The sequence below is a fragment of the Lissotriton helveticus genome, chromosome 4_1 (genome assembly GCF_964261635.1).
Source record: "Lissotriton helveticus chromosome 4_1, aLisHel1.1, whole genome shotgun sequence".
NCBI lineage: Eukaryota > Metazoa > Chordata > Amphibia > Caudata > Salamandridae > Lissotriton > Lissotriton helveticus.
In genome coordinates, this window is record NC_136063.1 from 567,312,835 (window position 1) to 567,457,013 (window position 144,179).

At 45.9% G+C, this 144,179-nt stretch overlaps 1 protein-coding gene across 6 annotated transcripts; it reads left to right on the top strand.

The window, feature by feature from the left end:
* Window positions 1–46,423: 46,423 nt before the first annotated feature.
* On the top strand, window positions 46,424–103,201 carry PRDM14 (PR/SET domain 14). Of its 6 annotated transcripts, none has more exons than XM_078685620.1 (8): window positions 46,424–47,024; window positions 53,995–54,670; window positions 55,696–55,749; window positions 55,864–56,021; window positions 61,046–61,316; window positions 64,265–64,467; window positions 95,960–96,061; window positions 100,856–103,201. In XM_078685620.1, the coding sequence occupies exons 2-8, from the start codon at window positions 54,088–54,090 to the stop codon at window positions 101,081–101,083; spliced, it is 1,599 nt and encodes a 532-aa protein (XP_078541746.1). In that variant the 5' UTR covers window positions 46,424–47,024; window positions 53,995–54,087; the 3' UTR covers window positions 101,084–103,201. The 6 variants fall into 6 exon arrangements, with proteins under 6 accessions (XP_078541746.1, XP_078541747.1, XP_078541748.1 ...); XM_078685621.1 differs by lacking the exon at window positions 46,424–47,024 and adding an exon at window positions 48,349–48,438; XM_078685622.1 differs by lacking the exon at window positions 46,424–47,024 and adding an exon at window positions 48,548–48,623.
* Window positions 103,202–144,179: the final 40,978 nt, after the last annotated feature.

Sequence of the window (144,179 nt, forward strand, 5' to 3'; positions counted from 1 at the left end):
CTTAATTACCCTACTTTTCAGGGCACAAAAGTCCTCCATTTCACCTTCCTCGAGTGGGGGGACACCCGCCATGACTACAGTAAAAGCGTTAGTCTCTGGGGGTAAATTAGGTCTACGTGGTCTCAGGGTGAGCTTCATTAAAGGGGTCGGGATGGTGTTATCTACCGGCTGTGCCGGAGGTACAGGTCCTGGCGGATGGTTGGGCATATTGGCATTAAGGGGTTTAGATGTTGCAGGCTTCGGCCTTAAGGGTGGTTGTGAGGGTGCCACATTCGCGGCTTGTAGAAGGACTGGATTGACAACACTATTTGCCGTCGGTTGAAGGACTACGGTAGGGAGAGTGGGATCTGGTTGCCTTCCCTGTCGACCAGCTGGAGTTTTCAGACTACCTAATGTGGCCTCCAGAATAGTTAGTCTGATCTCAATCTTTTTAATACTCTCGCTGATCGGCAATAACAGAGACCTTAGCAAAAATTCTAAATTTCCAAGCGGGACAACAGACAAGGGGATATTGGCAATAACAGCTCCTGTATCTTTTATCGTAACAGGAGCTGAATCCTTATGAGCAATGGGTTTAGGATGTAAATCATCCGGTGGTTTTTCTACTAACGTGGGGGTTTTTAGGGACTTGCCAAAGTCCGAATGAGGAACCTTGGGTTTACTCTTTCCTTGAACTCCCTTAGATTACCTCCTGCGTTTATTGGGAGGGGGTCCAAAAGCTACTTGAGTGTTAGTTGGCTTGGATTTAGCTTTCCTAGTTTTGGGGGCTGGGGGGGTTGGGACACTAAATCAATGGTCACCCTAGTTGGGCTAGGACTAATGGCTGGAGCTATACTCATGACTGCACCTGATGAAATATTAGTGCAATCCCTCAGCAGTAATGGGACATCGTCAATTCGAGACAACTCCTCCCTGGGTGTAATAAGTTGGTCTCCGAGGGGGGTATTTTTCATGTTGTCTATTGAGCGTCTCCGTTCTGCCCTTAGCCTGGACAGGTTACACTCTTTGTCCCCCTCCCCTACTGCCCGGGAGAAATAATTTTCAAGAGTCCTATTTTTAACTCCGCCCGGTTTTAATGGGGTACTCTCTCTTGCCGGGGACGGCATGGTGTTCGTAGTGGGTTATACTCCGCAGGGGGTTCTTAACCAGTAGTTGGGATCAGAGGTCGAATGCACAATCCAAGAGGGTAGGCCCAGCCCGGCCTCCTTCGGCCCCGGACGGCCACAGACGGTCCCGCCCTTGTCCCGTGCTTCTCCCGGCGCCCTCCCGCGCGCTCCCGCGCCGCGGAGGAAGCTGCACCTAATATAGGGGGAGGGTGTTTATGGGGCGTGTCCAGCAGGGAGAGCGTCCAGGTGCAGGAAATGATGGCAGCACAGGGACTCCTGGGCAATGGAGTCCCTGATCCTCACCTGGCGCTCGCAGCCCTGCTCCCCGAGATTCCAGCAGCTCCCCTATCCACAAGCAGCAATGGTGCGCCCAAGCACACGGGCGAAGCGGGACCCGCGGAGTGGGTACCGCGAGGTACAGCAGCAGAACAAACAATCCCAGCAGAACGGACCTCGCAGGGCAGAGCTCGCGCTCCCAGGTCAGTCAATGTCTCCCAAAGAGCTAGGGGCGAGCAGGCTCTTTTCAGCGGAGCTTAGGGGGCGTGTCCAGCAGGGAGAGCGTCCAGGTGCAGGAAATGATGGCAGCACAGGGACTCCTGGGCAATGGAGTCCCTGATCCTCACCTGGCGCTCGCAGCCCTGCTCCCCGAGATTCCAGCAGCTCCCCTGTCCACAAGCAGCAATGGTGCGCCCAAGCACACGGGCGAAGCGGGACCCGCGGAGCGGGTACCGCGAGGTACAGCAGCAGAACAAACAATCCCAGCAGAACGGACCTCGCAGGGCAGAGCTCGCGCTCCCAGGTCAGTCAATGTCAGCTATCCCACACCAAAAGAGGTCAGTGTCAATCACCCCTGAATCTGATGCCTGTACTGCTTCCTTCTGTGCCTACATGTTCAAAGTAGAGGCGAAGCTCCTGATCAGGAACTTCGCTCCAACCGGGGATGGCTGAACATGCACTTTTGTCCTTGGTTAGGATGCAGAGGCAGGCAGGATTGAAAAGGTGCACTTGTTTCAAGTAGCCAATGCTTGGTTGGGCCTCTCCATGTACTTGCCCACCCTTTAAGAGAATTTTCAAATGTGTTATTAAGCAAGGCTGTTATCTTCTTTTTCATGTGACAAAGTTAATTTAGCCCTGCAGTGGTCCCTAGAAATGGTTGCAGTGATTTCAGAGTGAGGACTGAATTGTTTGTGAGGTTTATGTGGAAATCGTCTAGATAATCATACACCTTCATTGTCACTGGTGTCTAACTCTGGAATAAGTCCATCAGATGTAAAATATGTTGGCATTTTTCTGCCACAATGTCCAATTGAACTTTAATACAGTTTTTGGTCACTGTTCAGAATCCTTTGCAGATTTTCAAGGGAATCTGGGGTAAGACTTGCTGAGTTGCATCTCAGACTCAACAGACCCAGCATAGGCATTAAAGTGCTTGCAGTGGTACTTGACAGCAGCAAACCAAGAATTCCAGCGGGGAGGGTCAGGTGCCATCCGTGGTTTCATCCCATTGTTCTCAGCAAGGAGGTACAGACTCCTTCACTTTCTGCTACTGGCCATGTAAAAGATTCACAAGAAGTATAGAAGGAAAGCATTTGGCTCCAGAAAAGGCTTCCTAAATGACTCTCCAACAAGGTTCATTATATGTGCCAAGCAGGTAATATGTATGTAGTTTGTATAAATATTCCGCAACACAGTGTTGTATGCCTTGAGCATGTGTGCCGCATTGTCTGGATTAAATGAAATGACGTTCTGAAACGCTATGTTGTACTCTGCTTGTGCTACAGTCCCATTGTAGCACTGTGGGAGGAACATTGGGTCTGCTAGGTGGGTTTGAATTTGATGGTCCCCCTGTGCAGAGACTACTGCAAATAAAACTTTCAACACACATCGCCCTTCGACAACAGGTCTTTCATCAAATATCTTACTGTTCTTCTGATCTTGCAATCGTTCCTTCAGATTGTTCTTGGTTCCTACATATCTCTCTGGGAGATACCATTCTTAAAGCTGACGATTTCCAAGTATCGCTCCACCATTTCATACTCACTTGTGGAGAAACTTGCACAACACAAGGTGGTCAGTTTTGCTCAGCAGAATGTTCAGAGCTGTGCATACATTGACGCACTCACTTATTTCCTGGCTTGAGGCAGCTGTACTCTTTGTGTGAAGTGAGGTCACAGTCATCTCACTGGCACATTTAGGTGAAGAGAGAAGGTCTGGAGCATCTGCACAGCGCTTCAATTGTTTTTGGGACCACACATGCATATCCACTGTGCGTTTACGGATATAGTCCACCACCAAATTGCACACACCACAAAACAGCACTCCGCCAACAGCATGCATCAAGTCACTGTACTCTCTGGCCGGATTTGCTGCTGTTATCTGTATGGGTAGATGTGATCGGTGCTTCACATTCGTCAGGCTGCATAAACTTTTCCATCCTGCTTTTGGTGTGGCGGATTGTTGCTCCCTTGGAATCCAAAAGATCTTTGGAGGTTGTGGCACAGTCACGTAACTCACCTGCAAATATATTTGGTGTTAATGGATGTGTTCAAAAGGGAAAAAAGGTATCGCAATTGTTGAATGGAAAGTTAAGAAAATGGAGGGAAGCAGTAATTGAAAATTCACTTAACTCTGAAGCATTTGCAAATGATACGAAATGGAAAACTTGTTGAAACAAAACCACAATGGAAAATGGCACTCCCCAAATGGAGTTGAGAAAACCGTGTTAAAACTGCATGGTCGTTTGCAGAGTAAGGGAACGGGAAACCTTTTGAAACAAAGTTGCATATGTGGAGTGGAAATACATACAGGAAAGCAGAAGTCCTTTTTAGTGAAATGGCACACCTGTTGGTTCCTTTAGGCAAGTCTGAGTCGTCTTTATGGGGGTGTGGTGCAGTCACTGGACAGGCCTGAAAATATATCTGGTGTTATTTGATGCATTCCAAATGGAAAAAAGGGATTAAAAAATTTAGGGAAGCAGCAATTAAAAACATGCACTAGCACTAAACTCTAAAGCACGTGCAAATCAAAGGGAAAAAAGGAAAACTCGTTGAAATAAAACCACAACGGAGAACGGCAGTCCTCAAATGGAGTTCAGCACACACAGTGTGAGCATGGTTAGTTGCAAAGAAAAGAAAACATGAAACCTTTTGAAGCAAAGTTGCTTACCTTTGCAGTGCGATTTCACTTTTGTTTGGTCCCTTAAGGCTGGTTTGAGTCATGGTGAGGGAGAAAGGTGTGTTGGGCCATATAAAAGCATAAATCAAAATTATTTAAAAAAAACAACTGAGCCTGCTCTAAAGTACCTGCCAGTAAAAAATAACATGACAAAGGCAATGGAACCACAATGAAAACACTTTAATTTTTTTCAAATTAATTTGCATGGATGGTACAAAATGGACAAAAAAAGGGCAGGTTGAGCCACCTGCAAAGAAAGGGAAAAACAAATTTGCACCTGCATAATATAGGAGCACAAAAACCAGGCTTTTGCACTCGGGGGTGAGGAAGAATAAGAACTAGCAACAGTGCTTAAAGGGTGTGTACGGAAAATCTAAAAGTTGCTCCAAACCACCCCAAAAATCAACACTGAAACCCAGGCACAGTGCAATGAAGGTGGCTCCAAGGAATGAAAAACATGAAAACAAAAAGAAACACAGTTTAAACAGGAATGCAGGAGACGCATCCCAACGCACTATGCAAAAAGGATGGAACATGAATTCAGACTCAAAATCACAACCCCCCCCAAACAAAGCAATTACAGAAACAATTGTAAATGAGATGCCTTTTGTCCAAACGCTATAAATCATGTGTACCCAAAAGCCCCCAAAGACTATTAATTTGTAAAGCATACATAAATACACATTAAAAAAACAACACGGGCGTGGCCAACCAACATGGCCGATCGAACGTAACTGAGTGGCGGCAGAGAGCTAACCGAGAGGAGAGCCCCTTGTGCCACCCAAGAAGAGCCTCAATAATAAGGTCTCCAACTATTTCACGTCGGCTGGAAGGGGGACAACGGAAGAGGGAGCAACCATGGCGTTGACACAAGAAGATCTCTTGTCCTCCCAAAGCGACTTTAACAAGAACTACGCACCGAGCTACGGGCGGACATTAAGGCGGACATGGAAGCCTCCTTCGAAACCTTCGTGCTGATGTGCGCGAGAAATTAGTGACTGTCCAAGCAGATATAGATTTTGTGGGTACACGCACCCCCCCCCAAACAAAGCAATTACAGAAACAATTGTAAATGAGATGCCTTTTGTCCAAACGCTATAAATCATGTGTACCCAAAAGCTCCCAAAGACTATTAATTTGTAAAGCATACATAAATACACATTAAAAAAACAACACAGGCGTGGCCAACCAACATGGCCGATCGAACGTAACTGAGTGGCGGCAGAGAGCTAACCGAGAGGAGGGCCCCTTGTGCCACCCAATAAGAGCCTCAATAATAAGGTCTCCAACTATTTCACGTCGGCTGGAAGGGGGACAACGGAAGAGGGAGCAACCATGGCGTTGACACAAGAAGATCTTTTGTCCTCCCAAAGCGACTTTAACAAGAACTACGCACCGAGCTATGGGCGGACATTAAGGCGGACATGGAAGCCTCCTTCGAAACCTTCGTGCTGATGTGCGCGAGAAATTAGTGACTGTCCAAGCAGATATAGATTTTGTGGGTACACGCACCCCCCCCAAACAAAGCAATTACAGAAACAATTGTAAATGAGATGCCTTTTGTCCAAACGCTATAAATCATGTGTACCCAAAAGCTCCCAAAGACTATTAATTTGTAAAGCATACATAAATACACATTAAAAAAACAACACAGGCGTGGCCAACCAACATGGCCGATCGGACGTAACTGAGTGGCGGCAGAGAGCTAACCGAGCGGAGGGCCCCTTGTGCCACCCAAGAAGAGCCTCAATAATAAGGTCTCCAACTATTTCACGTCGGCTGGAAGGGGGACAACGGAAGAGGGAGCAACTATGGCGTTGACACAAGAAGATCTCTTGTCCTCCCAAAGCGACTTTAACAAGAACTACGCGCCGAGCTACGGGCGGACATTAAGGCGGACATGGAAGCCTCCTTCGAAACCTTTCTTGCTGAGGTGCGCGAGAAATTAGTGACTGTCCAAGCAGATATAGATTTTGTGGGTACACGCACACTCAATCTGGAAGCACAACACCAGGAGGTGGTGGGTAAGATTTCAACTCTGTAAGAAAGCACAGCCAACCTACGCAAGCAACTTTGCAATTCCCTACTCAAATGCAAACATTTGGAAAATCGTTCTTGTCGCGACAACATAAGAGTTCAGGGATTGGAGGAGGATTGTGAGGGACCAGACTTGGAGGCATTTATGGTGGGCCTCTTCTCCTCTTCCCTCAGAGAGGATGGCCCAGAGGTTCGGCTGGAGAGAGTCCATAGAGTTTGCCCACGCCTACCAGGGGAGAACCATCACCCAAGGGATGTTCTGGCCAAGTTCAGCTCTTTCAAGATAAAAGAACTAGTCCTACAAACGGGTAGGGCCTCCAACTCCATCTCCTTCCAAAACACCATGTGTACCCCAAATCAAGAAATGGCCCAGGCCCCTCTCCAGCATCGACAGCAGTTCCGACCGGTCACAGAGCACCTAAGGGAGAAGAACATCAGGTACCGATGGACATACCCCTTTGGGATAGCCTTACTGTAGCAAAATAATCAGCAACATTGCGTGGATCTTTTGGAGGTTGCGACCTTGCTGGGCTTGGAACTTTCCAAAACCTCGTCGGATCAAGAAGGGCAAGGCCGGCCGGATCGACGCAACGGCGGGCAATGGCGCAGAGTGGGAAGGAGAAACACAAAAGCTCCAGAATGAGTCCACTGATTGAGAGAGCAGAGAGATCCCCAGCATCAGGTATGGTGGGATTGATAACCGACTGGACACCCCTTTGAATGAACCTATGGCCGTCTTGAGAAGGTTGTTCTCACTCGCCTCTCTCCCGCTACCGCGCCCACGCCCACGGATGGGTCAGACTGGGAGTCCTAGGAATCTAGATTGGAGCGGATGACTTGCATCTTCCGCATTTGGCCGGGCTCTGGGTGCCTGGAGACTACCTGAGACTTTACTTCTGGCGCCTGACATGGACAACACGTGAGCTCAGTGTCATGGTGGTGTCAGGTCAGAGGGTGACTTATAACCACACTGAAGGGGGGAGTCTCAGGAGGAAGGGTTATAGATGCCGGGACCTGCTCAATATCGTGAGTTGGAGCTGTTCTCTAAAGACAATGTGGTGTTTATTCACTGCACAGTTCAAAATGTCTTAATTCATGAGTACTCTGTTTGGGGAGGGGGGGGTATTGTTTCATTATGCCAGGATTGCCTTGATTTTTGTTTTGACAAGGGCTGGGGGACAGGAAATGGTAATGTCCCTACAGTGTAGTTTAGTTTTGGTATTCCTCTCTAGGAGGGGGACACCACACACATTTTATATGTTTGTTGCTATTTTTTTAATTTGTTTAGATGTCATGGTGCCATTCTTTTTATTGGTTTTGGATGGGGGTGAGGGAGATGGGTTCCCAAGGAGTCGAAGTGGGGGGTCTATTGTTTCTAGGGCAACTATTTTCCTCGTGGTGGTTAGAGTAGTTTCATGGAACGCTAGGGGGCTGAATTCCCCATATAAGCACAAGCGATTCTGGAAATACATGCTTGATCACAATGTACAAATCATAGCTCTTCAGGAAACACACCTCAAAAAATCCGAATATCAGAGAATGCACCATAAGGCTTACCCTCACATATTTCGGTCCTCGCATTCCTCGAAAACAAAATGGGGTGGCAATGTTGTTCCATGCTGCAGTTCCCTTTCAGGCTCAGGACACTAAAACGGACAAAAGCGGGAGATACATCATGGTTAGAAAAGATCACTCAGATCCAAACTCATTGGTGCCTCGAAAATCCTTTCAGAGTAAAGGAAGGCCATCTGCCCCCTGGTTTGGGGAGGAACTGAAAAAACTGAAGCTTGATTATAATCGGGCTGAGAGAACCTGGAGGCAGAAATATTTAATCGAGGACAAAAAGGCCTGGAGAGCAAAAATATTGAACTACAGGAAGGTCATAAAAAGAACGAAGGCTGATTTTTTCGCCTCTGCGATTCTTAGAGCCTCAAACAGCTCCCGCTGTATTTTTAAAATTCTTAATACTCTGACAAACCCCGAGTGCTGTACCAATGATATTTTGCCATCTCAGAGGCTCTGTGATAATCTTGCCAACTTTTTCCGCAACAAAGTTGCCTCTATTATTGAGGAGCTGGGGCAGACATCAGAGCCTCTGAAGGCAACAATTGAACAGCTGGCCCTTATTGAGGATAGGGGTGGGCCGACCGGGAATGACAGCTCAAAGGAGTCTGCCTGGGAGGCTCTTTCGGAGTTTCCCCCTCTCCAAATCGAGGACTTTCGCAGGTTAGCGGAGAGTATTGTGTCAGGCTCCCCCCTGGACCCGTTACCTTGTAAAAACTGGAAGGAATTCGGGGTGGAGCTTTTCCCACTGCTGTGTAAGATCTGTAACCAGTCTCTTGCAGAAGGGGCGGTTCCCAGTCAGTGGAAGCAGGCACTTGTAATACCATTGCTTAAAAAAGCCTCCCTGGATCCTGAATGTCTGAAAAACTTTAGACCTATATCTTCTCCCCTTCCCAGCCAAGGTAGTTGAATGGGTAGTGAGTGGCACACTGTCCGCACACCTGGAACGGGCCAAACATCTGGAGGAGGAGCAGTTCGGTTTTAGACCAGCCCACGGAACGGAGACAGCACTGGTGACCGTCATGGATGAGCTTCGGAGGCGGGCAGACAGGGGCCAGGCAGCAGTGTTGATTCTGCTGGACCTGTCTGCCGCCTTCGACACGGTCAACCATAACATCTTGTTGAGGAGGCTGAGTGAGGTGGGAGTTACGGGGGTGGCCCTTAGATGGTTTTACTCCTTTCTCTCAGGGAGACAGCAAGCAGTATCCCTTCCTCCCTACCAATCTGCCTTTACTCCTGTCTCACATGGGGTCCCTCAGGGCTCGGCCATCAGCCCCATTCTCTTCAATGTCTATTTGAGACCCCTGCTGAAGATCATCGAGCGTTATAACATCAAAGTCATCAATTACGCTGATGATACGCAACTCATTCTCTCCCTGGAGGGAGAGCAGTCTATCTCAGCAGAAGGGTTTCATAGATGTTTAGGAGACATGACACAATGGCTGAAGGAGAATTCTTTACAATTTAACATTGCTAAAACTGAACTGATGTATTTCGAAACGCATCAGAACAGGGAAGGGCCGCCCACGAATCTGTGGCCACCAGAGTTCCCCAACCCCGGCCTGCCGGTAAAAACAGTTCGCAACCTAGGGGTCACATTTGACTGTGACCTCTCACTGGAGGTGCATGTGGGGAAAGTGGTGAGCTATTGTCTGGGGATTATGCGCTCTTTGAGGAAGATCTTTCCCCTCTTACCACATCAAGCCTGTGCCCTAATTGCACGTAGTACCATACTTAGTCGGGTAGACTATTTAACGCTCTACTCCTTGGGTCCCCTAAATTCCTGCTAGACAGACTTCAGCGGGTACAATCTGCCGCGGCTAAATTGGTACTAGGCTGGTCAAGGCGGACTTCTGCCTCTGGAGCACTCACGGAGCTGCATTGGCTGCCCGTGGCACAGAGAATTAAATTTAAATCTCTGTGTCTAGTATTTAAAGCCCTGCATGGAAAAGGTCCAACTTCCTTTCAGCAAATGTTTGAGTGGTACGTTCCGGGCAGAGAGCTCCGCTCTTCGAAAGGAATGTCAATAAAAGACCACGCTTCAACAAAGTCAGGGCAGGGGGCAGAACATTTGGGGTGGCCGCAGCCAGGCTGTGGAACACTTTACCTCTTGAACTGCGGCAAAACAAGGAGCTGCTTGCGTTCAGAAAGAACCTTAAAACCTGGCTATTCCCTAAGAAGTAGGCCTGCGCATTGATCCCCTCCTGTGTTGATTTGGTCTCGGAGTTACCAGCGCCAAGATGCCTGTTAGGTGGTAGTGCGCTTTAGAAATTGTATAAAAAAAAGTTAGGGGAGATCTTCGAGGGCGCCCATGTACATTTGCAGCGCTCTATGCACCTTACACGAGTAAACAAGATTTCATCCTTTCCTTCCTTATGACTTTAGAAAATTTCACCCGGGGGGATATACTGCTTTTGGGGGTCTTCAATTTAGTCTGGGATTTGGACAGAGACACATCACATTCACATAGGGCTCCGGGGGGGCATTTGGATTGGCGCTGTGCTCACAACTTCAACACTTGGGGTAGGTGGATGTTTGGAGGGAGGCCAATCCCACGACGAGAGAGACTACTCGTTCCTCTTGCTTTCCCACAGAACGTATTCCCATATTGATTACGTTTTCCTGAGTCAGTCCCTACTACTATCTGTTTTACAATCACAGTTTCATCCAATCTGCATTTCGGACCATGCCCCCTTAGAGATGATGATCATGTGGCCAAATCCGCACCCTAAACATGCCCGATGGTACTTCGCTAACTTTCTATGCAGAGACAGATTCCTCAGAGATGAAAATAGGAAGACTATTAAGGGGTATCTCGAGATGAACGATCCTGAGGACACCTCTCACTCTAATACTTGGGATGCACTTAAGACAGTAATTCGGGGCAAGTGCATTGAAATGGCCTCTACCTTGTGTTCCCAACAATGTGCAAACTTAAGTATGCTAAAAAGGCACATAAGACCCAACCTTCAAATCTGACTCTTCAGAAGGTTACGTCCCTAAAGGGGAAACTACAGGCCATTTACACTAATAGAGCCAAAAAAATCTATCTTACGGTTGCAGGCCAGGGGTTATGAGAGTGGGAATAAGGTGGGCACCTTGTTGGCGCGCCAATTACGGGCCAAAAAAGAAATGTGAGTACATCAAACACATAGTAGATGGCAATGGAATCCTTCACAAATCGGAGAATGGTAAGGCTGGAGCTTTTGAAGATTTTTACAGAGCCCTGTATACCTTGGAGTCCTCAGGGTCGAATGAACCCTCGGGCTACTTAGACGCACTAGACCTCCCTCAGGTAGGGACGGATACCAATGAAGAGCTGTCGCAACCTATTTCTGTAGAAGAAGTGCAAAAGGCGATCAATTCCCTTAAACTCCAGAAAGCTCCCGGTCCGGATGGTTTTTTAGCCCACTTCTATAGTACTTTTGCACCGGAGCATGTCTCCTCCTTAACTACACTGTTTAATTCCATTGCTTCTACACCTAGGGTATTCCTTCCATGGGAAGAGGCAATAGTGGCTGTACTTCCTAAACCTGGCAAGGATCCAGAACACTGCTCCTCCTATCGCCTGATCGCTTTTCTGAACCTTGATGCCAAAATGTATTCTAAAATCCTGGCTACACGTCTAGAAACTATCCTACCTGCTCTTGTGGATCCGGATCAATCTGGGTTTATTAAGGGGAGGCAAACTCATGACAACTTGAGGCGCATCATTCATATCATTGAAAAGGCCTGCATCAATTGAAGAGTGATTGGGTCAAATTGAGCGCAGCTTACATCACCTGGCTAGGCAGGATTATTGCCATTAAGAAAAATGTTCTCCCTGTCTACTTTATCTTTTCCAGGGGCTTCCTATTTGAATTGAAAGAGGACTTTTTCGGGAATTGCGAACCATGCGGACCAGATTTATCTGGCTGGGAAAGAGGGCTAGACTTCCATATAAATTGCTCATTTGACCACACAAAGAGGGTGACCTAGTGCTACTGGACTTTCAATCCTACTACAGTGCAGGACAATTGCGTGTGATCACGGAGTGGTCATTGAGGGAATCACAGAAGCATTGGCTTCACATGGATAGACAGACAACTGGGCGCACTATTTGGGATTTCCTCTGGAAACCTAAACAAGATAGGCTACTCAATGCTTAGATTTGCACTCCTACCTCCACCACACTCAAGGTATGGGAAACTCTCACCTGCAAACTTCAACTTACGACCTTTCCATCCCCTCACATGCCTATACACTTTAACACTGCGTTCCCCCCTGCTTTACAGGATGGCCCATTTGACGCGTGGCGGGAGGGGGATTGCCTCATGATTTCCCACTTTCCAGGAATGCAAGGCGCAGTATGCGTTAACTAATAAAGAAGAATACCACTACTTGCAGCTGAAACATTGGTTGCAGCTGCCCTTGGTGCAGCAGGCCGCTACCAGGGAGTTGCTCCCTATTGAGAGGTTTGCGCAATCGTGGTCCTCTTCCAAGGGGTGTATATCCTTCTTGCAGGCTCTTATCCAAGCGCTGAGCCACAGAGCAACTCCGTGCTTCAAACAATTTTGGAATCAATTGTTGGATGCCCTTACGGAAGAGGAGCAGTGGGAACACTAGGGTAGGGATATAGCGAAATTCAAGCGTTCCATGTATCTCAGGGAGATACACTACAAAATGATATACGACTGGTACCTGAAACCTTAGAAGCTACATACGATTTTTCCAGGAACCTTGGATAGATGTTGGAGGGGGTGTGAGTTCTTAGGCGATTTCAGACATACTTGGTGGGATGGATCTGTCATCAAGCCTTTTTGGAAGGAGATCCTGTCTCAAATAAAACTTATCTTGGGCTACCCCATTCCCGACTCTATAGAACATGTCTTGCTGGGGGGTTTGGGACCCACTCCTGAGAAGACAGACACAGAGTGACAAATTCGTACTATGGCTCTGCTTGGGGACTTTGAAAATGGCAGTAGCTGCGGCTTGGAAGAAGCCGGAGGCCCCATCTCTAAACCAGTGGTATGCACGACTGTGGCGGGCTTTGGCTCTGGAGCGCATGACTGATATTGTTGAGGACACCAGGAAAGGTTTTGATTACATTTGGTCTCCACTGGTCCAATACCTATCAGACGGGCTACCATTGACCGCTTGTAATCCTAGGTTTAGGGCCCACCATCTATTCCTAATCTAAATACCCACCACCATAGAGTGCTAGGTCTGCTGCGCTGATCATAGGGGTGTAGACTTCGACTCCCAACCCTCGCACCCATTTCTCTTCTCTTTCCATTTGCACCATGCAGGGCCGGACTGGAAACTGAAAGCAGCCCTGGCAAATTTCTGAAGACCAGCCCCCGTCCGGAACGTAGCGAGCGAGCGTAGCGAATGAGCCCATCTGCTATTAGGGGTGTTTGGGGGCGTTCTCCCCCAAGAAAATTTTGGAAAACAACAGACCAAAATGGTGAATTGTACAGCACATTTTTCATTACATATTCAATTGTATCAACTTTCAAAGCACAGTAAATAGTATATGATGACCTTAAAGAGCACCAGGTTACCCACCCAGTCATATGTACCCATAGGCATTCTTTGAGAGAGGACCAAAAATAGACACAAGTAGTGATTCAGAGAGAACAAAGTAAAAGTGAGACCAGCCTCCCAACTTGTCCGCCCCAAGAAAATTTGAGAGACAGAAAGGCCAAAACAAAACATTTTTCAACACATTTTTCATTACATATTAGATTGTATTAACTTTTAAAGCATAGTAAATTGTCACTCATGTTGTCACACATTAAGCACTGACATGTGATGTCACACATGAGCACACAGGCCACTAACGGAGGCCAGAATACTGTGGAAATGTCACACATAAGCACTGATCCAGGCCTGGTCACACCACCAGGCCAGTAAGCATGCAAACGTCACACATAAGCACCCAGGCCAGTAAGCATGGAAATGTCATACATGAGCCTCGAGCTCCAGGTCACTGATGCCAGAAACTACGGAAATAGCACACATAATTAAGCACCCAGGTCAGAAAGCATTGAAACGTCACACATAAGCACCTAGGCAGACAGAAGGCATTGAAATGTCTCAAATGGCACTTGGCCAGAAAGCATGACAAATTAACACAAAGGACCTGGCCTTGACATGACACATTTTTAAATAGCCTACTTAAGTGGTTGGCACAATAAGTGTTGCAGGCCCACTAGCAGCATTTAATGTACAGTCCCCGAGTACATGTAGAACCACATTTCTAGGGACTTACAAGTAAATTAAAGTTGCCAATTCAGTGTAAGCCAATTTTATCATGTTTGAAAGGAAAGAGCACAAGCACTTTAGCACTGGTTAGTGGTGGTAAAGTGTACTGAGCACTAAGAGCCAACAAAAATGGCATTTTTTGATATAATAAAGCAGATGAAACCGTATTTTAATTTGGAGGAATCTGAGGCCAACAGGGACTTATCTAACCATGTCTCAGCAGTCAGTATGAACAATATGTATCTAAAAAACATTTTACATGTGCCAATGGCGCTGGGACTTTTTCTGTAGCTAGACCTAAACAAGAGTGCTATAATTGTGCAGGGACTATCAGGTACTCGCTCCCTGCACTTTAATTATGAGGGAATAGTATGGGCACTTCTCAGCACTGCCCTAAATTATTTTAATGGGAGCGTATCAGCACATCTCAGCAGCAAACAGGCAGTTTGAGACGAGGAGTACCTACGATTCTAGATTTCCATTTTGAGCACTAGTAAAAACTCTCCCTTTGGTGAAAGCTACTTTGGCTGTTGTAATATTTTAAGGCCTTCCTTCCAACCAACCTCACCTCATCACACTAAGGGTGTGTGTTTGCTTGTACACTGATTCACTGGAGAAACTTCTCACCACATGATGCATGGAAGGGACCTTGGTTACTATAGATGGGCGATAACCACTGACTTGCAACAGCGCATCCCTCCTTGTCTCTGTGCAGTTTAGGACACTCCTTACCCAATAGTCCTTCCTAATTTCTTATCCACAGTATCTTTACACATGCCCTCTGCAGAGCTACGTCCCTCTTCAAACCAGCAAGTATAGCTTTACCTACGTCATGTTACGCAACTGACTAGCACATTCACAGGGAAGCCACATGGTGTGGGGTTGTTCCCCTTCGCAGCAGCAACTCATTGGTCCTGTGGGGGTTGAAGCTGGCAGTCTGATGGTGGAGAGCTTGCTCATGGTGGTTCGGCATCGGAGCACCCGCACACAACAGCAGAGCACAGCTTGGACTGGGTTCCCTGTAGGGCAAAAGTGCACCATCGGCCGAGGGGCGTGACTTTCCACCACCATGCTATCCGCCGACGGAACGCACATTTGCTTTAGGTCCAGGCGTGGAGTACACGCACCAACGACTCTTCTCATTACTTCTGTCAGATTGACCGCATCAACATCAGTGACATAAAAACTGGACTATAAGGCCACCACCCCTTTTAGACTGAGATTGTTGAAAGAGCAGAGGGACAAGGGATACAGACGCTAGTACCATGGGCTCGTAATGGCCAAACACAAGCTCAGACTTCCAGACTACACCGTGGTCCTTTGAGTACTCCTGTATGATATAGTAAGTCTAGCCAGTCGATCCCTAGGAGACAGATGTAGTTTAAAAGTTGGCTAATTTATTGTCCAGTATCCATTTTCTGTTCCCAGTGTTTCCTTGTGACTGTTTGCAGGGATCTTCCTCGGTGTGGGACAGTGGATTACATGTATTTATTTATGCATTTTAACCCTCTGGAACAACTTTCATGGATCTCCTTGAAAACAAGGGAGGTCCTAAATAGTGGGGTGGTACACAAACAGTCAATATGGCACCGTAGACTAAAAGCAGAGGGCTGCCTGTGAAGATCGGTGAGGAGCTAAGGATTTACACACTTGAGGGAAACATCGTTCAGTTGGAAGGCTATGATACAGGTCGTGTGAAAAAGAATCACAAGTAGTGGCACCTGGTGGTACAAAATACATTTGCCAATGTTAGAATCTTAACTATAGGTGTAAAAAGGACCCTACAGGCTTCTAATGCAGAACAGACAGGTAGAATGTTACACAACGGTGCTAAATGGCTGCTGTAATGATTTAGCAGTTGAAGTCAAGCACCTGGCGTCCCTTGTTAATTGCTGGTACCACAGTCTGTGGAGCACATGTGAGGCTCTGGGAGATTTAGTCATATTGTGCGACAAGCAGAGTGAATCTGCTTGTGTGCAGGGCCAGGCAGTAGTCTCTGGTGAGGTCTCAAGTTAATCGTAGAGTGTCCAGATGGAGAGGGTGCCAGGATTTTGAAGGCAATTGTTGGTGCCAGAATGGGACGCCGGGGCTAGTCGAGGCCTAAGATTTGCTGCAGAGGCACGAGACCGGGGCACAAGGGTCAGTTCGGGCCCAGGCCCATACAAAGTAGTGCGTGTGAGGTGCAGGGATGTCCACACGTCTGTGCTCCGAGTCTGAACCGGGGGCAGATGCGGTGTGCAGGGCAATGCTCCAACTGGCATGAACGACTAGAGGGCAGCCCAGGGCAGCTTGACCTGACATGCACGCAGCACACCCAATAATGGAGCATAGAGGCCCAACGAGATTGTGAGAGATCTGGGGGCCAGCTCGGCCCTAGGTCTTTCAACCAGTGAAACGGCCAGAGACGCCAAACACATCTGAAGCACCACTCTGCTCCACTCACCCAACTCCTGTCCCCAGCATTGAGAGTCCCACACTCACAGGTGGACAGGCATGCATTATGGAAACACGTGCATGGGGCAAACGGCGAACCTTCGACTTAGAGCGAATAAACTTCCTGTGTGACAATTATGAAAAGGAAAGAGCAAAGGTAAACTTATTGTTTTTGTGAAGGAAGGAAGCTCTAAACATCCTTTGAAAGCCTATGAAGTAGATAATGCTTGTTGCTGAATGTATAATCTATCTTGCCTTGGAAAGCATAAGGGCCCAATAGACATAAGGGTGGCTAGAAAGTAGTCTAAATAACGTTGCTTCTTAGAATCGTTAAACTTTTCACCGGGGGAACATCCAGAAAATCAAATTCTACATCTCCAGCCTTCTGTTTCTCAGGATTGCACCATGTGAAACGCATTTAAGTTCCAATTAATCTTGCTGATATGTTCCTTCTGAACTGCATAAACATCCTGGTTAGAAAATGATTTCCCATTGGCGTCCTGAATCAGAAAGCATGCAACAGTTCCAACTTTGCTTCGAGCTGCCTGCAGCGCTACAGCAACGGGACAGAGAACGGAGCTGATTTCTTTAGCTTTCCTTGATGACAAATGAAGGACAGGTGCCATTCTTAAAAATTATATATGGCGCTGAGTAAGGTTCCATGTAAATTGATTAACCTTTAATTGGTGAGGTCCGACCAATCAGTATTGTTTCCTCTTTTAACCATGACACAGGAGCCAGCATGTAATACAAATGTGTTGAAAACAAATTCAACTGGCAGGCGATTTTGTTTTGGTGTCCAAGATGGGCCTGGTAGCAGATGTTTGAAGAATAAATCCACAAATATCAAATGGCCAGTCTTTTTTATTATTGCTGAAATATTTTTCTTCTCATCATATTTTTCGTCTAATAAAATGTAGACAGAGACTATATCATATAGTCTCGGTCTACATTTTATTAGGCCAAAATATATCAAGAGTCAATTAATCCTCTCAATAGCACAGGGACAACACTTAAAATGTCTACCCATGTATTTATATCCCTTATTTCCCTTCTGCTGCTCTGCCTGGTGTGAGTACTAATATCCTACTGGTATTGCCTAAGTAGAAAATGTCAATATATGTGTGCTCACTCTGAGGCCAGTCATATAATATTGGTTTGCACAATGTGTTTCAGCACTCCAGTGTGAGTATCACGCTTTTTAAAATGGAGCCTGTTGTTGAGTCTGCTCATGGGGCCCTCTTAGTCATTTTGTTAGCCTATGGAGGGGCAGCATCATTTTCCTTTCTGTCATAAATCCAGGTGCCAACTTGTTGAGGGTGAGCAAATGTTTTTCAGCCCAATATATATTGAAATTCCTTGAATACAGAACTATTGGCTGATAAAAAAATGAATATTTTCCGAATGTCAGACAATTCCTGTGGGGTAAGGGGGATGGTAACACACGTCACTAATCCGGTCTTTTGTTACAGTAGAGTGAATCCTTCATCATTGTTCACAGCCCACCTAAGTGTTTAGGCAAAAAAGTCTGCTAAAAATAGAATGTCCGAGTCCCAGTCCCAGCCCTGCACAATAACACCTCCCGCTGACCCACCCCAATTCCACACACCACCTACTGTCCCAGCCCTGCACAATGCCACCTCCCGCTGACCCACTCCAATACTACACCCCATCTACAGTCCCAGCCCTGCACAATAACACCTCCCGCTGACCCACTCCAATTCCACACACCACCTACAGTCCCAGCCCTGCACAATTCCACCTCCCGCTGACTAACTCCAATTCCACACACCACCTACTGTCCCAGCCCTGGACAATACCACTTCCCGCTGACCCACTCCACCCAATTCTAAACTTGAATGTTTCATTATGAAACTGTGCAAGACAACTGTTTAAGCACTGGCCACTGCCAGTAAGCACGTGCCTAAAAGATGTTATTACTAAAAACTCATGTGTAATGAGAATCCTTTTCAAAGGCCACTGAGGAGCGTGGGTGTGTTAGGGCCCTTTCGGGTCCAAGGCATTCCTGTGCATGCTGGTACTTGTATTGGCGTTAATCCTAGTCTGACATCAGACTACAAGTCCCAGAATGCAGAGGAAAATATGGCCCTGTACTATGACTAATTCTTAGACTTGCTGTACTTGCTATCTCTGCTTTCCTGAAACTTCTGTACTTTGACACTGCTTCCGCTATAGGAGTCATTTATATGTCGAGAAATAAAAACATCAGCACTCACCTACTACAATGACAAATTTAACTAAACTACATGAGTGACGAATCTCCACAGAAAATTGGCCTCTCTCAACTCCTGGGTTTTCAAATGACCAGCCGAGACAAAAGGCCACTTGCCTACAACGAGATAAGGCCCAAAGATGAGCTGCAAAAAACCCTCGTTTCAGGCTCACACTAAGATGCCTAAAGAATGCAAAAACACCCCATGCTAAGAAGCGATATTCTATGAATTCTAGGAATACTACGAGTCTGACTCAATATTGCTGGAATCTCCGAAACAGCTAGCTCCAAAAAGAAAAAAATGCTGTAACCACCTGAGCTACCTGGCGGGCTTTCACGAATCACCTAGAGCAGGGGCGACCTCCCAATGCGCGCTGGCCCCTTCAGACACCCTGCGGAATTCGCACAGACAGACTGATAAATAAAAGCATTGCGAAAAGCACAGGCCCTTACCGACAGCAACATGATCACCTTCCACTACATAAGACTCTGGAATCTGGGGATCACGGTTCGATCCCCGGGCCGGCGGCAGATTAGCCCAGCACCATGTGACTCTGGGAAATAGCTTGCTTAATCTTCCCGACGGCCCCCAGCACCTAGAGACCCTAACGCAGAGGTCTTCAAACTTTTGTAGGTTGAGCCCCCCAAGCTGAATTTTTTTAGATGTTGGGCCCCCCACCACCTGACAGAAATTTCTGGAATCTGGTACACTACATAATCCTTGATGGGGCACGACATGCCCATACTTGTGTACAGGGGCGCAACTAGACCCGAACTTCGGGGGGCTAACACTCCCATCCAGGGCTGGCCCTAGCACTGGACGCACATAGTGCAACGGTCTGTTTTGGCCCCCCTCCCCATTTCCTCCTTTGCCCTGAATTTCCTCACTACCACTCACCAACAATGCCCCCCATTTCTCTATAGCACCTTTCTGGCAAACATTTCATATTTTTTATAGCGCTACTCATAGTTTACCCACACTCAGTTCTTTGATCTGCATGGTACACATTCTTTATAGCAGGCACATTAACCCTCTGCACTTTTTGGGAGGTAGGAGTGCCCATGTGAGTGCACGGTGAGTTATGAGACAGTGTGAGAGAAGGGTAAGAGGAGTGACTGCAGGGTGAGAGAGGTGACCACATGAATTTGGGTGCAGATGTAAGTGCAGAGTGGGACAAATGATTGTATGGTCAGTGATGGTCTTATTTGTGTGAGTATGCACATTGAGCAGAAAGGGAGTCATGTGAGTGAAGTGTTTCATGAGTGCAGGGTGAGTAGTGTGCTTGTGTGACTGCAGGGTGTGGTACAGGGTGAACAGCACAAGTGCATTGTGAGTGCAGAGTGATCACTGAGTTCAGGGTGAGCTGGTGATCAGTGTGAGTGCCTGGTAAACAGTGTGAGTGCATTGTGATCGCTGTGAGTGCAGGGTGAGGGTGAATGGTGTGAGTGCATGGTGATCAGTATGAGTGCATGGTGATCAGTGTGAGTGCATGGTGATCAGTGTGAGTGCATGGTGATCAGTGTGAGTGCATGGTGATCGCTATGAGTGCAGGGCGATCAGTGTGAGTGCAGGGCGATCAGTGTGAGTGCAGGGTGATCAGTGTCAGTGCAGGGTGTGGTACAGGGTGAACAGCACAAGTGCATTGTGAGTGCAGAGTGATCACTGAGTTCAGGGTAAGCGGGTGATCAGTGTGAGTGCTTGGTGAGCAGTGTGAGTGCATTGTGATCGCTGTGAGTGCAGGGTGAATGGTGTGAGTGCATGGTGATCAGTGTGAGTGCATGGTGATCAGTGTGAGTGCAGGGTGAGAGGGTGAATAATGTGGGTGCATGGTGATCAGTGTGAGTGCATGGAGATCACTGTGCGGAGGGTGAGCATGAAAGTGAAGGGCGAGCATGAGAGCGAGTTGTCTGAATGCAGGGTGCATTCCCAGACTCTTGAACTAACTCAGCACGTTATTGACGGCAGCGTAGGGTTTCAGATATGTTAAACTATTGCAATTATGGCATTAACAAGGGATCAGGGTGGACGAAATAAATGTGCTGATCTTCCAAAAAACTTCCAGTTTTATGGTTAGGGTTGCCAGCTCATTATTTTGATGGCCCGGTTGGTACAAAAATAACAGTCACCTAAAGCTGTATTGTCAGCACTTGTCTATGCATACTTTGAGCAGCAAATATAAATAGTAGCACTTTTAATTGTGTTCTATAGCTACCTGAATGGTCCATGACTGATAATAAAATGGAACAAAGAAAGAAACATCATATTACAAATGTTTTTTATAAGCTTATTTGGTGTCAAGACAAGCTGTTTAAAAACACATGGCCCATTTTTCTGCTGGTAACTTGAAGCCCTGTTGGTGTTGCAGTGCCTGCCTGTGTAAATGTAAAAAAAACTTTGTCTCCTTTCCACTGAGAGCTTCCTCCCAGGACGGGGTTAAACTGGTAGAGCTGAAATGCTTCAGCTGCTTTGGGAGGCAGGATGTTTCCCTTTGCTAAAACTGAAAGCAAAGGAAAGCCCGTCCTTTCACCTGCAGTGGGAGGCAAGGAATCTCCTCTGCTTTGAAATCACACGCAAAGGAACAGGACTGTCTGTTCGTTTTTTAGCAGAGGAGACCCTGCCTCCCACTGCAGCTGAAGCATCAAGCTCTAGCAATTAACCCCCTGCTGGGAAGGTTAACTGTTAGCTCAACGTGACAAAAGCACACGTCGGCCTTATCTATTTCCCCTCCCTCCCCCCTCCAGCCCTCACTTACAGGAGAATTCCCATTTGAACTTGTGATGCCTCGGGACAATAAAAGACTGAGAGGGAAGATCTTCCTGTGGAGTGCGCGCCCCCCCCCCTGAGATGGTGTCGCGCCCCCCTGGGGGGGGGGCGCCCCACAGTTTGAAGACCTCTGCCCTAACGGGTGATGGTTCGCGCTTAACAAATGTGGATTATTATTATTATCATTATTAGACACCACACCTAACTGTAAAGCAGTTCCAGTCGGCGCTCAAAGATCAGGAGACAGTTAGCAATTGCAGAGTAAACTCGATTATCGCCCCTGGAGTCAGAGAAAGGGCGGAGATGGCTGCCAACAAGTAATGGCCAGTTTCCATTTCTTGTGAAGCATTCACATGCGCGGCGCTTAACCAGTAAGTTGCTCCGCCTATCTAGATAACTTATCTCACATACATCACATCTCGTATCTGCGCACTGTGAATTATCGGATTGCATTTTTGCATTTGCATTTTCCAAACAACACTTGACTCACCTGGCGGCGGGCGGCACTGGCAAACCCTCGGCAGCAGCCAGGGACTGTGGACACTCACACTGGGACAGGCAGGGGGGGAGGGGAGGGGGCGGGCTAGGCTAAAAATAATTAAATTATGGGCAGGGTGGCGACTGCGAGAGAGGGCCTCTCGTTGTCACAGTCTCACTCTGGATTCTGGAATCAGTGGGTCATGCGCACTTTTAATTGCGCAAGGTCCAATGTGCATGTGTCACCAGCAACAACAGCCGCGCCTGCCCACCACCAACCGCCCTAAGGTGGGTGAACTTAACTAACTGTGACCTGAAGGCTGAGCAGGACACGCAGACGTGGCGGTGGAGACATCTGCGTGCGCTTGCGACCTGACCCACCTCCTAAAATGGTCCTGCGACTGCTGCTGCATTATTTATCCAGCATTGAGATTTTTTTCCCCATGGAGCAAGGAGATGGTGAGAGGTGAGAGGTGAGAGGGAGCAGATGCAGCAGTACAGCTCACTAGTGAGTAAGTGTCTAGTGACTACTGTACTGACTGCAGTACAAAACAAATCGGCGCCCCGCCCCACCTAGCAACCAAACCGACCCCCGGCCCAAAAACTCTCCCCCACCCCTGGCAGCCTACCGGGGGATTGCCAGTCCAGTCCTGGCACATGACATCTTAGTTCGATTTATTCCTTTTTTCCTTTCTTTTTACCTTTTTTCTCTTAGGTATAATTAAGTTTCCTTTTCATGTTACTCTCATGGGAGGGTAGATGGTTATCAGCTTACATTACCGGGTTTGCGACTTGTCCTGATGAAACTGTGTCATATATTAATCTTCATCTGTTTGGACATAGGGGGTAAACGGTAGCTCTTATGAATGATTTGCATACCTGGGCAGATGATACCTCTGAAATTTGTCGCATTTGTAATGCTTTTGTTGCACTCTCGGAGGAAAAATGTCAATAAAAACATTTTGAAATATAAAAAAACCCACAAGAATTCCATTGCAAAAACATGAGTTGACTTTGGGCTACTCCTTTGAAAAGACATGATGCAAACTATGTGGGTCACCCACAGTCCTTCCACCCTTTGCAAGTAGTGCTTCACAAATATGGATAGAGAACTTATGGTTCTGCGCATTAGCAAATGCATTATTTATCACCCCAGAAGTGTACAGAACCCAAAACGTACCTGTGCTGTGCAGCAGCAAGCATATATTGCAGTTGGCAGACTGCCAAATAGTCCTTGAACCAGCAGATTCTTTCCTCTGAGAATCTACAAAAGTACAAAAAAAGTTAAAGCTGACTAGGCTAGCCTTTATCCATGTCACCCTACCCCACAACCCTGCTACTTACCCCACCACACCATCCTTAAAAACATCAGTATGCAACAGGCCCAAAACAAACATTTTACAAATATAATGCCATCCTGGGCCCACCGCATGCCCTGTGTGCGTGGGCCCAACTGCCAAAAATTAAATGAAATGCCCCCAGGACAGGGGATGTTATATTACATATGAGTACCATAACATAGGCCCTGGTAATTTCATTACCCTTCACCTATATTCTTCCCTATATTACACTTATAATGGTTTACAGGGACTGACCTATTACCTAGATACAACACTGCATTCAGAACACGGGTTTTCCCTAGTTCGAAATCTCATACATTATGCATGAGGATTCTTGGAAGCACAGCAGGATGACCATCTCCTGTATAATATCTAGGTATAAAGTTTGTCCCCGACGTCATCCTTAGGTCGACACAGTAATACAGCAAGCTAGGACCCCTGGGGTATACATACATCACAACTTGGTAAGATAGGGCAGAGGAGACCGAGACTTCCCAGCAGACACACTGACCAGAGACCCTGAGGTTCCTGTATGCAGACACTACAGCTTGCAGTGATCTAATATCCTGTGCGGGGTGTTCAACTCAAGACCAAGATGGGGTCCCACAGTCTCGCACTTCAGATAATGGGGTTGACTAAATCCTAGAGAGATTCTTGGCTTAACACCTGTACACATGCTAGGTACATTTAGGTACATCTAGTTAGAGAAGCATTGTAGGAGTACGCATCTTTATCATGCGTTTTATATACTCATATGTATTCATGATTATTGTAAGATGGTAAAGCTAGATCATCCATTTACCTTTATAGTACTGCTAATCATTTATATCTACTGTCTAACGGTTGTTGCAGATCATCTATTCTACACCAGAATAACAATTGTTCAATAAATTCTTAATGAAAATGCCGAACCTGTTTATTCTGTGTATCTCTCTGAGACAGACTAAGTAAGCACGAGTGACTGAGCTAAAAGTAGTATATTGTTTCCACGGTCCTGAAGGATCAGGGTTGTCATGTTCGATGGCTGCCAAGATCTATTCTCTCCTTGGTTTCTAGTGGCACCGTGAGCTAGTTTGTACAAGAGGCCAACATACTCGTGGGGGTGGTCAGAATCAGTCCGACACCAATCCTACAGCGTATGCTGTCCAAACACGCAGATCCTGTATAATTATTATAGGAGCTACAAGACAGGGGCACACAGGGGGCCCAAAGTTTTTTTTAAAGCATGCCATACACTCAGAGTCGTTTTAAGGCATGTGCAAAGTGGGCTGTGTCCCCTGGGCCCAGACTTTTAGGAGGCCAACTGATACAGCCAGCTCTGTTCAGCAGAGAGGCTTGCCCTGATGACCCTCATTTAGAATTTGGACCAGTGTGCCTGTGTCCTGACCAAAGAGGGCATGAAAGAACTCAAATTCGATCATAAATTAAAAGCACTTCCAAACTTGGGCCGCCAAAATACGTTTAGCTCAGGGCCCCCCAAAATCCTTAAAATGTCCCTGCATATTCCCTGGGCCCACCCTGTGCCCCATGTGCATCAGGCCCAAATGCAAACAGAAAATGAAATGCCCCCGAGCTCCCTGCACAGGGGGTACACAGCGGACCCAAAGTAAAAAAAAATATAATAATAAATAATAATAAAAAAAAGAAGCATGCCATTCACCCTGGGCCCACCGATTGCCTCGTGTGCGGCAGGACCATCTACCTGGTGTGCCCCCGGTCTACCAACAACCCCATCCGAGGTGAGGTGAGGGTGAGGTCAGGTCAGCCCCAGGCAGTCTGGCTCCTCCAGGAAGACAAAGGAATGAACAGCAAGGCAGGTGAGGAGTAAATAAACACCACCTTGCCTGCCTGCTCTGAGGACCCTGCTTCTAGTGACAAAAGCCACTGGGCCAATAGAAGGGAGGGTCCATATTCCTTTAATGTTGTGGGCACTTTTGTAAAAAGTGCAGCCTTTTTACAAAAGTGCCAATTTCCCGATTTTATTGTAAATCGCAAAATCATGGAGGGTCTGACTGTCAACACTGTTTATTCTATGGAATGAGTTTACTTTGTACCACACTGTTTGCAGACAGTGAAACTCATGAAAAATACACAACAGAGTATTAAAAAGTATTACTAAGAACAGTGTACACTCTATACAAAACTTGTCATTTAAAATAACCAGGGTCCGAACGTGCTAAAGATCATACTACTTGCAGTCTACATACTGTGGTGAAAACGTTACTGAAAACCCATCTACTGAAGCAAAACAAGCCCATGTACATAGATTAGTATCTGGTACACACAGTGTCTATCCTAAGTAGAAGTAGTCATGCTGAGACAATTCTGCCTCATAACTCACGACTGCTTACAATACTTAGCCCTGCTGGAAACGTTTTCTGCAGTACCAAAAAACTTTTGTATAACATAATGAACACAAGTCAACAACTGTCACCTGCACACAAATCTATTCTTTAATACAAAGATTTATAATGTGTTCAATACCTTTACACACCCATGGTGCATTAGGAGACCATCTATTTTATAAACCCTCACACCGAGTACCTGGACACAGAATGTTCCAAATGAGATAGAAAAGTAATATGGTGGCTACCCGCCACAATCTAAACCTATAAAACAAACTAGTTCACTCTTTGGATGATGTGATCAGTGATATCATCAATTATGTCATTTGAGATGTCCTGATCAGATTGACATGAGCGATGTAATATGTGAGGTCATAGCAGTGCATAGCAGGGAGCAAGTTAGTTAACTGGCAAATTTCTGTGTTTTTTATAGTTCAAAACGTTAATTATGTCACTGACCTATTCACCTAACTATAACATTACTTTAACCTTTGGCTTTTTCAGTGAATTTCTAAGGTTGTTTTTTTTTTTTAAACAAAAACAGATCCTATTATCACACCCAACTATTTTGTTACTTTAACCTTTGGTTTTTCAATTAATTTCTAGTTTTTTTTTAATGTAAAGTAATATTGTACTATTATACGTAAGCCAACCTGTCCCACTGTACACAGGGTTGGCCACATGACCTTATGTTTTTTAAGCCATGTAGCCCACCTTCCCCAAGCCATATTAGGCAATGGAGACCCATCCCCAGGTCCTTTTTGTGCTTTATTTTTAAACTAAAGGGGAGGGGTACTGTGTGGCCTTCCTCCACAAGCCTCAATAGGCCCTGGGAACCACATCCTCCGGGGATTTTTTTCTATTAAAGGGGAGGCAGGCACATGGCTCACCTCCCGGAGACTTATTAAGGCCTGGGGACCCCATCCCCTTGGTCATTTTTAAAAAAAAATGAAAAGGTGAGGGGGCTACATGCCCCCTCCCAAGCCTTTTTAGGCCCTGGGGACCCCATCACCCAAGGCTTTTTCTTTTATTTAAGGGAGGGGAGGCTGCATGGTCCCCCAACCTGAGCCTCATTAGGTCCTAGGAACCCCATTCCCCAGGACATTTTTTATGAAAGCCTTTTAGTAGTGACCCTGGGGTATGGGATCTCCAGAGCCAAACAAGGTTAAAAATAATCTATTAATGTTTTAGACAGAATGTTTTTGTTTTTCACTGGGGGCTATCAGGCCCACAAGAAGGGCACACTCTCAGCCGTTCAGGGGAAATCAAAGGGGCCCCTGGACCACCAGGTAGTGTGTGAGCCTATATTGTGGTCTGGTTGCCTTGTTTTTACTGTTGATATTCTGACAAGATTGTGAGCAGCAAACACAAATCCATGCAGCCACAATACCTTTCAAAAACACCTATACAATAAGTCTTTACAAGTTCAAACCTGCCCCAGTGTGGGCTGCTTTTTAGGTCTGATGTTAGCCATGGCCTTTAGATTTTATTTTAAAAAAAGAATACACATGTATATAAAAATGTTACACAATGGCAATAGCCACTGGGTAGTTATACGCAAGGCACCATTTGTAGAATCTTAGCAAAGCTTTTTGAAATATTATTTTAAAAAATACATCCATCTCCTTCCTTGAAAGTTTCATTTTGATTCATCAAGCAGCGATAGTGAAAAAGGAGATGACCCAAAATGCTTTTCTCCCCCAGGCAATTTACAGACAGAATTCTAGACATTGATACCGAATAAATGGCTGAACAGAATTACCCAATTTGGAAGAAACCTAGATCTTTACTCACTCAAAGGCTCGCTGGGGTTTGGCGGTACACGTGAACGGTTCGCTGCAGATGTATGGTCATAAGATCTTACTTTACAGTAAAAAGACCAGTCCCATTGAAATGTACTGAAAAAAACAAAGGTTTAAATTGAGTTATATGGCATTAAGATTGTAAAATGTTTGATTTACATTAAATAAAACCTAGAAATTCACTGAAAAAAACAGAATGTTAAGTGTCTGTTATACCTCCCATATTACATTATTGATGATATCTGGAATATATGGGGGGGTGCAAGTAATAGATCTTTGTAAGAAGTGCCAAAAAGCCCAGAGCATTGCATTGTGTTCCAACCAACTGTTCACAGTCAAATTCTTAGATGGGGTGTGTATAAATGCTCACTACAATCAATGCTGAGAGCACTTCCCGGTCATGGTTTAGGGCCAGTTGGCAGGTCACATGCCCAACTGTACTCTTGATTAGAAAATGTAAAAAGGTGGAATGGATAAGATTGACCAGTTACCTCAGCCATATAATGAGAGTTGTAAAACTTGAACAATGTATAAGAAGATGTTTACCCACCTGGTCCAGCTGGCAACATACAGAGTGTATGTCATGCACCGTCAGACCACTACAGGAAGATCAGTGTCTTTCCTGGACTTTCAGTTGCCCGTAATTGAAATTTTTACTGCTGTAGAAGCAGTAGGCTCTACTTCATCTGCTGGGGAGGATGTTGTAAGTCTGCCTGACCGTGTTTCTGCAACAGAGAGAAAGTCAATCATGTTGTCAATGCAGTGTTTGAATTAAGCAAGGAAAAAGGCAGGCGAGACGGTATTTCTGTCCCTAGTGCCAGTCTCAGCCATGCCTCTGTTTTCCAAATTGCTTCACTTTGTATTGTACAAAAGTGATTTTTGGGGAAATTGAGTGAAATGGAGCTGTCATACTGATAGTATATGCTTTCAATTGCTGTGCATGGATACTTACCTTCCATGGGACATTACTTGACTAAGCAAACAGCCCTTCAAATTGTTCCCTCTATTTTAGAAAATCTTGGTCTTATGGCCTGCTTGCCACCTTCATCCTTCATCAGAACGTGGCTTATGTTCTGTTCCCCAATAACAAGTACATTATAGTCACAGCACTGCATATAATGGTGGATTGAAAATACGTCACATTGTCACAGAGTACCCAGTGCAACAGAACCTAAAGCCCTCAGTAGGTTTTGAAATGCTCTTTAGGAAACCTAGGTCAGTCTTTCCCAGCATGTTTTCCTTTGTTTCAAAGGTAGTTCTACTCACACAGATCAAGAATTGTAGGCTAAGTCCCAAAGGCATCCTCTGAGACCTCCCAACTTACATCCACAAACTGCAGAGAGTTAAATTTAGCATAACAAGTGTGCTAAAGACCCATGAAAGAGTTTTCTTCCTGAGTGTCAGTTGGCTTGCACAGGAGGCTTTCGACAGGTAGTAAAAACGGAGACTAGATTTCTTTTTATCTGGGAATCTTGTTGAGATACCAACCTATAATATTATTGGAAGTATATGCATAGAGAGGTTTGCTGGTGATGTGTTTGTATCATCGATGACTAGGTGGCAGGTGGTGCAACTGGTAATTCAGTACTATGGCATATGAATGTCATGGGCCCTTGAATGGCGGCGGCATGTTGATGGAAGTGTTATGCTAGGTTGTGTTGGGCCTGTGGGCGGCAGTTTGAATGACATTGTGTACGGCTCATGAAAGGTAAGTGAATGGCATATAAAGTGGTTGAAACCTTGACAAGGTTTTACAACTCACCTCCAATAGCCATTGTTTCAATACTCATTTATTGCTATTAGTATTTACTATTTGAACCTAGTACTTCTTGAGATCTGCAACCAACCAGTGTGAGCCTGTATGAATGGACTCCCAAATAACAATAACAACCCCACACAAGTGGGGAAGTCTATTTATTGTGGCAAGTGAGGGAATGTTTGGTGGTTGGAATTTTGTGGATGTCTTGCAGTTTTCTGAATTTTCCATTACAGAAATGGGGGGAAAATGCAGGATTTTAAACAGCAATCAAGGTTTGCAGGACATTTGGGTAAGAAAACATCATTGAATCCATGCAAGGCACACCACCTTGGATTCTCGTGTGTGTCTAGTTTTCACCATGACTGTGTTTGGCAAGTTTCCCTGGGTGGCATTGTTTGGCAAGTTTCCCTGGGTGGAGGCTGAGCCTAGGCCCAAATAGCACAGCTTGCTCTAATGCCAAGTTATGTCATTTTGTATTTTTAAAGGAAATGTTGATGTTTCCACATTGCATTTGGTGCCAGTTGTGTTGCAGACGCTAGGCCCACCTACACAACTGGGGTACCATTTTTATTATCGAGAGAGATGTGGAAACACTGGGTAGTAGGACATTTGAGGATTGCCACTGAATCTGGAATTTTTGCTCACAGAAATGTAATGAAAATGTGTTTGCAGCCAAAGTTTGATGCCTGCAAGGGCTTCTGAGAAAGAAAGCATTGTAAGAATCATGCAAGTCACACCACACTGGACTCCCCTGGGTGTCCAGTTTTCAGAAATGTGAGAATTTGGCAGGTTTCATTGAGTGGTAACTGACCCCGGGCTGAAAATCCACTGCTAACCATATTGTAAAAAAGCATGTTTTTTTATTGAAAACATTTAATTTGTCCCTGTTCCATTTCTGGGGCTTTCCTATTGCGGGAAACAGGCCCACCCATACAAATGGGATACCATTTTTATTAGAAGACATGTCACTGAATACTAGGTCGTAGGAAATGTGTGGATCACCATAGATTCCAGAACATTACCTTACAAAAATGTAAAGAAAATGTGTGTTTGAAGCCAAAAATGTATGGTTTGCAAAGAATTCTGGGTAAGAAACATCTTGAGATCAACGCAAGTCACAACACCTTGTAACCATTGCGGGTGCCTAGTTAAAAAAAAGTCTCTAGGGTTGATAGGTTTCCCTGGCTGGTGAGCCATTCCAGGGTCAAAATCTACAGCTACCCTCATTAGAAATAAACTAGAAAAATGTCACCTGTCCAGGATTCATTTTGGACCCCTTCCTATTTTGTGCTCTTGCTCACACACACAAATGGGGTACCACTTTCCCCTCATGAGGTTCTAATGGGGAGAGAGATGAGACTGCCGGTCGTGCCTGCCAAAATGCTTGTGAATATATCAGTTGATTTGGTTCTTGATCACTGTAAAGGATTGGCTGATGTGGTTCGTTCTGTGTCTCATGAGGTTGAAGCAGCAACTGCACCAACGAAACAAGATCTCTGCCACGATCTGACCCCCGGCGACTGGGTGCTCATGAAAAGGCACGTGAGAAAGAGTTGCCTTGAGCCCCACTGGTGTGGACCACATCAGGTGATACTGGTGACTGCGACTGCTATGAAGTGTGGTGGAGTGCTGAACTGGGTTCAAGCCTCACACATGTGTAGAGTTCTGTGCCGCTCTAAAGAAACTGCTCCTTTCCCAGAAGTAGTGACAGAAGTGGCCGGAGGATTATCAAAGAGGGAAAGCCAAGCTGTGGAGGACCCCGTAGAGGCTGAACAACGCTTGGAGCAATCCGAGAGGGTCTAGTCACACAAGACACCGACGTCGCTTTAGAAAGCAAAAGAACAGTAGTGTCTGAACAAGAGTCTGACCCAGACGAAGGAGCAGGTGAAGTGAGAAGGCAAGTTCAGCAGAGGTCGAGAGCAGACCTGAATGAGGCTTGGTAAGGAACAGATGAAAAAACAAAGATTGACATCTGAAAGAGAGCTTGCACTAATAGCTGAAATGTCTGAATCTGAGCAAAGCGAGGCGAAGGATGAGAGTTCGCAAAATTCCAAACAGTTTAGGGTGCCTTGTCAGAGATACTTCTCTCCTGAGTGGACTTATCTGGCTGACAATGCTGACGAGGACGAAACCCTGGGACATCGGTGTTGCTAATCAAAGTCCTGCTGAAGATTCTGTGGACTGATTTGCATGCTCTTCTTTCATTGGCAGTTCCCTACCCACCAAGGTTGAGTGGACTGCGATCTCCGATCTTAAACAACATTGTTTACCCTCCTTTGTATATAGAAACAGCAATAGAAGAAGAAGCAGAATTGAGAGATGTTCTTCAAAGACAGGCATGTAAAGCATTCAAAAACAACATTTCAGTAAATAATTAAGACACAACATAAAATAAAAATCCAACACCAATTTATAACAATAGGTAATATTTGTATCTTTTAAATGACGCCAAAACGAAAAAAATCCACTGTAGGGAACCAGAGATATGAATTCTTAAAGATCAGTCACTTTCTAGTGCTTAGAAACCAACAGTACCACTTTTAGTCATTTTGTTTTCTCTGACAGGGACACCTTTAAAAATTGTTCTGGAGAATCTCACCAAATGTGCTGCCTTCCCCAGCAGGCGGGGTCCAGTTAGAACTCCTTCCTGAAGTTCTGCTTGCAGGTCCCAAAGTATCCAACACACAATCCAAGGTTCTGGAATCTCCAAGAGGGTCCTTGAAAGTGTGAAACTTCAATTCCGCAATCCACTTGAACAAAACTCTTACAATTCCACAGGTCCTCCAGGCTGGGAATTATTTGTGGGGATGTTCAGATGAGCTATGTTAACCTGTAGCTTGCAGGGCGTCCACTCTTTAGACCTTTTGCAGCAAGGTAATCCACAGGGCTGCAGTTTCAGTTGGTCCATCTTCAGAGGTCAAGCCTTAATATTATTTGCACAGCAAAACATCTCAGCAGGGCACTTCTTGCTTCAGTAAGTTTCAAGTATCAGATCTGGAGGGCTCTGCCCCTCTCAGATACTTATACAAAATTCTCTGGGTCAAGCAACAGGTCACTTCTGACCAATGAGAGCAGGGTAACTCCTGATAGTTATAACCACATCCTGTAGAGTGTGGCATTATGTTGTCCCAAAGTGCATCAAATCTTCTGGATCCATAATGGCTGATTTTCCAGCAAGGAGGTAAGAGCTGGCTAAAGACACCCCCTGGGATGCCTTATTTCCATGTACTCTCCCCCTACCATCTAACAAACCTTCCTTAAGCATAACCCTGACTCTGGGTCAAGGGTGTCAAAGTGACACTGAAACCCAGGCCTTTCCATAGACTTTGAAGAGCATGGTTTACGACTCCACCCCCTGGCCTGACATTCCTATAGGCCAGCACCCTGCCCTCCCAGCAGAGTTGTTAACCCCAGGGGCTCTTTATCACCTCTTCAAAGCAGCCTGGCCAATCTACTTAACTCTGACTAATCAGGGCAGACCACTGGAAGGCTGAATTTGGACTTACAAACAAGAAAGTCTTATAACTTCTTGTATGTACACTTTAGAAGAATTTCAACAATATAATATTGTTGGATTTTTCCCTACCATTCTAGTAAGAGTTTGAAAGGTAGCTCTATCTCCTTCCTATCAGGAGTTATTTTTCAATAACTCCCTGCCATGTTAACCTATGGGCCATGGGATTTGCAATGGGGAAATGACTTTTCTAGCTCCAGGGCTTATAAAAACATATTTATAAGTTGTTACCTAATTTCTACAGGACCCCCACCCCTATGCAACTAGGGAAGACTTTAGGGGTTCTGAATCTGCAGAAATATTGCAGATCCTCCTTACCCAGTGCTCCTAGCATCAAAGACGAATTTGAGCAGCATTTTAACACAATGTGGGGTGTGAAATGTGAAATTTCACTTTACCCAGGCATATAAAAACTCATTTTATACGGGTGTATCTTATAGATAACTGATCCCCCACCCCTGAGATACCTAGGGGAGACCCTGGAGGTCCCTAATATGCCAAAACATTGTAGGTTTTCCATTTTAAGTGCCCTTACCACCAAAGTCGAGTTTGGGCACAATTTACTGTTTTAAATGTCCTGGCACCCAGTGCTGCTTTTAATCTGACCTTAGTCTTTAGCAGTGCACACATGCTAGTACAGAAAAAAGCTGCTGGCCTCTAAACTGCCATGCCTCAGGGTACTGGGGACGTCTAGGTAGTTTCAATCCCCTGCCCTATTATATACTAGGGGCCTATGGGGTAGGTCATGACAATTACAGGGGGTACCCCACCATACCATAGTGTACCCTAGTGTATGTTGGGTGTTTTAACTATATTCTAATGTGTCTCTTTCAGCTCAGCACTTGCCCTGGGCCTGGTTAGTCATAGCCCAGGGTCAGTCAAAATCAGTTACCACCAGCATCAGTCAGAAATTTTTTATTTGCGTAGTTAATTAAAACCATTTCAACACAGGTATCAAAAATTCTTAAAACATCCTTATAAAACACTTATATTAGGTCATAAAATAGAAACTTCATTATGAAGAACCTCAGCAAAGCTGAATAGAGTGCATTTCTTTTTTCACTCTCTGTAGTCCTGGACTCTATTTTAGGAAGCTCTAGTCCTGTTCAGCCGGTTACTGCGATTGCCCCATGGGCTCTGCTTGGTCAATGATGTAGCACTAGTGGTAGACGTTCATGTTCAGTAAGATGACAGTCAGTGACCATCTGTTGATTGGCCTGCTTCTATAGTATTCTCCGCCAGTTTTGGCATTCTCTGTTCGACCACTCTCAAGAATTTCACAAATCTGCAGTTTAGTTGTGTATTTGATGGATTCAAACAGGCAAGCACCGCTTGCCTTCTAGTGGTAATCCCTCTTTGCTTAAATTGATCTTTGAGAAGCGACTGACAGGCGTGTTGCAAGTCTTCACATAAGCAGATTTTGTGAAGGATGTCCCAGTTGCTGGAGTTACAGAGCCTGCAGGTCTCATTGCCATCCTTCCTCAGCCAAGGTGGTATGTGCCGCAGGCATGGCAGAATCCCTAGTCTGTACTTTAAAAAGCTCATTTTTATGGCTCTGGGGTACCCCTGGTTAAAGTATGTTTGTGGCATTAGTGATTTATAGGAGTTTAGAGTCATCCATGCATATGATCTTTTTGAAAATAAGACCTTGTCCTCTAATAAGGAAAGTGATTTGACATGTTTCCAGACTGATGTATGACGTTACAACGCAGGCTATTACAACGCCTGCCTTTACAACGCGGTTTTTACATCGCAAACCTTTACAATGCATAGCGCTTAAAGGTGCTGGATAGTGAAAAGTTTAATTTTCTATTCCAACTCCAGTCCACGTGGACACTAGGGAAGGTGTTGGATAGAAAATTAAACGTATTCCCTATCCTAGAGCGCCCCCCAGCGCAATGCGTTGTAATGGTTTGCGTTGTAATGACCGCGTTGTAATGGTAGTGCGTTGTAAAAGTTTTGTTGTAAAGGTTGTTCACCGTTTCCAGACTATTTTTTTGAAGTTGCTATGCCCAAGCTGTTTGTCCCAGATCTTGGAGAGTTTGGTGACCTCCAAAGCTGACTGGAGGTACTTTCTTGCCTCTGAAGCGTCTCTGCTTTGTATATCACTCCATAACAGAGAGTTTAGTGTGTCTGTGGTAGCGCTTCTTAATTTGTGGCAGCAAATGATGTAAGCTCCTTGCCTGGCTAGGTCTTGTTTCTGCGGCCGAACTCCAGTCTTATTTGAGCTGGAGATGTATAGGTCGGGAGCGAGAGCATTGTTCTATAGGCCTTCACCTGTATGCTGTCCAGATCCTTGGAGTCACTTCCCCTCATCGCCTCGCTGCCATAAGTGATCGAGGGCAGCAGTTTTGCCTCGATTGCCTTCAGAAGCGGGGTCATGGTCGGACCCATCAGTTTGGTTGCCAGATTTTTCATCGTCAGGGCAATCAGTGCGCCTCTCGTTCTTCTTTCCTGCTTTTGGTGCGCGAAAGAGCCTTCTTTGTCAGGTATTTATACTCGCGAGCTGGATCAGTTTTTGTGTCACAGAGCAGCCAGCGCTTGCGTTGTTTTTTGTTGGCGCTTATAGACATTGTACGTGTCTTACTGAGATCGATTTTAAAATTATTTTCCTTGGCGTAGTTCTGCATTTCAGTAAGAAGACATTTAAGGCCGATATAAGTGTGACTAAGTAGCACAACGTCGTCTACATACAGAAGATTGCTCAAGGTTATTCCGCCTATCCTCGAGGAGTGAGAATTGCAGGCGACGAGCACTTTCGATGGATCCGCCATAAAAAGATTGAACAAGGTTGGTGCAAGCACGCACCCTTGTTTCAGACCTTTGGTAGTTGGTACTTTTGAGGACAGATGAGTGCTGCTTCCTAATTTCACCTCCACCCAGGTGTCTGTGTGGAGAAGCATTAGCATATTTAGAATTGGCTGTGGTAGGCCCCATTGCACTAGTTTCCCTCGAAGTCTGCCTCTCTCTATGTTATCAAATGCAGGCTGAAATCAATATAGCACAGATGTAAAGGAATCTTGGATGTTTTTGCTGCATTAATGATTACTGACATGGCAAGAATGTTTGTTGATGTTCCCGTTGTTTTTCTAAAGCTTGTCTGATTTGAGTCAGCCCAAAGTTTAAGCTCCTCTAATATGGTGCCGGCAAAGTATTACGCCTCGTTGTCAATAAGGGCAACTAAGCGATAGTTGTTTGGTACAGCCTTGTCTCCTTTTTTGTGGATTGGGACAATCGTCGAGCCCTGCCAGGATTCTGGATTTTTGTTTAATAGTCTAATTTCCAAAAATAGTGGTTGCATGATGTCGGACCACTCTTTGTTTTGTACAGGGCAGGTGGTATGCCGTTTAGGCCCGGTGCGCCTTCTTTTCTGCATTTTGCTATCGTTTTTTTTTATTAAGTCTGAATGCTGGCGCCTCGCTGTCTCTGAGTGGGTGATGTTGATGCCTGGGAAGGCCTGTCCCCTTGACTCTGGCGTGCCAGTTTTCCCAAATCTCTCTGGGCTCTTACTATTCCCCATGTGAGCTTCCGGGTACTCTGTGTCTTCGTTGAAATGGCTGGAGAGATATTTTGTCCAGGTCTCTTCAGAGATATTGGATCCTATTTCTTTGTGCTGCGGGCGCATAAAGCTGTTTACTGTTTCCCAGAAATGGGTGCTGTTGTTGCTATTGATATCGTGTAGGAGTTTGGCCCATGTTTCGTTTTCACCCTCTCTTTTGATGTTCCATTTAAAGAGTTTAAGCGCTACTCTTTGTTGTTTCAGCATTTCTTGTAGCCTGGTGTTTTTAGGAGCTTTTCCCAGTTTGCGTAGAGTCGTGATTACTGATCTTTTGAGGTTCTTTAATGGAGCTCTCTGATCTTTATTTAGATTGTATTTGCTGCCCTCTGTGCAAAAGTTGTCCTTTGGGAAGACCCTCCAGGATTTCGCGATTTGCAGCGAAATCAGCACTTTTGTAAAAATGCCATGATTTTTACAAAAGTGCCCGCGAAATCGGGGCACTTTTGTAGAAATCGCGGCCTTTTTACAAAAGCCGCTATATCCTGGGGGGGTCTGTCTGATCCTCTGCATCATTTTACCACCGACCTGATTCAATTGTCAGAAGCCTGTTACATATCATCCTGGACCGCGACATGCGCCAGACCCTCTTCATGTTAAATACAGGCCATCTGGATCTCTGGACTGTGTTTGCTTCCTGATAGAAATGAAACGTGTAAGTTCCCTTCTCGGCGTTCGGCAGCAGATTTGTTATGTTTTTTTTTTCCCTGAGAATACACACAATTCAGAACTGAACATTGATTCACTAAAACGTTTTGTTTTGGGTTTCCGATGCTGCTCTTTAAATGTGCATTTGCGCACTAGAGAAAATATTTTGAGGGCTGTGTTTGCAGTCACTGATTGAACCGTTGTGTACCTTTCGTTTTGCATTGTTCTGCTAGGCTTGACTGAACTGATATGGCTTCAATCAGGCCTGCTTCTGGTGCGATAAACTGAACTCTAGCTCCGCACTTAAACTCCCGGCACTCGAAAGGTCACGAATAACAAGAAGCTAGAGGTAAACCCATTTGAATCCGCAGTTCAATTAGAAATTGCGAGAGACTTTCATCCCTTATCACACAGGACAGGACCCACATCCATGCAGAAGCTGGATGTGTCTCCCAGCATGGGTCATGTGTCAATTGTCAATTTGCATGAAGTGACAACAGCTTTCTAAGTAACCGCTTGCCATCCAGCATCTCTCCTGTAACCTGAGAACCTGGCACTCAGCTGTAGACAAAGGAGTCATCATTACCGTTGCTGGTGGACCAACACCTCCCCTCCCCCCCCACCCAGGAGGTTGCTATTGCCAAAGTTGGATGAACACTTAACCAGCCCGGTCATGCAGTTTTCTTCAGCAATGTACATTGTAAAGAAACCAAATATACATAGCTTCATGTTGTTAAATAACTAAAAAAACTAAAGATATCTGTGTTTGTTGTGGGAAAAATGGCCACATAAAATGCCGCTAAATTGCCACTAAATTTCCATATTTGTGCCGCTAAATTTCCATATTTGTGCCGCTAAATTTCCATATTTGTGCCGCTATATCCTGGGGGGTCTGTTTGGGGGGTAGTTTACTGCGAGCTTTTGTAACAGTGTTGCCGTATACTGAGCCCAGTAGGTGATATGCCCGACTGCAGTAGATGCATGGGCATCAAAGAGTTGAAGAGCAGTTTCGGCTTGACGGTTCAAACTAGTGAACGTGCATTTGATCCTCTTTTGGTTCGAGAGATGGTTCGGTCCCAGTGTTGTGTCAGGCCTAATGGGGATTGGCGTGTTAGATCTTATGTGCCATTCCTGGGGGAGATGATAGTATCGCCCTTGTCGCCCATTCTGAACCCCAAAATGTGAGGAAACAATGCAAGGCTTGCAAACGTATAATCTAGTATGGAGCATGTTTTTGTCGAGTAAAAGGAGTTGACTGGAGGGGAGTTTGCCAGAAATCTTCCATTCAATGCCCGGAGATTTTGATGTTCTAAGTCATTAAGAAAGCGGTTATTACATCGTTTTTCCCTGGAGAGGACGCTTTGCGATGCGATATTATGTATTCTGTTTAGAGCCAGTACCTCCTCCCCTTCTGCCGAGCCCATTAGGTCTTGGTTGAAGTCCCCCGTCAGAAAGAAGAGTGGGTTTTCCATCTGAATTGCCTATTCAGCCAGTTGGTTTTTTATTTTAATTGAATCTTTCGTTTTATTTTTTGGATGTACGTATGAATTGATTATGCATACCTCCTTGTCTTTCCCGTCAAGGACAATTTTGATTTTAACTGCTAGTGTTGTGTTCGAAGTTGAGACCATAGTGGTTGCTGATGCTATTGTTGTGGTAGAGACATAGGTAGCCAGTCCGCCTGAGTGGTGGCCAAACCTGCAGGTCCTGGAGGCTGGTGTGAAGAAGCATGTATAACCCTTGATGTGCTGTGGATCCTTAAGCCAGGTCTCTTAGAGCGCTATTATGTCGAAGAGGGAGACATAATCCAGAACATCTGGGTCGTTTATTTTTCGTGTTTAGACTGTTAATGTTCCAAGAACATAAGCCTATGATTGGATCCCTTCCCCCGCTCCAATTGCTGTCATGTAGGTGGCGTCAGACCTCTTCAGAGCATGTTGTAATGGTATCAGACACTATTTCCCTTTTTGAACTTTGAACATAAGTCAGCAAAAAGTTGGGGGGTGCCCAGGGAACAGGATGACTTTGCAACAAGAATCTACTTGCTTTATATGCATTTTTCACAAAGGAAGGCTGCATCTGTTGAATGCTGAAGGTCCAACAGTGTTGTACTTATATCTTTGACAAGAGTAAAGATTTACAGAAGTAATTAGCAATATTACCGAGTTATGCCAAGAGTTGAGGGACTTGGCTACTAAGGGCATATGGGACAAGATTGGACAACGGTTTGGTGCAATTGGAAGATGGTGTGCAAATTTAGGAAGTAGATTTATTGGCTATTTTGTGCGACCGATATGGATTGTTGTCATTTGTATCATTGTCTTGATCTGCATGGTGAGAGGATATAAGTGATACAGAGTGAAGCAAAGAGAAAGAGCTCAGAGCGAAGAAGACAAGAAGTTAAAGATATTGCAAGATAACTATTACAATAATCTGAGGAGTATGGAGTAGTTTAGATGAGGGAGAACAGTGACAACAATGGTTTAGATTGGTCCGTCTGATTAAACATTTTTCATAAATGATCATGTGATAGGTTTATCTAATGGAATAGGTTGCTTATTGTGAGGGGGTACTGATAGAGTGCAAAAATTCTTATACATGGGGTACCTAGTAGGAGTGCAATGTAATCTCTTGTAGTACGCACTCACATATTACTCAATATTGTGGAAGAAATTAAATGCTAGAGGAAATGTGAATCAAGCAATATTTTCATATAAAATGAATGCATTTCAATGTGAAGCTTAATAAATGACCTATAGAATTTGTGATGGCGCAAATAACCAACATCATCTGCTAATGTAGGCCCCATTAGTGATGTGGCATAGTGATATGTTAATTGTGTTTTGAACGCTTATTAGGCCAATAATTTAGTCAAAATCATACATATTAATGTAGTTAGAGAAATGTTTTTATTTAACGCTAATGATTTATGGAAATACTAACGTATCTAATAAGGGCAAATCCATTACTTTAGCCCAAGTTGTATGCCTGAATCTGTAATACATTTTGAAATATTCTCATTTTGACTAATGCTTAGAATTCTCATGTGAGTTTTCCAGAATGTTATTTGTTCCCTTGTTTGCATTTCAGGTGGACAACGATTGCTAGAGAAGAGTAGGGTATAGTTCAGTTAGATAAGTGTGGAATGAAGAAGTTACAGTTAGCTTGGCCTGGCAAAAAGATACAGTGGAGGTAGGTGTTTTCACATGGGAGGAGAGGGGACCCAGAACAAACTCTTACCAAAGGGGCGTACACGGAGGAGGCTGTGAAAGGAATCGTTGTCATGGAAATTTTCGTGGCCGAGCCTATTGTAGAGTACTTGTGAGAAAGGCATTATGGGACATTTGCTGAATACTACTTTGAGTATATGATGTAGTGTAGAGAGGGAAGACACCCCATTCCTCCCTGCCTTCTTGATGGAGATCACCTTAGTGCAACTTGCTCCTTTTCCTGCCTGTTGCTTTATGCTGTTGACCCATCTTATGGTAGAGTGACTTCTAAGGAAGGCTCTACCCACTGACACTTTTTCGCTTTAAAACCTTCTGCCTATATACTAATTTAGGGATGCCACCTGTAGAGTTAAGAGTAGAGATAGGTAGAATTAAATGCTTCATACGGACGATGTGCAGATGCAGTGGAATCTGAACTTTTGCTTTCACTTTTTTTGCACAACTGTCATAGAACTGATTGTTCTGTTCCTGTAACATCCAGTGAATATCTTCCGAAGCTTTTGATTCCTTTTGTTTCCCTTGTATTTTTGTACTCTCATGCGAAGGTTTGTGTATGTCCAACTATTTTTGAGTCTGTAATAAATTGACTAACCTTCAACTGGTTGTCAACTTGGGCTATTGAGCGGCCATTATTGAGTTACATGTATTTTAAATTCGTTCACAAAATTGTACTCCTCTGTACACTTTCATGCTACTAAAACGAACAATCTGAAGACCCACATTGGGACAGAACTGAACAAATGGGCCCAGGGCCTTTCACACTCACGATGAGCCGGCTTTAGAAATTATGTTTTGGTAGATCAAGAATTTCCACTCCCCTGTACCCGTGTTGTGTGCCACCTCTGGCAAATATCGCCTCTACTAAACTCTGGGCCTTATTTATGAAGGCCTTGCGCCGCCGGTGCGTCACTTTTAACATGGGAAAAAGTGACGCATCGGTGGCGCAAGGCTTTCATAAATGAGGCCCTGTCCTTTGTGCTCGGTGTTTGGAATCAGCTCTTTCTGTTCATAGTTTTTTTTTCGGTTTTATACAGGGCGAACTCGACCGGAAGGTATTGGAGCGCTTTACATGACCCCCTCTGTGTGCGCACTAGGACCTGCATCCCCTGTAGTCTCTGCTCCTCCCGCGCACGCCAATCAGAAGAGAGTGTAATTTTCTAGGCCCCGCTGCTCATGCTACACCATTTATTTAGATATTCTAAAGCAAACACGCTGCATATAATAATTACCAAACAGCTAACATAATTAATACCACTAGATGGCGCCAGAAGCTAGATCTGCTCTGTTCCCGTTCCTTGAAGGACTTTTTTTTTTACACTAAGAAAACAAACCTTTTCTGGCGCCCGCAAAGTTTTCCGACATGCCCCACAGTGCCCAGCATGGTTAGGGTGACCAGGCGTCCCGCCTGTCCGGTTAGATTTCAGGAAATTTAGCTCCTGTCCCAGTTTTTAGAGAGGGTCAGCTGAAAACAGCGGGATGTGTTTTTTATGTTGTACAGAGCCGGGCAGTTGTTTCTAGAAAGCAAGTTAATTAAAAGGGAAGCTTCTGGGTTTAAAAACTGCATTTTATGTATGGTCTAAGACTCTAACTACCTGTTCTTCTATTTTTGTGAAAAGTCCAGTTTTTTTGCTTTAAAATTCCGGTCACCCTACCCAGGGGTCCGCCGCCGAGCACTCTGCGCCCACTGTGCTCGGCGTCTAGGCTCTATGGTTTCCCGCTCAGACCCCGGCTCCCTACCATGGCTGCTAATTGTTTTCTTCTCTGCGTTTTATAAAGCGGCAGGAGTTTTATTGCCCTCGGAGGTGGGCGCGCCCTAGATGGATGCCATTAACAGCTGACCTGGGGCGGGGCCTTGACAAGTCCACGAACCCTTAAATACGCTACTCCCGTCCACGGGAACAGTTATTTGTTGTTAAATGCACTGACAAGGTAACTTTTTTATTCTATCCGTGTGCCAAGAGAGGGCAGTGCACTGGGATGGCAGACGCAGAGAAACATTTCCCCACATCAACACTAACCTAGCACACGTGTTTTCCAGAGAAAGCGGACATCACTTTTAAAAAATAAACTAATGACGTGTGCTCTGATCTGCCCAGATAGCGAGAAGCCCCTCGCAGTAAATGCTCAGCCTGCGCCACGAAACCCTCTTAGGTGGAGCTAGCGCTACACGGGAGGACACACAAATAACGGCGGCACTTACCCCCTGTCCCGCCTCTCGGAAGTCTACACCTGTGGAGTGGGCAGGAGGCCTCTCGGGGGCGGCTGTGCTGGACGGACGAGTGTGAGGCTCGTCTCACCCTGGAGGACGGAAACCACTGCAGACAGCGTCCCATTCCTGCGACAGAAGGATAGGACGTTTAGGGTGAACCAATATTAATGTTCCTTAGATCAATGCCCAAATAAAGTTCATGAAACGTCCCCGTCTTCGGGAAACACTGAGGAGAGAACAAATAAGGACTTATAAACCGTCTTGGAGGCTCGTCAGTTCAACTGTCTTGCAAGGCCATACAACGTTGGGACATAGCAGCAAAAGAACTAGACAAGAACCAGTGCTGAATCGAACTAAGCAAAAAGGAACAGCTATCTCACTCATTCCATGTTATTCACTTTTTAATCGGGTCGCTCATTCCTTTCTATTCATCTAAATGTGTTCTTTCCTTTACAAAAATGAATTCTGACTGGTCCATATACTGGCTTTTCTTTTTTCTTTACCCCAATGTATTTTAACCGTATTATGGGTCTTGTAGTTTTATGCATCCTGGTGGATTGTTCCACCCTTTTATGATTTAAAAAAAATCAAATAAAAGTATTTACTACTACGGTCTGTATTTTCAGTAACCCTGCCTGTAAAAACGCATGGTCTGTGTTACTCCCGCAGTTCTTTCGGGTATGCTGTACAGTGGACCCTGGTGGCAGAGATGGCTGGGGGATGGGAGAGGAGGGGTCGCCTGCAGACACTGTGGGCACGGTTGTGAGTGCCCCGGAAAATGTGATCCCTTAGAAAGTACCCGTTTCTGCAGCGGTCGCAGTTGTAAGTGGTGCAATGTCCAGTAAGCGCTAGCGTATGCCTGCTGTTCCACATAAACTAGAAAAAAAACCTCGTTAAGTGTTATTTATCGTACCTGATAAATCCCACGTCCTGTCCCAGGGAGTGAGATGTCACCAGGTGAGATGAATGCGAACTCCCCCTCGGGGCTGTCTCATTGGGTCTTGCTGCTCTGGAGTCCCCTGTTCACCTCCCCCCCACCTTCTTACAATTCTAACACCTTTTTCCACGGTCTGGATTGGGTCTCCAACTTTTTTTGTACTGGGAGCTACTTATGTTCAATGAAGAGCACTTGACAGCTACTAATATTCTTAGTGCGGTATAATTTCAATTTTTATATTTATAATAATTCAACCAAGCAAAAACGTTCTAATTTATTAAGCTGAGCTGCACATAGGTGAGCTACTCGGAGTTAGATGGAGAGCTACAGTAGCTCACGGACTACTGGTTGGGGACCCCTGTATTTCTGTTGGTAATTTTTAAAATTCACCAATTTTTTTAAATGTGCAAAATGAAGGGATACTCAGAAATGTGATATCTCTTCAGAGTCACGGCCCCCATGTCCATGGTTATAGTAAACATTGTCCTCTCCACAAAGTCACAGAATACATGCAGTGCACACGAAAGAGACGCAAAGTTAGGCGATCTGACCACACCTCCACAGTGGAATAGCTTAAATAGCCAGAACTCAGGGTGCTGCCTTTGGAGACATAAGAACACCATGAATGGATTCCATGCCTGTCCTTGGACATTTAGGCGACTTTAAACCCGTTATGTGTTTTCCAAACAGCATAAGCACGCTGGATCCAGCAGGGCAATACTTAACATGGGAACAGTAGGACTACACGTCCCAGCATGCTTTGAGTCTCCCTCATCATGCCCCGGGAACGTTCCTGACTAGAAGTCTCTGAAATATACACAAACCACCGCTAAGTGTAATTGAATAATGCATTGTCCCACTGGCTCCATATTCCACCATGTGCTGCGCTATTTGTACATTTTAACAAAAAACATATTTGCAGCAGAAATAGACCAATGCCTGCTGACATGGTGCACCTCACCCGAGCACTACTCTCAAATAAACAGTAAATAGCATGTATTCTGCGTTTTGTCTCCCTTATGGGGAACAACGTGCAGAGTGTGTGCTTACTGGAGTGCCTGGCCACCTTCCAGCTATTAACCCCTGCAGCCAGGGCTTAGAAGTGACGCCTTTATCCTGATAGCTTAAAACATTCTCCTCAGTGGACTGCGAGGACGGATTCGGTCTGCAGGACCTAAATGCAATCCAAGCAGCGAGGATAGATCTACTTCCACTGCTCACACCGCATGCGTTTTCACTTAACGACCAGTGTTCTCAGATATCAGCTGTGTCTAAAGGCCCCAGACGTTACACCACTCACAAACATGGAACGTCTCTGTGTAAGCCGCAATCTCCGAGTGCGACATGTATGTAGTAAACATGACGTGGACTAGAATGTTCCACGGGGCTCAGTGAGTGTTGAGCCACGTTTCCAGGTACCCCCTGCTCCGGACACAGGCTGCTCCTGGAGCTGAAGACAGGGTTTACAACCAAGTTGGGATAAGGGGAATCCAAATAAAGGAGGTCCCCACAAGTGTGCGCGTGCAGGACTTACTTCTACAACGCTGCACTTGTTTACACAATCTAGGATACTGTGCGTGGTCGGATGGAGGTAAACAAAAGGGATTTCCAGCGCTTGTCTCTGTCCGGCCCGGGATAAAATGAGTAGTTGTTTGTCAATACAATTTGGAGTATGATGTGTCAAATGTGTGCATTTTTATTTCCACAGCACATAATCTCTTTGCATCAGTATCAAATATCTATTATAGATAATAGTTCTAATTTAAACACTCACGTAGTCAAATACGCATGATTATAACTAGGTTGTCAATGCTATTGTTTACCTTGATCTTCATGGCTGCGTCATCTTGTCGCGGTGCATACTTGCCGGCGGGTTAGATCTACAGCAGATTAATTACTAAGACTATTTTTTATTTCGGGTACGAATTTCCACAAGAACCAGTGTGAAACTGACCTTTTAGCTACCTAGACGTTTTAAGTGTATTTAAAATATCGAAATATTTATGGGACATCTGGATTGAGCAGGTTAAAGATTAATATTTCGTTGTTAAAATAAGCAGCTCTTTCATCCCGGACAGAGCTGTTTTCCAAATAAACATCACAGCCGATACAAGCCGATATCCGGCATCGAAACCTTCAATATTCGGCTCTCAGATCAGCGACCTCCTTAAAATATTACTATTATTGCGCATCCGACGGTGCCTCGAGGGAGCCCCTGACGCCTGTAAAGTTCGGGGAGCCCGCCCTCCGCGCGCAAGCGACATGGCAATATTGTATAGTGCGGGCTGGGTAGCCCAGTCACTGCAAAGCCCAATCTCCAGGTTAAAGCGCCAGATTTCTGTAGCTTGCTAGTGCGCGCTTCTGATCTTATCGCGTCATTAGGGGTGAAATGCTGTTAACACACGAAGTCCCAAAGTCCGCTTTCCATAAATTCACTATTTTAGTCATGTTGCCCGATTCCCCTACACCGTGATTCTCCATTCAAATCCGACACATTCATTGACATGGCTGAAAGGCGCAGTTAAGATTCGGACCTGCAGAGCACACCCAACGGCGAGAGGCTGCCTCAGTGCGCTGTACTTTGTTGCGAGTTCAGCTCTGTGTGCCTGCTGGTTGGTAACAGGAGAGCTCGCTTTCTTAGGACCCCTTGAAGTAGTACACCAGGCCCCAGGCACACAGGGAGGTTCAGCGCCTGTGGGGGTGCACAGTGGCTGTTTTCGTTTCTATTGGTGTGTGCTGCTGTGGGTTTGTGTTTAGTGAAAGTGAGTGTGCAAAGCCCTGCAGGGGGCTGGGCGGGTGCTCGCGTCCAGCTGTGCTGTCTCCAGCAGGTACCGGGGCAGGGAGGTCTGACTCGGGCTCCCTGGGGCACAGGGATGAGCTGGTCTCCGGCCAATGGCTGGCAGGGAGGAGGGCGCAGGAGGGGAGAGGGCGAGCCTTCGGACTGACTGCCCGTCCCACCTTCCCTCACTCTCAGATGCACCATCTGTCTCTCCGTGTCCTAAGCACAGGCAGCAGAGGTGGGACACTCTCTGGCTAAGAGCATTCTCTCAGCATCCGGTACCCTCACCCGCTGAGAGACAGGCAGGGACCCTCACCTGCCGAGAGACCTGCGGCGACGGTACCAGCACCCACCGAGGCACCCTCATCCCTGAGAGACGGCAGCAGCTATCGCACCCACCGAGAGACAGGCGGGCATCCTCACTTGCCGAGAGAAGGACAGACCTCCTCTTGTGGACTTGCAGCTCCTGGTACCCTCACCTTCCGAGAGACAGACATCCCTCAACTGAGGGAGACCTGCAGCAGGCACTAACCCCACTGAGAGACGATCAGCTCTCATCCGATTCTGAGAGAGACCCGCACAGACACAGAGGCAGATTGGGGGTGCCCCGTGCACGAAGGATAGCGCCGGAAGATCGGATCCGGTCCGGAGGGAGGAGGCTGCTCGGAGTGAGGGTTACGCGGGGAAAACCACCCCTGGAACCCGGCACTCGAGGAAGAACAAACGCGCCAGGCAGCACGAGCCCACCAAGCCAAGGCGCACTCCACACCGGCGACCACCCAGAGAGCGGAGACCGAGGCACAAATGCACTGGCGCCGGCCCACGGAACACGCAAGTTTTACTCAACTTCTCCAATGTGCTGATATAAGCAGGTAAGAAAACCACGATACAAAGAACAATGCATGCCTATTAATCTGAGCAGTACCCTTGGCCAGTTTTGGTGTTTTAAGGCGCTATATTTTAACATTAGCACACGTGCTGAAGAAGATGCTGTGGATCTGGTTTGGTGCAAGGGTCGTGTGTTTTCTGGGGACACCTGTGTTGGGGTTTGCATCTGAATGCCATAAACACTCGCTTGCGCTTCTGCCCCCTGGAATCCCGGTTCAGGTCATGTTTCTCTGTGTGCTCGGAGTGAAAGGTGTCGCCTCGCACTCAATGTTTCCTGAATCTGTGGAAGGATGTGTTCATCAACTCTGACCTCTGCCTCTGACCCCGTGTTCGAGCAGAGAGGTGTCACGACCCCTGTTTTGTCTCGGTTATTGGTCACCACATTGATCCCGGACATTGCTGCACAGCCAGGGCCTGTCACATCCTCCTCCGCTCCCTGGGCTGGGGGGGGGGGACCCGAGTGTGTCTGGCAGGGGCGGACTGGGACAAAAATAAAAATAAAAAATAGGCCCGGGCTCCGAAATAAGAGGCCCCATCCTACATTTACTGGTAAAGGCCAATTTTGAATTTGTTTATAACTCTGTATGGATATTTTGCAAGGTATGGGAGAGTGCCTGCTTATGTGGTTTGCTTGAGGTACTATCAGGGAAATGTACAGTAAACACCGCTCCACCTGGCCATAAACAGGCCAAAAACTTCTTTAAAAAAAAAAAAGCAGCCCACAGTTGATCTGTCAGCACAGCCCACCGGACAAAGCCTGATTTCCCCCACAGTAACCAGAAATGGGGCAGTAAAGTATGTATATACACACGTGTCCGCCTAGGGATTATTCAGAGAGTTATTAGGACGATGGGTCAACATAAGTGAAAAACCACAAATACCAACATGAATGGGGATTGGACGTTTATACTCCAAAAATGATTGATAAGACAATAAACAGGTCATCGAAAGTAATCAAACGCAGGTGCTCCAAGAGAAGGCGCCTTGCAAGCGCAGCACAGTGAGCCACAACAAAGGCAAACATACATAACAATATGTACATTGAGCCCCCGCCCATTAGATGCATGAAAACATTATTAACAAACCCCAGATATGGGCATTTGGGACCCAGGCCCACCCACACCTTTAATTGTTGGACTTTTCAAACTCCCCTATCATGGGGTTTGTTACTAGTGATGCCCTAAAGGCCAGTCCCCCAACCTGCTGCAGCGGGCGCCACGCATGAACAGACCCAGAAACAACATCTGCTGCCCACACTACGGTATACAAACATGTACACACATATTCTGGCATGCACACACGCGCCCTGCGATTTACCACTTCCGGGGTGAGCGTTTCACCCAACCCTGGCTCGCGCGTGGAGCTCGGCCTCGCCGTCATGGGGTTCAGGTGCGAAAGGTAATACGTCACAATGAGAAGCGGGTTTGGGTGAGGCGCTGGCTCGCGGCCTGGCGCGCGCTGGAGGCGTCAGCGGCTGACCTGGCGCGGGGCGGACACTGCGGCCCCCCGCGGGCGGGAGCCTCACCCCCTGCCCGGCCTTCAGTGCCTCCACATTTCGTGTAGCGAGGGTGCCAGTGTTCCAGGTTCAAGTAAACCCACCCCTCGATTAAATTCGGGGCGGGGCGCGGTTGGTTAAATGGGTCCCGTCAGTGCTTTCAAGAGACCGGTGCTGAGTACCTGCACTTTTTATTTTGATTGTAAGAGTACCGGCACTTCTCAGGAGAAATGTAATACTTCTAATTGGAGAGTGCCGGCACTTCTCAGAAACAAGCAGGCACTCTGGTTCAGCATCTGCACTTTTTTCCCCATTTCAAGGCAGCACTGGTCCCGGTGCAACAGCACCAACTGCACCATTAATGGCGACGCCCGGTCTCGCCTGCGGAACGCACAGAGGTGGGCTTGGAAGGACTCTCCTCCCGCTCTTGGGGGTCACCTCCTCTCCTCCGGAGTTTTCCCTCGGGACGGACGCGGTGTGCCCCACTGACTCCGGGGTCTCAGGCCGTTCATGGTCTCAGGTGGTCGTCACACGGGCTGGGCTGGTTCATTGGAGGGTGACTGTCAATTTAACACGACATGAAGCCTGCCCCTTCCTGTCCGTACTCTTCTTTACCCGCCTCCTTCCCTCAGTACCTACCTGCAGGGGGCAGATGTTGTGACGGGCCCCCTCAGGTAGGCACGAGGAATGATTCAGCGGCAAGTCACCCCAAGTTTACCAGACACCGACGCCATTGCTGCCAAGAATCCACGGTCCACGCCTCCCTAGTTAATCCAGTCCAGGCTTTTCCTTAGAATTCTGGGACTTGTAGTGGCGGCTTTACACCGGGCTGACCACGACTACACATCTCAGAATTCTAAGATGCAGCCCGGGCTGTCCTAACTGTTGACGCACCCCCTCCACACTGTGTGTTGCATACTCAGGGAATGGGGCTGTTATTTTCTGCTTTCTTTAAGGGGACATTCACTTAAATGCTTGGCATCCGTATGGACCTGTCTTGCCATATTTTACCCCGGACGGGGTTCGTGCACGGGGCGAAAATACAGTGTCGAACTTTTATTTTAAAAGTCGAGGTATTCTGTGAGTTGTGCTCTGGATGCGCGACAATTGAACCGACGGGAGCGACGCACCTGATCGGAACACTGAGGGCCTTATTTACAAGCCCGTTGCGCCTCAGGTGCGACACTTTTTCCCATATTAAAAGTGACGCGCCGGCGGCGCGGCGCAAGGGGCTTGTAAATAAGCCCCTTAGTGAAATGAAATAGCACATAAAAAAAACCGACACTCTTCTCGACATGGAACCTTTGAAGTACAGGCATCTCAGAAGTACCAGTGCCAGGTACCTATACTCGCTGCTACCCATACGAGAGAGTATATAATGTTAGAATTTGTATTTATAAATAGATATGTCCTCTTGCATAAGTCGCATATTTTCAAGCAGGGTGAGCCGAGGGCAGGAACTCAGTGGTGTTTTTATCGGACCTGTGATTAGGTCATTTTCATGAGAAATTGTCTTAAATTCCCTCGCAAACAAGCACTATCTGAAATAAAATAGTCACTTTTGCAGAAGGAATTAGTCCCCAGTACCAAAATGCCTTCCTGTTTGTGTAAGGTGGCTAATAATGTATAAAACACAGGGGTTTAAAGACATTTTTTTGGGTCCTTTTTATATGGGGGAGCTGGTATTCTACAATCTTTTCGATGTAGATACAAACAAGAAGCGCTATACACTTCCTCGCCGACCTGGGTCACATGGCTCGGTATTTCCACGAAAAGGACAACGGATCTCATTTTTCCGTTCTTCTTAAATTGGTCTTCGCACCCTCACGCACCGTTTGAAGGGGTTCCTTGGAGGGGGTTGGGGCGCAGAGGTGTCCCTCGCGCCAGGCATAGTGCGCAAGGCCGTTGAACGGTTTGCTGGAGTGTGTGTATATTATATATCTATATATCTATATATATATTTCTTGTCAAACACGGCTTTTTTCGTTTTCCTCAGAGCGTTCTTGCCCTTTTGTCAGTTTGTTTTTTCTACGCTTAGGTGAGCTGCATTGCCTTTTGGGGGAAGAGGGTCTAAGTAGAAGTTATCCATGTTTCCGAATAATTTAGAATACTTGCGGTCCCAGAATGTTTGTTGCTGCTTTTCCTTAAAGCAGAAAAGGCCCCCTCCCCCCAGTGGGCACAGACGTCGCTAATTTTTATCGCCGATGTACCCGTAGGTAAAGTCCGGGACCGAGCGACAAGTGTCTGTCTGCTCCCTTTGATTCTTTTTTTCTCAAACGACAGGAGTTCGTCCGGTTTTGTCCCCCCCCCCCCCCACATTGGAAAGCAGGTTGAGGGTATATAACGAGCCGGAGACTACTAACCTCGTTAAATGTAAGCTTGATTTGACAGTGGGGATGGGGGTCCCGAATTCCGTCCGAAACAAAGGGCGTGTTGAGGACACGTTCCCGGACGTCCGAACCGGACCTCGAGTCTCCGCAGCTGACACTGACCCGTTCTTCAAACATACCTCCCCCCTTTTGTTTTTTAGCTTCTTGGCCATCTTAATGAGTGACTTTTAAATATTTCAGTGTTTTTTTTACTCCCAAAAACGCCTACCGCGCCGTCTAAGCACCTTCTTGGAGTAAACTGTTTAACAAATAACACTAGAAAAAAACACCTCAGAATAACCGTAACGCATGTAAAACCCGCATTGGTGCCGAATATGATGACGCTAGCGAAATATTGCTAATGTAGCGTGCGTAATGTGAAAACTGATTCAGGGACGCAGTGAAACATTGGAGCCAGTAACTAGGTTTGTACATTTCAGAAGTTCGTTTTGTAAAGTGTCTGCGGCGCGTCCTGCTAATAATCATCATTTTGTGAGAAGGTCTGTTCATTTATCTAACCTTGAAGCACGCTTTTTGTTCGTGGGTTAACTATAAAAAGACACCTTTTTATTTTCCTTAAGATGCTTCGTTTATTCGACAGGAACACATATCGAATAGTCTGGGGGGACGAGGTATACCCGAGTGCGTGCATGTTTTGGGTACACGTTCGTCAGACAGCTCCGGCTGCTAGTCAGGCCTGTCCCTGCTGCCCGCACCAACCACCATCACATAAATAACACAAGGGTTGGAACGGATTCTTCCGCGCCCAAAGCTTTCAAACAGCCTCTCCAACTTTTTATTTCATTGACTGTACCCGCTAAGCAGTTTTTCGGTTTTGTAGTGTTTTGAAGAACCTGCATTTCTGGTGCTTAGTGTCTGCCTTTGGTTGCAGGTGGTGGTCACCGGCAATGGTTTTTGGGAACCGAGACTTAATTTTCATCTTCAGGCTTTGCCTCGGAGCAAGAGTAGGAAACACAAGAATGGGAAGTGGAAGAGAACCACGCGAAAGCGGAGACAAAGGAAGAACATTAGGATTGAGACGAGACACCACTACAAGGATAAGCAAGAGACCGGAAGAAAGAGACACGAGGTGCAATCAGGACAATGCACAAGGCAGTCTTTCAGACAAACCCCCGGGCGCGTATTTATTTCTAAACAGGTTCCCAACACAACTAAACGGAGTCAATGTATTTTATTGTTTTGTTCGGTGCTTCGTAGTTTTACAGGTGCGACCATGCAAGATTTTAAAAGGACAGTCGCTGAATCCGACTGTTCATTCCTTCATGAAGCCATTGGCAGTGCTCCTAGCGCATCGAAGGCCAACCCAGGCTGTACACTTGTCTGTGGGCACGGGTGAGGAAGGGGCCAGTTTTTGAGGTTTTAAGAGCCAGCGAAAAGTTGTGAGATTGGTATGACCCTCCCTGGGTGACAGTCGGGCCGCAGGAAGGCCTACAGCCATCCTAGATAGAGAATTATTCCTTACATGGTGTGTGTTTGTGTGAACAGTGCTGACAGGCCTTTGCTGAAGGGTTTCTTCTTTCCAGAGTTGAGGGGTGGGGGGGGATTCATAAACTCGGGGTTGTAGCAGTGCAGACTGCCTGGCCCTCTTGCCCCCCCTTACTTAGTAGGCTCCACATGCTATGTTTGTCAAATTTCGTGCAAACCCATCTTTGGTGCCAAAGGTAGTAAATCAAAAAGATTTTGACTTTTCAATTTAACTTGAGCCCATTTGGTTGACGCACAACTCTACACACACACACACACACACACAGTAGGGTATAACATGCTAAATGCCTGCCACAGTTAATGCATATTCATGAAATAACACTAAAGTCATAAGCACGTAGACATTTTATTACCCGTATAGTTTTGTCCCTCCACTTGATAGATTGGCACACAGTGCCAGTGTTCTTAATATCCCACTCCCTTTTAACTAGGCCCCCCTCTTCATGTGTCTGTGTGCATTTGAAAATACCCTAAGAATAGGCTAAAAGTTGTATCTCGCTGCCATATTTTGTGCAGTTCCATCCAAAGGTGCCAGTGATTAGTAAATCACTGGCACATTTTTACTCCACTCTTTAACTCCTTTCCCTTCCCATATTGGATCTGACCAAAACCTTAAAAGCCATCACTAGTTGTAAATTGGTAACTGCCTTCCACATTTAATGTAGGTTCAAAAGACCGTGACAAAAGTATCAGCACATTAGGATATTATTTCTGCCCTCCCCGCCCCCAGTTTGGTGGTCTGGCTCAAAATGTTACTTCCAATATAAAATGAACCCTTCCAAGCCTCTGCCAAATATTGCTTCATCACACAGTGCTGAAGTTCTTAGCCAATATTTTTTTTCCTCACCCGTTCAAACTGCCCCCTTATTATTGGATCTGCAAAAAATGTGAACATACCAAGAGTAATCTCAATATAAAAAGTGTCTGCCAAATGTAACGCATATTCATCAAAGGTGCAAAAAATTCTAAGCAAATCAAAAAATGACTTTTCAAATGAGAAGATATTCAAAAGTGTCAACTCTTTCAAGCCCACCCCTCACCTTTTTCATGTGCTAATATCTCAAAAACTGCTGAACAGTTGTACAGCAAACCACGAAGAGCGCACTGTGAGTAAAGCTCTACTTACATGGCACGTTTGGTGTGAATATGTTAAGCGTTTTTTGCTACAGCTGCAAGCAAAATTTTCATTTGGGCTAAAATGGGAAAACACATTTTGAGCCCTGCAGTAGATTTCCACTTCGCAGATTTACAAGGCTTTTTGAATGAGAAGTTGTGTTTTACTCAAGACTTAACTCTGATTTTTCCCCTGACTTTACAAGAGCAAGACACAATTATTCATGGAAAACTATTATGCAAATCTGTCCCTTTCTGTTAATTTATCTCAGTTGACTTTAATTCCTTGCATGCTGGATGACACCTGCTACCCAGCATGCAAGATAATTAATTTTACCGACTGGAAATGATTTGTAATGGGTTGGTCAAGAGATTTAAACGGCATGTTTAACTGATTTCTCTTCACTATGCACATGTTAGATGAACTGGCAATGTATTTTCTAACAAAGTTCCTTTGTGTTCCTCTCCCAGGTCCCAGTCTGAAGCTGACATTACTAGGGGCGAACCTGCCTGGCCAACTTGTGCTTGAGTCTGCTCTCCTCCAGTCTCGGTTCCTGGCTGCAGATGGCTGTGTCGGTGGCTAGTGATCCCCTCTCTAAAAACAAGGTCTTCCCTTTGGATTCCATTCATGCAAGTCCTTCAAGACTCTCTAGCTGCTACCCACCCCTCTTCACCCATGGACAATACTTGGAGGCCTTTGGGGGCTCCCTGGACATATTTCACCCCTTGAAATCTCTTGGAAGGTTGGTCACCAGGTCTCCACCCATTGGGGCATTCAACCTAAACGCCATCTCCCCCTTCATGAACCAGACCCAGACAGAGCCGCTCTATGGCCTCTTCCCAGGGGGGAACTTTCATCTCTACAGCAAGGCACAGGCTCCTGCCAACTTCTCCAGCCCTGAGGAGCAGCATCCTTTCTCTCTGGAGTCCCACACAGGCAGCCCAGCACAGAGCAAGCCCTTCAGCTCCCCCAGAAAGTGCAAATCCTCCCTGACCCTCCCCGGCCCTGAGGGGCCGCCTGCCCGGAGGTACCACTTCACAGAGGAGGACCTGCACACCGTCCTGTATGGGTATGTGCCCAGCAGCGACAGCAGTCTTTCTGCCAACCATGCCATCTCTGGACTCCAGGTGCCACCTAGCATGCAAGGTAATGAATTATGACATCCACTCCCATTTGTAGCCTTCTGCGTCAGAGCCCAAGGGACGAGTACTGACTTATGTTTGACCCACACTGGGTAAGAGGACATGCTAGTGTTGACTGCCATAGGGAATGTACATATATGTGTGCCCATTTAACATGTGCACCAGCTTTGTCTCCTAGGCTACACTCCCTATAGGGTGTAAAGTAATGCTTACTTTCTATAATCTGTATGCGCCTGGGTATAAGCAAACGGTGTGCAAACTCCCTATTCAGTAGAGGCAGTATGCATTCCTTCAAGTATGTTTGATTATTTTTCCCTCCTTGTAAGGGTGCAGGGGGCTCCTCATCTTGCAGTCTGACCGCCCAAGTCAATTAGCAGGCGCTCTAAATGCCAACGGGGTGGCCAAAACAGGACTCCAACAATGTTGGGTATGTGGTTTCAAAGTGTAGTTCTCCAACTCCTTTTTATCTTAAATGTAAATAATATGTTCAATCTCTTGGGGTAATCAAAATTATGTTTTTAATGAATGTCTGTTACGTAATAACTACAACCTGATAATGTTTTTTCTCAAACGTAAAATGTGATTGTCTCTGGTCAATTTTTGATTTGTCTGAGGGGCGTGGGGGCCTGTAGCTTGGGCTTTGGGCATCTTACAACACCACTGGCGCGGTCCCCAAGAGGCAAAGAAACCATGCTCAGTCATTTGTTGACCAATGAGTGATGGCTGCCATTTTGTCACAGTTAGAAATGTAGCCTGTGCTAAAACTCCTCGATAGAGACTCTTTTGTAGATGGGTTTGCCTGACGTTTAGCACGTGGCACAAGGCAGGTTTAGCGGGTCCGTCACAGATGACAGACCCAGAAAACCGTTCCAGTTGGCATAATTTACATCTACCCACTGAGTACTATCAATGCATACCTGCGAATTGTGGAACTCTGCATTACAAGGCTTTGTGTGAATTTAAAAGATGTACCTATGTGTATGCTTACTAACAGAGAACACACACTGAATATATTGCTGTCTTTTACAGGGCCTGATTCTGTCGCTCATTTACTGGACAGGGAGTCTCTGCAGTTACCAGAAGGTATGTATTGTCGCTACAGCGCACGCTTCATCCACCATTAAAGCAGGTTGTACACCTGTCTGTCATAAGGTGTATTTTTCAGGTTGTCTAAGGTGCATTTTTCCCATTCTGCAGGGTTGTGCATCCAGCAAACGGTCTACGGTGGTGTTTCACAGACAGGTGTTTTTTCTACCAGTGCCATCCCCAAAGGAGTGAAATTTGGACCGTTTCAGGGCAAGGTGGTGAACACCAGTGAGATTAAAACATACGATGATAATTCCTTAATGTGGGAGGTAAGAAAATGAGCATCTTGTTGCAGTTGAGCTGTTAACGTAACCACAGATCATTTTTGAATGAAAATATGTTTGAGGTATTGCATGTTTGCATAGAACACGGGTTCTAAACCTTTTGAATTCGGTGGACTTTCATTGACTCAAGAGGGCAGGTCAGACTAGAAACCTCAGGAGCTCAAATACCCTACTTCTCAATCCCATGAAAACACGCAAACAAAAAAACGCTGCACAATCCTTCGCCGGAAACGCGCCCGAAATCTGAAACCCAATCCCAGCAGATATCAGAACAATCTCATTCTTCACAAAATTAAAAAAACAATTGTTATTTTCCTCATCCACTCCCTCCAGAAGGGATAGCCACCTCAATGCAAATCCCTACTCGCCATTGCTCCCTGACATTGTATCGCAATGTCCTACCTCCTACCTGCTCTCTGACCACCTCCTGTTCCTCCCCTCCCCCTAAGGGTTCATCCTAAGACAAAGTGCACTAATCGAGGTTATCACAGGACTCACATACTACCGCAATACTGCACAGCACACTTGGACCTCCCTATCCTATATGAAGAACACTGCTTTCTAACCTTCTCCTGTTCCTCCCCCCCTTAAAGGTTCATCCCAAGACAAAGTGCCCCAATCGAGGTTATCACAGGACTCACATACTACCGCAATACTGCACAGCACACTTGGACCTCCAAACCGATCTGTAAACACTGCTCTTCTATATGACTCTTGCGAAAAACTGCTGTGGTTCAACCCAAGACAACGTGCCCTAATCGAGGCTATCTCAGGACCCACGTACAACCTCAATACTGCACAGCACACTTGGACTTCCGAACCAATATGTACAACAAGATAACAGCCTCTATTATATGACTCTTGCGAAAAAATGCTGTAAAGCGATCCGATACCCCAGGGTCCGGCCAGCCTGCCAGAGAATCTGTTAATCTTCATTCTTCCATATAACAATAGTACACTAATTGTCAGCCCTGCCACCAGATGTATAACGGAACCACACAAGCCATTACCATGCATGGCTTTCCAATGTGGTCATTACAACCACTGCAACACTACCAAGCAAGTCTTTAGCACACATATGCCTTTACCACGCATGCTTTGACAACAAAATTTGCATTGTTTAAGCATGTATGGTAAAGGAATATGCGTAGTAAAAACTTATCAGGCGAGTATAACCTCAACATATATAATATAAATATATACATACACACACACACACACACACACATGAATGCATATACAAACACATTTGCCACCCAAAATCCCATGCCACCCCGAAAAAACATCTTAGCACTTAAAAACCCATGCCTGCCCTAAACCCTAAAAATACCCTTGCCACCCCAAAACCCATATACGCTCTAAAACCCATACCCACCCTAAACATCCCTTAACAACCGAAAACCCATTACTATCCTAAACCCTAAAAATTACCTTACCACCCAATACCCTAAAACCCCATTACCATCCAAAAACCCAAACGCACCCTAAAAATAACCTTGATACCCAAAACCCAATACCTACCCTAACTCCTAAAAATACCTACACTGCCCAAAAACCCATGGCCATCCTAAACCCTAAAAATAACCTTGCCACCGAAAAACCCATACCCACCCTAAACCGTAAAAATACCTTTACCACAAAATTAACTTCAATCCAAAACCCTTAATATTCCTACAACCCATATACTCTTACCCCCTAAAAAAACTTTTCCTAATCCTTATATATCACTTAATACTTGAAACCATTAGTACTTACATATATATGTACCTTTAAAACTTTTACAACTAATATGCCTTTACCATTCATGCCTTTACAACTAAATTATTTGTAATGCCACTGCCTTTTTTATCCCTTCCACTGGACTTAATCCGGCTGTGGCAACATAGTGTCACTGTAATGCTTGCTATTTCGAATAGCAGCATCATTGAATGTTGACACAATGGGCCATAATCTTCCCGACGGCCCCCAGCGCCTAGAGACCCTCACGGGTGATTGTGCGTTTTACAAATGTGGACTTTACTTTACTTTTATATTATATAAGTGCCCGAGGGATGCAACAACATTTGTGCCTGCTTTGCACGCCCCTGGGGCACTTTGGTATTACAGAACAAATCGCAGAGTCTTGAGCGTCCTCTTCTGTAATACTGAAAGTGCTGGCACACATTCCGCATTTTCTCAAAAGGGTGTTCCATCATTTACATGGGGGCGTGGCCCCGTGCAAATGAGGAAACCCCTTTGCCCTTGCGCCCGTGGCGTATTACAGACGTGGGTCCAGAGTCAAAGAAGCTCTCAGGAGGCGCACTGACAGCCTGCCACCTAAAAGGTGGCACACTGTCAGTGCACCCCATGATTGCAGCCCTCTGGTGGGGGAAAGGGGCTCCCATGGACCCCCCTCAGACATCCCCTGGCAGACGCGTCCAGTAACTCACTGCACCCGCCTGTAAGGGGATTGCTAATCTCCATTAAAAGTACAAGCGGGTGCCACCTGCATTGTGAAAACACTGAGTGGCTTCAAAGCAGCCGCTCTGTTTTTCACATGTATGCGTTGCCCTGGGGGCAGCGCGAGTTTGCAGCTGCCCTGGGGGAGCACATTTTCCATGACTGCGCCGGACGCACTTTTTAAAAGGTGCACCCAGTAGAATCAAGGAACTTGCGCCGTATGTAAAATACTGCCCCATATGTATTTGAGTGTTTCTCCCTCATTGAAATTTAACAACTTACTTTTTAGTCTCCAGTTTTAAACAACTTCACGTCGACAGTGTTTTAAAATGTTTGATTTTGCTTTTTCTAAATGTATGCATAGATTGTTAGTCTGCTAATTTTATAAGCAGCCGCGGACCTTCTGCATAGGCGTAGCAGATCATCAGGAGTCCACTGATCACAGTTTAAGAGCCGCTGGCATGGATTGTTGTAAAAGTATGTTTTGGCATGTAAGCATGTGTTGAGAGAGTATTTATGAGTAAACGTATGTGAGTAAAGGTAATCGAGATATTGTGCGTTTCAATAAAAAAATCTGTGTCGAGCATGGTTACAATAGCAGGTTTTTGTGTAGTCAAGCACCATTGCCTGTTTCTTTGTCATACCTTAAAATGACCTATTTATTACCACATGTATTCCCTCATTTTTGATTTTCACCTTGCACCCTTACCTTGTCTCGGCCCTGTTTCTTAAATACAGCTTGTGTGTGGTTTCTACAGGCTGCATCATTCCCTGCTAGCAAAGCCAGCTGTGCAGTGGTGTAGTCACTTGATGCAAATTGTTTGCGCTTTAAGTGCTTCCTATTTCAAGCTGATACAAAAGTAGTAGGTGGCACAGCCATGCGGCAGAATTTGGAACAAGGGTGAGATCACTTGTGGTCTTCTGTGTAGTGGTTGCTGCATGGTTTTGTCCTGGGTTGGTGTTTGATGGTGGTTGCTAGCTTTTATGTGGGGTAGACAGGCTCACTTGCAAAAGAATCAGTGAGGGTCAGTTTCATAGTCCTCTTTAACATATGAGGTTCAACATATACGTTCTCAATAGTGTGTTTTGTCCATTACAGAGTTTCGTCCCCTGACTCTGAGGGACCTAACTATGTTTCCGCATTTTGACCACTAGCGGATAATCTTATGGGAGTTTGTTGACCCCAAAATTTGGCTGGCCATGGGGGTTATTTCTATGGCTCTCAAGGCATATATTCAATAGGCTAGCACTTAATGCTTTATATTTACCAACTGTAACAAACAGCATCTTTGAAGATTTGGAATCTGAGCTATAGATCCTGGTACACACTCGGTTTGATCAGGTACAAATGGTTGCTACTGGCTTGGCTGAAGCATAGGCAGGGCTACTGGAATTATGCAATGTTGATGGCTGTCGCGTTTTCTGCAAAGTCATGAATTTGCAGCACTTGCCACACAATCCACCATCTGCTGCTTAATCTGCAAGTTTCATAAAATAATATTTCTAGCTCAAACTGATCAAATGTTACTAGAAACACAAAGATGTGTGGCTGCGCAGTGGAAGGCCCTTCACAAAGGTTGATTGGTCATGTTTCTGTTGCTTACGTTTCTAAATGGGTGTCAAAGGAGTACAAATGATGTAAAACCTTTGCCCAGAAAGTGTTAACGTGTGCAAAAATCCCAAAAGAATAAGGTAATACTAACATAAAATGTGAGTAATTACACCGCGTATTTTGGCTTTTCTTGCTCCACAGTTTAGTGCTCCCCTGCCACATAATTCCAGTTACCCTGAGAATGGGTTTGTTGTCTCTAGGCAATACAAATGCATTGGGATAAATGGAGAAAAAAAAGTTACGTTATATAATTAAAAAAATGATTTAAAATAACCGCTCTCTTTAGTTATGAATTACCAGTCATGGGGTGCAACTGGAGTTTACCTCAGAGCAATTTATTGGCTGTCAAAAAATCCATTTTCAGTTAATTGATCTCGTAGAAACCATTATAAATTGGAACTTTCACCAAGCCTAAACTTGACTTGTGCCAAGTAGTTGAATTTAGTTTGATATTTTGTATACTACATATATGTAACCAGACTGCACTCTTACATTCCCTTAAAGGTAGATTATTTTCTGTAGGTCTGTTTTTCACAGTCTGTTAGGATGGACCATGGTCTGTTTGTATGAGTGTGGATGTTTACTTGTGAACAGTTGGTGTCCTAATTATTTTCACAGTGCTTGAACATATTGAGGCTCCCAGTCTATATATATTTTTAATTCGAGCATTCTGTAAGATTTGGAGGTGGGGTTATTGTATTTTTCTGGCTCTTAGTCAAGTGATTTTCACAGCGCTGGGACGCATGTATTTTTCAAGTACCTGTATGCTTGTGTTTGTGGGAGTTTGTCAGGCCCTTTACCTGCTGCATGTGACGTTTGCTTGTTGAACCCGCCGCTGTCTCTGTCCTCTAGAGGCGGGTTCAGAGGTGGCTTTTGGGTGAGTTCACTGCTGTGGTCCTCCCTGTTCGGTGCACCTGTCCTGAGGCGTGCGCTCACTCCCTGTCCCTTCCCCCCACAGATCTTCGAGGACGGGGGGCTGCGGCACTTCGTGGACGGCCGGGGGGCGGCCGGGAACTGGATGGCGCTGGTGAAGTGCGCCCGCTTTCCCGAGGAGCAGAACCTGACGGCGGTGCAGAGTGACGGCCGCATCTACTACGAGAGCTGCAAGGAGGTGCGCGCCCGGCAGGAGCTGCTGGTCTGGTACGGGGACTGCTACCTGCAGTTCATGGGCATCCCCGTCAGCCTGAAGGGCATGGCGGAGGGCCGCGGCCCGCGGGAGCAGGAGGAAGGTGAGGCGGGGGGGGGGCGCTGCCGGGGGTGCCAGGGAAGGGGGCGCTACCCAGGGGTGCCAGGGAAGGGGGTGCTGCCCAGGGGTGTCAGGGAAGGGGGCGCTGCCCAGGGGTGTCAGGGAACGGGGCGCTGCCAGTGTAGGGGCGCTGCCCAGGGGTGTCAGGGAAGGGGGCGCTGCCCAGGGGTGTCAGGGAAGGGGGCGCTGCCCAGGGGTGCCAGGGAAGGGGGTGCTGCCCAGGGGTGTCAGGGAAGGGGGCGCTGCCCAGGGGTGTCAGGGAACGGGGCGCTGCCAGTGTAGGGGCGCTGCCCAGGGGTGTCAGGGAAGGGGGCGCTGCCCGGGGGTGCCAGGGAATGGGGCGCTGCCCAGGGGTGTCAGGGAAGGGGGCGCTAGGGAAGGGGGCGCTGCCCAGGGGTGTCAGGGAAGGGGGCGCTGCCCTGGGGTGAAAGGGAAGGGGGTGCTGCCCAGGGGGTGCCAAGGGTCCACGGCCGGTGCGTGTGAACGACTGAAGGGGTATTGCCCGTGCAGGTGATGTGCGGGTAGGGGGTGTCGCCCGGTGTGTTTTAAATATGGGTACGGCGGGGGCAACTGCACGGGAGCCCACCTGGGCACGTTTCAGTCGTGCAGCATCGTGCGGATTAATTCACAGGGGGCACGGCTGGCACCGCAGCGCTTTTGAAAGCGTCGATCATTGGGTTTAGTACGTCTCGTTGTTGAGGTTGTGAGTTGTGGGCGGCAGTGAGACCCGCCCGTGTGTGTAGTAGGGGCAGAGATCACTGACCCGGCGTGTGTGCAGCTTCGCCCCTTGTGTGCTACGGGTCCTCGCGGGGTGTATGTGAGGAATGGAGGGCCGAGCACCGCCCCAGGGGTGTGTTAGGGATAGGAGCTGTGCCAACATTGGGGCGAGGTCCGCCCAGAGGTATGCGGGTGGCAGTGCCCCGGTCTGTGTGGAGGATGCCCACGCAGGTTTATAGCCCCCGCCCTTCGCGTGTGTAGTGGATAGCCCAGGATGTCACCGACCCGCATCACCACCCGCGATAGACGCAAGGCGCCAACCCTGACAACCTGCTATTTCCCCTTAATGTCCCCGCAGATGTTTCAGGCCAACGCCCAAATGACGACGCTAATTGTAATCCTTTGTAGACCTAAAAAGAAGGGACAATTCTGAACAGCGCTTAACTTAATAAGATACCTGGTGGAAAGTGTAGGAGCAACCCAAAGGATGCGATCAATAAAAAACACGCGGCCAGATAGCTGCAGCGCAATCGAGCAGAAAGCAAAGACAAGGATTCATAGTCTGAAACAATTGTCTGCTTTTATTTTTATTCACACGTCTTCTACACTTTAACGGGTTTTAGTTCAAGTGTCTTCGTTTAGCTACTTATTTGATAAAATGCAATCGCACGTTGACTGCAGCTATATATCGACAAATTTATATGTAATTTTAACCCCAACCAATTTTTATAAATATTTTAATATATTCCTGCCACTGAGGTGGCTTTAAGTAATAATTTCTTTGTCGGTAGTTCACTCTTCACTTATCAAACAGTTCTCGATTTTCTGAAATAATTATTTTTTTCGTCTCTGCAATATTACTTGACTACAAACCAAAGGGTAGAATAAATTGTGTACATTTCTCAAGCCCCCCGTCAGCTGTCTTCGAAGGACAGATTTAGAATTATCGAAAGCTTTTGTAGAAAATGTAAATGCTTCAGTATCGATTGTTACATGGCATTAAGTGTCCCTGTTCCCCACGATGTTGTAACTCGAATTAACATTATTTATTTAAGCCTGAAATTGGGCAATAAAAAATATTTCTTGTTTCGTGTCTGGCACACGTTTTTTTACTATATACATTCGTGAGCCAGATTAACATTTGAAAAAGTATATCTAATAAAAAAAATAGCACTAAAGCTTGATCGCCAAAGTGCTATTTTTATACTACCCCAGAAAGGTACCGATGAATCACGCATGTGCCTTCAAATTCAATTGCTTCTGTGACTCCGCTGTTTTAAACACTCTACAAAATATTAATTTAAAAAACATCCTTCTACAAAATCATCGTATCAAGGGCACATGCGTGCTTCTTTTTGAAATATATATCCAAATATACACATTTGACATGTCTATGTGGGTATTATCATACATTTTCAACCGATTTGATATTATATATATATATATATATATATATATATATATATATATATATATATATATATATATATATATATATATATATATATATACACACACTCAAAAACACACTTTCTCTCTCTCTCTCTCTCTCTCTCTCTCTCTATCTCTCTATCTCTGGATGGGAGTCTAAAAAGAAAAATCTCTCTCCACAATTAATTAAAGCTTGTGTTTCATATAGCCCATAGTACCGCGCCACTGCCGTATTTAAGTGCTGTGTTTAGTATTTCTGTGACCTAGTCTGTGGTACTCGGATCTCAAAATTCGTTTGGACGACTTACTAATGAAATTCATGTTTATAAATGTATTTTCTCACTTTATCAAAGGACACACTGTATATACATAAAGACTTGTGTGTCCTCTGTTTATTCTTTTTGTGCTCAGAGTATGGGTGGGTTGACATTTTAGAGACCGCTTGTAAGGGTTTTTTAGTCTAATTTGGACGACAGTTTACGTACATTGATGTGTTATGCGGTCGTGCATTTTTCAAATAAGATTATTTTCTATGGTGCACATTTCCACAGAATGTGTCCTTTGGTACATATCCGGTTTGACGGCGATTGAACTATTGTGGCGCAATACTACGTGTTTTATTCGAATTTTTTTTGCTGTACGTGTGTGTTGTGCCTAGAAATACGTTACTTCTTTGAAACCCATTTTTCGGGGTGTTTTGTGAGGTATCTAACGCCATTGCTGTTCACATTCGTCCTCCACGTTTCACTGCCCCCGGCTGACGGTGTGTTTGTGTTTCTTTAGAGAACGGCGGGGGCTTCACCTGCGAGAGGTGCGGGAAGGTGTTCGCCTACAAGTACTACCGGGACAAGCACCTCAAGTACACCCGCTGCGTCGACCAGGGGGACCGGAAGTTCCCGTGCACCCTCTGCAACAGGTCCTTCGAGAAAAGGGACCGGCTGCGGATCCACATCCTGCACGTGCACGAGAAGCACCGGCCTCACAAGGTGAGCGCTCCCCACCTCCCTGAAATAGTTCTTTATTTTCAGCTTTTGACCGTATTTGGGGAAGCACTGTGAAAGAGAATTGCCACACGCGAGGGCCCCTTCACCCAGTCCTGGATGTTTAAACACCAGCGCTTTGTATGTTAAATGTTTTGAGTTCAAACATCTTTAATTTCTCAGACTATGCACCAAAGAAGTTGTGTGTGTGTGTATATATATTTAAATATTTTTTTTTCTAGTGATGGTCACCACTAGGTAGTTATTATTAGGTCTGCTTCTCCATAGAAAAATGGTTTTTTTGGTTTGCTAATAACTTTGTCCCTGTTTGACAAATCTTCTCAAAACTTTACCCCCCAAAAAATCATCCACCTGACCTTCGTAGATAATTTCGGTTTGATTTGTCAAGCAGGCCCAAGGAAAAAAGGGGTCCCCCAAAACTCAAAATCCCCATGCATTTTCCATAGACTTTTTTAAGACGGCCTATCCAAAAACTGCTGACAGGAATTACACCAAATTCGTCAGGAAGCTAGCTCTTGGTCTGCAGAATGTGTTTTTTTGTGATTTGGTGTAAATCTGTTCAGTAGTTTTTGAGATATTTAGGGTAATAAATAATTGTATATTTTGGCACTTGGGTCTGCAAGAGTCAAGACTCTTGCGGGGGGGGGGGGGGGGCGCCAATTTAAAAGTGTTCTGATTGACCCAGGGAGCTTCATTTCCATTGGGCCATCTCACTCCTACGGAAGTCAAGTTCTTGCCAGAGCAAGCGCTATAATTGGCTGCTATCCACATGAGAGAAAAATGGACTCAGGGACTTACTCCCCTGTCCTGAATTTAAAAAAAAGATATATATATATATATTTAAGGGGGCAGGGTAGGCATACCGTGACCCTCTAGGCCCAATGGGGGGACCTAAAAGGACCCCTCATGGGGCGAAATGAAAATGACAAAAATGCCATGATCCTGTGAAACTCGTGCGGGAACGAAAAATAGAAAACAGTAACAAAATTGCAGTCAGCCACATTCTTTGGTTTATGGCCCAGGGGAGCCTACCCCTGGGATGTTTTATAAAGGGGAGTGGGGTCACATGGCTCTCTTCCTCGAGCCGCCAGAGGCCCTGGGTAGCCCACCCATGGGGCCAAATATGGTGTGTATGTGGAGGGGGGACATGTGGCCCCCTTCTCTGAGCCTGCACAGGCCCCGGGGAGCCCACACCGGGGCTAAAATTAGCTTATTTGGGGAGGAAGGTTGCAAAGCCCACAACCCCGTGCCTCCAAAGGCCTATGGGAATTCATCTTTGGGGCTAAAATTTGACAAAATGGGGAGAGGGGGTTTTGCAGCGCTTCAAAGGGCCCCTGTGAGCTCAGGGCTGAAATTTCACAAAATAAGGAGGGGGCTGGATGGCCTCCTCCCCGAGCCTCTAAAGACCCTGGGGAACCCACTACTGGGGCTGATTACTTGAAAGGATGGGGCCGCATGTCATTTGTCATCAGAGAAGTCATAAATTATATCATAGAACATGTCATGAGTGATATCATATGTAGTGCATTGCAGGAGGCAAGATATAGTTAGCTCTGCTAATATAACTGGTGAATTTCTGTGTTATTTTTGTTTTGTTCCAAACATGAATGTTATCACTGACAAATTCACCTAAGATAGCAGTCCATTTTTTTGTAAGTCTGGCGAATGTTCTACCATATTTGTTTCTGAAGAATCTCCTACCAGTTAAATGAGTTTAATTCTGCACTGATACAAATGTATACCATGTTGTCTAATCATAGAAATACTTGCTAGTCAAACAAGCCAATTTTATGTGCATAAGTATCATGTATCTGACTCATAACATCCCTTGTACAAATGAATACAGTATTTGAAGAAATGTCACGTTGTACTTTGGTGCAGTTTACAAAAATGAGAAATAATCACTGAAAGAAAAAATAATTTAAGTAGTGAGGCGGGAGAGACAAGATAATTGAGTCCTCAGGCCTTCTATTTGTTTAAAAAATATATTCAACAATGTATTCAGCACGTGGCATAGGGCAACTGGGTTGTTATGTTGCCTGCAATCCTCCTGCCGAACAACCTGCAAATGAATCATTTTTTCTTGTGCAAATGCTTTTTCTTTAAAAACACAAAGAGGAACAATTTTACCATGTTTGGGATAAGATAAAAAAAACACACAATTTCACAACTGTTTTGTTTTAAAGTATTTTCAGTTCGGAACTGTTAGTATAAATTACATGGTTTTACTTACTTTGCTTTAAAAGGTGGCATACTTCACAGAACAATCCTCACAGGTGAACTATTTATTTGTGTTTGGTGTTTACTTATTAGGCATCTCTGTTAGACATAGAATTCAACATATGATCTGTTTTTTGATGTTTTTGCATATCCAAGTACAACTTAAGTGTACAACAAACCCAAACATAGGGGCAACATTCAAATCCTGAATCACAGATTGAGGACTTTTTTTTTTTTTTTTTTTTGTTCCAAAACCTTTATTGCACATTTGCATATTACACAGCGGAATGCCTACAACCCTGCGGGCCGGCCGCCATCATATAATCGTCACTCACAGCAAAGAGAAGCAGAAGGAGCATGTAAACAACAATCAGAATAGTGTTCCCCGAAATCTGCTGTGCAAAGAAAACAAAATGTGCAGTATTAGCAAATAAAACATTCGGAAGATGCGGTTTTGACGACCATTTTCACGTTTTCTTCTGTAAAACAACAAACTAGAAACATTAACCCGTTAGGAACGACAGTACGGTCTGCTATAACACAGTACAGATCAAGCTCTAAGTGTCGTATTGGAGGACCAGAAGTCGAACCACAATTCTTAGTGCCCAAAGTTGTTCATCATTCAATACATTCTCCCTCAATGCCCGGCCCCTCATGTCACCCCCCACCTGAAACCCTCACTTGCCCCAAGCCCACCACCCCTCCCATGTTCAACCCCCTTCACTTTCGTCATCGGAATCTATCTGGTCATCCTCGAGCAAGGGCTCACAAATATCCCCCCTGAATACATTCCATTTCAACCAGATCTTGTTCCATTTCCCCGGGCAGGCACGGCTGGAATATATTGCTCTCTCGGTCAGCATTACTCTGTCCATGGTCTGGCACCACTGGGACCTAGTCGGCAGGTCTGCCGCCCCCCATCGTTGTGCTATGTCGCCTTTCGCCACCATGACCCCTGCTGTGACCCAGAGTTGTTCGTACCTGGACAGGTCAGTAGGTTCCCATATATTCAGTAAACACCTCCTCGGGTCAGGCAGTAGGGAGTGTTCTAGTGTTTGTGAGAGAGTGCGGTGTATTTGTTTCCAGTACTCCTGGATTTTGGGACAGTCCCATATGGTGTGAAAGAAAGTGCCTTCCTCTCCGCAGCCGCGCAAACAATAAGGATGGGGCGCGCGCTGTATGCGGTGCAATACTGTCCTCGTGTAATAAACCCTGTGGAGGATCTTAAATTGAACTAGTCTCATGCGTGCCGAGATGCCCACCTCCCTAGGTGAACCCAGCGCCGCATTCCACTCATGTTCGTCCATATCCTGAACGTCTCCCTCCCATTTCTCCTTCAGGAGGAGCGTCGGATCAGGGGAATTATTAAGCAGTTTACGATAGGTGAGGGACGTCGCTTTCTCCAACATGTAATCTGTGAGGAGGCGGTCTTCCAGGGGAGAAGACTCCGGCAGTGGTGTGCCGGGTGGTAGGACTGCGAGCAGTGCATGGCGAATTTGAACGTACCTGTAAAGTTCCCTGTCACCAAAATCGTACAGCTCTTTCAGCCGGGTAAAGGGAATTACTTCCTCCCTCTCCCACAAGTCCCCTACTGTGGAGATGCCAATCGTGTCCCATTGAGCGAACCCCTTGGTGTTTCTGAGATTGCCCAACGCTCGGGAGTCCCACAGTGGAGTCATTTCGGTTATCCTCCCCTTCCAACCCAGGGCCTCCGTCGCTGCGTGCCATATTTGAACCGTAAGTTTCGTGGGGCCCAGTAGTGCCCGCATCTTGCGGCGATCGTACAAAGGCCCTAACAAGCTATTGACACCCAGTTGAGTCCTGTCTGAATGAAATGCCGGGTCAGTATGTGGCGCGTGGATCCACTGATTAATCGGCTTGAGGTGTGCAGCCCAGTAATACAATTTTAGATTCGGCAACGCGATACCTCCGCTGTACCAGTCTCTGTGTAGCTTGGACTGCGCCACTCGTGCTGGGAGGTTACCCCACAGAAGGTTGGAGACCAGAGCCGCCGCTTTCTGGAAGAACTTAGGTGGCACAGGATATGGTGAGTTTTCAAGGACATACAAAAACCGCGGTAATGCCATCATCTTGTAAAGTGCCGCCCTGCCCAAGAGTGTTAACGGCAGGCTCGACCAGAATTCTACATCTCATTTAAGCCGGACCAGGTGCGGAGTCAGATTCTTATCCATGAATTCTGCTGGTTCCCTAGTGACATGTATTCCCAGGTATTTAAAGGACGTCCCCGCCAGCTTCAGCGGGCACGCACTGTCGAGAGTCAGGGCTGGACCTTGCAGAATGTAAACTTCAGACTTGGCCCAGTTTAGCGTATAGCCTGAGACACTGCCGTGGGTGTCGCAGATGCGCAGTAACGCTGGTATGCCTTCATCGGGGTCGGTTAGATATACTAACATATCATCGGCGTACAAGGAAAGCCGGTCTTCCCAACCCCCGGGCCACGTTATGCCTTTAATGAGGGGTGAAGCTCGTATGAGGGTTGCGAGGGGTTCAAGCGAGATAGCAAACAGCAAGGGCGACAGAGGGCACCCCTGCCGCGTGCCTCTTCCCAAGGGGAATGCATGCGAAATATGACCATTAGCTACCACGTGCGCCAGTGGGTCCGTGTAGAGCAGCTTGACCCATGCCAGAAAGCGAGGGCCAAAGCCCATACGCGTCAGTGTCTCGAACAAGTATTCCCACTCCACCAGATCAAATGCCATCTTGGCGTCAAGCGCTAGAATCACTGCTGGTGATTTAATGGCGTCAGTTCTAGCCAGCACCCCGTGCAGTCGCCGCAGGTTCAACGCCGTGTTCCTGTGTGGCATAAATCCGGACTGATCCGGATGTATGATCGAAGGCAAATGTGGCAGAATCCTTAGTGCCAGGAGTTTAGCCAGGATTTTCACTTCCGCGTTTAATAGGGAAATGGGCCGATAGGAGGAACAATCCTCCGGCGGTTTCCCCGGCTTGGGGATTGTTACGATAGTCGCCACTCGTTGGTCAAGCGGAAGTGAGCCCTTCTCGAGACTATCCCTGAACATCCCCAACAGATGTATACTGAGGGTCTCCGGCATCGCCTGGTACCATTCTATGGGTATACCATTCGGTCCCATCGCCTTACCTGGGTTAAGTGCATGAATGGCCAGTTGGATTTCCTCCACAGTAATATCTGCCTCTAAGTCGTTTGACGCCTCTGGTGACAGTGATTGTACCTCAATCGGAGCCAAGAGAGCTCTCGCGGTTTCGGATGTGACTATCCGTTCCGGGGTGTATACTTGTTGGAAATAGGCCGCCAGTATCTCTGTGATGCGCCTAGGGTCTGAATGTGGCACTCCATGCATGTCCTTGAGCCGCTGTATCCCCCTGGAATTGGTCTCACGTTTATCCAGCCACGCCAGCATTTTCCCTGCTTTGTCCCCCACCTCATAAATTCTATTCTGAGTATCTGTTATGTAGCCTTTAACAACCACGCGGAGGTGATCGTTGTACAACTGCTGTTGGAGAGTGAGTGCGTGTAGGGTGGAGGGAGAGGGGTGTAGCTCATGGGCCGTGGTCCGATCCTTCAGTGCCACCTCTAAAGCGGCCAGTGCCTGGGATTGCTGCCTCCTATACCCAGTTATAGTGTTAATTGCTTGCCCTCTCAGGACCGCCTTATAGGCTTCCCAGAGTGTCGCTGAGGAGCGTACTGAGTGTACATTTTCCAGAAAGTATTGTTCCGTGGCACGTGTAAGGGCCTTACGGACCTGTGGAATTTTAAAGTAGGATGCATGGATGGGGTAGATGCGCTTACGCGTCCTCGCTCGCATGGTGAGAGTCAGTGTGAGGGGTGAATGGTCTGAAACCCCCCGAGGGTGTATCACTAGGTTGTCAACGTGACGAAGGCCATCGCCCATTGACAAAAAGTAGTCGATACGGGATAGGCTACCATGTACTGCGGAGAGAAAGGTGTATTGTTGTGCGCCCGGGTGTAAGTGTCTCCAGATGTCAGTCATTCCCATGGCCATTGCAAACCGCCGCAGGTACGTATCCCCCCCCGCCAGGGCCGGTGTGGGACGTCTATCTAGCCGTGTGTCCATGACCGCGTTGAAGTCTCCCCCTAAGATATTCTCCCCCTCCGGTAGAGTCAGCAGGAAGTCTCCTAATCTAGGGAGGTGTACTGAATGCAGTGCCGGCGGAATGTATACTGATATAAGGTTGAAAAGTGACCCCTCCCATTGCCCATGCACAGCCGCGAAGCAGCCTTGATCATCCGTGTGAGACGATAGAGGCAGGAATCGTGAATTCTTTTTTATTAAAACACCGGACCCTCTAGAACCAGATGTGAAGTCTGAATGAGCCCACATTTTGTAACCCCGTCTATCCAGAGCTTTTCTAGCCCCCCCCATTAGGTGAGTCTCCTGCAGCAAGGCCACGGTAGGTCGCAGTCGCTTAATAGCAGTCAATACCAACCCCCGTTTAACCTTGTCTCCCAAACCTCGAACATTCCAGGACAGTAAGGACAGAGTTGGGCTTTGTGTATCGGTGGAGTCCAGTCCCTCTAATGGTGGTACGTCGTTAGCCATTGGGAATCAAGGGGTATGAAGTGGAGCATCCCGTAACAGTGGGAACAACTTTCATGCCTATACGGGTACAATCTTAGCATAAATAATACAAAGCAATTCCTTTTCTCTGTTTCCGTGCTTAACTGGGTCAGGTGGTTCGATACGTCCCCCGAGTGGTATGGTGTATTACTTGGCCGTACATATGTGTTCCCAACAAACAAATTCGTAACTGTAAAAGAACAACCCGTCCCCCTTTCCCCCCTCCCTGCTTCCCTGCCTAACGGACTTTCAACTGCCCGCCTCCCCAACTGAGCAGAGTGCTTAACCCAACCCATAACCAGAGTACTTGCGTGTAGGGGGGAGAGTGTCTCCCCGAGCAGGCGGCATCCCTGCGTGCCTCAGGTGAGGTCATGCCAGTGTCCACGTGCAGCAACTGAAACACGAAGGTGGTGGTCAGCAGTTGTGGTCAGCGTAGATCCTGGGGGGGGAGGGTCATCCCTCTCCATCCGCCCCTCCTGTTCCACGGGAGGGAGAGTCCTCTGCCCCCCCATCTCGACCAGATGCTTGCGAACCATGTCTGCTGTCGTCTCTGCGGTTGTGATCTGGTCCGCGGTTCCTGCGGTGCCGGCCCACCGTGTGCCAACCTTCCAGCCAATCCCGGGCAGCCTCGGGGGAGTCAAAAAACCACACTTTTTTGTCCGCAACAACTCTCAATCGTGCTGGGAAGATCATCGAGTACGGTAAGTCCTTCTCCCTCAACGTTCTCTTAACTTCCAGGAACGTTTTCCTTTTCCTAGCCACCTCAGCCGTGTAGTCAGGGAAAAACGCAAGTCTTGAGTTTTGAATCTGAATGGCGGGCGCCACCCTGGCGGCCTGCAGAATGGCATCACGGTCCCTGAAGTTAAATAGTCGTGCTAGTATAGGCCGTGGAGGGCCCCCTGTCTTCGGTTTTCCCCCCAGAATGCGGTGGGCCCTTTCTACCGAAAAGAAGTTTGAGAGTCCCTTTGGCTGAAGTCGGGTTTTTATCAAGTCCTCCACATAGAGGTCCATCGCCCCTGTGTCCTCGGATTCCGGCACGCCTAGGATTCGGACGTTGTTGCGTCTGGAGCGACCTTCCTGGTCATCCAGTTTGTCCCTCAGTATTTTGTTGTCAGCTTGAAGGCGCTCCATTGATGTTTGCAGTTCAGACACGTCCTCCACCAATGATTTGGTGACGACCTCTACTTGCTTGACCCTCTCGTTCATTTTTTGGAGGTCCGCCCGGATCAGGGTGACTTCAGTGGCGGTCGCCCCGACTGTCGCCTGCACCTGGGCCAACGCCGCCAGGACATCCTCAAGCGTGGCCTTCTTAGCCCCATCCGCGTCCGCCGCTTTCCCGGTGTTCTTGCGTTGTTCCTGGGGCGGTGATTGCTTCTCATACGCGAATTTATCCAGCTTCGCTTGGGTGGAGGTGTTTTTGGGGCCCCTGTTCGACATGGTAATGCACGATGTCAGCAGCGCCCAGACTCACAGCTCACCAGCGTTCGTGCCGACCGCGGCCGCACCAGCAAAGCACCCCCGCCGCAGACGCAGCCCGCAGTCCACAGCGAGGGGGCGAAGAGTCCTCCCCTCAGACCTACAGCCGTTAGGGGGCCCCCAGGGTATGCAACTCGGAGTACTGGCAAGGGGTGCGCCAATCCGCGCAGGGGCACCGCCCGAGGTCCCAGGAGCAAGGTGGTCGCTCGATCCCCCAATCCTTATGAAGACTGCGTGGTGGTGTGCTGGAGGTCCTCCACTCCCCTCCGGTGGCACTCCCGCGGATCTCGTGCGGGGGGTCGAGCACAGTAACGAAGGGGCCCCGCAGGGACCCGCCGCCCCCACTTGATATTCCTGGGAACTGGAGCCAGTACAGTCCCGATAGGGGAGTCTCCGTCAGGTGCCGGGGCGCCGCTCGCTCAAGGCGCGGAGAAATGGCGGCTGCACCGCCGCTGCCAACGGTCTAGAATGCGCCCACGACCAGAGCAACTGGCGGTGTACGGCTGTTTCCAGGCGTCGCGGGGGTCAGCGCTCACCTCGGGGCCCCCGGGGGCACGATTGCGGGCTCTCCGGACCGCGCGTCCGGCGACCGACACTTCCTGCCGCACCCCTGCCGCTCCAAGGCAATTTCCGGCCGGTCACTCTCTCTCCGCGACCCCGCTGCTTCCAGGCTGGCAGTAGGCCCTCCGCACCTTCGGTGTCCGCTCTGCTTACCGGAGCTCGTCTGTGCTGCCACCGTTCTCAATTCCGCAGCGTTGGGTGCCGCACGGACTCCGGGTCCGATCCTCTCCCACCAGCACTGGAAAATTCAGGATTGATGTGACGGATTGTCGTGGGAAGCCGCCGTTACTCGGGAGCCTCTCTACGCTGCGGCCGCCATCGTCGGCTGCTAGCCACGCCCCCCCAGATTGAGGACTTTTGAGTGTTAATCTGTTAATCTAACAAATGAGTTTTAGACATATGAAATGTTTTCAGTTTTGTGGAATTTCCAAATCTAAAAAGTTAGATTTTGGGGCAAGTTTGTTGACATTTCTGGGTAGTCCTACCCACAGTAGTAGCTGAACACCTATACACTTGTATTTTTAAGGATATTCATGGACTCACCATTTTAGGCAAATTTACTTTGGCCAAAAGCAAGAGTAAATCCATTTTCAGGGTATGAAGGGGGATGGAGCGCATCTTTTATTATTCACTTGGGGTGTAAAGGAAGGGGTTTGTATTGAGGGAAACTATTTTCTCATGCAAAAGTAAAAAAATATCCTGAAAGTGCATATGCACAATAGTGCCATTCTTCAGTGTTCAGTATTTTCCACCTGGTGAAAATTCTGTCTGTGTACATTTTTTTAAATATATGTGAATTCACTCAAAGCTAAAGCAACTGTTTTGCAAGAGAACTTCATGCATTCCATGTCAGAAATGTGCTCCAAGCTCTTCAAGGGACATGGCCTGCTTTAAAAATAAATAAAACTTTTCCATTTGAGGATACATTTGAGAGAGCATGCATGGCTCCCCTGGACCTGCCTGCTCAACCCAAGGCTGCCCAACACGACTCAGAAAGGAAAAGCAGCCCCACCCCGCCCTGGTTCTGATATCTGATGAGTGGTTTCTGACTATACTTTTGGTCACAAACCAGTGTTAAAAGGCTGTATCACTTGCAGTTAGGTAAGGAGCCCCTTTCATGCACAAGATAATTGTCATTAAGAATTAATTACAAAAGGGTCTTCATACATCTAGTAATATTTTTGTGGTCGCAAACCCTGCGATTTTGTGAATCACCTAATTTGCTACCACAGACGTTTTGTGTACACCAGGCTGTTCAAGAAATGACTATTCGCTTCAAGATAGAATATCTGTGGGAATCACATGCTCTATAAGAACTTTACCACATAAGACAACGTTTTAGAATGTAAACATTTATCAAGCGGTACGGGAGTGAGACAATGTTTGGAACAATAATTTAACCACAAGAGCAAAAATCCTTATCGGTTCTTCTAATGGACTCTGCTGTGTCTGGTGGGGTCTGTAGGAGTTAATTTCATCTGTCAAGTTGAAGGATTGAAGAAGTTGTTTCTGGAAATTTTATATGAAGGAGCTGAGGCTGTTGGCAGTGGCATGAAAATGTAGGCAATGGTGTTCCAGTTGTAGGATCAAGATTGACAAATTATCTAAATCTTAAGAGGACATAGGGCAGGTGTATTGAGTTAAAAGGAGAAGATCTATTGCTGTGTTACCTAAGTTTCTCTCGTGTTTAGGGAGTATGTTACAGTTGATTGTAAGCATTTGGCTTGTAAAATAGATTAGATTTAGCAGAATTAATCTAGAAAGCCATATTGGGGTAGCTGTAGAGATCATTTTTAGGTTTCGCCCTGCGAATCGATTGCGAAGCAATCGTCGCAGCGAAACCTATTGTGATCGTTTCTGCTTTCAAGGGGTCAAGGGAGACAGGAGACAAGTGATGTGAACGCGCAACCTTCCGAACTGGGATCAGGTCGCGCGCGCTTCCTGTCTCCCATGGCTCCTTGGAAGCAGACACACACACACACACATAGAGAAACCCCCCCCCATGCACACACACATACATACAGAACCCCCAGCCCTCCGGCGCTCACACACACACACACACACATCGCCTACCTTAGCTCGGCGTGTCTTCCGGCGTGTCTTCTCATCATGCGCAGGGACAGCCAACGCGCACGAGCACGGCGACGGCGTCTCCTGCGCTACACCCGTGGTTTCGGTTAAAAAATGCCTACATAACGGTAAGGGCGTGAGCATGTATGACTTTTTCTGTATTTGTTTTTATTGCTTTAATCATGGAAATATTGCGAGCGTTCAGCAGGTAGCTGCACGCATCTCCCGCTAGGGGCACCATTGCGAGGAAAGTGAGCCTGTCTGGCGGTGTGACATCATACATCCAGGCTGGACACAAACTACGCCTCTCGCGGAAGTACGTAGAGGGCTCTCCGAAAGCTTTGCCGTTGCAGGGTTGTTCCATGTACAGCACCGGGCTGCGAGCGGAGCTGGAGGAATACCTAAAGGAGCTCAACATCGAGACCGTCTGCCTGGAACACCCCGAGGTATGTGCTCTGACCCAGGCGCTGTTGACGTGTCGGGAATCCGTCACAGGTTCCACGAAACTTATGCACAGATGTTCGTATTAAACACGTGTCCCCGAGTAATGTGCCTGGGTCTTCACGGCACTTAGAGCCTGTCGCCTTCCTTGGAGTAAGGAGCACTGCCTGCCACGCGTCTCCGTCTATGTTTGCTTTCTCTTTTGGAAGGCGCTGAATGGTTTGCTTCCTATGCTATTGTGCATGTGCTGTCCTGCACGTTTGGATTCTGGTTGAGTTACTGTTATGCTGCATTCGTGTCATGCTTCCAGTGCTATCAGCTAGGTCTTTTAAGGATAGCCCCCTGTTTCCACTAATGGAATCCCTTCTGTTTTTGTATCCGCTGACAAACAAACCACTCATGCTCTAATGGTGCCACTGCCAATCGGGGAAAGTAAAGATTACTTCGGCTGGGGACAGGCCTGCTTGATTGAGTGACAGAAAGAGCTCTAGAAAAGAGGAATGATGAGCTTATGATAATTTTACGTGTTTTTTAACTTCCCTTTTTATGGAGCTTCGTATTTATTTGATTTTATTTTATCTGCATGCTTTTATGTCAACCCTTTCTTAAAACGACTAAATATATTATACGGCTTTCAGATTCTGTTTAAATATGCCATCTACTGGTTTGTGAAACAAGCAAACTTTCAAATGAAAACCAATTATTTAACAACTACTTAAACATCTTTACACTCTGAATAACCTCTAAAAAATCAATTCGAAACGTTTCATTTTTGTTTCCCTGTATTAATATTAACTGTCCTTCAGCATGCTACAATATCCTACTATATCCTACTTCCAAATTAATTACCCTAGTGCAGTCAGTTTCCTCGTCATCAAGCCAACACATCCTTTCTCTCAGACTCCAACATGTCAAAACTTGTCTCCCTAATTCTCCCAAGCACATCTCCAACATAAAGCGTTTGTTGTTCGTCCATATGTGTTTTTGAAGCTAGACTACCCGAGGATGTATGTCGTTACCACATCTGAGGTGCTCTTCAGACCTGTAATATAAATGGCGTCATAAATATCTGTCCCTTTATTGTATTTACCAAACCTAACGGTGAGCCACCTCTGACAAGGAGATCCGTACATATATTAATTCCTATCATATTTATCATGCCCCACACATTTGTATGCAGGCTGCCACAACCAGTGTAGCAGATACCAATGTACCTTTCTACAAAACGTTAGATTGCCTTCACCTAGTCTGAGTTGTATTGCTCTAGTTGGGACTGTTGCATGTGTTTTTATGTTGATTTCCAGAGTTTTACGCCACATTATCCATCTGACTGTCTGATAATCCTGGAAAGGACAACAGGGACCCTCAATAGGCTGCCAGATTTTATTACATTCCTGAATCCATTCATTGATATCGTAATTCGATTTTTATCCTTCCAGAAAGGGGCTCCTCGTCAAACCCACATATTCAATATAACACCGTGTTATTCGCAAAAACGTAATGTCTGAAATATAAAAATAAAAAAAAATCTAGTTCATCTTTTGAACTGTAAATAAGACAGTCTTTGTTCTTCCAAGTTTACTTCTCTTTTTGCTCGTCAGTAGTATCATGTCTTTAGTACTGTGGGTCTTCTACCGCCTCTCCAAATCACTTAAGTGCTTCAGTCGGTATCAGTGGAAAGTTTATGGTGACTAGAAACAATCTTTTGACTTGCACCTCTGTCTGGCCTTTTCTCCATTTCATAAGTGTCTACAGGACAATACTCGAGGCATTTAATTATCACTGGTAACTCAAAGCCTTTACTACTTTGCACTGCTCAAAATTTCTGAAGGTTCATCGACTCTCTTCGGGTAGGGACGTCAAACCAAAAAGGCTTAAGGAGTTAAGAACTGTCGAATGACAGTCAAAAAAGGCAAATGTCCTTCCAGGGCTATAGTATGGATGTACTATAGTTTAATAAAGCATTAACATGAGGACAGAAAAGTAAACCAGATTGCTTCTGTGCCTTCTGGCACTGAAGTACAACACCAAATGTTCTCATAGTGTTACTGTCTGCGGTGGTGCAAAGTACATCTAATTTGTCCACATTAGGCTATGGGTCTGATTTATGAGTAGCTTGTTCATATATCAAACTCTTTATTTCGGTAAAATACCATAAAAGAGCCAAACATTCAGGGTAAACATCTTAAATTCCATTTTTAGACTGAACAAGCCATAATTGTTTAAAAGAGATCTAATTAAAAGGTAACACTGGGTGTCGGGCTGTGACACCGGGCAGTAGGATGCCTAAGAACAACAATTATCATATAATTCATAGCTTTCAGGCCGTCAACAAATCGAAAATAACTGGGCAAAATGGCTATGTCCCTTGTCTAAAGTGCAAATGCATTCATTCAAATGTGTGCGGTCGTCAGACTATAAAATTACATTCATGGACATTACACAGCAAGATTAAAATAGTTATTTAAAAACGTTAGTGTTCATAATAAAAACAGATTAAAAAATGGGTTTGTTATTGTTCAAAGATATAAAAAGACTATTTACATTTTGGAATTAGTGACCATTTATGACAGTTATTCTTGGTCGGGTGGGTCGTCACGTCGATAACTCTCAGGAGTGGGTCGAGAGGGTTGCAAGTGCCCTCCTTCTAATTGCCCAGGAGTGGCCCAAACATTTCGCAGTTGCGCACACGAATAAGGGTCTTCCCTCTGATTTCAGTATGTGCAGGGCCACCATAGAGTCTCGGGTTCCAAGTTGTCTGCAAACTGGGGTTAGCCATTTGCCCCTAGGCTTTGTGTATGCTGTGCAAGCAAAGAGAACATCACCTATTGATTCGTGCAGGCTGGGGCAGCAGGGGCAACCCTTCGGTTGGGCTTTATTGGTCGACCAAGAGATTGTAAATGCATTAATTGCCAGAATACCATGCCTTAATTGAAAGTAGAGCTTCCTGTCAGCCAGCACCTCAATTATATATACGTAGCTTTCTAAGGAGTGGCTGACTTTGAAGTCTCTAAATTCTTCAGATAGTCTATCCTGATTGCTAATCGAGTATGTATTTTGTTCAACCCATTTCCAGTATAGTAGTTTGAGCTGTCTTCCGGTATGGGTTGGTGGACAAACAATATTATGTCCTGGTAGGCCAATGCTGGACATAAGGCTTTTAACATATTTAATCCAGCCTATTTTGTTCGTGGTGTCTAAGACACAGACCTCATTGGAAGCTGCAGCATAGGGTGTCTATTCGGTGGTTGTGACCATCCACTGCCAAAATAGCAGGAGGCGAAGGTTCGCTAGGTCACTAATAGGCTTACTATCCATATCAAGCTTTAATGGGCAGAGAGGAGTGCTTTGCAGGAGGGAGACCAGATTTTTGAGGAACTTGTTCTCCGAGACTATGAGGTCTCTTACTCTTGCCATATCCTACAACTCAGCCCCATAAAGGGCACTTCTTACAGCCTTGTAGCTATATAGTTTCAGCGCTGGTGCTATTGCTTAGTGTGAGAGAGACGATGTTCCTTCCTCAGAGCCTCGGTTACCTGGGAAAATTTGAGGTAGGCCTTATTGAGATGATGTTTCCAGTAGCTTGTTATATTCAAACGTGCCTGAACCTCAGTTTATGCACGGGCCGAAATTAAGAGTTACAGGGTATTTAACACATCTGATAATTATTGGATGTGGTAAATACCTCAAGCTTAGTTCAATTTCGGCAAGACAACCTGCTGGAATTTAACAGGGAAAATTTGGTAATTGTGTAAGGTATTTACCGTACCATGCCGATTTTGGTGCGCTAAAACACCAAAATCTGCATGTTATTACCCCAATAACTCTTAAAGGTGCTATTTAGTGCACCTGATAAATAACGTACACCATGGTATTATTTATCAGGGGCATTAAATAGCACCTGTACTTGAAGGCCGGTTCTTAGTAGGCAGCTAGCTGTCTAAAAAGCAGTAGCATACTACCTAAAGTAGTAGCATACTCCCTTAAACAGTAGCATACAGTCGGAAGCAGTAGAAAAGGACTGCTCACAGAAACATAAAATTTATTTAATTATGCAGTACAATATCCTTGGTGAAACATCAACTGTTGCAAGCCTAAACACTTATAATGTTCCAAAGGCGAGACCTATTGGCTATGCCAATGCTTGTTGGGGATGTAATGGATCAGTCATTTGAAGATCACACATTCAGCTGTTTTTGAGATGTTAAGGAAAGAGATTAAGCTGTGTTGGACTGGGCGGGTGGATCATCATAGGGTTTTTATGGTTATGGGGACGGTCACAGTCAATTTGAAGTTTTGGGAAAAAGAAAATAAAGACCTAGGCTACCTGGGGAAGAATATGTGGTTAGAGAGTTTCCATAATGTATTGGACACATGATTCAGATGGAGAACAGGAAAGGTTTTCTGTTGGGGTTACTTCTCGTGATGATTGAGCTTTGGGCGGAGAGTGAGTAAGCAGGGAGTGGGGCTGGAGAGGGCGGAATGAAGTGTGAATAGAACACAGATGGAGTGGTATGATGGTCTGGATTTTGATAGAGGATAACTTTGTGAAGTTCTCAGCAACATGGCAATTTCAAATGATAGCCCCTGATTCATGGGTAAGAGTACGGAGAGCAGTGGATTTGAAGCCATGAGATATGTGTTTGGAAGTAGGAGGATTTGGCAGTTCTAACTACAGAGGGGTGGTGATGTCGGAATGTAGATCCATTTCCAGGTATCAGAGCAACTGGTTCTCCGAAGGTTACCGAGAGTATCAGTCTTGCTAATGTTTACTTTGTAGAAGGTGTGAGTGGTCCATAGCAGATGACAGAGTTTCTCAGTAGTGAAGGTGTGGATACAAGGCACTGAAATCAGTTTTGAGGTAATTGATGAACAATGGTGTATAATGAGGCAGAGTGGCTAGAGAGTTCTTGGATGGTATCCTCTCCATAACAGGGAGTGATACTGGTCAAGAGTTTGTTTCAAGCTGGAGGTTGGAGAAGAAATTTAGGCAACAGCAACTTGATATTCATTTGAAACAGTGAATAACTGAGGTGATCTGAGGGTGAACTGCGAGGTCTGGATATGAGGCTAAGGGGGTGTCCTTTGGCTTGAGTAGGCCATCGGTGAATGTTCATGAAGTCTTGGGAAGAGTCCTCGTATGCTCAACCTTGCAGTACGCATTAAGCACAGGCGGCATCAATTCTACCCACAACCTACATGTAGGCAGTTTCTTCAAGTCTCACATCGGAACTGATAGAGCGCGCGAGGTCACCCAGCCAATGATTTCGCCGTTTCCGGCTACAGGGCCCATATACTTTCAATTCACACTATTCATTGACCAGGCGACTTCACGGGCTGCTACCAATTGTGTGCGTGTTCCCTATCGTTATGACTCAGTGTACCCGACTTACCATCCACCGACACGGGTACCTATGACTTCAATGGATCAGGGGCCTAGCTGTAAAAGGAAAGGCAGCAAATGCAATTTCAAATGACATTCAATATTGTTTAAATGACCACGGACAACTGGAAGTTTTAAAATGTTTATCTAGAGTTCGTTATTTTCATTCATGAGATATACCAGAATAAGGCATTCAATAACTAGGATAATGTAAATGATATAACTATAGAGAAATAAAGACAGGGTAATCATCGAAATACTGTTATGAAATGCAAATGGAAAAATACTATATAATCTCAGAAATGTTTAAGCATGGACAGACTATGCATGGGTAACTATAGGAAGGCCTATAAAGAGTAACACGCTAAACTTAAAGTGAAGGGACCTTTAAACAGTCTAGGTAAGGAGGTTCTAGACCATATCAGAAAATGACAAACTGCAATGCAAAATATAATTTCTACAAGGTAGGATGACATGAGAACATATCAAGAAAATTATGCAAATGACTTTACGTTTCAATAGTTTGCGGCAAAAGCATGGAAAAATCAACATGTGCAAGATGTCTTTTATTAAAGCAAAAGACTGAAATATAGAAAGGTGCAAGTTTTAAGGAACTTAGAGCAGTATTTACCTAGACTGGTGTGGAAACCAAACCCTGGCCAAGGGTCAGTTAAGGACAGGAAACCCTCAAGGAAGGATACCCCTCAAAAGACAGCAGGTGCAGAATGGACACCCCGGACAGGACAGGATACCCTCAGATTAGGAATCAGGACAGGACCCTCAGGACAGGACAGCAAACCCTCAGGACAGGACCGCTCAGGACAGGACCGCACCCGCAGTTTGGAAGCAACGCCTGCGCTCCACCCTCACTGCAGCTATCGATCAAGACCCCGATTGGGTCAACGAACTCCCAGCAAAGTGCTTCGCCAGCACTTTAAGGTTCAGTAGAACCTCAGTCTATGGTCAATTTCGGACAGAGTGCTCCGCAGCTCTCTGTATCTTCAGTCACCTATTGAGTACGATGGGTCAGTGACAGGTCAGCTAAACCAGACAAGTCGGACAATTCCCTAGGTAAACCCAGGGTAGATATACTCTTTTGGGACGGTGTACCACCCCCCAATGTTGCAAAGTGTCAGAATCCCTCACTTTGGATTGGTCCTAAAGTAGGATTTGGGTAACACACCAATCAGAACATGCTAATTCGAGCCTATATTAGCATACTTGGGTACCGCCTAGAGAGATTGGGGTTCTCATGAGAAATTGTGCAGAAATACGAGTGACAATTAACATTGTAACACATGAGGAGCAACATTCGCCGTTCTCGTAGCGCAGAGGTGGCTTTCACAGGCACATCTTGACTGTGGCTGCCAGCTGGCTGAGTTCCACTGTCCAAAGTTGCCACCTTTCAGTATTCTCTGGTCATGCGCAGAAGAGACCGTCAATATGGCTCCCAATCAGTTTGGACCCCCATTCCCCGCGGTACATGAAAAGTAAGCGAGAACAAATTAATACACAGTAATAACGTTATGAAATCACATTCACAGGGTTGTATTTTCAACTTATCATTATAACATATACTTATGCAGTCTAAATGTTAGCTACATGGAAACAGGCACAAGAGCAGTGGCACGAGCAGTACCACATGATGGGCACAGCTATGTATTACGCATGCGCATAATTTTCCCTCCAACTCTGCAGACACGTCAGGACACGTGAATGTGGCTGACGCATGCGCAGTAACTAAATTACAAGCGGCGGCCATATTTTAAGTACACGGATTAAATGCATTAGAGATACACATAAGCAAGCTTCATAAACTTTTACTCAAACTTAATATAAATGTTAGTAAGACGTACATTTATTACCTTGTTACACATAAACGAGGTTCTTGAATACAGCAAGGTCGCAAATATGCGAAGCTTTGCTTCATCAATCCCCTCTTTGATGATATTTACTATCATCACAAATAAATGGAACCAGATGCCAACTTTCTTTCACACTTTATACAATTCTATCTCTTCCAGCAATCGTTCCAATTTTTCTCTTTCAGTTTTGTTAGGGTGAGAAGTCTTCACCTTTTTGTATATTTGATCATTCACTTCTTCCAATTCAATCTCATCCACACTTCGTTTCACCCCTCTAGCATTCACTTCATGCTTTCCGGTGCGCTTACGGCATTTGCAGCAAACAAATATGAAAAATAGGATGAGACCTATAATCCCAATTGGCATCAGTACTTTGAGCAATAAGCCTCTACCTATACTAGCGAACCAATGACCTACATTTGAGAGACCATCTACCAGTCTCTTCCAGGCACTATCAACCTCGAGTGGTCTGAGTTCCTTTGCCAAATTAGTAATATTTTTCACATATCTTTTGATCTGTACACTTTTATCCGGAATATAAGTGCAACAATGTTGCGCCTTCAACATCCGGCAGACTCCGCCCTCTTTTGCTAATAAGGTGTCAAGAGCAAGTCGATTCTGCAAAACCATTGATCTGATCTCAACCATTTCGGTATTGACCAGCAGAAATCCATGAGCTGTCTCAGTAGACAATACATCCACTATAGTAGACAATTTACAAATTCTGTGAGTGTTCAGAACCACTCCCACTCCAGGTATCAGTGCACTGAAAATACTACCCATTATTTCACCTATGCTTTCTCTTTTACTACGCACTAAGCCATTAGTATTTTCATTGCTTCCAGCGCCTCCATTCACATGGTATATTTTCGGGAAGACAATGCCAAAATAGCAACTTCCATACCAGTGATCCGGCAATTTGAAATAAGCCTTGTCCCCACAAATATAATAAATTCCAGGAAACACAGGCTCTGACCCATTTTTGAAACCCCAACCTCCAATTACCTTGTAATTATGTTCGCATTCACTGGAACCAATGAAAACATTATTATAATAGCTAGTCTTCTCGCGGTGAAGACATAGCTTGCCTTTCTTTTCAAAATCCAGCAACAGAGCAGGACCCGCCCCACCAGTTGAGGTGCCTTCCATGTTCTCTGCCCACTTTGGCTTTTTCTGACTTTCGTCATTAGCCTTCTTTTGTATTTTAATTCTCCTTTTCTCTGCCATGTTTAGGAACATCTTTTCCTGCTCATGCAAAGAACAAGTCAAGTTATCTCTGTGTGCGTCCGCTATGTCAATGTTACCTATAGTCAGGAAATAATCTCCCATGTATCGTATTGCGTCACTTTTGGTATGTACAGGATTCAAGTTCCCACGTATAGGAAGTTCAGAAAAGATCACGTCATTGTTAGAGTAATAGTACTGTAACGGTCCTCTTTTGTAAAATAAGCTAGCTAAAATGCTACAGGAAATTCCGTATGTCAGTGGCAAGTGATGGTATGTCACGCCTTCAGCTACAGAAGTAGGTAGCTTCATGCAGACATAGCAATCTTCAATTTCCATAGTTTCTACATAGTGTATTAACAAGTTTGCGAAAACATTTAAGCGTGTCCTGTTTTTGATTCTATGATAATGTAGTTCCTCATCTGATGCTTCTAAGTCTTGTTTTGTTTGTCTCAGTGCTCTTTCATGTCTAGCTACACTCTGTGTTGTCAGCTCTTCACTGTCAGTATTTACAATTTCAGTAGGGACAATGTTAGTATCTTTACTCACAGCAAAGGGTATAAAGTTTGTTAGTCCTATCCAGAGTAATATCAGGACAACTACACTACAGACACATACCTTGCAGCAAGTTTTGCAACAGCTGCGACTAGGTCTACCACTCACGGTTGAATCAGACATTATGGCTCAGAAGAAGTTTCTCGACCCCTCTTTGTAACTTTACACGAGTATCTTACTTTGTGCAAATTCACGGTGGCTCTTCTTCCTCCTCGTCAGAGTACTCAGGGACGGGCTCTCCGTCGCTTACGTCAGTGATGTCGAGATCTTCAAGCTCTTCTAACACAAGTGTCCATTCAGGTGACTTGTACTTTTTGTTTTGTCTCTTTATTCGATCACTCCTTCTTTTGGAAGAGTCTTCTGGTTGTTCTGCTATACGAGCACTTCTCCTTTCTTCTGCACGTTTTTCTTCTACTGTTTTTATTCTCAATCTCAATTTCTTTATGTATTTAGGCTCAAGATGCTTTCTTTTCTTAAGTCTCTTGGTTGGTACTTGGACTTCGTTTCCTTCTCTTGCCCTCTTATTCTCATTGGCTTGTGGCAATTCTGCTTCAGTTTCTTCTTCTTCTATCTGACTAATTCCAGGGCTATTATCTGTTTCTTCTGCCTGGGTACTAATCTGGCCTTGTTCAGGTATACTGTGTGTTTGCTCTTCAAGTGTCTCTGATTCTATTTCCTGAACACTTTCTCCTAATCCTATCTGATCCTGTTCAAGCTCTTCGATCTCTTGATTTTCTTCTGCTTGAACTATTACACTATGTCTAGTCTGTCCCTTCCCGATATCAGGTGTCAGTGGAGGAGTATCAATCACTTGTTCTGTATTCCTCTCTTGTTCAAGATCCTTCACTTGTTCAGTATCGGGCACTTGTTCAGTCTTATTCACTTGTTCTGTATCAATCACGTGCTCTGTCCCTGTCTGACCTTCTCCTTCCTCAGTTTTGATGTGAATCTCAAGATTCTGAGGCTCTTCGCCTATGCCTTGCTTTTCCTGACTAGTCCACTCTCTACCTTCCCAAAGTCTTTCATTTGTTCGAATAGGGTCTTCAGTGAGGTCAATCAATGGAATCCACTCTTCTGGCCATATGCTTGGCAGCTCGTCTTCAGCTACTTCTGGCTCAGCTTCTTGGACCCCTTCAGCAGGCTGGACTCCTGGTAGTTCGTTGTCAACTATTCTTGGGCCAACGTCTGCTGATTCTGCAGCTTGACTGGTACTGGGCTGTACGCTGTCAGCTACTTCTGGTCTGGCTCCTGCAGAGTCCTCTGCTGGACGCCCTTCTGCTTCAGGCACTTCGTCTGGTGGTACCTTCTGGGTGTGGCTGGCGTGTATCCAACGCGGAACCCCGGCACACTTGACTGCTGTGGTAGTAACCAGAATCACCTGACGTTTTTCTCCCCACCTTGGCTCCAGGCAGGTCTTCCGAGTGTGCTTCTTTATCTTCACCCAGTCCCCCGGGACCAGTTTGTGGAGAGGAGTCGTTGGATTGAGGATGGCGTCTTCTCCGATCTGGCGAGAGATAGAACACACTTGGTCACCCAATCTCTTGCAGTATTCAAGTACCAAATCATCAGTAATACTCAACAGTTTGCTTCCTGGTACCCATGCTTGTCTCATTATTCTTCCCATAATTATTTCATGGGGACTTAGGCCTGTTTTGCGATCAGGAATACTTCTGAGTCCCATTAGAACCAAGGGCAGGGCCTTCACCCAGTTCAATTTAGTTGCATCACACAGTTTCGCTAGTCTGTTTTTGATAGTTCCATTTATTTGTTCCACCACTCCAGAAGCCTCTGGACGGTAGGCACAGTGTAGCTTTTGTGCAATTCCAAAGGCCTTACAGAGTTCATCGATGACGTCATTATGAAAATGTGAGCCTTGATCTGATTCAATAGTGACTGGCACCCCGAATCTAGGTATCAGTTCTTTTAGTAAACACTTAGCTACTGTCTTTGCGTCATTTTGGGGAGTAGGGAAAGCTTCCACCCACTTGGAAAATAAACAGACCATGACAAGGACATATCGCTTCCCTTCACAACGGGGCATAGTGATGAAATCAACCTGTATTCTCACAAAGGGACCCCCGGACCTCCCAATTTTCCCCAGTTCCACTACAGTCTTCTTCCCTGGGTTCATCTTTTGACATGACAGGCACCTCTGGCAGAGGGACTCTGCTACTTTCCTGAACTTCTTACTGTACCAAGTCTGTTGGAACACTAGAATCATGGCGTCCCTACCAATGTGTGATCCTTCATGTATCAACCTCGCCATTGCGCTAAGTAGGTGTCTAGGTAACACAGGCATACCAGTTGGACCTATAATGACACCATCCACACGCCTTGGTCGACACCCATCATCCTTCCATTTCTCTCTTTCTTGCCAAGGTGCCGCCTGCTGCCACTCTTTCACCTCATCCCATGTAGGCACTTCCTCAAACACCTGAAGTTGGCAGCTGGTTCCTGGCCCCCCTCGTTTCGGATTTACGATATACCGATCTCTAGCGCACCATTGGGCCACTCGATCAGCATAATCATTCCCTAGTGATACCTTGTCCATGCTCTTCTTATGAGCAGCACATTTTACCACTGCCAGTTCCTTTGGTAACTGGATTGCCTCTAAAAGGTCTTGAATAACTTTTCCATTTCGAATAGGAGTACCCGATGAAGTCAGGAACTCCCTCTGCAGCCACAACTGGCCAAAGTCATGCACAACCCCATAACAGTACTGACTGTCAGTATACACTGTTATGCGTATGTTCTTCCCAATTTGGCAAGCTTTTATCATAGCAATCAATTCGGCTACTTGTGCAGACTTGATGTGATATAGATAACCTGCTTCCTCAATTTTCTCGAAGGACACTACTGCATAGGCAGCACTCAAGCCTCCTTGTTCATGTCTTAGACATGAACCATCTACAAATAATTCTTTGTCATGCTCAGGCAAGGGCGTTTCTTTTATGTCTGGGCGTGGCTTGGTGTTGAATTCAGTTAAGTCTATGCAATCGTGTTCATCATCCACCCCCCCTTCCATATCCTTTGGGTCGGGGAGTAAAGTGGCTGGGTTCAGAATACTGCACCTAACAATGTTTACATTTGCAGCACCCACAAGAATCCTCTCATATTTAGTCAGCCGACTAGGGGTGAGATACTGTGTTTTTGTTCTGGTCAACAAAATTACCACTCCATGCGGAACATACACAGTTACCGGATGTCCCATGACAATTGACTCACTCTGTTCTAAACTGGCACAGGTAGCAGCTACTGCTTTCAGACAACCTGGTAATCCAGCAGCCACTGGATCTAAGGTGGCAGATAAATATGCCACAGGCCTTCTCGTTGTGCCATGTTCTTGAGTTAGGACTGATAATGTGCAATTATCGCGAGTGTCACAGAATAGGGCAAACTCCTTGGAATAGTCTGGCATTCCCAGTGCAGGAGCAGTACACAGACAATCTCGTAGTTTGGTGAAGGCTGTTAAGCTTTCATCATCCCATTCTACAATCTCCGGTGTTCCTCTCTTAGTCATTTTTATCAAGGGCCTGGCTAGGACTGCAAATCCCAGAATCCACTGCCTGCAGTATCCTATCACACCCAGGAACATTCTAATTTCTTTCTGAGTACGGGGCAACTGCATCTTTTGAATTATTCTCACTCTTTCCGATGTCACTTTTCTGACACCTTTTTCTATCTGGTGCCCCAGATATTTCACCGATTTTGCACAAAACTGTAACTTGTCAGGGGACACTTTATGTCCCTTTTCACACAGGTGATTCAGTAGGGCAATGGTGTCAATCACACAATCCTTATGACTTTTAGACGCCACCAAGAGGTCGTCTATATATTGCACTAAGACAGAGTTCCCAGGTAGGACTAAAGTTTCCAAACATTTTTTCAAGATCTGATTAAAGATAGAGGGGCTCTCTGTATACCCTTGAGGGACCCGGTTCCAGCAATACACGTGACCTTCGAAGGCAAATGAGAAAAGAAATTTGCTATCTGGATGCAAAGGAATGGAAAAGAATGCATGACACAAGTCTATCACTGTGAACCACTCTGCATCCCAGGGAATCTGATACAGAATCACTGCCGGGTTCGGGACAATAGGGCAACAGGGAACTACTATTTTGTTAACTTTTCGCAAATCCTGCACTACTCTGTACTTGCCACTAGGTTTCTTAATGCCCATAATCGGAGAGTTACATGGGCTACTCATCACCTCCTGTATGATGTTTCCTTCTAACAATTTCTTGATTTCCACAGCAACACCAGCTTTCACTTCTGCATTCATCATGTAGGGTTTAGTATTGGGGTATACCGCATTGTCCTTTATTGCTATCTGTATGGGGTCCACATTTTTCATCAACCCTACATCTTTCCCAGTAAAGTCCCACACCTCCGGCTTCACTGCTTCCTGGAGTTCTTTGGGTAAATCCTGCATGGTCATTCGTTTAATTTCCGAGTCAGGGCGGACTAACATTAATTTATAAATGCCGTCTTCATCTGGGGTCTGAATTTCAACACCCTTTGGTGTGCAAAAGATGGTACAGTTCATTTTGCACAGCAAATCACGTCCCAGTAAGTTTACTGGACTGGTGTCGCAAACTACAAATCTATGCATTTCCTTAAAGTTTCCGATTGAGATCTCCATGGGCTTGGTAACAGGAGTACTAATCAATTGATTAGATACACCCACTACTTGGATGGCTTCTCCCGAGAGGGGTAGGTTTGGAACGTCCACTGTTCTCACAGTAGAACGGGTAGCGCCAGTGTCCAACAGAAAGGTGACATCGTTTCCGTCAACCTTTCCTTCAATGTATGGTCCGGACTGGTCTACCGGCAAGGAGGCGCCAAGTACGCACTCCTCGTCCTCCCCTCTCAGGCCCCGTCAGTATTGGTCATCACAAAGGAAGGTATCATTTAGAAGATACTGCGAAGTTGCTGCATTTCTGTTCTCATTGCTTTCCCAGACTTCTATCTCATCTCCCTCTGCCTGTTTTCCCCTGTATACTTGCTTTGGTGCTCGGGGCACCTGAACTGTTTTTACCTGTGGTTGAGTCTTTCTCGGTCTCTCTTTCTGCGTCTGTGGAGTTAAATCAGGAGTTTTGGAGTTATCTTCGGGCAAGTAAGGACACTCGTTACGCCAATGTCCAATTTCGCCGCACTGATGGCAGGGAAATTTCTTCATAGCCTCCTCCCTGCTCATTTTGGGCCGGGGCTTGCCTCCTCCCCCTCCCCCAGGGCCTTCATTCTTAGCATTTTTGACCATGTTACTCAACTGCTTTTCCTGCTGCTCTGCGAGCTTCACCTGAGCCCACATCACCTTTTCCTTGAGAGCCTTTTTCTTTTCTGCCATCTCGTCCTCGCAGTACTTTGCGTACCGCAGGACCTCATCTACCTTTTTGGAGTGCCAACATATTTTGTTATCTTTTATCCACTGACAAATTTCAGGTCTTAAACCATTTACGAACCTGTAAATGAAGTGCGTCATGTCCTTCATCTCGATGTTATCTATACCACTGTATGTTTTAAACACCTGTAACAGCCTTTCATAATAGGAGTGCACTGTCTCCTCTCTTTCCTGTGTTGTTCTGTCTATCCTGGTCCAATCAGTTTCCTTTGCTGGGACCTTTAGTTTCAGATGCTGAATTACTTGCTCATATTTTCTCATCACTTCTTTCGATGGTTCCCCGGTTTTTTCATCTCTCGGGTATTCCTCACTAGGCCAGGCTATGGCTATTTTACACTCGGTCCATAGATCGACCGGGACCACAATGTCGAAAAACCCATCCAGGTCTTTCCACAGGCATTTCTGTACCTTTACAAACCTTTCCACTTGCCGGTACCATTCAACTGGCTTCTCCCGCAATTTTGGGAAATCGTTAGTAAAGGACACAATATCCTGTCTGGACCACGGAACGTGCACATACCTCCCACCGGGTACTTCGCGCATGGGGCATAAAGTTTCGGGCTTGTCTACTTCTCTCAGAGGGAACTCAGGAGTAGCTTGTCTGGAGCGGGCCTCCTCTTTCTTATGTGCCCACCTCGTTTTCCACCTTTCCACGTCTCCCCATTTTTGCAAAACTGCAAGCAACTCTTTAATCTGCAATTTTCTTCCTGACACATTCAGACTTTCTAAATCTTTGTCGGAAAACTCAGCTCGGTATGGTTTCTGCAAGGGCTTCGATCTTGATATATCTATCCCCATACTAGCTGCAGTGTCGGTCAGTTTTTCATGGAGCACCCTAGTACTCCGGGTAAGACTTTTACACATAAACAGCAACTCTTCTTCAGAATAGGTATTCAATCTGTCTAACCCCACATTTCCTGCCATTAATTCCTCTATTTCTACTCTCAGTTTGTAGAGGTCTAAAGATTTCGTTTGCGGAGCCTGTTTTTCTAATTCACGACTCCAATTTTCAATTTCTTCCGGTGTTACCAAAGAGACACTCCTAGTCCCTGTTGCTGTTTCTAATTTAATTTCTTTCGCATCAAAAGGATTATGCCTCTTCTGCACTCCCTTTCCGGTCTGTTTGTTTGGCAGATCCAAGAACACAACATCAGACTCACACTCACTGGACTGATCGTCTATTAGTAAGGGCTCTTGCCTCGGCGGGGCCATTATCGGGTTCATAACTGGAGGGTTCAGACCTCCTTGATTATTCCCGTACAACGGAACCACTGGTCCGATTGTTACCGGAATAGTCAAAGCTTCAGGACTGGTATTTAACTGGGAAATTTTCTGAATTATTTCTGACCTCTGTTTAGCTATGGCCTCTTGCTCCCTTTCATCTAACACTCTTCCTAATGTTCGGTCAGGTATCATCTGTGGGATCAGTTGAGGCGTAAAACTCGGGGCAGTAGGATGCGTCTCACTTGGTCCCCCACCATAATTTGGTTTCGGGAACAAAGTTCCTGTCCCCAACGACCTGCGCTCTTCCCCATATGGAGGCTGCAAAAAGGGTACCCCTGAACCTACTGGCTTTTCTTCGTTCTCATAAAGAGGTCTGGGGTAAAATGTTCTTTCACGGGAATATTTTTCCTCTGAGCTCTCGGGCATTCTAGGATATATATTGCGTACCTCCGGGGGCTCGGGTTTCTCAAAATAGGGCAATACCTGGCCCCCTCCCCCCCTACATAGGGATCTGTCCTCCTCCTTAATAGATGGACGCTGGTGGTTCTCTCCTGTACTGGAAGTTCGGGCTCCCTCATTATAAGGGGGCGGACTTCTCGTAAAGATGTCATCTAACAATTCATCATCTGACTCTCCCGGGGCCCCCCAATGCTTACACTTTTCGGTACTTTTCTCACCCGCTGCAGGGTTATGACATGCCGGCATCATGGGAAACAGACCCTCAACAATCATGCTCTGCCTCCACTGCTTCATCCTTTTATCCCTGGTCTCCTGTTTTAGTCTGGGGTACCATTTGGTCAGACCTTTGTCCATTCGGGGTTTCTCTCTTTCAAAAGCCTCAATCTCCCATTCCTCTAATGCCTCATACTGCGTTAGTCTCGGTCTGGGATGCAATTCATTCATGCGGGTTCTCAAATTGAATAAAATCCTACCATTAAAAGTACCGTCTAACGGAAAAGCCAATACTCCGTCATCTTTTGTGTACTTCACCCAATTCTCCAACCACACACAGGTATTGTACCCTCGGTCAAACATCATGAATGAGGCAGGAGTATTCGGTGGCGGGACAACAACGCCTTCCCTAGATTTAATCGGTTTGTCCGTTTTGAAATAATTCTTTACCCTACTTACAAGGGACATCTTTCTCTTTCCTCCGTACATAATATCGTATCTATTGGCTTTCCACTGATCCCTCTCAAACCCTTGGTTTCTCGGATCGGGTCTAGTCTCTGGACAATACGAGTGCCACATACGATTTCTACGCTTAACTTTGTTTACAAAGTTACCTCCAATCAGAACGCGTCTTGCAATTCAGTGCGACCAATGAGGTGCGCGCGTTCAAATAATTTCGGCCAATGGGTGCGCGGCCCCTTCGTGAGACTGTTCTCACTCCTCGGCGCTTCACCCCTCCTTTACAATTCCAGCCCCGCTACCCGCCCGCTGTTTCTACCAATCCCAGCGCGGCACGGAGTGACGTCAGAGACGCTTCGCAACTGACTCCCTCCCTTCACAAGGTAACGGAAACTTTCTTTCCTTTAAAGTGCTCAGTGCTTGGTTATTTTACAACAAATACACATTCGCCACAGTGCTCAAGTGTCTAGACAGGATAGCTTTGTTTCGCTGCAAGTAAACTACTTCCATTTACTTTTCACGCGCTGCGGGCAGATCTCTTCCGCCTACCCTTCACTCTAGCATCAGTGAACCTGTTATTCCCCTAAACTCATCCACTTCTTTCCGGGATATGTTCCGAGTCTAAGGTTTCTCAGCGGACCCCTTTGCTTTCACCCAAGCTTCGAGGAACCTGCTACTTTTCCGATGTGACCCTTACTAGGTTACGCCACTATGGGAATTTTGCCAATGAACCTCGTTACTGACATTTATTCACACATGTATTCAGAAAAAACCCTAGTTAGTGCTTCCCGGTTATCCTAACCTGCACCTAACTTTCCTTTAAGCCTGTGACCTCAGGACAATGGATTCTATTCACCACTTGCCCTTTCAATTCCCCTGGGAGTTCCAGACGACATATAACAATTACGAACGCACGGGTTAATACATATATCAATATAACAGTAAGAAAACAGTTTAAAACATTTCATGAATTTTCAAAGCAAACATTTCAAGTGGGTGATCAATCCTCCCGAAGTGCCTACTCTTGTAGCAGCATCGATATACTAGCAGCTTCCGACTTAACTAGTCTAACTAGTCCTACCTAACCTTTAGCTAGTCCCTAACCATCCTCTGATCTACCAGAAAAACTGATAGAGCGCGCGAGGTCACCCAGCCAATGATTTCGCCGTTTCCGGCTACAGGGCCCATATACTTTCAATTCACACTATTCATTGACCAGGCGACTTCACGGGCTGCTACCAATTGTGTGCGTGTTCCCTATCGTTATGACTCAGTGTACCCGACTTACCATCCACCGACACGGGTACCTATGACTTCAATGGATCAGGGGCCTAGCTGTAAAAGGAAAGGCAGCAAATGCAATTTCAAATGACATTCAATATTGTTTAAATGACCACGGACAACTGGAAGTTTTAAAATGTTTATCTAGAGTTCGTTATTTTCATTCATGAGATATACCAGAATAAGGCATTCAATAACTAGGATAATGTAAATGATATAACTATAGAGAAATAAAGACAGGGTAATCATCGAAATACTGTTATGAAATGCAAATGGAAAAATACTATATAATCTCAGAAATGTTTAAGCATGGACAGACTATGCATGGGTAACTATAGGAGGGCCTATAAAGAGTAACACGCTAAACTTAAAGTGAAGGGACCTTTAAACAGTCTAGGTAAGGAGGTTCTAGACCATATCAGAAAATGACAAACTGCAATGCAAAATATAATTTCTACAAGGTAGGATGACATGAGAACATATCAAGAAAATTATGCAAATGACTTTACGTTTCAATAGTTTGCGGCAAAAGCATGGAAAAATCAACATGTGCAAGATGTCTTTTATTAAAGCAAAAGACTGAAATATAGAAAGGTGCAAGTTTTAAGGAACTTAGAGCAGTATTTACCTAGACTGGTGTGGAAACCAAACCCTGGCCACGGGTCAGTTAAGGACAGGAAACCCTCAAGGAAGGATACCCCTCAAAAGACAGCAGGTGCAGAATGGACACCCCGGACAGGACAGGATACCCTCAGATTAGGAATCAGGACAGGACCCTCAGGACAGGACAGCAAACCCTCAGGACAGGACCGCTCAGGACAGGACCGCACCCGCAGTTTGGAAGCAACGCCTGCGCTCCACCCTCACTGCAGCTATCGATCAAGACCCCGATTGGGTCAACGAACTCCCAGCAAAGTGCTTCGCCAGCACTTTAAGGTTCAGTAGAACCTCAGTCTATGGTCAATTTCGGACAGAGTGCTCCGCAGCTCTCTGTATCTTCAGTCACCTATTGAGTACGATGGGTCAGTGACAGGTCAGCTAAACCAGACAAGTCGGACAATTCCCTAGGTAAACCCAGGGTAGATATACTCTTTTGGGACGGTGTACCACCCCCCAATGTTGCAAAGTGTCAGAATCCCTCAATTTGGATTGGTCCTAAAGTAGGATTTGGGTAACACACCAATCAGAACACGCTAATTCGAGCCTATATTAGCATACTTGGGTACCGCCTAGAGAGATTGGGGTTCTCATGAGAAATTGTGCAGAAATACGAGTGACAATTAACATTGTAACACATGAGGAGCAACATTCGCCGTTCTCGTAGCGCAGAGGTGGCTTTCCCAGGCACATCTTGACTGTGGCTGCCAGCTGGCTGAGTTCCACTGTCCAAAGTTGCCACCTTTCAGTATTCTCTGGTCATGCGCAGAAGAGACCGTCAATATGGCTCCCAATCAGTTTGGACCCCCATTCCCCGCGGTACATGAAAAGTAAGCGAGAACAAATTAATACACAGTAATAACGTTATGAAATCACATTCACAGGGTTGTATTTTCAACTTATCATTATAACATATACTTATGCAGTCTAAATGTTAGCTACATGGAAACAGGCACAAGAGCAGTGGCACGAGCAGTACCACATGATGGGCACAGCTATGTATTACGCATGCGCATAATTTTCCCTCCAACTCTGCAGACACGTCAGGACACGTGAGTGTGGCTGACGCATGCGCAGTAACTAAATTACAAGCGGCGGCCATATTTTAAGTACACGGATTAAATGCATTAGAGATACACATAAGCAAGCTTCATAAACTTTTACTCAAACTTAATATAAATGTTAGTAAGACGTACATTTATTACCTTGTTACACATAAACGAGGTTCTTGAATACAGCAAGGTCGCAAATATGCGAAGCTTTGCTTCATCAGAACACTTTCTTTTAATTGTCACCTGCACTGTATCATGCCTAACTTTACTGTAGTAAATTGTTGTTTGTTTTGAATAAATGTCAATTGTGTGGAGTTTCTTAACTTATAAATCTGACCTGTATACTTATTTTGTAGTGTTCTGTCTGTGAAAAGAGTTTCTCGCAGTCCTCCAGTCTGAACAAGCACATGAGAGTACATTCTGGTGAACGGCCTTACAAATGCGTCTACTGCAACAAGGTAATCTTCATGGAAGGCAGTGGGTTAGCGGGTCTCTGGTTTGTGTCTTGCTCTTTACTCACCACAGCACCGAAATGGTGCTGTTCTGCATTTTTTGTTTTAGTTTGACTACTGACAGAAAATATCAGGGCTATTCTTTTATGTGTACACAGTGCGAGTGAAAGTATCTTATAACTGTGAATGTATATGTTCAACTAAAAATAGGAATTATTTTAGATCGGGGTAGGACAATCGCACCGATCAGCAGCTGGTACAATTGTGCACAATATTTAATGTTTTACTACCTCATAAGTGTTTACACCAATGTGAGTGTGGACGACCAAATTAATTTCACAAAGAACCCCAGGCATTTGTTGTATGTGCTAAAAGGTCAGATGTAGGGTAGTGGTGAGAAACCGGTTTTCCTTCTGCTCAACTATATCCAAGTCTGTTGGCTTCATGACTACATCACGAGCACATTCATGGTGTTTTATGTAGGCATATACATCTAGACTGCAGAATAAGATAATGATGTGTGCGTCATTAAAGTGTTAACGGGCGTCTACTGACCATTCATGATTAATTCAGACTATAACACAGTGTGGTAGAACATGCAAGTACAAACCTAAAAGAATATATAATGCGGACGAAGGCTGCAAACGTTGCATCATAGTGCTGTAAAAGCTCAGATGATCCCCGCACTAAAATAAAAGGCTGTTGTGTGGCCTCTGTGCCCTAATAAAGCACACAATGCAAGACTACAGCTCTCACAATGCACCAGAATCCGAGTCCAGAGAGCTGGAGTCAACCAATTTCTCCCTTAATTAATCATATTTGAACTAAGAAGAAAGAATTCCATCAAGAAAGCTTGCAGCATAAAGCAATTGAAAAACAGAGGGAACTGCGTGCAGCATATTTCGCTACAGCGGGACATGAGCAGTATAATAATATTAACTTTATTGATTGGTTTAGAAAAAAAAGCTACAATTTAAAAGCAGACTAATTCATACAATAAAAATGACCACGATTAGAAACGGGGGAATATAAATTACTAAAAAAATAAAAATTGAGAGACCATTTTGAGCTAATAGTGTTCTGCTGAAAGGCCTCACTCTGGTTTTCTGATATTATGGTCTTTAGTTTCAGTTCAGTTAGCTTTATTCGATTTTGTTTAAAAACCATAAAAGCGTCAACAATACATAGATAAACACCATAGGGTTACATAAAACATCATAACATTTCATTACAAAAATAGTAAAACAGAATTAAATAGGTATATCGAATCAGCTAATCAATATACATAAATATACATAAATTACATTTTCAATAATCAACTTTAGAACAAGGGCATTAAACAAGCTGCAGTGACATCCTGTCTTGTCTGTAAATTCCTCTTAGTGATGGGTTTTTTAGTATACAATTTTTAAAACAAAAGTTGAAAACCATTAAGGACTAAGAGATTAAATGGCTATTGGTGTAACTAGATATACCGGGGGCTCGGGTAAAAATCGCGCAAATCCCAAGTTTGAATGGTGCCATGTCTCTCCTTGGGGGGGCGAAATCGTAAGTAAGGGACGATATTACTGTTCTTGAATTCGACTAGCACCAGGTCCCCAGCGATGTCCTTGGGCAGCGAGCCCAACCACCCCACCCTCCTGATACCCAAAATGCCACCATCCAGCCCGGGCGGCAGAGGTCTATTTTTCCGCAACCAGGCGATGGCCTTGTCTAGCAGGTCCTGCCGTGACTCGTGTGTTCCCTTGGTGATGGCAGGAACCCCAGAGAGGATAGACACGTATGGGGCGGCCTGTGGAGGCAAGTGGATACATGGCATTCTTGCCAGGGCTGGACGAACCGCCATATGAGTTAGTGACGGGGGTTTTGAAGTTACTTTGTGCTCTATGGGAGTTGGTATACAGGGGGGCCGTAGTTGATGTTCGCCATTTTTACAGGTATTAGACTTGTACATTTCAGGGACAGTGACAGTGGGAGGGTTTGTGCAGGCGGATACATCCAATTTGTTATTCGGAAGATGATACTTTTTTATTGCTTCCTCGATGCTATTCAGCCTATCCCCCAACTCATTTATTTTTAGGACCAAAGGTGAAATAACAGTTAACAAGAGTTGCTCAATTTGAGACAGTAAAGTCATTTGGGGAGGCAAGACAGGGTCATCTTGCTTGGCCGCGGCCATGTCCAGCGCTGATGTTATTAAATTGAAGGGAGATAATGTTGGGCCACTGCACGTATGTTGTATATTTGCATTATTCGCAGTGACAATGTCGCTGTCGTGTTTCCCTCTAATGGTGTGATCCAGGGGTGAGGCGTTTACTTGTTTCTGATCTTTTAATATAGGTGATGATGAGTCCCGTGAGAAGTCATTAGAGATAACACAATTAGGGCTCACAGTAGGGGAGGTTATAACAACATCTGGTGCGTACTTTGTGCCACACAGGGCGTTAAGCTCCTCCCAGATGGACATAGTGTCTATGTTAATGAATGAAACGCCGATATAGTCAATATAAGAATTAAAGCATCACAATACCTCCTACCGTGGTGGAATCAGGTGGGGTGGCCCGTCCCGTCCTCCTCGGGTCCTCTGAGGGCCACAGAGGGCCCGCCCTTTGCCCGGGCTTCGCCCGGCTAGTCCCGCGCGCGTCCCGCGATGCGGGAGGGGCGGCTGGCTCTTATGCGCCTCCGGGCGCTGCTGTGTGATGCGGCAGGTCGGCGCCCCTGATGGCAGCGAGGGGACGCCGGGAAATGCAGTCCAAATGGAGTCCCAGTCGCTCTCCCCCCTCGGCGGCCGCGTTGTCCAAGCGGCGGCGGGGGAGAGCGTGTGCAGGCAGGCAGAAAAACAACCTCGGGACCCGGGACCCCCACAGGTACAGTCCGGTCACAGTGCCCCCAGCAAGTAGTGACCCCCCTTTAGTTTGATTGTTGAGCCTTTTAACTCGGCTGCCAGGCTAAGATGAGGAGGGTTTGGTTGCAGTTGTGGCTTCTAGTAGTTTTGATGCTTTGTGAACAAATTTCGTGAGCCAAATGTTCAACTTAGTGTTGTCAGGATTTAGAGCAGTCATTATTGCCTGGCGGCAGGATCGAACTCCCAACCTTAGCCATTGATCCTGCAATAATGTCCTTCTGACCATGAGCAATGCAGGGCATACACAGGTGTTCCATTACTTCCAAGTGATAGCCACACAACCTGCATTCAATACTGCTACCTGGACGGTGCCATTCAGGAAGGTTCTCTAAAAAGGGCCAGTCACCCATCCTCCGGATTAAAAACTTTTATTTCCAATAAAGTGCATTTGTGCCTGATAGGTAGGGCAGCTGAACACCTAGACATGAACAGTATCTGCATCTACCACGGTCAGGGCAGCTTGTCTTTAAAAGGGCGGTGAGACACTTCACGTGACACCTGCCCTACCATGACACCACCACTCCTGGACCATGCTTCCTACATGCGTACTCCCATGGAGCCTGAAGTGACTCTTGTGAGGGATACTAAGGAACAGCTTCTCTCGTCCCTACTAACGTCCTGGCCCTGCGGGCCAAAGGCATGAGAGTAGAGGAGCCGTACCCATGCCTAATCTCACTCCCCCAGGCAGGGGGCGGCTTTCTCAAAATGTCTTCCAATTTTCAGATGTTATTATGATCATCATTAAAAGATGATGCAAAGCTGATGGAAATGGTTTTAGTGTGCCCATATGTATCATTGATGGTACCGCACGCGTATGCTTCGACACATGAGTTTCGAAAGGTGTGCACTATAAAAATGTTGCTGCATTTGATCAGCTGCTTGATATGGCATGTCAGTTTCATCCTTCTCGAGTTGTTTATCGTCTGACCTTGTTAGCCTTTCTCGTATTAGAAAGAAGAAGGGATTCTGCTTTTTAAGCCATGCTTTCTACAGGGAAACGCGTGTATACTCCATATTAAATGTTTATTGGTTTTCTACTTTTAATAACAGTCTTAGTTGCAGATTAAATGCGTTTTTTTACTCTGTCACTTTGAACAGTTGCATTCCTAGAGAGACACATTCTTGCATCCTCGAATACTAGATCATCGAGTTTCTTACAGGCCTTACTACTGCCTGAAAAGGAACGGTTCAGTGCTGTTTAGATTTTAAAAGCTTTAAATGCCCATAGAGCTCTTTTCAAAACCTGTTTATTCATTTGGAGTTAAATCTAATGAACTAGACTAAATGTATCCTTTGTGAAAATTATATTACAGTGAAAATAATGTCTTGTATTCCTGGCCTTCAAAGTTGCATTTGTCATCCAACATTTTAAAGCTCTTTTATTTTTCTAAGATTTTAATGTTTTTGAAATTCAAGTCACTTGAGAATGTAATAATTGTATGGCATGCGGGTAAATTAGGCCTATGTGACACATTTGTCAAAGTCAGAAAGAAATGTTGGTAATTTAGGAAAATTACACTGATGATGCTAGTGAGGGCATGGGAGAGGTGGAGCTGGTTTTTGGTACCAGTGAGCAGAGATTTACGGCTAGTGAATCTGAAATACTGTTCCGGGGACCTGCTACATCTCAGGAATTAACCTATCATTCCTGCCTAATGGCAGAGAGGGTGCTACAAACACCCCAAAGATGCATTTTGTACTCCAAGCACTAGCCATACCATGCAAGTGGCCTTCTGCATAAGTTGACACCATTAATTACTGAATCCTCATAACCTGTTTTGGACAGAAGACTATTTGGTCCTTCTTGAGTTGTTGTTCTCCAAACTTATTGCTTACATGGTCACCTGTTCTTTCCATTGTTTAATCACCTAATTATATTCATGTTTTTGCTCCAGGCCTTCACCGCATCAAGCATCCTGCGCACACACATTCGCCAACATTCTGGGGAGAAGCCCTTTAAGTGCAAACACTGCGGCAAAGCCTTTGCCTCCCATGCGGCTCACGACAGCCATGTCAGGCGCACGCACAACAAGGACAAAGGGTGCGCTTGCACCGTGTGTGGGAAGCCCTTTCAGGCCCTGGAGGAGCTAAGATATCACATGCAATTCCACGCAGGCCTTTAGCCCTCCGTGAAGAGCTGCCAACACATGGACTTTAGAATGCAGCCTTTTCCAATGATTTATTTATCAATTTTATGCTCACACTCATGTATGTTGTCATAAATATTTAAGTGCTGTTAATAATAAGTACTGTGGATTTTTCAAAACTGTACTATACCGTTCATACCCTACTAAATCAGTGGAACTGATGTTCTCTGTAGGAAAATATATGTTCGTGTTAACCATGTGTTTTTGTATTTTATAAATGTATACCATGTCAGTGCTTTTCTGTATTAGGCAAGTCAAAGATTTATTTTGACTGCAAATCTCATTGAACAAATATAGTTCGCTTAAATAGAGTGTACTCTTTCGTTGTGGTTCCTGTCTTTGAATTGTGCACCAACAATGTAGAGGTGGTGTACACGTCAGCATTTCATTCTATTTATTTATGTTTGCGAGCAAGCATTAGAAAACCTAGCATTTATATGTGTCACATTATTCAAACAGAAATTTTCAGCATGAGTGTGAGAGGTTTTCATCATCCAATCACCAAAAGTTGGTGTTACTTTGAGGGGATGTCATTGGTCCCTTAACCCTATTTGCCATGGAGTGGAGCCAATGGTTGTAGCCCCGGACGAAGAACCCCCCCACGCTCAAGGGGAGGAGATTAGACTTTTGGGCCTCCTGTAGCAGCTGCTTTTACAGTTAAAGGGGAGTGTGGTTTGCTGGCATTCCAACTCCGAACCGACTAACTTATGCAAACTAATCAATGGATGAAGTGGCTATCTAAGGTAACTGAAGCAATGTAAGACACGGATTGACATGCTTACAATATATTCAGCTGACTTGTACTCTTTTTGGTGGGATGAAGCACGTGCACTTTATTATTTTATTTAGAGGGGAGGGACCTGTTAACTGCTGGCAGCCAGCTTTTATATTTTAATTCACCCTATTGACCAGAGACAAAAAAGTCGATTTTTACGTGCCAGATCCCAAAAAAGGTTTTCGTTTGAAAATAAAATCACAGCGATCAGCACAAATATGACTAAGGGGCAGCATTTGGGAATATAATTCGTTGACCGACCATTTGCAGATGATGCCAGAATTGTGGGGAATAACCGCTGTAGTGACTTTTCTGTTTTATTGTTTTTTTAATTGCAACATTTTGTTGTCAGTACTGTCTGATTTGCACTAATGTTTATATGTATTGTTGCACAAAAGTGATGTTTTCATCAGGTGTTTATTTTCGACAGCAATTCGTTTTTTATGTCACATGTTGCACCATCAGTAGCAAAGGGACATGATTTCAAGGTAGAAATATCGTTGTTGCACCCACGCCTAGCTTGAAGGTTGGAAATAAACCTATTCTAGCCTCTAGATATTTCATGAACATTACAATGTGATAGATTGTGTCAGTTACGTCATAGAGGGATCTCAAAAATTTACTTGAAAAGTTAACAGTTGATTTGTTTGCTGGACCTACTGCTGGCCATCTAGTTCAACGACATTGCAACATGGCATATTTTCTCAGCTCAGCAGTTGAGAGGAAGGAGTGACACTGAAAGCCACAAAGAGGAGGACTGTGAATGATATCTGTTGGATTCTGCTGATGCATTGAGTATCGAATTCAGAGTGGGAAAATTGAAAGTCCAAGATCTCTTCAGTGGCCTGACTTATGCACGGTCATAAGCCGGGATACGGATTGATGGAAGGGGTAGGTTCTTTTTGCAGTCCATTGTGGGATGATGATAGTATTCTTAGCTGACTTACTGGACCTGCTGCTTTTCTGTGGTGGATGAAAAATAAGTTGAACAGCCTCAAACTTCCACCAGACTCTAACCACCTGAAATAGATGTGGACGAAAGGACTATCCCATGGCTTTCACCCGTGGACACCAATTTCTGTTTTTGACAATAGTACTTTTAGAGTGCAGATATAACAACTCTTATTGAATATTTAAAGCTCATCTTAGAGCCATGACTTTTCCAAACTTTGTGAATACTTAGAGGAAGTGGTCATGTGTGCTGCACTTTTTGGTGTTTACTAGAATCCGTGAGCATGCATCTGTTAATGTGTGCTTTCTCTGAACTCACATACTGAACTAGAGTGAAATTTCAGTGTGCCTGTAATAAAATTTTATCTTGGTGATAGTGAATTCTTTTGTCTTTTTATTTTGACATGGGTATAACCTTAGTGGGTTGGCGGGCTAATTTAACTTTTGTTGAGATTCCCCTCTGTGGGCGATGAAGTCCTAGAATGAGTCGCTCAGAAATGGACGTGTTCAGTAATGAACTGGGCATATGGCTGGGTTGAATTAGAAGGCACTAATCCGACCTGTGGAAGTTCTGTGATCAAATTGCATAATTTTAGGCTGCTCAAGTTTTTTTCGATGTTCCCCTGTACTCCCCTAACCCCACTTAAAGAGCTGGGGAAGGCCACTCCTAGCTCAGTCATCTATGACACCCTGCAGGGGCAGCTCTAGGCTCATTCCGGCCCTGAGCAGGGAGCGTAGGAAGGGCCCCCCCGGAGGAACACAGGCGCGGAGGCCAGTGAAGAGGGGTGGGTCAGGGTGTTTGGAAGTGGAACAGAGCCAGAGGCCACCAAAATCTCTGCCAGGGGCTGCCACGCAAATATGTATCCATCCTCAGAGGATTATTATATTAAGGATATATATTGGCGTGGCGGCCCCTGGGGTTTGGCGGCCCTGTGCAGGTGCACAGCTTGCACATGCCTAAGGCCGCCCCTGCACCCTGTATGTGCTCCAGCCAGGCATGGCAATTGTGAATTGCTGCAACCAAACAGTTTTTACCTTAAGTGGCTCCCACCATGAACTGCTTTTGGAGAAAAATGTCCGCAATGAGAGCTGGTATGTCTAATTTAGGTCGTACATCAATGGTAGATGTGAATGGAGATACAACATCCAAGCCACTTTCTTTAATTGGTTCTCTAAGGACATTATTCACAGAATGGCGGTAGCAAGATGTCTGCAAAAATTGATAACTGTCTTGATTGCCCACCTTGATGTTGATGTGCCTCATTTATAGTGCAGTAGTAGATGGTGTTCTAATGGCAGAGCAACCCCAGTTTCTGCTATTAGAGGCTGGTTCTTTGCATACACTGCTCCGGTGAAAATCCCATTCTTTTTACCCAGGCAGCATGAGACAGAAACATCTTTCACTGTTCTGCATGTGCTGCGAGAAAACATTTATGTCATGAGGAACATTAGTTGTGCTATTCCTCGAAATTACCCCCACCCCCAATTTGGGAGTAACATGTTACAACAGACCATCAGGGCATCATGGTGGCTTTGCTGCTCTGGATAATTTTTTCCGTGAAGTGGGATCTGTTGTGTATGTGATCGCTGTTTCAGTGGAAAAATGGCAAACATGTTTAAATTGGGAGTCCTGGCTAATGTGGTGCAGGTGGTTCTATGGCCAGAAGTTGGCCTCAAGCTGAACATATATTAGTTTTAATTACATATCAAGTGCATATTCTCTCCAGAGAATGGCTTGGTGCTAAACATTCAAATGCCATCATCGGCACCTAAGCACAAATACAGAAAAGTAGTAAGGCTGAAAATCTAGTAAAAAAAAAAAAAGAAAGTTCTTATGTGCTTTCCAACAGGAAACATAATCCTGCATCCTTCGCAGACAGATGGTCAAGGAATTCCATAATGTAAGGCCCAGGCATACGAGAGACTGACTTATGACATGCAGTTACAGATTTGAGCCTGAAAAGATGCCCTTACAGGAATCTACCTTGAGAATCTTTCTTTCAGCCCGAAATTATCAGTGCTATGAAATTATCTGTGCATAATGTACAGGGACTTGAAACTTATTCTCTGCTTTTCAGTCAACAAATGGAGATTTTTTCCATAGTTTGAGACATGATCAAACCTTATCAGAGCATCTGCTTTCCTAGCAAAGAAACTGTCATGGAGGTGCGACTTGAGACTGAATGATCGTGTGGCGCCCTGCAATTTCATGAGACAGAGGGCCAGATGTAGGTAATCCCCAAATTCCGAGTCCTTTTTCTTTTTATTTATTTTTTAAGGGTTTTATTGAAGAAAACAAGAGAAATTTACATATATCGGGTGTCTTACAGAGAATACAATATTGCGATAGGTGAGCGAATAAATCAATGTGGAAAATTCAATTCACAGGAGTATGCAATGCCAACCTAGTTCGGTACATCAATAAGGAGAAGTACAATCAACAATCCAGCGAAGTAGCAGCCAGCAGGGCTCACCCACCCATAGTTCAGGATAATGAAGGCCAAGTCAGATACCCCGATACATAAGAAAATCAATACAGGATAAACAACCCGTCTCTTTTAAGAGAAAAAGGAAAGAAAAAAAGGGCCATAGAACTAAACTAAGTCAAAATAACAAACCCCTCCCCAATCCCCCCACCCTGCTCCCCTGCAATGGCTACGGCCCATCCCCACTAGCAGCGTGCCTGTCGCCCCGGAACTAGACCTAAAAGAAGGAAAAAGAAAGAGTGGAGGAGGAAATAGCAAACAGGCCCCCGGTCTCCCTTACCCCCCGCCAGTAGCAACCCGCCCCTACACGTATCCAGAATAATACAATGCAACGATTAAAATCAGACGGGGGGGAGCTTGTAAGAACCACCCAACTCCCGCGCTAATATAGATTACAAATCCCGTATCAAATGAAGTCATTGTTCAAACCCATCCAGTCAAAGTCAACCCTGGCCGCTGCGATTTTTCATGCAAGCCCTGTCCGCTCGATCCGCCATCCCAATGAGAGTATCAAAATGTTGAGAAAGTTCAAAGTCAATACGGAAGGATTGAAACCAGGATAACAGTACACAAAGTCTAAGAGTCAAACGATGTCCGCTGTCCACCAAAGATAAATCGCTAGTGCGTATTTTAACCATCCAAGAGAAAAAGGGTGAGGCAACAGTCCTATAGTCACTGGAGAACTCGCTCTGAAATATAAGATCATTCATGTCCATCTGGGGCGGTATCGGCATAGGGCATGATGTAGATTCGATAGTCCGGGGCTTGCTAGCGATCGTTCGGGGGTCGACAAAAGATACCAAGTCTGGCTGCAGCGCGGGGCCCTCCGTCCCAGACGCTTCTTGCTCCGCAGGTAAAACAGCTTGTTCCAGAACCAACAAAGGGTCGTAGTCCGGTCTCCGACAGATGATATCAGCCGTTACAACCATCCTCTGGATGATGGCGGTGACCTGGGAATGGAGCTCCCCAATGGCGGCCATTACAGTATGCAGCGACGGTATACATTCCACCCGCTCCATCGCCCCTCACGAAGCGACCAAGCGGGTCTCTGAACCCTGGAGGTCGACTACTCCGGGGCACCAGGCACAGGCAAATCCGATGACAACTGTGGGCACTCTCAAAAGCGCGATCTCAACACCGCCGCCGCCGAGGAACCAAGCCCATCGACCCCGGGAGCCCAACGGGGCCGCCGGGCAGCGGGTCCCCGACCAAGGCAACCGATGCGTCACGCCGCCGTAGCTGGGAGATAAAACTGCCACCGATCCACCATCCAAAACGGACCAGAAACACTCCACTTCAGGAGACCGGACGCTACCCACGTCTCGCGGCCGATGTTATTCAACTCCAACCCGGCTGGGTTAGAAATCAAGGCCCCGGCTTCAACTCTGAGTTAGGCCGAGAATGGAACACGGCGTATCTTCGTTATTCAAGCAGCTAGAAATTCCGGGATTGCACCTTTAGAGTCAGGAACACATCAGCTGCACGGGATTCTGGTGAGAAATCAGGATAATCGGCAGGGTTTGTGAGCAACTGGCGGAGGGCGGCGGAGCCGGGAGCTTATGCGGCCATCTTGGTTGCTAGCGTAGCTCCTCCCCATCAAATTCCGAGTCCTTAATAGTGATTTTTACCGAATCGCTATTAAGGACTCAGTATTTCCGATGTAGGTAAAAAAGCGGTACAAAATTGTCGATTTTCCTATAAATCGGTAAAAAAATTACCGAATCCCCATTACCGAATCGGTATTACAGAATCTGTAATACCGATTCGGTAATTAGCGATTCTGTAATTCAAAAATTCTGTAATTGTCGAATCAGTCAATCCTGTGACTCCACATTACCTCACAACCAGGAAGTGGCCACACCCATGCAGGTGCACTGAATCTGTAGCTGTTGGAGAGACCGGGAGCAGCAGCAAGAGCAGAGGAGCTGCACAGCCAACACCCAGCTAACACAGAGGAACTGCACCATGGCCACACAGGAGAAGGGGAAGGATGCTGCCGGAAGGAACAGGAAGCACAAGTTTAGTGAGAGGGAGTTGGAGGTCCTCATAGAGGAAATGGCAAAGACCATGACCAGCTCTTTGGCAAGAGAACACTGAACATCCCTGAGTCCCAGAAAAGGAGCGTTTGGCTGGCAATCCAGCAGAAGATCAATGCGATTGGTGTCACACATCGCACAACTGAGGACTTAAAAAAGCAAAAGCGATGGTATGACCTGAGGGAACGTGCGAAGGAGAGGATGGCTGACTGGCAGAAACAAGCGGGGAAGACAGGCGGGGGAAGCTCCACATCGCCTGCTCCTACTGCTCTAGACCAACTGGTAGAGTCCACCCTCCAGCCAGAAAGCGTCAGTGACATCGGGGACGTGGATAGCTCAGCAACAGCATCCAGGAGACAAGGTAAGATGCATGCACAGCATGCTGTCTCCCCTCTCTATTCCCAATCCCCCTACAATAATCCCACTCCAGATCATGTTTAATGTAAGTTCAGCAATGCCTCATGGGAAATATAGTCCCTATCAACTGGTAGCAAATCAGCCAGTCCCCAATAAGCATAGGCATGTCACACACATCAATAGATGAGAAAGCGGAGGACAGACAGCTAGAATGTCAGTTGTGAAATTTATTTGCATACAGATGCTGGTAGAAAAGTGAGTAATAGTACATTCCACAGGCGGAACAGCGCCCCAGGGAGCAGAAGGGGAGACTGGCGATGCCTCTAGGGAGGAAAACAGAATTGAGGAGGAAGTCCTGTCACCTGCAGACACTACACCAACATCCCCATCACCACCATGGTCAAAGAGGTACACAGTGGCTACACTCCAGGAGATGGATGCCACAGAGGAGGACAGGCAGGAAGCCCAACAGACCACACCGGGCGAAGAGACACTGGCATCTGGGGCACAGTCCCCGTGGAGGAAACCACCACAGGTGCCCGTAGACGGCGACAGAGGTCACTGAGTCCTGACGCTGAAGAATCCAGTGTCTTCTCTGGACTGGATGGGCAGATGCTCAAAGTGCAGCGCCTGCAGGGGGCAGACAATGAGGCCCATTCAAAGACAGATGGTGGCTAGCAACAGGAAGGTTGACAACATGAAGGAGGCCATCTACTGCCTCAACAATACTGTGGCAGAGGGATTGAAGGAGGTATCGGAGGCAGTGAGGCGGTTATGTGGCAGAATGGATGGTGAGCGCGCTGCAAGGAGAAGAGACAGGCAGGTACTTGCAGGCTTCACCATGTCCGTGAACAGGCTGTGCAATGCAACCCATGTGCTGAGTTGTAGATCTGTGGCCATGGAACTTGAAATGGCAAAGTTCAGCCGTGAGGTTACTCAGGGCCTAGTCACAGTCACCAGTGCCGTAGAGGTGATGCAGACTAACCAGATTGCGGCCACTGGTACAGGGGATGTGGACGAGAGTGAGGAGGCAAGCAGTCGCAGCACTGAAACCCCCTCTTTGCCAGAGAGCAGAAGGCGCCGTGCGAGGCATGGTACTGCTGCAGGACACAGCGCTGGTGAGGACAGTGTGCATGCTGAACGCAGCACTGGTGTGCGGGGGTGCAGGCGATAGGCACGGCCCTCTGATCCCATTCAGTTGTGGGTGACGTAACCCATTGGACACATTGCTGGTGTTATGGTGTGCTGGACAATTGCCTGTTGTACGGTCTAATAAATACCCTGACACAAATGCATTACATTTATCGAATGTGCAGACTTGCGATTGCGGTAGATGTACTCAGTCCCAGCAGGGGGGCAGATTGGTATATGTGTCCCGTCAATGCAACCAATGACGTGTGAGAACTGGGCCTTTTGATAAAAGTCCAACTTGGTCTTCAGCAGTTCTGCCTGTGCGCTGGAGAATTTGATGTAGTGTGCCATCCTTTGCAACATGGCATCCAGGAATTTCTGGAAAAAACGCGACAGGCAACTCTGTGAGACTCTACCTGCCACAGCTATTACCCCTTGGTAACTGCCAGATGCCAGGAGGTCCAGGCAACAGAGTACCTGTACATGAGTGGGTATTGCGTGAGCCCTTGGTGTTTGGTGCTCCAGGAGTGGATGCAGGTCCTGTATCAGGTCCAGGATGGTGTTTGGGTGTAGCCTGTACCTCTCATGGATTTCAGCCTCGGTCAGTTGGAACAGTGTAATGCGCAGTCTGTACACGCGTTCCTCCCGTCTCCGGGTCCTCAGTCCTGCTGCTCACAAATGTAGATGCCTTGCTATCACGTAGAGGGCCGCCATTGTGTTCACACTGTTGCATTTTGGGGCTGCTTATATGCAGTGCACCTGATTACCACCTGCTTTGAGTCTGTGCTAATTACCGATTCTTAAATACCGATTTTTAGCAAATTTGGTATTACCGATTTTTGGTACATCGCATTTGCGATTTTTTTACCGATTCCTTATTTATCGATTCGGTATTTTTGTCTGCCAATCGGTAAATAAGGAATCGGTAACTGGTTTCCTTTATTTTTACCGATTTCTTATTACCGATGCCGTTCGGTAATACCTACATCGCACATGGCTAAATACCAGTCGGTAATGCTGAAATTTACCAAATTTCGGCGTTACTGACCGGTATTTAGCCACCTACATCTGGCCCAGAGTTCTCAAGTAGCTGCCATCTGAAGTCCTTAACAGACCTCCTGACAACAGGATTTCCCTGGCTGAGGTCCCCAGACTGATCCTTTTTTTGGAGAAGACTTTTTTTCCAAAGACCAGCGGCCAGACATCATAGACAGATGAAAACAATTGATGAGATTAATCTGTTGTATTAGAATTCTTTGTGGCATTAGAATTATTTTGTAAAGGTATTGGAATTTTTCGTGGTATTAGAATTATTTTGTATTGGTATCGGAATTCATTTTGATATTGGAATTCATTGGTATTGGTCTAGACGTCTTCTGTATTGAAACCTTTGGTATTGGTATTTGCAAATAATTGGAATTTGTATTGACCAGTCATATTGGTTTGAATTGTCAACAAATATGGGCACTAAGTGTACCAAATTGTAGAAATGCATTTTAAATTGTGTAAATTGAGGGAATATGTTAGACAAAGAAATCCCCACTTTATTTGAAGATAGCCCAGGTTGGATTCTAATGGTAAAGGAATATCCATGAATGTGTGCAACAAATTATGGGCCAAGTATTCTAAGGAGAATGTGTAATTACAGTTGCCTTGTAATAGAACTTTTGATCTTGCAAAATTGCAGTACTTAGAAGAATGTTTGCTGCACAGAAAAGTATGCCTTGCAATTTTGGAAGTTTATAAAATATGGGAAAATATGCGCGCACGCTAGCAGTGGAGAAACTAGATAGAGAGAAAGATCAGAACATGTTAGAACAAGCTAAAGTATCCAAATACAGTGCTCGGATAATACAGCAAAACATATGACGAAAAGATAGGGAACTTAAGATGAAGACTAAGAAATGTCCTGTATCGCAAATGGCGAAAGCGGGCTAAAATGAGGAAGACCCCTTCCTCACAGACCTTTTAGATAAACCACCCCCGTTTAGCCTGACAACCTGCACCCCCATTGCCCAGGCAACAAATATGGCCTCTGGTGCAGATAGACCCTAAAGCACCTCTGGCACCTCTTTTACCCTTTCCCATAGTGCTAAATATTGTCCAGAATATGCCCATTTCAGGAGCATCAGTGAGTCCACTGACAGGGTCCAATGTTAATAATACCCCTATACTGCAGGCAGTTGGAGGGTCTGTCCCCTCCCAGTCTAATGATTCTACTGAACGCTCACCACTCATACAGTGGTCATCAAATAAATATTAAATGCTCATGCGGCGTTCCTCTTTTGATAAAGCCACACCAATGAGCACACAATTAGACAAACATGAAAAGAAAATAATTAGGGCGATGGCTTGTGAATGGATTGATGGAAAAAGGGGAAGTAACAAAGGAAAATGCACTTAATACATTTCACCCTATGTCCCCAAGGACTAAAAATTATGTTCTCAATGTATGGCACATCACCTAATCAATTTATTTAGAGAAATAGAAAGAAAAACAGAGAGTAGTGACATGTTCCTACAACAATTAAGACTGTAATGGAGGAATAGCGATGTTTCCACCTTGACTGAAAGCAAATGTGAAGATTGGTTTGAGCAGTGTTACGCATGTGCCTCCCATCTACTTTTGGGAATTCCAGATTTAGATCATAATAGTGAAGAGGAAAATGCTAGTGCAGTGAATATACTGCCAAAGAGAGAAATACATCCTTTGCCCTGCTCTGGTTGGGAAAGTAAACCCTGTCCCACAGTTTGTTCTTGGGGCATGGATAAAGACAAAAAGAATGATAATAAAAAAGGATCTCCCTGATCCTAGGAAAGACCCAAAGGGGTTCTATGACAACCTAGAGCAAACCACTAATATTGCCCCCATGACTCTAAAAGATATGGATATGCTGATTGGCTATATTGCACCTCGTGAGATATAGGATGAGGTAAGACTAAATGACCAAACAGAACATAGTATTTTACGGTTGTCTCAACTGTTGATTAGAAGATCACTATTAATTATGCCCTGAGAAAATTTTGATTGGGATAAATTAACAGCATGTAACAAGAGGGAGAATGCAGAGGTAACTGCTTTTTTCAGCAGACTTGAAGAAACGTTTAAGGCTCACAGTTGGCGGGACTTGGCAACAGTGGCAGGGCAACGCATATTTGCCATCCAGTTTGGCAATAATTCATTTGATGATGTAGGAGACAGTATAAAGACATATGAAAGTATGTGGACAGCAAGAGTCTAGCAGAATTGTTAGCAATGGCTTGTTATGATGAGAATAAAAGAAATGCTGAAAAAGGGAAACTGATACAAAACTGAAAGATTTAAAAACAAAAGCATTGATGCAACAGGCATATCCAGAAAGAGGCAGATTCCAGGTATTTGGAAGCAATATGAGGGCAAGATGAAGTAGTAGAGGAAAGGCTGAGAGCAGTCATATCCACCTCCACAGAAAACAGGGATATGCTATAGTACTTGTGCCTATTGTTTGCAACAAGGGCACTGGAAGAATAAATGTCCATTTCTTCAGGGAAAAGGACATGGGCTACAAGCTGAAGTAGTGAGAGGTGGGGCAGAGGACAAACCAGGACAGAAAATGCAGAGCATGGTGTAAGTGCTAATTATTTTGATGGACGTAATAATGCTTTTCATGCACAAGATTATTGGGATAAAGAGGAATATGACGAGTGTGCTGAATAGGGAGGCAAGAGAGAGAGAGGAAAAAAAGAGGAGAGCCAGTACCACTACCTATAGACCAGTCTGGTCTATATGTAAAAATGATAGTTGCCGGTGAAGCATAAAAGTTTCTCATAGATACAGGTGCTACTAACATCTCTATTTCCCACCGTTCACTCCCTCCTGTCACTCTCTAGGAGAAAAGTAGATAAGTCGGTGGGATTTTCTAATACTGTTGTGACAAGCTCCATATCAAAGCCACTTGATTTTACTATTGTTCCTTTGACTGGACAAATGCGATTTGTATTGACTAACAAATGTTCCCTAAATTTGCTAGGCTTGAAAGCATTAAAAATGATGTATGCCATTATATATTAACCAGATGGCATGCACCTGACATGCAAAAAATGCACTAGCTAAAAACTATATGGTGCCATCAAGAAATGGTTTGCCCCAAGAATTGTCATCCATTGATCCACAATTATCAGCCCAAGGACCAAACGACAATAGTTATATGCAAATAGACCCAGTTCATCTACAAGTAAAAAGTAATGCTATGCTGCCACAAACCTCAGTACAAAATGTAAAAGGAAGGTGTACAAGGACTAAAATTGGTTATATTGAATTTATTGGATAAAGTAATAATACGAAGTGTATGTGAAAATGTATGTAACAGTCCTATTTTACCAGTGATCAAATGAGATGATGGTACAGAACAAATTAAATATCGTATGGTAGTTGATTTGTGAGCCATTAACAAAATAGTTCAGCCCCAATAGCAATAGCTAGTTGTTAGAATTGGGGGTCTCTGGTTGGCGCAGTGCAGCACTGGTGACAAGCAGGGACCCTCTCCTCTAAGTCAGGGCAATGGATTACTCCCAGAAATAACCCCTGCTCACCCTCTAGGTAGTGTGGCGCAAGCAGTCTAGGCTAAAGTCTGGAGTACATAGGGTTAAACACTTGCAGTATCACACACAATAACCATCAACCCCCCACACAATGACACCAGACTGTATTCTTGTAAAAATATATCTTTTATATATCTTTAAAGCAGGCTTGTAAATATGGTCTGTGTACAGTTCACAATGGTTCCAGCTACTTGTTCAGGTTGTACATATACTCTTCAAGCAGTGCCTTGTAAATACAGTCTTTTCACTTTTAAGAAATGGTTCCAGTTACTCTCTCTATATGTCACAGGTTTCAAAGCAATGGTAGTTCTTATTCAGCTTTAAAAATAGTTCTTAGGGTGCTCGTTACTACTCTTGGACCAATGTTACTGGATGAAAAATGACCTTTCCCAGCTTAACTTCAGGCTTACAATGGTCCAGGCACCGTGTGCTGCGTGTGGACCCCTTTCGTTCCCTTTGGTACGCTTCACAGAGCCTCAGAGCGGCTCGTTCGGTGAATCCAGCGCGGCCCGGCTAAACCTCACACATCTCGCGTGAGACGCGTACGGCGCTGAAGAAGGGGGGGCGAGGCGTACTAGGCGCTGGAGCTGTGCGAGACGTACCGAAGCCGGGAGACAGGATGGGGGCGTATCGCAGGTACGGCCACACAGCGGAGGGGCCTCAGGGGGCTCGAGGGAGTGCGCGCCTCACGGACTTCGGGTCCTGAGCGCCGCGCACTTAACACACAGAGTTACAGTACCTTCTTGGGGGATTCGAAGGGCCCAGCAGCGGGGGTCAGTTTTGATCACGTCGCGATGCTTCTTGGGGGCAATGCGAGCTACGGCTCATCAGACGTAGGCGCAGGCTCTTCAAGGACGGTGCGTTGTTGGGCAACCAGACGTACCCGCAGCGTACGCTTCGACCCTGGAGGTGGAGCGGCTGCAGGCGGGCTGATGGGGGTACAATCCACTGAACCAGAGGTACCAGCCAGGCGCGGCCCCGCAGCACTTCACAGCTGCGGGGAGCGGGTCTCAGCGCACGGGTCACGGAGGGCACAACTTGCAGGCAGAGTCCGTCTTTGCTGGGCAGCCTGCGATGCAGAAATCAGTAGGCGGCGGTGCTCGGACCGGACAGGTCCTCCTTCACGGTGTGAGCTACGGCTCAGAACGGGGGCAGTCACGGTGCTCGTACCAGCGAGGGGCTGGTCTTCACTTTGCAGCTGGCGACACGATCAGGCCACAGTCACGGTGCTCAGGGGGCACAGATGCTCAAATTGGTGGAGAGCGTGGCGTAGAAGCACGACGCTCTCAGCTCTCCTTCACTCAGCGCTGCAGGGACAGACAACCCACGCCAGCAGCAGCTTCCTTCAGGGGGGGGGGTAGCGCCCACTGTTCCTGGGGCGCAGTTCAGGGGGCAAGTTCCACAGCAAGCCCTTGGAGATCTTGGTAATAAGTTTGGCACAAGTTGAATAAAAGCAAAGTCTTTCAGTCTTTCTTTCCTGCTCTCCTTCAGCAGCAAGGCACCCACCACAGGCCAGTCTCTTGGGGTCAGAGGCAGTACTTCTCCATGCAGCTTCCAGGGTCCTTCTCTTCAGGCAGAGCTTCTTCTTTGTTGCGCAAACAGGATCTAATTTACAAGGAGCAGGGCTCCTACTTTTATACACCATTTCCTTTGTCTTTCCAGGCCAGGGGGGCCTCTGCATAATTCCTTTCAGCCTCTGAGCACTTGTTGGGTGAACTCTGGCTGTTGCTTTCAGTGTGAAGGCAGGCACATCAGACGCTCCCCAGGGGGGCGGGGCCAGCATTGTGGGGACAGGGGCTGCCAGGAGTACCTTGTTGACAGTGCTTCGCCCTTCCTGGGCCAGATGCAGGCTGAGTCATCAGTCGCCCCCCAGGGGGGGGGGACCAGCATTATGGTGGCAGAGCACAGCCTGATGAAGAGTCCAGGGCCACTCCTACCTCCCACTAAGGTGTAATCCTTGCATTCACCACCTGTCATCCCCCAGCCCTGTCACTCACACAACCCAGACAGTCAGATACACATCCAAGCAGAGGCGGGCTGAAATGGTTAGGCAAGCAAATGCTAACTTTCTAAAAGTAGCATTTGCAAACACAGGATATTAAAATAAACTTTACTAAAAGAAGTATTTTATTATTCTGAGTTCAGGCATACTAAACATTATTTTCTACCATGTTCCCTGAGCCTGCTGGGATTATAGAGTGTAATAATTCCAGCAGCCCATCTGGCCTAAAGGGAACAGGTAGCCTTACAATAGTGAAAAACGAATTTGGCTGTAATTCACTATTAGGACATGCCACACACATCAGAGCATGTCCTACCTTACACTTACAATGCACCCTGCCCTTGGGCCTACCATACGGGTGACTAATATGAAGTTAAGGGAAGGTTTAGGGGCTGGCAAGTGGGTGCACTTGCCCAGCCAGCATGACAGTACCAGACTGCACGCAGGTTCTGCAATGGCAGACCCTAGACACATTTTAAGGCTGCTTCTGTGGGTGGCGCAACCAGCGCTGCAGGCCCACTAGCAGTATTGGCATTCACAAGCCCTGGCACTCCTGGTGCACTTTACTGGGGACTGACAGTAAATCCAATGAACCAATCATGGAAATCAATCACATATACATTTTGCACAGGGAGAGCATATGCACTTTAGCACTGGTCAGCAGTGGTAAAGTGCCCAGAGTCATTAAACCAACAAAAACAGGTCAGAGAGAGTATTGGAGGAAGGCAAAAAGTTTAGGGATGACCCTGCCAAGAGGGCCAGGTCCAACACAACCCCCTTCCAGCCAAAACGCAGGGTAGACCAATCACCACTGTGATGGGCTTCCCTGCTTAGGGCGATAGAACATGGACCTGGCCCGCAACAGCAGGGGCACATTCCAGTTCTACGCCAATCTGATCCTATTTCAAATCCTCTGCCCATACTCTCAGGGTCCACTCAGCTAATCCATGGGGCACCCTTCTCTTCCTCTGTGGACACCACCTGTGCAGCCTCTAACCTTAACTTGCTCACAGGTGTGTCCCAACAGACAGACATCAAGTCATAGCGGCTACTGACAGTAGTCAGAGATGAGACCCAGGCCTCATGCCTCTCAGGGCTCTCAGACCTCTGTGGCATTAGAGAGTGGGGGGCAGTAGCCCCTGGTGCTTGGCACCCTTTGTCCACTCTCCCTCCTGTCAGGTCAGGTATGTCACCCTGGCGCTGACCCACCAGCCCCAGGTCTGTACCTGGCGGCTGTACCAAAGACTGGGGTGGCCTCTCCCACACCCGGTCCTCCTCCTTGGGGCTCTGTACCCTCCCACCTGGAGTGGTACCCCCTTCCAGAATTGTCAGGGCACCTGGGGCAGGTGACCTGCACAATTCGCCCACCAGTTCAGGGGTGCTATCCTGCAACTGGGGCACCAGGTCAGGGGGGACACCCTGCACCTGGCCCTTAAACCTAGAGTCTAAACCCTCACACTGCACCGGGGTCAGAGGCAAGGACTCCCTCCCTCTGCACCCCCTTCCAGAGTACTGCCCACTCCCCACTGGAGTGGTACCCCTAGAAGTGACATGGGTCAGGACACTGATTACAGTGGTCCCACCCTCCAGGTCAGACAACACCTGAACCTGGCTCTCCAACTCAGGGACCCAACCCTGCAGTTGAACACTTGCCTGGCACACCAGGACTTCCCGGGGAGCACGCCTGCCCCCCCTGAGGGTGGCACATACCTCATGTGCCGTGCGACAGTCTGCCTGGTGCAGATCTCCCAACCCCTGTCCCTCTGACAGTGTGGGAAGATCCCCCAGGACAGAAGTGGTGTCCCCCTGGTCATTCACTGGGGACACAGCCCTGCTGGCTGGCCCCTGACCCACTGGTTCTTCCACTGGGGACTCTTTCCCCCTCTCACCCCTCTTTCTGGACTTCTGCACCCTCCCAACTGGAGCGGTACTGCCAGACACCAGAACTACTGGAGCTCTGCTTACAGAGCATCCATGTTCTCTAGCCACTGGGGGATCCCCCTCAGCGGGTGACTCATCCGGACAGCCTAGGCTTCCCACCTGGTGTTCCCTTAAAGAACCATCCAGGCTCTGAGACTGAGGTTGGGCACTACCGGGACAAAACCCATTCTCACTCCTTCCCCTTAAGGACAGTACGTGAGGCCCTACACCCCTCTCACTACTACAGGACCTAGCTGGGCTACTCTGCGCCACTTCCACCACTCTGCGCTGGAAGATACCTGAGCCACTCCCCACAGGATCACACCCCAATGCCTCTCCAGACCCTCTGGAATCCACCACAAGGTCTGCCTCCAACGTGAGCTCCCTGGGGTCAGAGAACTCACTCTCAAACAGGTGTTGGCATAGCTCTGGAAAACTGGGACATAAAGTATGCTCTCCCATAATTGGATTACACAGCCCCCTAGCAGGGTTAACCAAACCATCCTTCACCTCTCCATCCAGCGCCTCACACACATACTCCACACCATTCTTCTGAGACAGGCCAGACAGTAGCGAACTGTCTCTGTCACACAACCCACACTCTTCTGGGCGGTCCTTACACTCACCCACAGGACCTCAACCATGGGGGAATCCCTCCCACCACTAGGACCATGAACTCCTACGCCAGCTACCCTATTCCCTTCAGGGACGCTGCGCACTACTGGAGCTACCTCATGCCCTTGAACCTCCTGGTGTAAGTTAACCCCCTCCAAGTCAGGTGCCATATCTCTAGGTGGGCGCACTATGCTCTCAGCACTGGTTACCTTAATTTTGCTGCCACCATCTGAGCTGGACTCCACCTCCAACTCAGCAAAGCTCTATCTCTGAGCTACACACATTTCTTGTTGCTGGGCTGACGCCCTCCTGGCCTCAAGCCCCTCGAGCTCCATGTCAAGTTTCCTCATTCTTAAGTCACGGTCAAGCTGTATTTTCATTTCTTCCACGGCCAACTTCTTGGTTTCTAGCTCCAGTTGCCCATTTATTTCCAGCTCTGCCAACTTCAATTCATGATCTCGGGTTGCCTGTCTGTCCGCCAGCTCCTCTGGCGACCGACCTCGGCCAGAAACACTGCTACCCAATGGGGAGGTTGCACCCCTCCACTCTGGAGTCAGGGGTCCCTCCAGCTGCTGTTCTGCATCCTCAAATTCAATATCCTTTCCAGGGGCATTCCTTGCCTTGACCCAGGCCCTCAGCGCCTTTTGGAACTGCTCCCTTCTGGAGAGTCCGGTCATGGAAATGTTCAAATTTTTGCAGAAGCTCTTGAGCTGTTTCCTGGTGTAGTTTTCTAGTTTCTCCCAATAACAGTCAATAGAAGAAATGGATGCTGCCTTTTCCATTTTCACTGACACAGGCATGACTTCAAAAACACATGGAGATCTCCTCTAGCAAATCATAAATCAAAAAAGGTCTGTGGCTTAAGTTACTGGACGGTCATCACTATGCAATGGTCAATAATCACTGCATGGACACTGCAAATGTAAATTCGTGATCCTCACCGCTGCGTCCAATGTTAAAATTGGGGGTCTCTGGTTGGCGCAGTGCAGCACTGGCGACAAGCAGGGACCCTCTCCTCTAAGTCAGGGCAAAGGATTACTCCCAGAAATAAACCCTGCTCACCCTCTAGGTAGTGTGGCGCAAGCAGTCTAGGCTAAAGTCTGGAGTACATAGGGTTAAACACTTGCAGTATCACACACAATAACCATCAACCCCCACACAATGACACCAGACTGTATTCTTGTAAAAATATATCTTTTATATATCTTTAAAGCAGGCTTGTAAATATGGTCTGTGTACAGTTCACAATGGTTCCAGCTACTTGTTCAGGTTGTACATATACTCTTCAAGCAGTGCCTTGTAAATACAGTCTTTTCACTTTTAAGAAATGGTTCAAGTTACTCTCTCTATATGTCACAGGTTTCAAAGCAATGGTAGTTCTTATTCAGCTTTAAAAATAGTTCTTAGGGTGCTCGTTACTACTCTTGGACCAATGTTACTGGGTGAAAAATGACCTTTCCCAGCTTAACTTCAGGCTTACAATGGTCCAGGCACCGTGTGCTGCGTGTGGACCCCTTTCGTTCCCTTTGGTACGCTTCACAGAGCCTCAGAGCGGCTCGTTCGGTGAATCCAGTGCGGCCTCGCTAAACCTCACGCATCTCGCGTGAGACGCGTAGGGCGCTGAAGAAGGGGGGCGAGGCGTACTGGGCGCTGGAGCTGTGCGAGACGTACCGAAGCCGGGAGACAGGATGGGGGCGTCTCGCAGGTACGGCCACACAGCGGAGGGGCCTCAGGGGGCTCGAGGGAGTGCGCGCCTCACGGAGCGCCGCGCACTTAACACACAGAGTTACAGTACCTTCTTGGGGGATTCGAAGGGCCCAGCAGCGGGGGTCAGTTTTGATCACGTCGCGATGCTTCTTGGGGGCAATGCGAGCTACGGCTCGTCAGACGTAGGCGCAGGCTCTTCAAGGACGGTGCGTTGTGGGGCAACCAGACGTACCCGCAGCGTACGCTTCGACCCTGGAGGGGGAGCGGCTGCAGGCAGGCTGATGGGGGTACAATCCACTGAACCAGAGGTACCAGCCAGGCGCGGCCCCGCAGCACTTCACTTCACAGCTGCGGGGAGCGGGTCTCAGCGCACGGGTCACGGAGGGCACAACTTGCAGGCAGAGTCCGTCTTTGCGGGGCAGCCTGCGATGCAGAAGTCAGTAGGCGGCGGTGCTCGGACCGGACAGGTCCTCCTTCACGGTGTGAGCTACGGCTCAGAACGGGGGCAGTCATGGTGCTCGTACCAGCGAGGGGCTGTTCTTCACTTTGCAGCTGGCGACACGATCAGGCCACAGTCACGGTGCTCAGGGGACACAGATGCTCAAATTGGTAGAGAGCGCGGCGTAGAAGCACGACGCTCTACGCGGCGCTGCAGGGACAGACAACCCACGCCAGCAGCAGCTTCCTTCAGGGGGGGGTAGCGCCCACTGTTCCTGGGGCGCAGTTCAGGGGGCAAGTTCCACAGCAAGCCCTTGGAGATCTTGGTAATAAGTTTGGCACAAGTTGAATAAAAGCAAAGTCTTTCAGTCTTTCTTTCCTGCTCTCCTTCAGCAGCAAGGCACCCACCACAGGCCAGTCTCTTGGGGTCAGAGGCAGTACTTCTCCATGCAGCTTCCAGGGTCCTTCTCTTCAGGCAGAGCTTCTTCTTTGTTGCGCAAACAGGATCTAATTTACAAGGAGCAGGGCTCCTACTTTTATACACCATTTCCTTTGTCTTTCCAGGCCAGGGGGGCCTCTGCATAATTCCTTTCAGCCTCTGAGCACTCGTTGGGTGTACTCTGGCTGTTGCTTTCAGTGTGAGGGCAGGCACATCAGACGCTCCCCAGGGGGGCGGGGCCAGCATTGTGGGGACAGGGGCTGCCAGGAGTACCTTGTTGACAGTGCTTCGCCCTTCCTGGGCCAGATGCAGGCTGAGTCATCAGTCGCCCCCCAGGGGGGGGGAACCAGCATTGTGGTGGCAGAGCACAGCCTGATGAAGAGTCCAGGGCCACTCCTACCTCCCACTAAGGTGTAAACCTTGCATTCACCACCTGTCATCCCCCAGCCCTGTCACTCACACAACCCAGACAGTCAGATACACATCCAAGCAGAGGCGGGCTGAAATGGTTAGGCAAGCAAATGCTAACTTTCTAAAAGTAGCATTTGCAAACACAGGATATTAAAATAAACTTTACTAAAAGAAGTATTTTATTATTCTGAGTTCAGGTATACTAAACATTATTTTCTACCATGTTCCCTGAGCCTGCTGGGATTATAGAGTGTAATAATTCCAGCAGCCCATCTGGCCTAAAGGGAACAGGTAGCCTTACAATAGTGAAAAACGAATTTGGCTGTAATTCACTATTAGGACATGCCACACACATCAGAGCATGTCCTACCTTACACTTACAATGCACCCTGCCCTTGGGCCTACCATAGGGGTGACTAATATGAAGTTAAGGGAAGGTTTAGGGGCTGGCAAGTGGGTGCACTTGCCCAGCCAGCAAGACAGTACCAGACTGCACGCAGGTTCTGCAATGGCAGACCTTAGACACATTTTAAGGCTGCTTCTGTGGGTGGCGCAACCAGCGCTGCAGGCCCACTAGCAGTATTGGCATTCACAAGCCCTGGCACTCCTGGTGCACTTTACTGGGGACTGACAGTAAATCCAATGAACCAATCATGGAAATCAATCACATATACATTTTGCCCAGGGAGAGCATATGCACTTTAGCACTGGTCAGCAGTGGTAAAGTGCCCAGAGTCATTAAACCAACAAAAACAGGTCAGAGAGAGTATTGGAGGAAGGCAAAAAGTTTAGGGATGACCCTGCCAAGAGGGCCCGGTCCAAAACTAGTGGTCCCAGATATTACTGCAATGTTTTCCTCTATACCAGCCAATGCAAAATGGTTTACAGTGATGGATCTAAAAATGCATTTTTCAGTATTCCCATTCATAATTTCATGAAGATAGCCAACATTTCTTTGGATTCAGTTTCCAAGGTCAATCCTATGTCTTCGGTTGAGCGCCACAATGGTATACAGGAAGTCCTAGTATTTATAGTCAAGGACTTTAAAAAAGAGTTAGATAATTGTATACTGTCAGCAGGAACAATGTTATTGCAGTATGTCATGTACATACTAATAACAGCAGAATGTGAAGAGAATTGTAAAGAAGATTCACATAAAGTACTATCATTCTAAGCCTCAAGTGGGCTTAAGGTGTCATTATCAAAATTGCAATATTGTGAACAGAAGGTCACCTCCTGTCGAAAGGGAGAGAGAAGACTGTCACCTGATCGCATTAAGGTAATTCAAAACCTACCCCAACCTACCACACAAAAGAAGGTATGTTCTTTTTAGGCATGGTCTCATTCTGTAGACAATGGGTACCAAATGTTTCCTTAATAGTAAAACTTTACTGTTATTAATGCATAAAGACATATCTGGCCCAGTTCCATGGCATGCTGAACATCAACATAGTTTTAACACCTTGAAAGAAGCTCTTTGCATTGCACCAGCTTTGAGTACCCCTGACTGTACTAAACACGTTTCCCTATTCCTGCATGAAAAGATGGCTGTGCTTTGGCTGAACTAACACAAGGACAGAAGAATAGACCATGTGCCTATTTTTCCTCAACAATGTATCCTGTGCCAAGAGGCCTGCTGAACTGCCTCTGAAATATTGCTTCAGCACCACTAAAACAGGCAGATTCAATTATTTTGGGACATGAGGTCCATTCCCTTGACATACTATTGAACAAAATAAAAATGCAACATTTAACTAATGCCAAACAGACACAATATAAATCGACTCTGATGGCCAAAAATGTCACTCTGGAATGATGTACCACAATAAACCCAGGCACTCTGATGCCTCTTCCTCTGGAACAAGATGTATAACATGACTGTGTGATTGTCACTGAAACTGAGACAGAGGGTTGAGTGGACCTGGTGGCATTGCAACACCGGCCCGACAAGGAGCAAGTCCGATAATGAAGCATGACACTTGCATAGGAGTGTCTCTCATATTCATCATGCCCTCCCACCAAGTGAAGGTATATATTTTAGATGTGGTTCCAAGGCTTGCCCATGGCTGCCACCAGGGTGGGGGGTGGAATCCTACTACTTGGGATTGGCTCTTCCCCCGTATTCGAGGAAATATCCGCTGACCTTGGGTTCGCTAAATTACAGAATTCCCTTGGTCATCACAACCTCAAATATGTTTTCAATGGATCAGACAGATACTGCTAGAAAGAAAGCTAAAGACTTTGGGTTAGGAATACTACCTCTATTTGGAATAGCTATGAATTCCTGTTGTATTAGAAGTTTCGGACTGTTACTGGAGGCCACCTTAAGCAGAACCAAGATAGCATTCGAAAACATAAAAGTATAAATGACCACTATGTGTTCCGTGGCTCTCCAAAACCGCATGGTTCTAGATATGCTGATTGCACAACGGAGGAGTATGTAAGGTTCTGCATATCCCAGATAATTAAAAAAACATACAGCAGGCTATTGAGAACATGCATAAAATAGCACCTAGGGTACATGCGTTTCCCAATGAAGATGTTTCCTCCCTTTTAGATTGTATTAATCCATTCTTCACCAGTTGGGGTTGGAAATTACTGATGATAATGGTTATACTAGGAGTTTATTATTAGGTTGCTGTTTGTGTGCACAATACCTGCTTATGTGTTGTGGCCTATCACCCCCTCACCAGCACTAAGGCAGGAGACCAATATGGCAATGGCTCAAAAGGAGGAAGTATTCATGTTAATGCAAATAGATAAACACTTATTCTCCGGTGAAGAACAGTAAACATGGCAACTGAGCACACACTAATGTTTTAGATTAAACTATACTGAAATGTTCAGAACTAATGTTCTAAGGCTAGATTATGAAAACATATTTTTAATCGTTATTATGAATATCAGTTCTTCTATTTTTAAATCCCTGAATGTTTCTGATCACGAACTTTGGTGTCTTGCTGACCTGTTTTTAGGTCAGCACCAACAGACTTGCTTTGCTTGTGTCTTTACACACCTGGTGTTGACATACCTGCCCTTTGCCTGTCTGAAGCTAATCTAGCAATGTTTATACTTGATCGTTCAATTGCCTGCAGTCGTAGGAGAAGGAACAAGCAATATCAACTTTCAAACATTTATGCTTGTTTGTTCGATTGTCTGCCAATGTCTTAAGGAACAATTGATGTCCCCAGGAACCAGCAATGTCCAGTGATAATGTTTGTCCTTGTTTGTTTTATTGTATGTTAGTATTTGAGGACCTGAAACAAACATCAACCTCATTACCTGGTTAGTGATTATTCTTTCTGTAAATATTTTGCACAGCCTCAGCTCATGCCAACTGTATAAATATCCTCACAGAACTATGTAACTTATCCACTCTGGTCATAGCCACCTGAGCGCTATGATTTCTGTGGATCGGCACGTTACTATTAAATACTTTTTTTTGGCAGACCCCGACTACACTTGTTTATTTGGAAGTCTAGACTAAAAAGAGAGATTTCCAAAGCATCATGCGTCCTTTACTGGTCACAGCTTGCAATGGATCGGCATAGAATGGAGCATCAGATTTGCGTTTTCGCGTCTGCTTGACAAGGACATGATCCTTTGTGAAACATAGTCTCCTGAGCACATCGACGCTTGTCTACATAAGTCTTCATTCTGGACTTGTGAGATGAATCAATGAGTCAAACTTTCTTGGCATCAATTGTTCTTTCAGTGGTACACTGGGGCAGCTTGGTACCCGTGGCTCTCTTGAACATCAGGGTGGTCGGGCTTTCACTGGTTGTAGAATGGGGGGGTAGATCTGTAGTCAAAAACAGAGGAATTAAGAAGTGACTTGAGCTCAAGTCCCTCTAGCACAGAGTGCAGGACAGTCATCTTAAGAGTGCCCATAAAACATTCAACAATGCCATTAGCCTGTGGTCATGGGTGTGTCCTCTCCTGATGCTTGATATTCAAATGAGTAAGAAAGTCTTTGAAGTGCGGACCTTTGATAGGTGGGACGATGTCAAATTTTAGAATGGATAGAACACCCCAGGTTGCAAATATGCCTTCTAGTCTTTCAGTTACTTGATCATGAGTGACTAACGAAAGGTCTTCCACCAGAGAAAACAGGGAGTACTCATCTGTGATTACCATGAAGCAATGCCCATTTTCAAGGGGTTTAAAGAAGTCAACTGCAAGTTTCTCCAAGATGTGCTTTGGAAGATCCAACATGTCCAGCATGGTGTATTGTTTTGGCAGATAAACAATTACACAAATGACAAGCCTGGAGCTCTCTCCTAATTCGCGTTGTGGTGTCAATTCCATGATGACCCTCATATGCCACTTCAATGACTTGCTGTTGTAAACTTTCAGGAATGACAATTCTCAACCCTTGCAAGATAATCCTTTCTTGTGTAAATGACAGTTCATCACCCACATTCTTGAATTTCTGATATTCACTGCCATTATCAAGATGTTGAGCATGTGTTCTATAGGATTGATACAGAATAATGTCTTTAAAGATGAGCACATTACTATCTGCATTGGTAGCAGCTCTTATTTGCTCCATGGACAGAGCTTCAGGAGTGCTGCTTCTAACAATTAAGTTAATGTAGGCCTTGGCCACTTTAGAAGGTATACCCTGACAATGTATGGGTACTTGAGAAAAGTAGTTGGCAGGGTTTTGATCTTTTCCTGGCCAATGTACAATGGTGTAGTCCTACTCCTGCAGTGCAGCCCCCACCTCTCAATGCGAGAGGGCATTTTGGCCCACTGGATCGACAAAAATGGTGAGCAGTGCTTGGTTAACAGTAACCACCATAAAATGTTTCCCATATAGAAACACATGAAAGTGCTCCCAAGCTCCCTCAACAGTTAGGCTTTCCTTCTCAGGTTGTGAGTAAACTCGTTCAGTCTGTGACAAACTCTGGCTAGCAGAAGCCACAGTACGCCTCTGAGCATTTGCATGTCCACTATGTCCACAAGAATTGCGCCCAAACCCACTTGGTTGGCATATACAACAATCTCTGTATGAAATTCCATATCAAAGTAAGACATTTCAGTAGCATTTTCAATTGCATGTTTAATCCTCTTGAAACTTTGTTCACTCTGCCATGACCACTGAAATGAAACTTTCAATTTCGTTATCTCTCTCAATTGGACACTCACTGTGGCAAAGTCATGGATGTACCTGGAACAGTAGCTGGCCATACCAAAAAAAAGAATACAGCATGGTTACTTCTTGTGGGAGGAGATTACAAAACCTGAACCGTGGCTGGATCTGGAGTCATTCCTCCATCCTAGAATATGTGCTCAAAGAATTTTTGTCTTGTTTTGTGAAACATGCACTTTTCAGCATTCAATGTAAGACCTGCATCAGCAAGTAGATGGCACACTGTGAAGAAGTGTGGCTCAATGGTTAGAGCGGCAGACCCTGATGCAGAGGTCTAGCCCGGGACCAGGGTTCAATTCCCTGCCTCGGCGGGTCTTGGGCTAAAAAATTCCACAGACCTGATAATTCTCGCCTTGGTTCCTATTTCAATCATGGAGTCCCACTCTGCAACTCTGGGCAATAGCTTGCTTAATCTCCACAACGGCCCCCACAACGCTAAGGATGCCTGGTCTCCACCTTGGGGGTGCCCAGGAGTGGACACCTCACAGGGAAAGCCAGGATGGGTTCCACAGCGGTATTCGTACAAGCGCCTTGAGACCCTTGCGGGTGAGTAGTGCGCTATACAAGTATCAATTTACATTTTTTTTACATTTTACTGTGTGTAAGGGTTCTTTCATGTTCCTTTTGTGTGGCCCCAAATACTAGTATATCATTAATATAATTGAAAGCATGCGTGACAGGTTTTATAATGCATCTAATGACATCTGGGAAAAGTTCGGCAGCTGAGGACACTCGAAAAACTCAATCTTTTGTTTCTGAACAAACCAACATGAGTTGAAAAGGTAGTACTCTACCTGCAATTTTCTTCCAATTCGAGCTGATAAAACCCCTTGTTCTGATCAATGTGCGATAAAACTTTTGCACTATTCAAATGGGTTATCATATCGACATTGTACAAACCTGGAATGTCGTTTTTTTATATCGCCTTGTGTGCTTGACACAAGTCAACACAAATTCATACAGACCCTCCGCTGTCCTTTTAAGGTACCACCACTATGTGCGACGCCCATGGCATCGAACTAGTAGAGCACTCAATTATTTCATGTTTTAGCAAAGTCACAATTTCTTTTTCTAAAGCCTCTTGGAGGTGAAATGCAACTCAATGATGTTATTGAGCAACATGCCAAATGTCCTCATTAATGTGAAGCTGCTCTTTTATTGTTGTGAGTTTTCCTAATCCATGGAACAATAACGAAAATTGATTCAAAATGTCATGGTGAGCATTGACATCATAATTCACAGAAATTAGTCCCATTTCAGCAGCAGTGCTGAAGCTGAGCAAATATGATTGTGACGAAAGTGCTCTAAAGGACTTGGATAGGGGCTTGTACCTGTGTCTTTTTGAGTTTCATGGTCACCATAAATAAACCTTGACTTTCTAATGGCGTTTTTATTTATTTATTAATGTTTTTAGAGTTTTATATAGCGAGAACTCGACCCGAAGATATCAGGTTACATGAGTATCAGTTTCGTTACAAATAGATACATTCATTTTTGTTAGGTGCGGGGAGATTACGTGATTTGCCCAGAATCACAGGATGTGGAGTATCCCTGCCGAGACTCGAACCCGATTACCTACCTTAGAGGTCAACCGCTCTAGCTGTAAGGTTACATCCTCTACCCTAAGCGTTGAGGCTTCCTAAGTGTATACCTTGGTTTTTGAGGGTGTGAGACTGGCACTGGAGACAGTTCATGGTACTTTTCGATTGGCATGATATTTATCGATGCACCACTGTCTATGGCAAATTGTATATAGCATAAATCATCTTGTGGAAAACCACCAGTATACCAGATGCACAGCTACACCATACCGTATATGAAACTTCACATCAATTTTCAAAAAAAGAGTTCACAATATCTTCTGTGCTTAACACATTGTTTTTTATGTGTGTTATATCAGAATCATTATTCTTGTGCTTGCCTAATCAAAAAGTCAATGTCTTGAAGAATATTACATCAATAACAAATAATGCTATTTGTTGAACATGATAAACAACGAACTTGTAAAATGGTTCATACAAATTACAATTTTCGTTACAGAGTTACCCAACCATGCCCAATGCATTTCGGGATTGAAATAATCCCTTCTTCAGGGGCCACTGTAGAAAAAAACATAAATAATTACCAGTTTACCATTTGATCACTTGAAAACATGTTACTTTACACAGATACATAGTTTCCACTCTCCAGAAGTGACATGCAAGCCATATATACATATTGCTCAAGGCAATGTTAGAAGTATGAGGTAAATGAACTACAGAAATGTGAACCAAAAGATGTCAAAATTGTGAGAAAAAATAAAAAATGAGAAAAAAAGAGAAAACAAGAATAGGTGACCATGCCAAAATTATCAGTGCCTCTCAACTCTCTCATGCATTTGCCTGTGACCATGTGAAAAGTTAACTACCTAGAATCACCACTCCCTAAACACCCGTGAAAGGCTGAAACTTCAACTTGCTGCTGAGCTGTAACCCATAAGTCGACTACTGCACCATTAAAAGCTAAAGACTATGGGCCCGATTCACAGAATGAACTTAAGACTCAATCCTAAACTTACTACTATTTTGGTATTCACAGAATGCACTTACTACTTTTGGTATTCACAGAAGTTAGGATTTTGTCTTAAGTTTGTCTTAAGACAGACTTAAGTTAGGATGTTGTCTTAAGTATGTCTTAAGTCTGTCTTAAGTTTGTCTTAAGACAAACTTAAGACAAAATCCTAACTTCTGTGAATACCAAAAGTAGTAATTTCATTCTGTGAATGCCAAAAGTAGTAAGTGCATTCTGTGAATACCAAAATAGTAGTAAGTTTAGGATTGAGTCTTAAGTTCATTCTGTGAATCGGGCCCTATGAGAAAAACGCGATCATGAATGTGATATCCACTAATAACTTGCTGCCAGTAAACTATGGGGCAGATTTATGATAACTGGCGCATCCCCTGGGATGAGCCAGTTATTTTGCGCCGATGCTGCCCCACCCATGGTGCGCCGCATTTACAATGCTTGTATGAACAAACAGGAGTGAAAAACCCATCAAACTTGTTGGGATTGGGGTAAAGAACTATGTAAATAAAACAATATCCCAACCGGTAACAATTGAAGACAAATAATAAGGATATGAGAACATTTCTCTTGCAGCCAATTGGATTTTTACCACTATTTCGGCTTGATACCACGGCCGCTCTGCTTTGACTCACGCACTGCCACCAACCCTGCATGTCCTGAAGATGATCCTAATTCCCATGGATCGAAACGCCGTCGACTCATCAGCCAGACCATAGGCGCCCCTTACATAGTGGTTATCCCAAGAATAGCAGAAAAAGAAAATAATTGCTGTTGAATCATATGGAAGCCACTTTGCTTTGTTTTTCTTTTTATTCACTGTAAATATATATGCACTTACACCTTGCGCCGCTCACGCTGACCACTCTGTCACTTGTGTCGCCGTAGTGTCTCTCACTTTGTCACTCGCGCACCTTGTACAACTTTGGGTTGTGATCCTTGAATGACCATTTTGCAGTGCTGATTATTAACTGTATATGTACTTGTTGATTCCATTTACATATTTAGTAAAATGATGCTTTAAGCACCCCCTTTAAATCAAATAGAGCCTCCTTGTTTCTCCTTGGATAATGTTCTCATATCCTTATTATTTGTCTTCAATTGTTACCGGTTGGGATATTGTTTTATTTACATAGCATTTACAATGCGGCGCACCATGGGACAAAAATGGCACAGATGCGTGACGCATCTGTGCCGTAAAGGTGGCGCATTGCTGGAGTTGCGTCGCAAGCGCGACGCAGCTCCAGCAAGGCTCGGGGGTGCCCCATCTTTACAATGCTGTGTCAAGACCTACGCCTGCTTCAAGCAGGCGAAGGGTTTTGATGCAGCATTGGCCTGAAAGTGACTGAGTGAAATCTTATAGATTTCACTCAGCCACTTTTGCGAGGCGCACCTGCCCCGGAACACCCACCCTGCGCCGGAATGCCCACAAGTGGCGCAGGGCTTTACAACGTGACGCATCTACCTAGATGCGTCACGTTGTAAATGCGTCACGTTGTAAATGGGTTGTAGGGATGCGCCACGTTTACGCCGCAGTTGCGTAACGCAAACGTGGCGCATTCCCAACATAAATCTGCCCCTATGTGCGTAAAAAATGATTTACCTATTTCTGAATCCACTGTAATCACGACTTCACCTCTGGAAATTCTTGCTCTCATCAATGTCGAGATTACGTTCTATCACAATGTAATCAATAAAAGCTTAGGTGTGTGCGCAGACTTCTTACAGATAAATTGTATATAGCAACCATTAACCTTCAGTTTTATTTTGGGATAGTGTCCAAATAAATTTCATGATTTCACTTATTCATCCTTTTCCGACTTCTATTCTTCTTGGCAAGAAGCCAAACCTATGTGTGCATGTCTTTCGGTAGTCAGCATTGACATCGTCAACCGATCTTCTTCACTGTTGCTAGACAGTGACATCAAAGAACCTCTAGATTAAAAAATTTGATGACAATCAACCTCTTTCAGTTTTTACTTGCCACAACTGATGTTACTGCTTACTTCAGTGGTCATGACTGGAACGATCCTGGAACTTTTTGCCAGCCATTATGTCTTCACAACGTGATGCACTTGCAGCCATTTCGTCTTCACGACATGACACACTTACTTTTTCTCTCTCTTTGCACACTGTTAAAAAATGGTTCTGTTTCCCACAGCTTTTACATATCTGTCCAGTGACAGCACATGTACCCTCATGCGCAAAGGAAAATCCAAATCAAAAACACAACTTCTTTTTCTCTGGAGACATCACTTTGCGTCCTTCTACCGTGTGCTTTTTCTTGCTCTTCACCTTCATTGCTGATTCACTCTGGGTCCCTCTGGCCTCCATGTCAGTGGTTCGTTTGTCAGCACGTTTTTCTGCTCTGGTGTCAATGAGCCACCCTCCAGATTGAGCATTTCTCTCAGCATTTGGCACCTGAAGTAGTCTGACAGGTTGTCCATCAATGACTCTGAGATTAATGGCTTCATCATTGAACTCATTGAGCTTGCAGTGTTTGATGACCATTTCAGGTTTTTCAACAAATTCATCCATTGTTTCACCAGCTCTCTTGAATAAAGATGTACCTTTCATAATCAATGTTATGCAACAGATTGAATTTGGTGTTCAACACTTCTTTAATTTGATGGTGTGAAGTTTCTTCACCTCTTTGTATTTTCTTTATCACTTCCTTCACTCTGCCATCTGCTAAGTTTTTAAGATAGTTCATGATCGTTTATCATCTGTTTCTTCTAGCGTATCAATGAAATAATTGAAAGTTTTGAGCCAGGCATGCTATCTAGTGCCAATATTCTGCTTCTTGGCAACATTAAAAGCGGATGGCGGTTTTAAGAAGGCGGCAGTGCCTTATTGGGTGGTCTTGTCGGCAGTCATGGAAAAGCTGAAAAATTGCACTATTTCGACCTCCGTTCATGGCCTCTTTCATCGGTGTGGCAAGATTTGACAGCCTCGCCAACACAGCCCCTGTTCTGGGTTGCTGTGCCTGGCACCCAGGGCGGAGGACTCTCTTTACTTTAGATGTTTGGTAAGTAGATTGTTGTTTCTTGTTTCTGAAGCACACCACCCTTGGTGTTCCTTCACACTTTCATACACCTGTTGACCACTGCCACTTAGTACTTTATTTCCATCTACTTCAGCTCACAGCGTTCTCTGGCACCTGGCTGTCACCTTTTGTTGCGCTTTCTGTACCTTGTTGATGCTTGCTTTGATGATTTCACTCTGTGTGAATGATGACTCTGTGTTTGGTGTCTTCGCCCTTTTTATCTCGGTCGTATTAGCAACTGTCTGACCAACGATAAATAAAACTTTTTTGTGGGGCCTTCCCTTTATTTGGTCTCATACTGGCTGGAGTTGTGCTTTGACTCTACATACACCAACCGTCGATTCTTCACTTCAACAGAGGCACATGTGGGGCATGCTAGTAGTTTGCTGGACCTCTGCAAACCTTCTGGTAGAGCACTCTCGACTCTTCGGGTTGCAGGGTTTATTTATCTCCTTTCTCGTCACCTGTTGTAGCATCCTTCCCAACCCTGTAGCATGTAAATGAATCATGCCACACAAGGAGCTCAGTATTACATGTCTTTATTTTCTAGAGTGTAATAATTAACTGACACGTACAGTGTCATGAATTTTACTAACCACATTCAATTACTTATGTCACTAGACTAGGGAGTCCGTTAGGGACCCTAGCGGTCCCGCACTCTATAATACACAACACACTACAGTACAGAGTCTGAAAACACGAAGACAACAAAGCATTCATTTCTGAGGAATCAATCCTTGTCGAGCAGGATGCTCCTGGATTTAGCCCCCGCTGTTGGGAAAGGAGGGACTCCTAGCAAGGTTGGTAATCTTCCAGATAGGTGAGAGCTGCTTTACAGCATTCTCCCCATAACTTTACTAATAAATGGAAGTAGAGCGATTCGGCAGTAGCTGTCTGTAATTGGAATGCTGTGTGCATAATTTTTAAAAAAAAGACAAGAAAAGGAAAATTATGCCGCGTAAGTAGCACATATTTTTCATAGGAATAATTCATTATTTTATAATTTTTACACATGGTAATACTGTTTGGAAAAATATTTCACCTAATTAGTACCAATTCAACAACCAAATACTGAAAGAAGCAACTGAAGGACGGCCATTTAACCTTTGCGAAGAGCATCTCACTATGCACAAAGACGTCACCTTGTTTTTAGTAACTTTTGATCTGGTTGAGCTAGAAACAATCTTTTTGTTTTTTAAATCCGCAGATTATGCAGCAGATGATGGATAATGTGGCAAATGGGGGAAATCCATAGTTATGCAAAGAAAAAAAACCCTGCAGAATCGCATAATTCTAGTGGCCCTGATAAGGACGTATGGGCTTTTTACGAGTCTAGTGGTCCGCGGACTGCCAGACTCGTGGGCGGTCGGGTCACCCTGGGACCATCACAATCCCTGGTGGTGGCATGGCAGCTTTAAGGCTGCATTATGCTTGGCAAACATATTACGAGTTTCCTCTCGCCACACTTTTCATGGCGGTGCTACCACCATGAAAAGTGTGGTTGTGAGGAAATACGCCATGGGGCCTCTGCACCATGTGGTGCATGCAGGGGGCACATGGTGTGCCCCATCTGCATGCACTCCCATGTTACTGCGTGGAATGCAATGCAGGAACATGCTTTGACGTTCCCATTGCTGTGCCTTTTGTAAAGGCACTGCTGTGGGAATACCAAAGAACTGCCTGCCAGCGACTTAAAAGTCGTAACCTGGCGGGTGGTCTGTTTTGGGCTTTGGTGATGTGGGAGCAGGCGGTCCGCTCCCACACCCACAAAGTCATAATAAGCCCTTAATTAACGTGTGCTTTCCATAGTACGAGGACAGAACCCAGAGAGAGGCAGAGGTTGAAAATCCATGTGAGACATGGGGCGGTTGCATCGCCGAAGAGTGAAAAAGTGAAACTGAGCAAATATCTTCCATGTAACCCTGGCTCCTGGCATACATTCTGACACCTCTTTTCTAAACACGCCACAAAAGAGGACCAGCATAAATCAACAGAGTACAATGTCGGTGTCTCTTATGCCATGAAAAATCGTCATCATACAATTCTTGCTGGTACTTGAGGCGACAGGATGGCAACAGAATTATTTTTAACACAAGAAATGGCTGCCTAACAAAGCTTTCTAATAATTGTATGCAGGTATCTAGATGTTCTGCTTTATATTTAAAGAGTTCCTTCTTATAGACACACTTCCTGCTTGTATCAGGCAGTATGGCGTTCCAGCCCCTTTCGATCCCAAACTATCACTGATTCATCAAATCTCTTTTTTTTTAATTGAGAATATTCTGGTACAAAATTGCTTTAGATTATTCAAACTTTACATATTTCCATACAATAACACCATAAATAGCTAATATATACAATGCCTCATAAATACATATATAATGCACATTCACAAAAATGATGAAACCATTCTGTAGTGCAATAATTATCCCTATATACATACAGTGACTAATGTCTCCCCCAAGATAGATATATGACAAAATACAAATTATTATACAGTACTAATTACGCCAGTTTTTTTATCCACCTATTTTATTTCATATTCGTGAATCCCTCCAATTGTTTAATAGAGCCCAGATATTGAGCCCCATCTCCAGTACTTTTATACCTTTAGACTCATACAGGGAGGATTCAATGTTATGTATCCCTAGAAGTCTGGTCAGCCATAACTGGAAAGATGGCGCAGTCGTATTCTTCCAACCTGCTGATATCAGGATACGCAAAACTGCAACGGAGATAAACACAAAGGCTTCCATCTCTTTCTGTAGCCCTAGCTTACAATCACATCCTTAAATCATTAGAGTAGGGAATAGATTAATCTTCAAATCAAGCAGCCCCTCCCAGAATGTCTCGATTTCCCTAATAATTAGATTTCATTTTTCACAATGGTGAAACATATGTAATAGATTGGGGGCAAAAACTCTGTTTGGGGCATACCTGGGACTCTGTCCACACGCCGCTGGGGCCCACACGCTGCCTGTTCCCCCTGCCGCCGGTCATTTCCTGCTTCACGGCCGCCGGGGAACTACAGCTCCCAGCAGGCCGAGCGGGTCACTTCCTGGCCCAGCGCGCCCGGAGGCGCAGAAAAGGAGGAGGCTCCCACTGAGTAGCGGGGGCAAAAACTCTGTTTGGGGCATACCTGGGACTCTGTCCACACGCCGCTGGGGCCCACACGCTGCCTGTTCCCCCTGCCGCCGGTCATTTCCTGCTTCACGGCCGCCGGGGAACTACAGCTCCCAGCAGGCCGAGCGGGTCATTTCCTGGCCCAGCGCGCCCGGAGGCGCAGAAAAGGAGGAGGCTCCCACTGAGGAGCGGGGGCAAAAACTCTGTTTGGGGCATACCTGGGACTCTGTCCACACGCCGCTGGGGCCCACACGCTGCCTGTTCCCCCTGCCGCCGGTCATTTCCTGCTTCACGGCCGCCGGGGAACTACAGCTCCCAGCAGGCCGAGCGGGTCACTTCCTGGCCCAGCGCGCCCGGAGGCGCAGAAAAGGAGGAGGCTCCCACTGAGGAGCGGGGGCAAAAACTCTGTTTGGGGCATACCTGGGACTCTGTCCACACGCCGCTGGGGCCCACACGCTGCCTGTTCCCCCTGCCGCCGGTCATTTCCTGCTTCACGGCCGCCGGGGAACTACAGCTCCCAGCAGGCCGAGCGGGTCACTTCCTGGCCCAGCGCGCCCGGAGGCGCAGAAAAGGAGGAGGCTCCCACTGAGGAGCGGGGGCAAAAACTCTGTTTGGGGCATACCTGGGACTCTGTCCACACGCCGCTGGGGCCCACACGCTGCCTGTTCCCCCTGCCGCCGGTCATTTCCTGCTTCACGGCCGCCGGGGAACTACAGCTCCCAGCAGGCCGAGCGGGTCACTTCCTGGCCCAGCGCGCCCGGAGGCGCAGAAAAGGAGGAGGCTCCCACTGAGGAGCGGGGGCAAAAACTCTGTTTGGGGCATACCTGGGACTCTGTCCACACGCCGCTGGGGCCCACACGCTGCCTGTTCCCCCTGCCGCCGGTCATTTCCTGCTTCACGGCCGCCGGGGAACTACAGCTCCCAGCAGGCCGAGCGGGTCACTTCCTGGCCCAGCGCGCCCGGAGGCGCAGAAAAGGAGGAGGCTCCCTCCGCGTCGCGGAACGCGCGCGGGACTGCGCCGGGCTAAGCCCGGGCAAAGGGCGGGCCCTCTGTGGCCCTCAGAGGACCTGAGGAGGACGGGGCGGGCCACCCCCCTTGGCTTTTACATCTGAAACTACATCTCGAGGGTAAAGACTATTTTTCTTCTATTTGGTGGTATTCCCCTATTATTATGACTTCTAAAGTGGATCACCCAGCTAGCGCTGCAGGATCTGGGCAAAAGTTTTCATGGTTAGAGGAGCTAAACCTCTTATGTCAAACCACCTATGCGCCATCAGAAACCCCCCCTTCGCCCATAAGCGACATCATACTATCAGCTAACTCCACCCTTACGGAGCAGCCCACATTACTTAATAAAACTTGTAGTCCACATATCGCACCCCTCCAGGTTTCATTGGTGAAAAGGACCCAAACACCGCCTCCAGCCTCACGCATTGTTAATTCTCCAACGATGCCATCGACAGCTGAGACCCAAGATCCCTTAAGCCCTCTTATACACCCGCATCTATTACCGCTCATTGAAAAATTGCTTAGTTCTCTGATAGCCCCGTTGTTGGACAAAATTAACATGTTAGGGGATAGGCTCATTGGATTAGAGTCAGCAATCAAGGCAAATGTGTCGGCTGAAAAACACTGTGACACATTTAACCGTCCAAAGTCACCTCCTACTCACGAAGGCTTTATACGAGATAAAGGCTGCCAAATACAATTAACTGGCCCTAGTACAGGGGGGCTAAAAGTAACCAAACATTCTCTAAGTGTCTCCTTTCCCCATTTGACCGCACCTAGAGCAGTTCATGATAAGATTAAATCAATCCATCTACCACCAGAAGCGGCCCCATTCGTGTGCATACTTGCTGGCGTCCCTGCTCTTCCCCCTGGAAAAATTGAGAGCCAACATGACTTACTTAACAAAACCAAATTCTGGCTGTCAAAAAATAGGCCACTGCCTCGTCATCTATATGGAGCAATAAGGAGTGTCAGGAGGGTGGACTGGCTGGGTTCCCTTCATAAGGATCTTCCTGGGGACCTGGTACTCGTGAGATTCAGAGACACAAACATTGTCCCTTACTTGAAAACCTGGCCGCCACAAGAGACAGACGGCCCAATATCTATATGGGACTTATATGACTTTTATCCCTCAATCCCTGGTGTTCCCCCTTGTTCGAAATCATACCCTACATGATCGGTTTCTGGGAAATACTGGGAGTGGTAATAACTAATTCTAACCCCCATTTTCACCATCTCAACCCGGGGGTGGAAGGGAACTAATTATGTTTGGGACTTTGTCCTACTGTTTTTTTGGATTAGATTGGACTTGGCAATCACGGAGTGATGTTGAACTTTGTAAGGTCATACCTAAATTTACTCCTCCATTTAGACTTTTTAACCTTTTTATTTTTTTATTTATTTTTTTATTTTATTTGAATGAAATTGTCTAAATGTACTGTATTATTTTTTCTGTTACTGTATGCTTATATGATATTCTTTGGTAATATCGAATAAAGCTTATTTTGATTTGATTTGATTTAGATTGGCCGGCCCTTTCATACACCTAGGGCAATTGTTATCTTCCCTTTTCCCCCACTCAAATAATTTAGCAGACGTATAGTATAGGTTAAATAGTGTCTTGAAGTGTTGTGCTCTTAAATTTGAGTAGCGAAATACTTTCTTATCCAGTTGCAAAGCTTTATCCAGATCCAGGTCTGGATCCTCCAATTTCGAGGCCCAGGACACCTCACATTTCTCAATGTCATTTTGGATCCCATTCCTTAAACTCCTATAAATCTCTCTAATCCTCCTACCACCATTTAGCAGATAATCCAATAGATTACTTCTGTTTCCAAGAGAAATCCGAGGTCTCATGGCTTTTAACGTTTGAGAAACCTGAGCATATTTACTCCCTTGTTTATCCGGGTATGCCATATTTCTGTTGCACCGTCTCAAAGCTAAGCACAGCATTCCCTTTCATGATGTCTCCTACTATTCCAATTCCCTGCTGCTCCCAATATCTCCAACTTCCATCACTACTAAGTTGCGGAAAGATCCCAGATTGCCACAATGGCATATAACAATTGATTTTTTGGAATTATCAGTGATTTTTGTACAAGTTTCCAAACCTCCCATGCACTACATATGACCTTATAAAGCATTTTCCTAAAATACCGTCGATCTACTTTCCTTAATAATAACCCCACAGCCTCCCTGCCCAACAATAATTTATATATAGACGGGAGATTTTGGTTCCCCCTGGGCATATCTGCCACCCTAGTGGCTGGATCGAATAATATTGCCATCTGGGTTAGCAGACATGCCCATTGATAAAACCTAATATGAGGAATTCCAAGCCCACCTTGTTCCTGTGGGAGAGACATAAACTTGAGAGAACGCCTCGTCTTACCATATTGCCATAAAAAATTCATAAAGATTGTTTCCATTGATTTTATCAGACCATCCTCAATTAAAAATGGAATAGCGCGAAACAGATAATGGATTTTCGGGAACATCGTCATTTTTAAAACATTGGACCTCCCTATTAGGGACAAGTGCATTGCGTTGATTCTTTTGAGATCTACGGTAATTGATTTTAACAATGGAATAAAGTTGTCCTTAACTATTAAATCAGTTGCTGCATTGATCGTAATTCCCAGATACACTGCCGATTCCACATATCTAGTGTCGGTTTTAATGATGTTATTAGTGCAGATTATATGGGTTTTACCCTCATTCAAATGATATCCTGAATGGCGACGAAATTCTCTTGTAATCTCAACAAGTGTTCGCATAGCCATGTCAGGTTCCGGGGTGATCACTGCCAAATCGTCAGCATAAGCCAATAGTTTTGTACCAAACCCATTGATAATTACCGGCTTGATATCCCTACAATCCAATATCTGCCAAACCAACGGATCAATATATAGCGCAAACAATATGGGTGAACAGGGACATCCCTGACACGTCCCTCTTGTAATATAAATTTTTTCTGAACTTTCACCCATTAGCTGAACTCTAGCTATTAGGTCCCCATACATGGCCTTGAGGCATGCAAGATTTTTGGTCCAAAGCCCCTCCAGTCCAATACCCCCCATAAATACTTCCACCTCACGCGATCAAATACTTTTTCCGCGTTGAAGAGGATCATGGCCATCCGACCCCCCGCGGCAGCATGGGCATCAAAAAGAGTTATAGCGCGTCTTGTATGGTCAGTTGTCCCACTACCTGGGATGAATCCATGCTGCCAGGGGGAGACCAGACCACCAATGACCCTCCCCAACCTCTTAGCAAGAATCTTAGCATAAATCTTGGTGTCCGCATTTTTATGAGGGATATTGACCTATATGACCCAGGATTTACTTTAGGTTTCCCTTTCTTGTGGAATACGACTATATTCGTCTCTTTCCGGGGATTCGGCCGGTACATACTATTCCATTGAATAGATCTAATAATATTGGGGCTAATTCGTTTGACAAGCTCTTGTAGACTTCCAACTGAATACTATCTGGCCCTGCGGCCTTACATGTTGCTAGTTCTTGCATTGCCTCAAGCACCTCACTAGTCGTCAGATCTTTATCTCAGCTTCCGTATCTACATCATTCAGTTTAGGGCCTTCCTTCCAAAATTCTCCAATTATCGTATCCGAATCCCCTCTTCCTGATAAAAATGCTTGATAGAAATTTTCAAAGACTTTCAAAATTTCCCCAGGTTCTACATAATCCTGGCCATTCTCCTGTTTATTTACTATTTCATTCTTGGTACTTCTCTGCCTAGTCCGTAACGCCAATGCCCTACCCGCCTGTTCTCCCGTTTCATATAGTTTGCACCTATGGGCCTGTTATTCGCTAGCAGCATTCTTAGCCATCTGTTTGTTAATCTCTGCCTTGATAGAACTAATTCTCTGTAAGCTCTCCTTCCCTTCCCTACCTTGCAAGATATCACTCCCATGTTGCTATTCTGCCACTACCAGTAGTCCTACTAACCTCTCATTTTCTGACGTTACCTGTTTCCTAAGCCGAGCAGCATAGCTTATTGTCTCGCTTCTCAAGGCTACTTTAAAGGCGTCCCATACATTATTTCTCGACGCACTAAAGCGTTAAGCATCAAAACAATTCTAGGGTCCACTTCCTTAAATGTTCCACATATACACTATCTGCTAGTAGCTTTCTATCAAAGGTCCATCTCCCCTGTTTTCTCATGGACGTACCCAGGTCGTAACTCAGTATGAGTGGACTATGATCAGAGATTATTTTTGGTAATTTCCTTATGCTAACTTTCCTCAATTCTGTTAAAGAAATTAAGAAGTAATCCAGTTTTGTGTATCTCTGATACGGGCACGAGAAGTAAGTAAACCCTGGGTTATTAGGCTCTTTGTGCTCCCAGACATCTACTAATACATGTGACTTGATCAGGGAACTCAGGGCCTGGAAAACACGAGGTTTCCGGCCTACATAAGGGAATTTATTAGTGAGATCTGCAGAGATATTTAGGTCTCCACATACTATAATGGGAGTGAGCCAACTGGTTCATTCATTCTCTAGTAGATCAAATATCGCGGGACCGTCTTGATTGGAACCATAGATTCCACAAATTGTGATCCCAACAGAGACCTCGGCCAGTGCCCATCTTCCCGATGTATCAACCTTATTACGCTTTTCACCTCCCAGTGTGGATTTGCCTAAAATAGCTACTCCTGTGACTGCGGAAGTCTGGGAAGAGCAGGCTAGATTATCAAAACCTCTAAGATTCAACAGGTGTTTCTTTTCCCATGGTAAGTGTGTCTCCTCTAAGCATAGGACATCTATACGCATTGATCTTACAAACTCTGCCAATCTTTGCCTTTTTTTCCAGTCGTTTAAACCGCCGACGTTAACAGAGCATATATTAAGGTTTGCCATATTTCACTACGACATTCCTGATTTCCTTTTGAATTAACAACAAAAAATATGGACATTTCAAAGATCCTACACCACACAAAATAAACAATAAATAGTACCAGATATTCTCATTTTCACAGTTTTTCCTTTCCTTTCTCACCCTTTGCACCTCCCTCTCCACCCCCTTATCTGCCCCTGCCCCACCGCCCCCTCCCTCCCACCACCAACCGCCCCCCAGTGAAGCGCTCAGACCTAGGTCTGTGCATGTGATGCATGCAGCAATAGCGGATCAGTCAACCTCTTTAAACTAACATATGAAACCCTCAAACCCCCAGACAAAAATAACAAAAAAAAAACCAAAAAAAGACTGAGTAGCCATCCAAACCCTTTACAATATATATATATATTTTTTTTTGCCAGTGAAGCTGCTCTCTTAACCTGATAAAGAACAATCGGACTTTACATTCACCTAGTTGCCCAAAGAGTCTAAATACTCCTGTGCTTTTATTTCAGATGTAAAGTACCGGGTCTGCCCTTCATTTAAAACCTTGAGTTGTGCTGGGAAGATAAGGCAGACTTGGATATTCTTTTCTTGAAAGGGTTTGATTAATTGCCTCAATCTCCAACGTCGTTCCACCGTTGCATGACATTAATCAGGTCGAACAAAGAAAGTAACACCCTAACTTGACCTCTTTGCTTCTGGCTTCACTTTCTCCGATATCGCCTGTCGCAGAATAAAATTCCTCAAAAATACCAGTATTGCCCTTGGTTTATTAGCTCCTCTTGATCCTACTCGTATTTTAAAAGGGGTGCGATGCGCCCTCTGGATTTCAGCTGGCCAGTTCCAATCCTGGAGCTCGGGAAAGGCTGACTTAAACAAATCGATAACATAAGCCCTTACGTCTGACCCCTCCAACCCCTGTGGTGCCCCCAAAACCCTAAGGTTATTTCTTCTCTGCCTGTTTTCCAAGTCCTCCAGCTTCCACTGGATATCCTTGACCTGGGCACTCTGAGTCTCTACTTGGGTGGTGGCTGCGGCAGCTTCGGACTCAGTTGCGACTATCCTCTCCTCAAGATTTGATACTCTATCTCCAACATTCACACAGGCCTTACCACCCCTTGCATCTTTCTCATAGCAGCCTGAGATTTGACGCTATCTTGACGTGTTTCTTCTCTATGTGAGAGAATAGCCTGATGAATCACTTCTAGTAAGGGCGGGTGGGTTGTGGTACTCTCAACATTGGAACCTCCCAGAAGTGGGGTGGTGGACGAGTAATCCCATCTTAAGTCTTTTGTGCCTTGATCATGATTTCCTGGTTGAGTATGAGGTCTGTTAGCGGTTACAGGGGGGTCCTGGTCAGGACCGCTATCCGAGTCAAGGTTGCTATCCCCCAAGGATGAACTCTGTTCCTCATCAAACCACTCAGCCCCTTCTGATACACAAAAAAAGCAATCGCTGGGATCTGTATCCTTATCATACTCCAGCCTTTCCTTTTCTTTTTCCTTTGCCCTTAGCAGAACATCAGAAGAGCATATCGCCCCAGTGCTTTCCTCTCCCAGGTACTGATCTGCTTCATGCGCAGCCCCCCCAACCACTGCTTTTTCCTGTAAGTCCAGTATATCTTTGTTTACTCCTATAGCCTTATCAGTGACCACCTCACTGGCCCCCGACTTATTCATGTCTAGAGCATTGTCATACATATCACCCCCCACCCCCTCGCGGAGCAATCCGTAGGAGATATAGGTGGAATGATGGCTGCAGGGGTGTTTAATTCTATTTGTCTATCCTCGCTCCTTTGGGGGGGCTGGGACTCTTCAGAGCTCACCTCATGTTGACACAAACCTCCTACACCCTCCTGCTGGTGCGGTGCTAACCCGGCTTCTTCCTCCTCTCCTGCTGCCCATGTATGCTGCTCCGTGCTGCCTTGCGTGAGCATTTCCACTATGGTTGGGACCGCCAGCGGATTCTTAGCTGTATTACCACCTTTCCCTTTCCTCGAGGAATCCGGGGGCGGTGTCCGCAGCTTCCGCGGCGTGTCTCCACCGCCCTCCACCAGCACACCTTTCCCTTTCCTCGAGGGATCCGGTGGCGGTGTCTGCAGCTTCCACAGTGTTTCTCCACTGCCCTCCACCAGCACACCCAGCAAGCCAGGCTCCGTGATGGCTGATCCCGCAGCCGCCTGTCCTCTCAGCTTGCGGGCTGCCGCCGCAGCCGCCGCTGCCTTCGTTGCAGCTCCCGCTGCCGATTTCGGAGCCATGCCTCCTCTGCTCCGTCCACTCTGTCCCTGCCAGATAGCCAAGAGCTCCCCACACTAACGCTCCAACAGCGATACAAGCCTAGCAAGACTCATGGAGCTCCGCCAGAGTAAGTGGTAAGCCCTACGCTTCAACATAGGTTTTTAAACTCAGGATTTGATGCGAACACGATTTGTTTACACCATAATATCGATGGGGTTTTCAATTTTCAACCAGACCGACCCATCAGTGCTGCCTCTGGCCACTACACGGCCACCATCTTTACTTACAATAAAATCATCAAATCTCTATGGTTGTGAACACGCGCTTTTTCAGCTGAGTTTTCTGTGTTGCTTTCCTCTGTTTCTGTATTTCTAGCATAAAGTTGTACCTATGAATTCTGCTGTCCAGTATGGTACTGACTGCCGGATCTAGATCTATGTAGGTCTTCCAAGAACCTCGAGAAAAAAACAACAGCCTTTTGAAAATGGCTCTAGTAGTTATTTTTGGCTTTACAAATTTTAAGCAGATACCCAATAAAATGATGGAGCTACATTGGCTCCCAGGCAGTGAGAAGACTGCTTTTGAATCCCTGCTCGATGCATCATAAGTTTTTTCGTTTTTGCTTCTCATCCAACCTTTCTTTTGGGCACAGTATTTAAATAGCTCCATCTGTTATCTCTCCAGATTTCAATTTTGTATCCATCCCTAAATTCAGACTAACTTGTTGAAGCAGCAGAACGTTAAGTTTTCGAAGCTCAAAATTATGGAATTATCTTTCCTCTAACCTGAAACTCCAAAATGTAGGCAAAAGATCAAAACTTTGTTGAAATAGACACATATGACGTGGAGGTGCCATTTAGTACATAGTACTGGCGCCAATTCTGGTAAGAATGGATGCAGATGAAGTACAGGTGCCATTTGGTACGGGTACTGTGCCAACGCTGGGAAGAATGCACACAGATACAGTGCGGGTCCCAGTGAATACACACAGATACAGTGCAGGTGCCAGTCACTACAATTGCAGGTGGTTGCTTCCCCCCACCTCAATACACTGACAGTGGTGAAGCTAATGACAAAACAACAAAGGGACAACCCCAGTATTCCTAGGAACCTGGGCAGTTACTTGTCTTTACAGATACAATGTTCTGTTCTGATTCATTCAAAAATGCTTTCATTCATTGATGGGCCCTGAAAAGTGTGCAAGCAAAACTCCCTGATGGATATTAATG

What these genes read in the sequence shown, in the direction of transcription:
- PRDM14 (XM_078685620.1), top strand. Translation starts at nt 54,088, where the DNA reads ATGGCTGTGTCGGTGGCTAGTGATCCCCTCTCTAAAAACAAGGTCTTC. An exon ending in GTCTCTGCAGTTACCAGAAG is followed by an intron (nt 55,750 to 55,863) that starts GTATGTATTGTC and finishes CCCATTCTGCAG; the next exon opens with GGTTGTGCATCCAGCAAACG. An exon ending in CCCGCGGGAGCAGGAGGAAG is followed by an intron (nt 61,317 to 64,264) that starts GTGAGGCGGGGG and finishes GTGTTTCTTTAG; the next exon opens with AGAACGGCGGGGGCTTCACC.